General features: G+C 43.9%; 9 protein-coding genes and 1 long non-coding RNA gene across 21 annotated transcripts in view; 5 read left to right on the top strand and 5 right to left on the bottom strand.

Moving 5' to 3' along the window:
• kank4 (KN motif and ankyrin repeat domains 4) overlaps positions 1 to 11046 on the top strand; it is a 94221-nt gene extending 83175 nt beyond the window's left edge. Inside the window, exons 5-10 of one of the 2 annotated variants that reach the window (XM_060066402.1) lie at positions 28 to 294; positions 628 to 712; positions 3881 to 4100; positions 4491 to 4633; positions 5193 to 5393; positions 7734 to 11046. In XM_060066402.1, the coding sequence (XP_059922385.1) occupies positions 28 to 294; positions 628 to 712; positions 3881 to 4100; positions 4491 to 4633; positions 5193 to 5393; positions 7734 to 7883 (1066 nt within the window). In that variant the 3' untranslated portion in view covers positions 7884 to 11046. Of the gene's footprint in view, positions 1 to 27; positions 295 to 627; positions 713 to 3880; positions 4101 to 4490; positions 4634 to 5162; positions 5394 to 7733 lie in introns of both variants that reach the window. The other variant, XM_060066401.1, reaches the window with a different exon arrangement.
• A 1564-nt stretch (positions 11047 to 12610) lies between these two features.
• LOC132468603 (SUN domain-containing protein 2-like) lies at positions 12611 to 17114 on the bottom strand. Its single transcript, XM_060066328.1, has 13 exons — positions 17039 to 17114; positions 16613 to 16705; positions 16108 to 16262; positions 15663 to 15740; positions 15218 to 15267; positions 14914 to 14955; positions 14756 to 14794; positions 14614 to 14666; positions 14392 to 14488; positions 13795 to 13902; positions 13346 to 13409; positions 13142 to 13251; positions 12611 to 12854 (listed from the first exon to the last, which is right to left on the bottom strand). Exons 2-13 carry the CDS (start codon positions 16687 to 16689, stop codon positions 12705 to 12707), a joined length of 1023 nt encoding a protein of 340 aa, XP_059922311.1. The 5' UTR covers positions 16690 to 16705; positions 17039 to 17114; the 3' UTR covers positions 12611 to 12704.
• A 342-nt stretch (positions 17115 to 17456) lies between these two features.
• On the top strand, positions 17457 to 26483 carry LOC132468602 (tetratricopeptide repeat protein 39C-like). 2 transcript variants are annotated; one of them, XM_060066326.1, is made up of 14 exons: positions 17457 to 18251; positions 18634 to 18682; positions 19673 to 19807; positions 20945 to 21059; positions 21653 to 21992; positions 22469 to 22637; positions 22979 to 23072; positions 23236 to 23343; positions 23956 to 24065; positions 24174 to 24297; positions 24452 to 24549; positions 24748 to 24852; positions 24935 to 24973; positions 25071 to 26483. In XM_060066326.1, the coding sequence occupies exons 1-14, from the start codon at positions 18097 to 18099 to the stop codon at positions 25158 to 25160; spliced, it is 1731 nt and encodes a 576-aa protein (XP_059922309.1). In that variant the 5' UTR covers positions 17457 to 18096; the 3' UTR covers positions 25161 to 26483. The 2 variants fall into 2 exon arrangements, with proteins under 2 accessions (XP_059922309.1, XP_059922310.1); XM_060066327.1 differs by having other exon boundaries at positions 17458 to 18251; positions 19673 to 19801.
• Positions 26484 to 26871: 388 nt separating this feature from the next.
• eef1db (eukaryotic translation elongation factor 1 delta b (guanine nucleotide exchange protein)) lies at positions 26872 to 34373 on the bottom strand. Of its 4 annotated transcripts, XM_060066322.1 has the most exons (10): positions 33151 to 33339; positions 31256 to 32441; positions 30690 to 30810; positions 30206 to 30277; positions 28934 to 28996; positions 28017 to 28101; positions 27731 to 27837; positions 27443 to 27649; positions 27134 to 27328; positions 26872 to 26999 (listed from the first exon to the last, which is right to left on the bottom strand). In XM_060066322.1, the coding sequence occupies exons 2-10, from the start codon at positions 32398 to 32400 to the stop codon at positions 26961 to 26963; spliced, it is 2034 nt and encodes a 677-aa protein (XP_059922305.1). In that variant the 5' UTR covers positions 32401 to 32441; positions 33151 to 33339; the 3' UTR covers positions 26872 to 26960. The 4 variants fall into 4 exon arrangements, with proteins under 4 accessions (XP_059922305.1, XP_059922308.1, XP_059922307.1 ...); XM_060066325.1 differs by lacking the exons at positions 31256 to 32441; positions 33151 to 33339 and adding an exon at positions 34235 to 34373; XM_060066324.1 differs by lacking the exon at positions 28934 to 28996 and having other exon boundaries at positions 33151 to 33308.
• Positions 34374 to 34585: 212 nt separating this feature from the next.
• Positions 34586 to 38199, bottom strand: pycr3 (pyrroline-5-carboxylate reductase 3). The gene is made up of 7 exons (XM_060066329.1): positions 37727 to 38199; positions 36706 to 36799; positions 36457 to 36521; positions 35844 to 36023; positions 35541 to 35753; positions 35269 to 35361; positions 34586 to 35130 (listed from the first exon to the last, which is right to left on the bottom strand). Exons 2-7 carry the CDS (start codon positions 36779 to 36781, stop codon positions 34924 to 34926), a joined length of 834 nt encoding a protein of 277 aa, XP_059922312.1. The 5' UTR covers positions 36782 to 36799; positions 37727 to 38199; the 3' UTR covers positions 34586 to 34923.
• Positions 38200 to 55898: 17699 nt separating this feature from the next.
• bmb (brambleberry) lies at positions 55899 to 61346 on the top strand. 3 transcript variants are annotated; one of them, XM_060066411.1, is made up of 13 exons: positions 55899 to 56133; positions 56859 to 57103; positions 57271 to 57399; positions 57621 to 57806; positions 58527 to 58749; positions 59050 to 59166; positions 59269 to 59448; positions 59718 to 59924; positions 60014 to 60152; positions 60330 to 60382; positions 60479 to 60609; positions 60872 to 60972; positions 61094 to 61346. In XM_060066411.1, exons 2-13 carry the CDS (start codon positions 56864 to 56866, stop codon positions 61218 to 61220), a joined length of 1833 nt encoding a protein of 610 aa, XP_059922394.1. In that variant the 5' UTR covers positions 55899 to 56133; positions 56859 to 56863; the 3' UTR covers positions 61221 to 61346. The 3 variants fall into 3 exon arrangements, with proteins under 3 accessions (XP_059922394.1, XP_059922395.1, XP_059922393.1); XM_060066412.1 differs by lacking the exon at positions 55899 to 56133 and having other exon boundaries at positions 56216 to 57103; positions 60479 to 60582; XM_060066410.1 differs by lacking the exon at positions 55899 to 56133 and having other exon boundaries at positions 56227 to 57103.
• Positions 61347 to 61836: 490 nt separating this feature from the next.
• Positions 61837 to 70742, bottom strand: LOC132468661 (GDP-L-fucose synthase-like). 4 transcript variants are annotated; one of them, XM_060066419.1, is made up of 10 exons: positions 70584 to 70742; positions 69340 to 69500; positions 69101 to 69215; positions 68872 to 69000; positions 63051 to 63124; positions 62833 to 62966; positions 62590 to 62721; positions 62428 to 62507; positions 62164 to 62263; positions 61837 to 62067 (listed from the first exon to the last, which is right to left on the bottom strand). In XM_060066419.1, exons 2-10 carry the CDS (start codon positions 69489 to 69491, stop codon positions 62012 to 62014), a joined length of 972 nt encoding a protein of 323 aa, XP_059922402.1. In that variant the 5' UTR covers positions 69492 to 69500; positions 70584 to 70742; the 3' UTR covers positions 61837 to 62011. The 4 variants fall into 4 exon arrangements, with proteins under 4 accessions (XP_059922402.1, XP_059922401.1, XP_059922404.1 ...); XM_060066418.1 differs by having other exon boundaries at positions 69340 to 69491; positions 70582 to 70741; XM_060066421.1 differs by having other exon boundaries at positions 69340 to 69472; positions 70582 to 70736.
• A 16162-nt stretch (positions 70743 to 86904) lies between these two features.
• LOC132469210 (uncharacterized) lies at positions 86905 to 87405 on the top strand. Its single transcript, XR_009528377.1, has 2 exons — positions 86905 to 87020; positions 87201 to 87405. It is a non-coding gene; the product is annotated as an uncharacterized LOC132469210 (long non-coding RNA).
• A 36043-nt stretch (positions 87406 to 123448) lies between these two features.
• On the bottom strand, positions 123449 to 126542 carry serpinb1 (serpin peptidase inhibitor, clade B (ovalbumin), member 1). The gene is made up of 7 exons (XM_060066417.1): positions 126383 to 126542; positions 125965 to 126153; positions 125189 to 125323; positions 124971 to 125088; positions 124725 to 124867; positions 124264 to 124431; positions 123449 to 123935 (listed from the first exon to the last, which is right to left on the bottom strand). The coding sequence occupies exons 2-7, from the start codon at positions 126130 to 126132 to the stop codon at positions 123528 to 123530; spliced, it is 1140 nt and encodes a 379-aa protein (XP_059922400.1). The 5' UTR covers positions 126133 to 126153; positions 126383 to 126542; the 3' UTR covers positions 123449 to 123527.
• A 5277-nt stretch (positions 126543 to 131819) lies between these two features.
• mylk4b (myosin light chain kinase family, member 4b) overlaps positions 131820 to 140000 on the top strand; it is a 32142-nt gene continuing 23961 nt past the window's right edge. The window contains exons 1-2 of one of the 2 annotated variants that reach the window (XM_060066407.1): positions 131820 to 132114; positions 137045 to 137303. In XM_060066407.1, coding sequence (XP_059922390.1) covers positions 132050 to 132114; positions 137045 to 137303 — 324 coding nt within the window. In that variant the 5' untranslated portion in view covers positions 131820 to 132049. Of the gene's footprint in view, positions 132115 to 137044; positions 137304 to 139107; positions 139505 to 140000 lie in introns of those variants that run through there. The other variant, XM_060066408.1, reaches the window with a different exon arrangement.

The following is a 140000-nucleotide window of genomic DNA, read 5'->3' as shown; positions in this document are numbered from 1 at the left end:
CTCTCTCTCTCTCTCTCTCTCCCTCAGCTATGAGAGCACGTCCAGTGAGGAGTCTAGTGCAGATGAGAAGACCATGAGGAAGAAGAAGGAGAGCGAGGAGGTTGGGGAGGAGAAAGAGGAGGAGAAACAGAGCTCTGCCGTTCCTGATGCACAACAAGAAGACAAGTTGACTCCAACAGCGGAGCAGGAAGTTGATGTGGCCAAGCAGGAAGGTGCCCAGGCCGTAGGAGAAGGAGCGATGGCGGCCCTGGAGGTCGGGCTGCTGGAGTTCCAGGAGGAGGAGCAGGTTGCAGGGTGAGCCAGGCTGCTTATTTAATGGTGACGGATGTCAGACTCACACAAGTGAGGGCCTAGTCCACATGCAGCTGCAGCCCGGCCTATACTGTGCTGTGTATTAGAAGGACGATGACAGGGGTTTAATTACACCCCCCCCCCCCCCCCCCCCCCCCGCATGCACGCACGCTCACATGCACACTCATACTAAAACATAATAAGACACACAAAGACACACACACAAACTGACACACAAACTCAAACACACACAAACTGACACACGCACACACAGGCTTTTTTTTTTGGTTTTACTGCCATGTACTGATGTGTATTTGTGTATTACTATGCATATAGAGGCCAAGTGGAGCAGGGCTTCGTAGACGCTTGTATCTATGTGAAGGACCGCATGGGAGAGGTCTCCTCCCCAGACAAAGAGATGGTAAGATGGCCGCCTCAAATTCTTCATGTTAGGTTGGTGTGTGTGTGTGTGTGTGTGTGTGTGTGTGTGTGTGTGTGTGTGTGTGTGTGTGTGTGTGTGTGTGTGTGTGTGTGTGTGTGTGTGTGTGTGTCAGAGAATAGAACGTCATTCTCATTGGTTTCGGAATATGCACTTTCTCTAATGACGCAACAGCTTATTAATGTGGACTGCAGCTCCAAATCCACCGAACAGCTTTAGAGTTTGTTGAAAACCCTGCTACTCATGACAATTCATCACAGAAGTCAAAGATGTTGCATCAGTTTGTTTTCTCTTTCATAGAATGCGTTATTTTCTTGAGATTCAAGGGTTATTTCTATTCATTTATCTTGGAATAACAACAACGAGAGGATCGTCTTTGTGAGACAACTTGTCCCTCACTTCTCCAGCTGAGGGTTTTGGCGTGTCCTTGGAGCCTACTGTTGTCCACTCGTGATTCCCCCCATAAGACCTGAGAACCTATGAGATCAGGGTGGTCTCATGAGGCTGACTCATGTTTGGCAGAGGCCGTTCATGAAAGCAAGGAGCCAGTTCCTGCCTGCATGGATCAAACATAAGAGTAATGGTGCAGCGACTCATATGCAATGGTAGACTACTGACATCACTCATTACAATGAGCGAATCAGAAGTCAACCTTTTTTTCACATGCAACTCGTCTCATTCTTCTTCTCTTCAGAGGAAGACATATCAGTGCTTTGACCTTGAGGTGACAAAAATGAAATCCTTTTTAAGGAAGGTTTTCAATGATCTTACTACTATAATAGCAGGCCTGTCGCACCAGTTACTCAAGTGCGCATGTGCTAAGCTCGAAAGCATAGGCCAATATACACCGCAAGCATGCATCACGGAAACGCACACACCACACAAACACACACAAGCATGCGCACACACCGCACGTTAACACAAAGGCAGCGACACATACACGGAAGTGCACAAACACACACACACATGCACAGGTAAGACATTTAACGGCTCCGGCATCGACACACACGCAGGTAAGAACACACACGCAAGCACGCACATGCGCATGAACATTCACGAGAAACGCACACACATGCGCACATACTACACGCATACACACAAGCACGCGCACACACCGCACGTCAACACAAAGGCAGAGACACATACACGGAAGTGCACACACACACGTGCACACACACACACACACAGGTAAGACATTACGGCTCCGTGATCGGCACACGAGCAGGAAAGAACACACGCACACACGCGCACACCGCAGCGACACTAGCCCAGGTAAGACGTTATGTTTTTAAACATGACGGCTCCGCCGTCGACAAACTCTCCCTGTCTATAGACTATATAAATTGCGATAAAATAAGGGAAGAGACAATTTCTCAGCTCGACAAGCAATGGCAGGTCGTTCATTCTGTAATATAAAAAACTCAACTCAACATCGCACCGACCGGCATATCAACACATAAGTGACTTGACCTTAAAGAGGCAGTGTCCCTATAACACAACGAAAACAGGTCAATAGCACAGTAGGCTATGGTGAATTATGTTTGTAGAGTCCACCACAAGACTAAACTTTACGAAATGTCTTTACTAGTGCTGTCAGTTAAACGCGTTATAAACGGCGTTAACGCAAACCGATTTTAACGGCGTTAATTTTTTTATCGCGCGATTAACGCAATTTTTTTCTCAAAACAAAGAAGCAGTAGCCTGACTGCTATGTTCAAGGCAGTATGTTTGGATGTTCATCGTTTAATTGCACTATAGGCTTTTTTTTTGTACCGTCCTGTTTTGATCAGTATATGCCAATGTTATAGTATCAGTATATCAGTAGATCAGTATAGGCAAGCCGATGCACTTCTCCATGTTGATAGAGCAAAAAAAAAAAAAAGATTTGCGGTTAATCGCGATTAATCGTGAGTTAACTATGGCATTAATGTGATTAATCGTGAGTCAGCTATGGCATTAATGCGATTAATCACGATTAAATATTTTAATCGCGATTAGATATTTTAATCGCTTGACAGCACTAGTCTTTACACTTTGTTGCTGAAACTTAATATTACTCTCCTCCTTAAGCCTCCCAAAATGTCTTGCGATATTGATATCCCCCTTCTCCCCTGCGGACTGTTTTAGTTTAATTTTTCTCAGGTTTTGTGTGTATTCTATGTGTGACAGTAGTCTACTACTGCCTGTCTTGGAGATGTTTAAAGAGCACCTATTATGCTTTTTCGACTTTTATGACCTATAAACGTTGTTATCATGATTTATAGTCATGTTTAACCATACTAAAGTGTCAAATAATGACGTACATGCATTTAGACGTATTCCCTGCTGATGGCTGTGCAGAGCGCTAAACACTAGGGACGCTGGCCGCTATTCACTTGGTCAAATTGCCGGGATTTATCTACGTAAAACAATCCGGATTTTCCATGTATGGTAATGCTGCAACATGCTCTTCCGGAAGGTAACCAATCACAACGGAGTGGGGTTGGCAGGAGGGGGGCGAGGGGGCGGAGAAGGACGAAGCTGAGTGTTGACAGATGCCGCATTTCAACTGCAGTGTGCGGTACGGTTCGGTTCGCCTCAGTCCGGTAGGGAGGGGGCGGTATAGCCCAGCTCAGTTCCGAGGTTGCGTTTCCACCGCCGACAGTACCCTTTATGGTAGGCCGGATGTCGATCGCAGCGGCAGCTACGTAAACAAACAAAGCTCCCTCTGCACGTCTTCCTTCCCAAGAATGCAGAGGAACTTCTCCACCTCCTTCTTCCCCCAAGTTCTGCTGTGTGTGTGTGTGTGTGTGTGTGTGTGTGTGTGTGTGTGTGTGTGTGTGTGTGTGTGTGTGTGTGTGTGTGTGTGTGTGTGTGTGTGTGTGTGTGTGTGTGTGTGTGTGTACAGTGCAGTGGCTCTGCAAAGCAGTCCCAACTAATCCCTGTCAGGAATGAGAGACACAACGCGGACCTTCGCAAACGTGCTTTACTCAGACCTGTGAGTCCAGGCTTGAGTTTGCTAATCTGTCTGTGTGTGTGTCTGTGCGTGTGCGCGTGTGCGTGTGCGTGTGTGTGTGCGCGCGTGTGTGTGTGTGTGTGTGTGTGTGTGTGTGTGTGTGTGTGTGTGTGTGTGTGTGTGTGTGTGTGTGTGTGTGTGTGTGTGGACCACAGCGGCAGGTGCTGCTGGTGCTGTACCAGGAGTGGTTCCGCGTGTCGAGCCAGAGGAGCTCAGAGGCGGACATGGTGAGGCTGTACCTGCGGCAGGTGAGCCGGACCACGCCCACCCTGCTGCCCTACGTGGTCAACCTGACGGACGGCAACGGCAACACGGCGCTGCACTACAGCGTCTCCCACTCCAACTTCCCCGTGGTCAGGCTGCTGCTGGACACAGGTCACACACACACACACACACACACACACACACACACACACACACACACGTCACACACATACAAATACACATACACATACATACACACACTCACACTAATTCCTACACATTCACATACACATACACGTACACATAAACATAATTACATGCATATATGCGCATGCACTGCACGCACAAACACATACATTATACACAAATACCAGCCCCAACATGCACAGGCACGTACACTCACATGAACGTCCAAACATTCTATTAGATTATCTGGAAACACAATGTTTCCTTCTAGATTTATGCCCTTGTTTATTATTTGTATGTGTGCCTGTGTGTGTGTGCCTGTGTGTGTGTGTGTGTGTGTGTGTGTGTGTGTGGGGGGGGGGGGGGGGTGTCCAGGCCTGTGTGAGACAGACAATGTGAACAAGGCAGGCTACACTGCTGTGATGCTGGCAGCTCTGACGGCCACAGATCGTCATGACGACCTGGAGGTGGTGTTGCAGCTGCTCAGACAGGGCCAAGTGGACGCACGCTCAAGCCAGGTGCAGTACATTCACACGCGTGCACACCTAGGCCTGCAAGCACAAACACAAACAAACACGCACACAAATGCATACACACATTGTTCGACATTCACATGAATACACCTTATAACACATTTAATGGGACAGGGCTTGGGGCCAGGCTTCACAAGTGATACATGTGCGGCTCCTCTTTGATGTGTCCCCTAAAATGTCCACTCACTCAGATGTGCTTCGGCCCATTTTCTCTCTCTGCTTCTCCCTCGTCCTCCCGTATGGGCTCCCTGTCCTGCTTCCTTTTGTTTTTATTAAACCTCTTATTTGTCCTGATAATTCCTACCTTATCACCTTGATCCTCTCTTTCTCTCTCTCTCTCTCTCTCTCTCTCTCTCTCTCTCTCTCTCTCTCTCTCTCTTCCTCTTCCTCTTCCTCCTCCCTTTCACTCCTCCCGCCACTCCCTCCCTCACTCACTCCCTCCCTCCCTCCCTTCCTCCTTCCCACTCTCCCTCTCACCCAACTCCCCTATATATATATACATACATATATATAGATATATTTACTTGGATCTCCGCACCCCCAGGCAGGGCAGACGGCATTGATGCTGGCAGTGAGCCACGGGCGTGTTGCCATGGTGAAGCTGTTGCTGAGCTGCGGCGCGGACGTCAACAGCCAGGACCGGGACGGCTCAACCGCCCTCATGTGTGCCTGCGAGCACGGACACGTGCACATCGCACGCCTGCTGCTGGAGACCGGCCGCTGTGACAGCTCCCTGGTGGACAAGGTGCACTACAGGCACACATGCAAACACACACATTAATCACACAAACACACAAACACGCATACATACACCTCACAGAGAGTCACATACACACACACTCTCACACACAGAGATAGTCACACATTCAAACACTCATATACACACAGATATTCAAACAAACACACACACACACACACACACAAACACACAGACAGATATTCATACACACACCCACACACACATACGCATGCAAATGCACACACATACATACACAAATATTAACATACATGCACACATTCACACCCTCACACACGCACACACAGACACACTCTCTCACATACGCAAATAGATATTCATCCACACAAATAAATAAGTAGCCTCATCTCATGCTCTGCACGTCTTTGCTTCCAGCCTGTTTTGTTCCAAAGGAGAGAGGGAAAAAATCTGATATTTCTGCGTCTATTTAGGAAATTGTAGAGTCAATAGCGGTGCGCTATATGGTTGCATCGCTGTCCAGGTGTTCGATTCTTTCTTTCTGATGTTCAGAGCAATTAAAATCACATCAATATATTACAGGGTGTAGTATGATTATCTCTTATTTTTGCTCAAACCCTTCTTTAACAATGCTCATTATTAATGAATTTGCTTTACTTGTTAATTCCTAGTCAGTGAGAGTATTACTTTAAGGGTGCTCTCTGGACAGTCAACACGACACTGCCACCATCTGTAGAGAAAGAGAAATTGCAGGGCTTGATCAGTCCTGTTTTCGAAACACTGGTTTCGAAACACTCTCTTCCCCCACCACAACTTAAACACAAAGCACAAGCTCAAGCACAGTAAGGTGTGTTTGCTTGACATGTTGTTGCTCATATCCCAGAGCCAACCATGTACTTCTTCCTTACTGCCTCCTTCTTCTTAGTCCAGTCGTTCTTCCTCCGCTGTCACCTCTACTCCAGCCCATCTAGCTGTGCCCTTTACATCTGCTCTACATGTAGGCATCCATGCACAATATACCCTAACCCATACCTGCTAATCCATGATAAGTATCTTAAACAAGATGCCCTAACCCTTACCTGCTCATCCATGATAAGTATCTTAAACAAGATGCCCTAACCCTTACCTGCTCATCCATGATAAGTATCTTAAACAAGATGCCCTAACCTTTACCTGCTTATCCATGATCAGTATCTTAAACAAGATGCCCTAACCTTTACCTGCTCATCCATGATCAGTATCTTAAACAAGATGCCCTAACCTTTACCTGCTCATCCATGATGATCAGTATCTTAAACAAGATGCCCTAACCCCTCCCTGCTTATTTATGATAGTATCTTAAAAAGGTGCCTTAACCCTTCCCTGCTCATTCATGATCAGAGCATTAAAAAAAGGCTTTCTAAAACATAGCCTCAAGTTACCTTGTATAAAATAGTTGCCAGGGGTGGTCAACTTGAAACTAAACCATGAAGGTTCTCCTCAAACCTGTGTCCACTGAATACATCTGAATACATAATTTAATGGTTCAGTAGACTTAACTGATGCTTGGTGTTTATTTAATACTGTGCTACTCCCTGAACTGGAAGATGTTCATCCAGACAGATTTCTCTTCAGTCAGTGGCCCCAGTGGGGACAAGAACCAGGATCCCCACTCTTTTGTCTTAACCTCCAAAGGATAATCAGCCTGATTTTAGCCTGATTTTCGTCTTTTATAATCAGGCTAAATATGCCAACAACCGCAGACTTGTGTGAAAAGGATAATGAGTCACAACTCTCAAGACTATATCTGTTCTATGTTTTTGCACCAGCCAATGTATCTTTGTGCCTGGTTCTCACACACTCACAAACATATACACACACACACACACACACACACACACACACACACACACACACACACACACACACACACACACACACACACACACACACACACACACACACACACACACGCACGCATATAGACATACACATACACATACACATACGCACACACACACACACCGCCTGTTTTTTCCCCATGAGACTCGGTGCAATATTATTACACTTAATGAGGTGGAAAAGCTTTCTCTGTATAATTTGTAGTTTCAATGATGTAGCTGTAGCATATATGGCAGGCTGTAAGTCTCTGAGGCACCTTGTACATTTTTATTGCATAATGTGTTAACCATGTATAATGGTCACTGATGTAGCATCTTCTGTCAATAAAATCTATATTCACATGAATTTCTTGATATATACATACATATTGGGTATATATTGTCTGTATTCATTTGTGGTTTATTTTTTTTACTGTACATAGAATGTATTTGATGTATATGTAAAACACCATCTTGTCTTAGCTCTGCATGTCTACCTGTTTGTGCGCAGGACGGCCAAACGGCCATGACGGTGGCTACCGCTGCTCCTCACCAGGATGTGGTGGACCTCCTGAAAAGTCACGCAGAGACAGGAATCTTCAACAGCACCTCCTCCTCCTCCTACTCTTCTAGCAGCGCCCTAGCACGTCCACTAAGCTAGGCTAACCTCCCCCCCTTCTCAACCTCCCTCTCCATATCTCTCTCCCCCAATTAGAACCTAGGGGGAAAATACCCTCTCTCTCTCGCACTCTCTCTCTCTCGCACTCTCACTCTCACTCTCTCTCTGTCTCTCTTTCACATTCTCTCTCTCTTTACATCCTTCTCTCTCTCTCTACATCCTTCTCTCTCTCTCTCTCTCTCTCTCTCTCTCTCTCTCTCTCTCTCTCTCTCTCTCTCTCTCTCTCTCTTTCTCTCTCTCTCTCTCTCTCGCTCTCTTTATATATGTATATGTATATATATATATATATATATATATATATATATATATATATATTCCTCTCTATGTCTTTCTATGTCTCTCTCTATGTTTCTCGGGGGGTACAGTTGATGGGTGTTGAGGAGGTAATGGATTGATACCACAAAGCTAGCCTCTTGTTTCGTTTTTTTTACTACCAAAACATCTTTGGGACGTGCGATTGTCCCCACCAGGCGGGTCTCCCCTCTGTGGTGCTTCACCAATAATCTCCCTGCCCAGGAATACAAAAAAAAGAGTGTGGGACACGTACACTGACCTCCACCGAGTTGCTCTTCAAGTACATACAGGCACTCGTGTAGCATAATCTGTTCCCTCTGGGAACCCACCAGGCGCCACGGCCCCCTATGGAGTACGTCCTCTTTGATCATACGCCGTCACATATCTCTGTCTGCCACTGGAGGCACTGTCCCTCCGTCACTCGACCGCGGGGAGTCAGCCGTTCCGCGGACGGACGGCTAACGGGGGGAGGTGCTAGTTTGCCGGGATCTGAAGTCGTTGCCTTAGTGACAAGCGTGATTGGCGGAACTCAAAATTGAAAAGAAGAGGAGAGTAATGACGATGTGGGATGGATTTTCCTCCACAGCACAGCAAGGCTGACTTGCTTTATCATGGAAGAACGATGTTAAGCACATGATTTACCTTCCAAAATAATTATACAGAAGAGAAGAAATAACTCAATCGATATAATATATATGACAGTATTTATTTTTAACTCTTTTTTAATCTCACTAAACTCATTAAAACTCATCAGTATATTCTATTTGGACATAAGCCATTATTGAAATCATAGATAATATATACAGAATGGTGTACAAATCATTAACACATTATGCTTTTCTATTGCGCTTACTTTGACCTTGTTTGTCCCGTAAAAGATCTCTGGATCGTCATCCATCTTGAAATCCCTCAAGATGTCAATCACAGGTTTTCTATTTCTCTTATTTTCTTTGTTACAACCCTCCCTAAAGTCTACGTTGAACACACATGTTGTAGTTGCGACGGTGTTTAAAAATGAGAATAACTCGTGTGAAACGGTGCTGCATGCTGGTCTCTATCCCGGCGGCCTGGCAACAGACAATATCACAGAGCTAGCTTGTTGTAGTGCTTGTGTGGAACGAAAATAGAGTCTATAATTATACTGTCTGTTGCCATATTTAGTATCTCATCCCTATATCTCCCTCTATGTGTGTATGTGTGCGTGTGTGTGTGTGTGTGTGTGTGTGTGTGTGTGTGTGTGTGTGTGTGTGTGTGTGTGTGTGTGCGTGTGCGTGTGTGTGTGTCCTGTTTAAACTGATCCTCTTCAAATCCAATTGCACATGTGGCTGTCATATAATGCACAATGAATGTTGCCTGGCTGTTCTACATTCCAACAGAAGACTGAGAGTAAGAGTTACAACGACCGTGCCTGCTGGCATACTTAGAGCTAGGACTGATCAACATGGCTATTGATCAATCGATTCTTTTTTTCTATTACCATCCAAAGAATCTCAGAATGCTATGAATTACAAACATATAAAAGCATGCAGAAGCACAAACTAAATATGGAATGTATTATTTTTTTAACCCTATATTTCTTTGATTTAACAAGTCCACATTTAGTCTTAAAAAAATACTTAAAGAATAATTGATTTAATTATAAAAAATATCATCTGATTAAAGATGGGAATTGTATCTCTGCATCTCCGCGCCTTGGTGATTAAATAAAAGCAATAATATTGGATTTGAATGTAATCAGACACCAAAGGGGACAGATTGGCTGCATCTCTGATCTCAGACCAATCGCCACACAGTAGACATGATACAGAAGTAGATATGTTTCTATTGTGTCACCTCTGTGCTAATGCGAGGGGATTATAGATATAGATATATTGACCTGAAGTTCTGAACACATTACTATTTGCTGACTTGCAATAAAGCAGACCTTGTCCTGTTGACTTTTTGTTGAACATCTTATATTTTCATATCCTCTATAGTGTGGGACAAATAGAACAACCACATTGAACACTAAGCAAGTGGAGAGCTAGATCCGATGTGTGTGGAAGTCTTGTTAAAAGATGAACTCATCAAATGTGGAATTTTTGTTGTAGCTTTGTTTCCCCTGTAAATTCAGCCAAATAACACTGTATATACAGTATTGTGAAAATGATATACCCGATGTCGTCTGAGAGTTTAGTCTTTATTCCAAATACTATATTTTTTACTATATATATATATATATATATATATACATATATGTATGCATGGAAGAAGTATTCCAATGGTTGTGTGGAAGTGCATTTGAACAGCTGCAAGCAAGAGGTTAGCTAATAGTGTTAATGGGTCGTTAATGTTTACTTTCCATTTGATAAAGTCTGGGACTGTTTTCGTGCTCTTGAATCTCTTCCTTCACAGGTGCCACACTTTCACAACACACGCTTTTGACCTAATAGATGTTTTATTTATATATATATATATACATCCATATATATATATATATATATATACATATAAAGATATATTCATATGTTTATGTATATATACATATATATACTGTATGTTATATATATATGTATATATATATAAATATATATATATGTGTAAATGTATGTATGTGTACATGTATATATATGTATATATACAGTATGTATATGTGTATATATATATGTTCTGGAAAACATCAAGCAGTCCAACCCACTCAAGAGTTTATGTTTGGATATTAGAGTCTATAAATGGGAACCAAATGAAAAGTCTAATATGTATGTAATAATCCTTGTACAATGGGAAAATATGTTAAACCAGAGAATAACTTCTAAATAAAATATAAACGACGATTTACATCCTCGAAAAAAATCCTTGTCTCAGTCTTCTTTGATTAGTAAATCAGCAACTCATTTGTTAACTGCATGCATTTTAAAGAATTAGAGATACAAAATATGGAGGGAATAAAGAATGGAGAGTGAGGGGAAAATAAACTAAAGAATAAGAGTGAGAATAAGGATGGATAATGAGAACATAGAAAAAAGAGAGGAAACTGGGGGAAAAGAGGAAAAAGATAAAATAAATGGAGCCAACAAGAAAATCTGAGATATGAAAAAGGGAAAAGAGAAAATAGATGAAACTATCACTCTTCCAAAATGCCATCATTACATTGTGTTTATTTTAGGTTAGGGTTTTCATTTGAGTGTTAGGTATTAGGGTTTGGTTTTGAGTTTGGGATATAGGGTTCAGGGTTATGTTTCGAGGGTTTTGTGTCATTCCAATGACATGGTCCACTTCAAACGACGTGGCTCCCAGTGCCAGGAGGTGGACTACGATACCAGGACAGGCTCCTGGGGCCCACAAGATCCCAATTTCCTCCAAAATCCTCCAGTTTGTATTTAGTTTTACTTGACATACATATGGAGGCATATTTGGTAACACTTGTAAGGGAGAATCCCGAGTTGAACTGGGGACCTCTTGACCTGCAGTCCAATGCTCCAACACAGAGCTATCCCCCCCTTTAGTCATGTTTAAATGTCCTGCCCTGGAAGCAGAAAATAGTTTCCAAAAACTATAAGACTAAAAATGGGGTCATGGGTTAAAATACGTTCCATCTTGGGGCTGCCGGGCCCGTCCTGACAACGGGGACGATGATAAGCATAAGACGACCACCGTCTTACATTATTTTCCAAAACTGGACAGTGTGTCGTGGCATGTTCCTTAAATTAGGTCAGCACGGCGTAATTAATAATACAGTATCTAACATCGCCCTCCATTCACACCAGAACCAGGAAGTATGTAGGTCACTTCCTGCTGGTTTTCATCTCCCAGCTCGAGAGGGCTGATTATACAAGATAGCAAGCGACAGAGCATGAAGATACTTGTATTTATTTAATAACAAGGCTCCACTCTCTGGTGTTCAGTGGGAGTTGATCTTGCCATGCACACGGAACCGGTACAGACAGGTATAGTCTGGGTGGCCCCAGTTGGTCTGGACCAACAGCTTGACCAACCTAAACACACCTTTGTCTCTGCCCTGATTGGTGAAAATAGTTTTTAATTTAAGGCAGTGTTAATATGTGCTTAAAGAAGAAGTGGACAATGAATGAGGAAGTGATCAACCAATTAGTCGAAGACTACAATTGTCTGCTCTGAGATGGACTCACATGAAGTGTGAACGTCTGGCTGGGCTTGCCCCTCCCCATCATACACAAAGTTCCCCAGAAGGGTTCCCTCTGTGTTCTGCTCACAATCTGACATTCCCTGAGGGAGAGAGAGAGTGCGCACGCACGCGAGAGAGAGAGAGAGAGAGAGAGAGAGAGAGAGAGAGAGAGAGAGAGAGAGAGAGAGAGAGAGAGAGAGAGAGAGAGAGAGAGAAGAGAGAGAGAGAGGAGAGAGAGAGAGAGAGAGAGAGAGAGACGAGAGAGAGAGAGAGAGAATAAAGGAGAGGATTTACAAAATGTATGTTTCTATTAAATATAGACATCTAACAACATAAAGGCTACGGACTTCATAGACTTACATAGGACTACAATGTTTTTTGGAGCGCTATCGATCCGGCCCTGTGGGGGTCTTGTGCAATGCGATATGGTCCAGGGTGACGTGGCTGATGTTGATTGGGTGGGACAGGGAGATGACCATGTGTCCCGTGCCTCCAGCAAAGGCCCAACACTGTCCAGGAAGAAGCTCTGGCTGGCCCTGGTCAGAGAGAGAGAGAGAGAGAGAGAGAGAGAGAGAGAGAGAGAGAGAGAGAGAGAGAGAGAGAGGAGAGAGAGAGAAGAGAGAGAGAGAGAGAGAGAGAGGAGGAGAGAGAGAGAGAGAGAGAGAGAGAGTGAGAGAGAGAGGAGAGAGAGAGAGAGAGAGAGTCAAATGGGATGTCACCCTTGGGTATAGGCAGATAAGAAGCTGAGATAATTACTCTCGAAAAGTGTGAACCGTGTGTGTGTGTGTCTGTGGATGTGAATAATGCAGAAAGAGTTATAAACCTGGATAACTGTGCGGGGGCTTCTTCGACTGAAACATGAAGTCAGAGACAACAAAATGGATGATTTGGGCAGGTAGCTCGGAGAACACAGGTGTCTCAACACGCGACCACCTACAAACACACACACACACACACACACACATTAGGGCATGATCTGATGAACCAATGAGGCTTATAGCGATGCCACTGAGGGACAGAACCTAACCTTGAGATTCCAAAGCAAAGTCTGCCATCTCATCAGCCACTGGATGACCACTGCGCTGCCCGAGCTGTCACACAGGGAAAAACAAAACACATCGACAGTTTGATCCGCTGGCTTGGCTTTTAGAACAAAAGTTCAGAATACAACCATCCCCACTGAATTCCCTACTGCTCTTTAGGATTGTTGATTGGAGTTGATGCCTTACATAAGTATACTACATAAGGACCAGAAGCTTGTCTTAGCTTTCAAAGAACCATGTGTCTCTCTGCTATCCTAATGCCATGGTCCCCTAACACATGCACATTCACGTGCACACACACACACACACACACACACACACACACACACACACACCACACACACACACACACACACACACACACACACACACACACACACACACACACACACCTAACACACTAACTGATTTTCAACAAAGTTCATTCCTGTACCTTCTCCTGAAACCACTGGTCCAGAATGTCCTGGAGCTCTGTTGTGATGCTGCCCTGAGAGAGGGTCTTGTTAAAATCCCCAATCCAGGTATTCAGATCCACTTGCATCTGCAGGATGAAGGTTATAATCTCATGTAGTCTCACAAAGCTCAAATCTGGGTGAACAAGGCGTTTCATCGTAATTTTGCTTCTGAATTGTTTGGTTCTGCAAACAGCAGAACCAAACCTCGGCCAGCGCTAGCAAAGTTTTCCCAGTAGACAAGCTAGAACACCTTGTCAAGACACTTACATTCTTAGAAAAAGTGTTCAAATTAAGTATTAGACTGGTCATCGTATAAATAAAAGTATAAAATCCCTATCTGAAAGCTTCATCCACCCGCGCTAATGAGTTTCTCTTCAGTAGCATCTCTTTAACAAAACAGGAAATTAGGCGTAACTCCGCCCCTCTAAATTTTTCGTTTCCCTGGCCCGGGTTATGTGCCGTCTCCCAACAGAAGCTCCGCTCTAATACAGTAAAACTACTGGATTTCAGGTTCAATCTCATATTCAGACTCCTACGTGCCTGTGTGTGTACATGAGTGTGACTTGTCTCCTCACCTTGTTCAGGGAGCGTCCCTGATCGGCCAGTCGGGCCCACAGCTGGACCACTCCCTGTTCCAGGTAGAGCTGCTTCCTCTGGAGGATTCCAATGGAGCTTGAAACGTTGCAAAAAATATCAGCAGAAAATATCATAAATACGGTGTTCCCTCTGAACCAAAGGGGGGATATTTCAAGCTTGTCTATAACACTGTGGATGCTTTAGGTAAAAATGCTACTCACTTGTCAGTTTCCGCTTCAATTTGTAACATTTTGGTTTGGAATCTGTTTTCCATCTGAAAAAAAAGAAACAACCAAATCATGTTTTTTTAATGAACTATACTGAATAATGGCAGATAATATCATGTTATCATGTTCTTCTCACCGTGGAGACTACATTCTGCTGTTGAATCTCAAAGTCTTGCTGTAAATACAAAATAGGTTTGTTGTGATTGTACTTCAAAAAGGCCACCACTGCACATCTCGAAAACAATGTATTATTGACCACCCTCTCCTCAGCGCTAACATGGAGCTGCCTCTTACCAAAATCTCGGTCATGAATTCCTCAGCCTCAGTGTTAAATCCCTTTGTAAAACACAAGTGTAATCATTAGAAACAAGCGCTTATGAATTGATCCAAATATTAAAAGTGAAAGCAATAAGTCCAATTCCCTTTCATACAAAGCGGTAGAAGTTGGAAGTGAGTATAACCATATTTTTTTTTATAAGAGAATTGAAAACCTGGATGTTTCACACACTGAACGAGTCAAAAGGTATTATACATGTTTGCACAGTGAATAAGTGCAGTGCTTCACTTTCTTTTAACCTGCTGCAAAGGACTGTCCTACCTCTGAAGCAGAACCGCTGTGGGTCTGGGACGTCATCATGAACCGTAGTCCTTATGGAGATTGAAACAGTAGAACACTCAATGATGAAACTCTTGTTCTTGTAAGACACTTTAATGTATTATTAAAATGGTAATTAAAATATAAACTAACATAACACATTCAATAGAGAGAGGAAGAAAGCTACCTAAAGGTGCATGGACATTTTATATGAGGAAAATAAGGTTATTTCCTCTGTGGTATTAATGATGGTATACATTTTTCAATGACATTCAACACACATAATGTGATAGAAAACATCTTGCCTGACAAGACACATCTTACCTGGCAGGACGACAAAGCTATCCTCTTTCTATCTATATCTTTTTGTACTCCCTGTCTCACTTGCAGGTAGGAACTAGTGAAGAAATCACGTCCAGAAGGATGTCTGCTCTGAATATTTACTCACCAAATATCAGCAGCAAAATGAGGGTCATCTGCCAGTAGAAAAGAGCCCTGTTCTCAGTAGGGCGGTTATTAGCGCCATCTGTTGGAAGAGAGCAACAGGACAGGCTTGAGTGTGTTCACCTATCTGTTTACTTTCCATCTGTTTCTTCCTGCCAGGAGCAGGAAAAAGAGAGGGAATGACATGTAGCATTGGACAACAGTAGGGAATCGAACCTGGGCCTCTATGAGGCATATTGCCCAGGTGGTGCGTGGGTTCGTGGGTTCAGCCACAATTGCTGAGTTGTGAGCTCTAGCTGTATCATCTCTATACTTCTTTATCTAATTCATGTATCTCCCTATCTCGTATTCCATATCTCAGACTACATCCACTCTAAATTTTCCTCCATTCCAGTCGTCTTGTTGTCCTCCACTTGTATGTCTCCTTAGCTTCTCCTTAGTGGACTCACTGCCGTGACTCTGGCTTGGTGGACTCCTGGAGGTTCCCTGGAACTCCATCTTGTCCTCAGAGCCGTAGCTGGAGTCCAGTTGGAGGGCTCTGCTGGCCCGGGTGATGGTTCTGCCAGCCCTGGGGCCATGGCTGCTCCGACGCTTCCTGAACACCCTGCAGGGACGGAGATCATGGGAAGAACGGGAGGATTTTAAGAGTGTTCAAATAATAGCCAATAATAAGATGAAAATACACTTAAAACATGTGTGCGTGTGTGTGTGTGTGTGTGTGTGTGTGTGTGTGTGTGTGTGTGTGTGTGTGTGTGTGTGTGTGTGTGTGTGTGTGTGTGTGTGTGTGTGTGTGTGTGTGTGTGTGTGTGTGTGTGTGTGTATGTATGTATGTATGTATGTATGTATGTATGTATGTATGTATGTATGTATGTATGTATGTATGTATGTATGTATGTATGTATGTATGTATCTTTGTATGTCTGTGTTCCTATCACTACACATTGATGCACTTACTTGACCGCAGTCTCTCTGTAGGATATTTTATCCCCGTAGTACCCCAACGCCAAGAGACGGGTGCTATGCCGGGGCATGACTGCTAACTGCTAACTGGAGAGTCAAAGACAGCGACAGAGTGGGAGACAGATACATGGAGAGACAGAGACATGAAGAGACAGAGAGGGAGACAGATGCATGGAGAGACAGACAGAGGCAGATAGGGAGACAGAGACATGGAGAGACAGAGACATGGAAACACAGAGACAGAGAGGGAGACGGAGACAGACTCATGGAAAGAAAGAGACAGAGACATGGAGATACAAAGACAGAGACACAGAGAGACAAACAAGGACACAGATGCACAGATATAGTCAGGTGAGCAGGCTATGGTTGCCTGTGATACTGCAGGAGGTTAATAATCAACAGAGATTGTTGTAAACTTACCTCTCACTGATTATAACACTTTGAAAAGCTCTCGATGCGCTCCTATCAGTGTTCTGGATCAGGAACAAACTTCAAATGACAACACAGGCAAAGATGTTCACTATAGAATGTGTATTCCGTGATGTCACAGTAGGGTCAGTTTAGAAGGTTTGTATAGCAGTTGTAACAAAGCATCCATTGTATGCGTTCTAAACAGAAAATGCATCTATTATAGTTTTAATAAGCCCTTTATGGAAAAAATTATGAGAAAAGTGAGTGAAGTCAAAAGTGCACTAATAATTCAATGATTAAATAATGGCCCATTTCCTGTGTGGAAAAGGGTTTCCGTTATAAATATTTTTTTATTGGCTTCTGATTCTTCTTGCCTATTGGTGACCGGACCAGTCCAAGGTGACTTCACTAGTGACTGTTCATTAGCCTATACAACGCCCCACGTTTATTGGCTGATCTGGAAGGACGAACTGGATGCAACGTGCAGGATTAGCGAACGTATTAGACGGATTCAACCGAGCAGAGCGTTTATACATGGGGCATGATTTGCTGATATGACGGATACAGATTAGGGTGTTTACAGAGGAGAGATGCGTTGTGCGTTATGACGAAAAGTCGCGTTTGAGCGGACTTGCGTGGTTTTGTCAGGAGAACCTGCCCTCAACATTCATCTTGTTATGTAATTCAAATGGATGCAGAACGGCAGGAGAAGTCGCCCATCTATCTAGCGATCTTGGCAACAAAAAAAGCACGAATGGATTATACTGATTGAAAAAGGACAGGGTTGCAGCATATGATCGAATGCACACCTTTTTTGAGGGGAGAATTATATTTTAAGTATTGGAAGTACGTGTGGGCATCCTGTGGCCTATCCTGAGGTGTAGCGAGGTCGCTTGCAACTGCACTCGTTCCGCCGATCTGGTGCAAGTCTGTTTCCAGAGTGACATCTTCTACGCTCGTATCCGAATCCATGCGGATTGGTTTGAGAGGAGGCACATCTGAGGTGTACTCATACGGTCTGTATCGTACTGATTTCATTCTAGAACAAGCGTTGGTTGTGTGTTACAATGGCGGGCCAGGAAGAGCAGCCACCCCGGCAGCAGAAGCAATCGGAGGAGAAGGCGGAGAAGGACATAGACGATGCGGAGCTCGCCCTGGCCGGCATCAATATGCTGCTCAACAACGGATTCAAAGAGAGCGACGATCTGTTCAAAAGATACAGGTAACTGCTTCTCACTTCACTAGTCATAGCAGGTGCGAGTGGATGTATGGGTGTTTTTAAATCCTGGCTGTCGCCTTTTAATTTTGTCCGTAGGTTAGACGTGATGAGCATGCCATAAAGAACCTGCACTAAAACCTGATTTCACATGACATGCTTTTCAGGCATGAGCGAGTGTTTACACTTGCTCATTAAAGCATGTCATATTGACCTATTAGAAATGGTATACACACAGTGTGTCCGGTATAGCCTGAATACTATTATGTTGCCTTATTAGATTAGACAACCCATCCCGAGTAGGCCTTATTAGATCAAACGGTTTCTTTTAAATTGTACTGTTTAGGTTGAGGTTCCTGTTATCCCATGCTTGTCTCTTTATATTCAGGACACAGAGTCCACTGATGAGCTTCGGGGCCAGCTTCGTCAGCTTCTTGGTGAGTTCTGAGGAGGGAGGGAAGACCCTTGAGCCTCTTGCTCACGACTGCCGCGCCAGACCTAACATTAGGGATCCAACCCGATACCTTTTGACTTGTAGTCTAATAACATCCTAGTAAAGCCACCAGGCATGACCCTACATCCACCCACCCCCACCCCCGTTGCACACATTACTCGATTCCCTTTACAACCGTGAGTGAGTCACATGAGTCACAAGTGTTGTCCTCACGTCCATAACACCTTTTAATTTCCTCTCCCTGTGACCGTCCTACCTGCTCACTCAGGGCTTCAAGCCCAATCACACGCTCGGATTGCACCACAAAGCCTGACATAACTCTCAAACCCACACAGCTGTTTACGGACGTGGTGCTGTTGATAGGAGGGGGGGGGGGGGGCATGACCCTGTCACCGATGGTTTTGTCATCACAACTGGTTTGAAGTTGGCGAGGGGGTGATTTCATGCTCTTTGTACCAAGATACATGCGTCTCTTATAGGGTAAGGGGTGTGTGTTTGTGTGCGTGTGTGTGCGTCTCTGTGTTTGTGTGTGTGTGTGTGTGTGTGTTTGTTTGAAACAATGGTTACTGTGTAATCTGTATCACGAGGCTCTTGCCTCTAATTATATTTGATCTTAACTGGTCAGTTCACGTTAGTCATGAAGAATAATTGTATTATTTCTTGCATTCATATATTGTGGGTGGGTGCATTCATATTATTTCATTCATACAATTATCATTACCATAAAAAACATATAGAGCTTGCAAAACGCATAAATCAGTAAAGACGTAAGTAAGTAAAGACCAGTTTTTTCAAACTTCTATTACGCAACCCTCCTTTAAGCATGAATAATCCTGCATCCGTCACTAACATACAGAATAATGGTATACTTTCTAAACTATCGTCATTGTTGTCTGTGTTATTATTAATCACTTGGTGTGTGTACCTGTGCATGTGTTTGTGTGTTTGCGTGTGTGGGGGTGGGGGTGTGCAGAACGCCATGATGACCTTTGAGGAGGAGAAGATGCAGATGGCCTGTGATGACCTGCGCACCACAGAGAGGCTGTGTGAGAGCGACAGCGCAGGTGTCATCGAGACCCTTCGCAACAAGATCAAGAAGAGTGTGAGTGTGAGGGAAACAGCTCCATACTTTCAGATAACCTTCCCCCGGGACCACAGCTCATTGCTAGCTCTGGTATTAACAGTGATATAGAAACTAATTACTAAGATTCACATTCCCAGAGATAAATAAAACAAAAATAAATATATTTATTCCCAAGGCCTATTTAATGTTAATGTTTGTACCAAATAACATGCCTTATTTATACAAATTTTCATTCATCCCAAAATTCATTGAGCTGCTAAAGGTGTCCTTGGCCGAAAAAATAGAAGTTTATTATATAGTACAGTATGTACATAGTCTGAAGCCACTGATATACTATATGGACTATCAATTCTTTTGAATGTTACATATGGCTAAGCCCTCTTGGATTGTGATGCTTTTTGCATGCCTCTGAAGTTGAATGGGTGACCAACCCAGTTTCAAAGTAGAGTAGCTTATCGTCAGAGTAGCTTATCGTATTAGTATCAAAAAAGGAGGAGGAAGACAACTAGACTGTGAGTGATTACACCCTTAATAATACCATGACCCTAGTCAAAGCCACATTAACATTATCACATTCACATTTGACTCGCATAAGGATATTAATTCATCCATTCATTCATGGAGATATTGATCTCCATTACAACATGTAGTGTTCACAGTGAACGAACAACACAAATACATCAGTGGGACAGAATGACATGAAGAAACAGCTGTATTGAAATGATTTGGGACGCAGGCTTGTTCAGCGCATGCCGTGTGTTTGGATAGAGCTTTGGCTGAAAATAGCTCTTCCACAATGGGGAGAAACGGCAGAGCAGAGGGGTCATCATGCCCGATCGCATTGCGCTGGGTAAATCGCTGTGGATAGGGCTTCTGGCAGAGCGATAATATCGAGTAGGATTTGACACGGAGGATATTTTGTCATTCATTGAACATCCACAGCTTGCTGCATCGAACACTACAGAATAGTCTGGATATAAGATCCCTCCTGTAGCACAGCCAGATAATTCATGAAACTGTGTGCTCATGTATATGTGTGTGTGTGTGTGTGTGTGTGTGTGTGTGTGTGTGTGTGTGTGTGTGTGTGTGTGTGTGTGTGTGTGTGTGTGTGTGTGTGTGTGTGTGTGTGTGTGTGTGTGTGTGTGTGTGTGTGTGTCAAAGATGGACGCTCAGAGGTCCGGGGTGGCGGTCGTCGACCGCCTGCAGAGACAAATAATCGTGGCAGACTGTCAGGTCTACCTCGCTGTCCTCTCATTCGTCAAGCAAGAGCTGTCAGGTATATCCGCCTCCACCCCTGAACTTAAACCAAAGTTACCATTCTGGGATGATAGGCCTCATTTAGATTGTTTTAATAAGTTGTTAGTAATGGCATAGGGTGTGGACCCTAGCATAGAGAAGGAGAGCCTCCCGATTGAAGAGTTTCAAAGTATCAATTTAGGGTTCTTCCAAGCAAGCAAAGAAAAGAGCATAAAGGTAAATAACCCAAATATGAATTTCTTCTAAAGCTATATCTAAAATCTATGAGACGCTATTGCACAAGTGACCACTAATGGAACCCTAAAACAAACTCTGAACTGGAGGATGATTATTAAGCAACACACGTGAAAGACATGAATTGAAAAGGGAATAGTCAAGCAATAGGATAAGAGAATACTCCTTCACACATTTTTAAATGCCTACTGAGTATTCAGTTCATTGACAATATGACAAAGGTATCCTAGTGAGTACTAAATTCATTCAAACTATGACATATGTGTCCCAGTGAGTAGTCATTCGATTCAAACTTTGCCAAATTTGTCCTAGTTAGTATTCAGCTCCTTCAAACTGTGACAAAGTTGTCCTAATGAGTTTTGCCTTGTGTTCGCGCAGCGTACATCAAGGGGGGCTGGATCCTCCGGAAGGCCTGGAAGATGTACAACAAGTGCCACAGTGACATCGGCCAGCTGCAGGAGGCCTGCCAGAGGAGGTCCTCTCTGTCGGACAACGCCAACCACAACTCGGCGGTGACCTGCGTCACGGCCGAGGCCCTGGACCGCCTCAAAGGCTCGGTGAGCTTCGGCTACGGCCTCTTCCACCTGTGCATCTCGATGGTGCCGCCGCACCTTCTCAAGATCATCAACCTGCTGGGTTTCCCCGGCGACCGCCTCCAGGGCCTCACCTCCCTCATGTACGCCAGCGAGAGCAAGGACATGAAGGCCCCGCTGGCCACGTGAGTAGACCGCTTGTCCGCAGTTATGCTGTTAGGATGAGAAGAAGAAGAAGATGTTAGGATAACGAAAAAACTTGGGCGGAACAGATGAAGTATTTTTACTTCTAGTTCTAAGTGGTGTATATACATTTATGTAGACAATGTCACTCCTATGTCTAGCATTAGGCTATTTTTATTCTACACGTATTGGTTATACAATTGGCCGTTGTTGGGTGTGTTATGTTTGTAAGGTCGGAGCAAAGAAGAGTCATATTGTTGGAGGTGGACCTTTCATTAGTGTTGGTCTGCTGGCATGTCCATCATAATAAAATGTAGGCCTACATTTTGATTTCTGGAACACGTTGAAAGAGAGATTAGGAGGCTAAAGGTTTGTAACTTTTAACAGCTTTTCAGAGATATGTAGACCTGTAGTTGGCCATTTATTAATGTGAAACACTGATTTAATCGACACTGCTCTTGCATGAAATTCTTCTCAGGCTGGCCCTCTTGTGGTACCACACGGTAGTGCTACCTTTTTTTGCTCTGGACGGCTCAGACACCACCGCAGGTCTGCTAGAGGCCAAAGCCATTCTGCAGAGGAAGTCTTTGGTCTACCCCAACTCCTCCCTCTTCATGTTCTTTAAAGGACGAGTCCAGAGGCTAGAGGTGTGTAATGTGCTGACAATTCAGCCTTTTATCACCTTATCATACCTTACTCATCAAGTAATATTCCTACATATTTGCCTCTTTAAATAGTAGCATATGCCAATCAAAAAAGTAATTAGAATCTACTTGATTTATTTCTAGCATGCAGTTCTAATGCAGTTCATCAGTTCACTATTTCACATTGAATTATCATCTGCTAATATTTCCATTGAATGTTTCTTCTGCGTGATCTAATCTAGTCATCCTTACCTGTTGTGTGTGTGTGTGTGTGCTCTGTCAGGCACATTCATGGCTCATGTGTGTGTGTGTGTGCTCTCTTTCTCTCTCTCCTTTGACCCCAGTGCCATATCAACAGTGCTTTGGTATCTTTCCATGATGCTTTAGAGCTTGCATCAGACCAAAGAGAGATCCAACATGTGTGTCTCTATGAGATTGGTATGTTTTTTCCTCACAAGGTTAGCCGCTATATTAGCCTTTGGTCAACTGCCCCAAGCATAGCACTGAAAAACGTGTGTGTGTGTGTGTGTGTGTGTGCGTGTGTGTGTGCGTGCATGCATGTGTGTGTATGTGTGTGTGTATGTCTGTATGCGTGTTCCAGGTTGGTGCAGTATGATAGAGATGAACTTCGAAGATGCGCACAGGTCATTCGAGAGGCTGAAAAATGAGTCCCGCTGGTCTCAGTGTTACTATGCCTACTTGACTGGAGGTGAGACACTTACACACCGTCTTATATACAGTATATATATCTACAGAGTTCCACCTGCATAGATAGTGTTCACTTATGTGTATGCATAGTGTATGTGCGTGAGTCCCAGAACTATTAAACTTGCGTTATGCCTGACCATGAGAAGGTGAATACAATCATTTGATCTTAGTCTTAAGCCCAAAGCAAAACGTCAAACATCCTGCTTCGTGACTCAGAGAGTGTCCACGGCACTTTTACCGGTCGACCTACAGTACGAAAAGACGTGCGGTCTCTTGTTTAGTTTCTGGCAGCCAGACAACTGCATTTTCAGTCGGTTGCAACACACCCTCCGCTTGTCAGCATCATATTTTAAAGGATATATTACTTTTTTCAACATATTTTCATTGGATCAGAATTCAGTCTTGCGTTTCCATTCCAAGATTTGCACATTGGTTCACGTCCATTCTGGGTGGGAGATGCTCTGCGGCCCTCTTGTGCACACGTTAACGTGGAAGTATAAATCCAGGCAGCTCTGCAGAGATCTGTGTGGTGTCTCTGAGTCCTGAGACGCCACACGCCGGTCTTCTTTGGGTCCTCGGAAGTGAGAATTCTGCTTGCCTTGTTGTCGTTCAGTGTGCCAGGGTGCTTCAGGTGACCTAGAGGGAGCCAGCGGGGTTTTCCAAGACGTGCAGAAACTGTTCAAAAGGAAGAATAATCAGATTGAGCAGTTTGCCCTGAAACGGGTGAGGACCACATGTGTTTTCCTCCAGAGAGATGTACAATTTCTGTGTTGTTATTCATTTTGTCGTCAGTGCAGCGTATTAGACTCACCGTGTGTTTTATGTGAGCAGGCTGAGAGACTGAGGAAGACCCCGCCAAGCAGAGATCTCTGCTTCCTGGGTGTCATCGAAGTTCTCTACCTGTGGAAAGCACTTCAAAACTGTTCCTCCTCCAAACTACAGATAATGAACCAAGGTTAGATTCCATGACCTTGTTGTTCCTATTTCCATCGTTAATATATTTCCGTAATAATATTGTTATATTTTCTACCTAGTGCATTGTGCTATAGTCTTATGGTCGAATTCTACATGTACAGTTGACAGTATTATTATTCATCTTATCTGCCCAGTGTTACAGGGTCTGGACGACGTACCTTGCAGAGGTTTAAAACACCTCCTTCTCGGCTCCATTCACAAATGCCATGGCAACACTAAAGATGCTATTCAGGTAAGACTCTTTTAGATAGCACTTTGTAAGGGATTAACCACGGCGAGGTATCACATTGTTGGACAAAATGCACGCCTGGGTTGCTGACCAACAATATTAGATATTACCGGTAGTTACCTTCATCGATAACAGGACACCAGAGGAGACTCATTATTACGAAGTAATGCAGACGATCTATCCACAATATGTCACATCCAGGAATTTCAGCTTGCCGCCAGGGATGAATACGGCCACCAAATCAACTCGTACGTACAGCCATACGCCGTCTACGAACTGGGCTGTGTTCTTCTCACCAAACCAGAGGTGGGTTTAGCTTTTGCATCCTCTTATCATGACTGAGAGAAACATAAACGAATGAGGCCCTTTTGTTTATGCTTCTACACAGACGGTCGGGAAGGGGAGATCCTTGCTTCTACAAGCAAAGGTAATTTCCTAAATTAACACTGCAGTTCCCAACCAAAACTGGTGCAATTGATTCCGAAAGGAAAGTTCAATCGATGTTGTTTCCAATGTTTTTTTAGGAGGACTTCAGCGGCTACGACTTTGAGAACCGGCTCCATGTACGCATCCACTCAGCGCTGGCGTCCCTCAAGGAGCTTGTGCCTCAGTGACCACAGGCTGTGCTGCCTATCCAAGCATGGTTCTCAGTGTGTGGTTCACAAGCCATTCATTCTCCTGTAAGAAGCTACTGTGGACAGGGTCCTCATCTGCCCCATCCCTTTCCTGAACCACCCCTCATCTATATTTGACATGTTTACCTCCACATATGTAGTATCCAACATTTTCAAAGCTCGTTAGACATGTTTCTTTGTGACGGGTGTGGTTGGAGCGTTCATAATGGCACCTCCCATCACCCCTTTTTCTCTTTAATCCATTGAAGTACATAAAAGCAGCCTTTCACTGACGTCATGCGATAACATGAACGCATGGAAACGATCCCGCTGGTTCTTCACTCTTTGTTCAAACAGAAAAACGTGAGGGAGTCATCTGATGAAGTCCAACGCACTCGTGGTGTTGGGTTGTCCTTTTCAACAGGCACAAGACAAAGCCAGTTTACCTCCTATTTGTTGTCATCTTGGATTTCTGGTTCTGCAGGCGCTTAGCTCTCAGACTCCTGGGCTTTGAGACATTGCATTACCAGTTCCACCCAAATGCATCGATCATCCCACCATCGTCTTTGTAACATTTGGCACACCACACTGAAATATCGACGTTATCAGGCAAACGTTAATTTGAAAACAGTGGGTATTGACATGTGCTCCGAAACCGTCAAAGAAATATACTAGTAGATCTACCCCCTCTTCCAATGTATTTGGTATTCAAAGTCAGCGTTATATACATTAAATACACTCGTTTTTTTCATGTTATAATTATTTATAATTCCATGATGTGGTGATTGAGGTTAAGCAATGAGAGTTGAGGTGAATTAAAACAATCACGTTAAGAGCAGTGTGACAATGAAACAGCCGTGGCCTAAAAAAGCCATCATGATAGACGCCTAGTCAAGTATAGCAGATGTGAACTTCAAGTTGGGCATAGTTGATGATGGGGTTTATGAGCCCCCGGTGGCTTTACTTAATATGAATGGAGTATTATTTCAGGGCACTCGAACTATATCGCTCTGAAGCATGGTCAGCAGGGAAATACATTAACATCTGAACCCTTAGGAATATGTACAAAATAGGTTCTCATTATTCGTCCCTCCCTGGGTTTAGCAGCGTGTAGGCGTACATGTTGTTTTCCTCCGACCTTGTTCACAGCCGACAGTCCAATGTAACCACGAGTGGGGTTGCTGTTGAGTCCTAGAAGTGAGGGTTGGGAATGAATACCATGTTGATGCTGCCTCATCTTGGGTTGTTGAAATTGAGGTTGTGTTCTTTCAGGATTATGGCCTCCGTGTGTTACTTAACTCTCTAATAAAGTGTTGTCAGTTATGTCGTATTTATGGTGGGATGTTTTTTTTTACTTCAGAAAAACATTGCATTGATTTCATCATCGTTTATTATATTGAATACGTATTTAACACAATATGCTTTAAATAAATATGTTCCGTTGCTGAGTAACAAACAAATTTGACAATTTATTCCAAGTTGACATGGTAATAAATTAGTATAAGTTTCAGCTAATGCTCAACTCCCATCTCTAATTGTAACCCTATTAAGATAATGTTGATGTCAAGAGTCAACTGCCAGGTTTTTATCAATGACGGTAACATGTGAACATTCAAATCAAAAGGCAGAAAAAAATATTTTGCAATAAACAAAAAAAAAAAAAAAAAAAAGTAATAAAACATTAATAAGAATGCACTTTGGACAGGGGAGATGAAGTGCAAGAGTCTTTATTATTAACCGAACATGAAGCGTTCACAATCAGCAGAGAGAATGGATGGAGACAGGAAACACATGCTGCACTTAGATCTTGTTGAAAGCAGCAATATCAACACTCTGGATCTAAAAGGAGAAACAAAAAACCATTAGCCTACAACAGCAACAAAAACATGCAACCACATAAAAATGTGGACATATATTTGGCCTATCTTTATCCACGGACTTCACGCTCGTGTGTGTGTTTGTCTAGTACTCACGTAGTCCTCAAACTTGGTGATCTCCTCCTCCAGCAAATCCGTCCCCACCTTGTCGTCCTCCACCACGCAGGCGATCTGCAGCTTCCGGATGCCGTAGCCCACCGGGACCAACTTGGACACACCCCACAGCAGGCCGTCTGCCTGTATCGAGCGCACGCACTCTTCCAGCTTCCCCATGTCCGTGTCGTCGTCCCACTGCAAAGAAGGAGTGGGAGGATGGGGTCAGGGGTCGCAAAAGGAGCAATCCATCGAACAGGAGAGTCCGACTCGTGATGCGATGTGTGTGCGAAATGGGAGCCGGCGACGTACAGGCTTGACGTCCAACAAAATGGATGACTTTGCGATGAGGGCGGGCTTCTTGGCCTTCCTTGCTGCATACTCTGTCACCCGCTGCTGTTTGATTTTCTCAGCTTCTGTGTCGTCCTCGTCGCTGCCAAACAGATCAAAGTCATCGTCCTCGTCATCGTCGTCCTCGTCTACTGGCGCGCTGCTTTTCTGTTGCTTGGTTGCAGTTCCCTGGAGGATGCGTATACGATGAAGACTCACATTCACACATATAGTCTCATGTCGGAAAAGGAAAGGTTTAAAAAGACTGACGTTTGTGCAGGGGGCAGCGGGCGCCGACGCAGCTGCAACCGGAGACTTCTCCAGAACTGCCACTCGACTCTCCAGCTTGGACAGGGCTGACCTCAGGTCCTCCACAACTGAACAGACCAGGGGAGGAGAGGAGTCAGACTTAATTCAACCCGTCTGTTTAATGAACCTTTTCCTATGGCCTATCATTTAATTTTGACATGAATGTATTCTTGTTAACATGTCTATAATGGACAGGAATGAATGCAAGTTAAGGAAATAAAAACACAAACTCCCCGGGGTACCTCACCTTTGTGCAGGCTCTGGTTCTCCTGTTCCAAAGTCTTCATGCGAGATACGAGTTCCCCTTGATCCCCGGCCCCCGTGCCAGTAGTCTGAGGAGTAACCACAGAAGAAGAAAAGAAACCTGTGGTCAGCACCAGTAATACAAGGATAACGGCAAGATCTAGAGAACAAACCAGAAATGAAGCTCACTCTTCAAACCAAGCCAAAGAAGCAGTCACTATTGGGTAACACACAGTTCACCAGCAGCTACTAAAAACAAAGGATAGTAGCCAGATTAGTTTCACAAATATCTGACAGCAGATGATCCCTAGTCTGGGCAAACGGGGCGTTTTAGTTTTCTTTAGTTCATGTTTGTTTCGACCAATCATGTCCCTGGAGGCAGCGATCTGTATGCGTGTAATTGATTACACAAAGACGACAAAAACTGGATAAATTAAAAACACTGTCCAAAAGTGTTAAACTCATTCATATTCCGAACCCCTCGTAGAATAACTACTGCAGAAATACCCTTTACATTTCCGCACATCCAATCTCTTCTAAAAGATTCATCCACTTGCATGCAAAGTTGTTTTCAGTTTCCGGTATCCGGCCCAGGCGCTGTGCAAGCTTCAACCAGAAGCTCTTTTATAACATAGGACGAGTGCTGGACCATGGACAGACCCTGGTAAAGTGAGGAGATTGAATTTGTGTTGGTTGGAGAGGTGTTTGTTGCTTGAAAGGGGCGGGTGGGGGGCCCATACCATTGATGTACAAAAATCCACCAATGGTTAACTAGATGGATTGAAGCAAACTTGGATTGAGGTAAAATTATGTCCATGCAATAGTGCAATGGGCCCAATACTTTTGCCAACGGAGGTTAACAAGCAAGTTGAGATTGCAAGAGATGACTCCAGTGGCACACAGCAGGAGGGGGGCACTTACGAGCTGGGATGGATGGTTCAGGGCAGGCTGACCAGACCCCCTGATACAGAGGGTGGTCTTCATCTGGTGAGGGGGTCAGGTCAGGGACCACAGAGTTTAGGGCCCAGAAAGAGTCGGGAAATGAGAGGGAGAGGAAAGGAGGGAATAAACTAAACAAACTACATGCAGATATGCACATATATAAATAAAAATAAACATTGGTGAGCAGGGAGTCAAATCAGAAAGGTGGCATGCTTGAATGATACAAATTCAAAGAAACCATACGTATGGCGATCCTGAGGAGTACTAGGCGTGGGAATCACAGACTACCTCACGATACGATACGCGATACATGGCCCACCATACTGATAATATTTCGATAAGACGGTTCTGTGATAATCAATATATTGTAAGACAATCCTAGAACAATACACACATTGTTTCCCCCAGAAAATGTCTTAGTCAAGGTGGTCAAGGAGCGGCGCGGGGGGGTGTCTTCGGTGAGGGTTTCAGTTCGCAATACAACCACCTGATGCCGCCAATTCAATTCCATTCAAAAAGCTTTATGGCATGACTATTGTTTTGAACATTATTACCGATGCATTACATATCTTTATTTTCTGTACTTGATGGAAGCACGTTTTCTTTCCCTACGAGAGTTTTGTACTTTGTTATGCATAATAATTTAAAAATATTATTTTTTATACATTGGTAGTCAAGGCGGGGCCCTACTGTTGTTAAGGCGGGGGAAACACTGACACAACAATATATATATATATGTCCAACTATGAATACAAAATGACCATGAAAAGTTAAAGGGCTGGATTTTTTCCTTATTTATGGTCCAAACTGAGTTTTCCGATATTTGTCTTTGGCTAGTTAACTTCCGCTCAAGTATCCCTCATTCATGTGTGAGCGCCAGCTCTAGGAGCAATGAAGTAGCGATGCGGGGAGTAGGGAAATATGGTTAGAGTGCCGTATTTTATTATAAAAAAATATCTATATTTAGCGCCAGCATATCGATTTTCGTATCGCACTTAGAAGGACGTCGATACATCGGCGTATCGATATTTTGTCCCACTCCTACTGAGGACTGGGGAGTTGGTTTAAACACGAGCACACAATCATCACACAACCACAGTATGATTCTGCCTGCAGTTGGTAGCTTGGCTATAATGTAATCCAACCAGCAGGTCAAGCAACAACAAGACGGATCGGGTTCGATTTGTGCGTGTAAAAAAAATCCTTTGTGACTTGTGAATTATTAAATGTATTGTAATAAAGTCTACTCACTCCTGCTAGAGACTTCTGGATGTTTTCCCTCGCTCTTGCGATGTCCTGAAGAATGCTGTTAGCTCCTGCATCCTGCAACTGACCAATATTGGACATTATTCTTCAGTTGTAAAAGCTACAGTAGGCAACTTGGAGAAACCATCCCGAGGCTAGATTTCTAAAATAAAACTGAAAAAAATAAATCACCCCACTTCTAGGCACGAGACTAACACGAGACTAACTCCATACTTGGATCTTCCTAGCATTCTGGAAGAATCTGGTCATTTGCAATGAGTTCATGGGTAGAGTGCACAAAGGTAAGTAGACAGACCGGCAGGCTATCGAAGACTTTCATTCGGGCCTGATAAAATTATTGTGCAGGCTTATACAAGCCTGCCACAGAAACTGATTCCAGAGTGTCCCTGAATGTAAACATCTACAAAGCACAATACACTATAGCAGGAAGGGTAGGACGCTGGCTAGGACCGTATTGAACAGTGGGTACCTGGGTTTCTTCTGAAGGCCCAGGCTGCTTCTCGTAGAAGCGCCTCTCTGCCTCATCATAGCGAGGTTTCTCAAACCAGATTTTGTCCTGGGCGAAAAAGTCCACTGAGGTCATGGTGGTGCTAAATAGGAAAGGATCGCAAAATATTGTTAACTCAAAACACAAATAATTGAGTCTCACAATTCTTCAATAGAAAAACAATAAAATGTCATGTGGTGCCAAAATTGCTCATCTATAAAAATACCATGAGATTTTTTTTTCTCAAAATCTCTGATATAACTGTTAATGCAATACCAATGAAATTATTGTACGGACAGCTTAACTCAAATTCTTAAACAACATGCGTATTTTATACTCAAAACCACAACACAAATGGGAACCAAAATCAAACAAACCCACAAAATGTAATCAGTCAAAGCAAAAATAAAGCTACGAAAAAATAAAAACAGGAAAAAGATTTAATAAATAATAATAAATAATAATAATAAAAAGGACAATACTGAAATCACTAAAGGGGAAATCAAATGCATGGGCTGGCACGACGCTCCAGGGCTCGGGGGTCATACTTGTCCCTCGGGGGGGTTCTTGAGGTCACCGGGGAGGCCTTCCTGCCAGGCCTCCGAGCCCCTGTCACCAGCGCAGTCGTGCCCACACACTGACAGTGGTGGCGACTCTCCGCCGCGTCGTAGCGCCACTTGTCTAGCCACACCCTCTCGCTGTCTGGGTGCATCAAGTAGCGGATCCCTGCCGCAGACACCTCTTGCTCCTCGCCGACCTCTCCCGGCTCATCCTCCTCCTGGATGGGATGCAGGGCGTGAAAGACCTCGGCCTTGCCCTGCGCGGTCAACTGGCCCTCTCCCTCCGCCGGCCCCGCGTCGTCCTCTTCCTCCTCTTCGACGAGGCTCTGCGGGTGGTCGGTGCTGCGCGAGGCACCGTACGAGTTGTTCCATTTGGGGGAGCTACTGCTGTTGGTGTTGCTGTAGAGATGCTGATAGAAGGCTGCCTCGGCGTGGTCGTACAGGGGTTTCTCCAGCCACACCTCTTGGAGCAGCTCCACCGCCAGGCGGGGCAGACCATTGATTGGGGGTGCGGGCGCTCTTGGGCTCGGGGTGGCGGGGGTCGGCTGTTGCGACTGATATCCTTCGTCTGGTGTGGGGGGCGTGGCGGGGCGGGCGGCCGGGCAGGCCAGACTCAGCGAATCTGGGACGGGAAGTTGCTTGGGCTTTTTCCTGGGGCAACGCCTGGCCTTTGGCAGGGGGAGTGGGGACCCGGCAGGCTGGGAAGTGGGGGTGTTGGATCCGTAGGGCTCAGTGCCACGACTGACTGAGAGGGCGAGCCAGCATTGATAACGGCCTTCGGCCTGCTCATAGACGCTACTCTCTAGCCACACAGAAGCAGTTTCTGACTGCAAGCCAAACAAGGCAGTGTCAGCTGCCCGGCAGGTCCCCTGCTCCGGTTCCCCTCTGCCTTTAGCTGCTCCTCCGGCCTTTCCCTCAAGCTGGAGCTCTGGGTTCGACGAACGCTTCCGGCGGCGCCGGGTTTTTGCAGGGCGTTTCCCTTCGCCATTGGCGCTTCCACTCTCCGGGGAGGAGGAAGCCGCTTCCACTTTTCCTTGACCAGATTCTGATTTTTTTCTCCCTTCTCCTGCGATTTTAGAGGGAGCATCCATTTGACCGTGGCAAGCAGAGGGAGCACACTCAGAATGATCCATTGAAGGGCACTTAGGGAGGGGGAAGAGGTTCTTCTTGATGGCTTTGGGTTTGAGCCAGGCAGAAAAGAAGAGAATAACAGGGACAGGCTCTTGGATTAGTTACTCAGCATCCATGACGGTTGAGAGACATACAGATGTATTCATTAGACTCTGTGCTACAGTCATTGTCAATAACTGCATTTGAACATTAAGCAGCCCAAGAAGTAAGGCATACCAAAGAGTCAATTAATCAATCAGACAAACTCGTTGGAAGCAGAACATGCAGATGTGTGACAGTTTAGAAGACCAAATCCAAAAACAAATTTATTTCAAAAACATGCTTCATGTTCCTCAAGAAGGTAAATGGAATTGGATAAGGATATCTCATGCATTTCACTCTAGAAAAGAATAAATGACATGAAGTAGTAAATAAAGTCATGACATTTTTAAATAAGCATTGTTTGGAATATTGTTCTTAGTGACACTGATGTTCAGAGACATGCAAAGAATATTAGTTGAGATGAAGCTGAAAATACGGTTGACTCCAAGATATATTAGTACACCAGCCATGCTTAAAATACTGTAGTTTCATTGCACAAGAAATGCCTTCCTTGAAGTTTTAATCAATTGTGTTTTTCACATTCATACAAAACCTGATACAAAGCCTGAGCCAAATACAACGGCTTAAATAAATGGACAAATAAATAAATTACATATTTGGGAAGACATTTCATGTGTATTCAAAAATAAGGGTGTGGGGGGGAGACTCACCTTAAGTGTAACTGTTAAATTCAAACAAAATACTAAATCCAAATGCTAAGCGCGTTCTTTTCATCCATTAATCCGCAAGCCATTAAAAAGACAAATTAAACAATCACTTATTCGCAAATACAATAAATGACAACATGGGGAATACAAGCAGTTTTATCAAATAAATAAAAGTAAATGAGTACAAATTGATTCAATATATACAACTCACTTGTCCAACTCTGAAAGCATGAAAAAAAAGAGGAAATAACGGGTATGGTTAAATTAGAGAATTAGATTAATAAAACATAGTTCTGTTTTAAAGTGCTGTTTAAAACATAATTGTAATCCAATGGTGACTTTGTGAAGCTAGCAGCAGTAGGCCAAATATCAAGCACTCAATGTGTGATATCAACCGACACATCTGGAACAATATTAACAAATGAATGGTGCAGAAGACCCAGTAATTTTTCCTGCCCAATGCCAGTAATATTAATAACCGTCCAGATCCGACATCGCTTGATGGCCATCATTTAAATCTCTCCCAGGGCCCACCTCCCTTGAAGGATGGGAATGATGTGGCAGACATCCCTTGAAGGGATGGGAATGATTGCCATCAAGGGATGTCGTCGGTAATCACGTATTATTATTATTATCATTTTATGTTAGATTATACCCAGTAAATCTAACACTTCGTCTGAATTTGTGTCCGAATAAAACATGCAACGTTGCACATACAGGTCGAGAAGGGAGTCGACCACCTTCAATACTGACGATATCGAAGGTTGAGCTCTGCTCACCTTAGAGTGATACAGATTTCATCTGTGTGTGGGTCATCTAACCGATAATGAGGGCGCTTATTATGTTTAGCATAACATCAAATCAGATCGTTATCAAAGGGTTATACAATGAATGGTTATCACTGACCATGCTAGTTGCTTCATTCTGATTTGCCGATTGCTAGCTAAGGCTAGCAGTATTAGCACTTTCGTTTATACCAATATGACCGTTTAGCCACAAACTAAGGGCTTCATTTTACACAGAAATTAAGGACTATCAAACACAAATATCGAAACTATTGCTGTCACTGAACGTCGACGACACTTACTGTTGTATTGGGTATATGAATTGGGACGATGTGACACGCGTGGTCCGCCGGTTATCTGCGATACGGGAAGGAGGAAGCCAAGGAAACGATCAAGGCTCAAGCAGAGATGTCGGGAGGTTGGGGGAGGGGACACTTATCATTTAATATATCATAAATCCCATGTGATTCTCGATTTAACTGTGCGTTATTTGCCACACATTTCAGTTGATTGTAATACTTGGTTAGTAGATGGCCAAAAACAAGCTATGCCACAATTCTATGGAAAGGTTAAGCACTTTAGGTTGAAATCTACTATAAGTGTGAAACACAGATCCTCACATTGCAATAAAGAAATGTGGCCCACTACATAAATTCGGTTATCAAGTTTTATTCTTATATCAACAATGATTGTAATAGGGAAGTTCAATAACTTCACTATTATCGTTTTATTAAATTCGTAAGAGAATGAAGTGGCCTAAACAAATGTTAGCAATAGGATTAAATTAAATGTGAATAAAACGATTGTGTTACCGTTTACCCATTATGATAATAACCTATCAAGATGAAACCGATACAAGGCAAAAACAGAGACCAATTTGGTTCCTCTGTGAAGTTTGGCTGGTTGGTGGAAAAGGTCTGCTTGCTTGCAGGCTCTGAAAAGTTAAGACTGGAGTGGGACTCATCCATTTTAATCGGTAAAGACAACATCATCAGTTGCTATTCCCAGCTCCTGCCGACTTTTGGCCAAGCTCCCTGGCTCTCTCTGTCGCAGATTCCACTGCACTCATGGTTGCTGCCCTCAGACCCCCTTGCTCCAGCGCATGAAGTCCATATATCGTTGTCCCTCCCGGCGTGCAAACGTCAGAGCGCAGCTGAGCAGGATGCTTTCCTGTGTCACGTAACAATTTGCCGGCACCCTGCAACGGAAAGCAACACAGGGACATCCACAGAGAAGTTTATTGTTGAGACAGCTCTATATCCAGAAATACAACAAAACTAATGAAAACAAAGAAACAGACAGTCCAAAATGGAACAGTGCTAGCTTCACTACTGACCACAATAGTCTGAGCTGCGATGCTGTGGGCGAGGGAACTTGGCATTCCCATTTTAACAGCCCCTTCTGCCAGTGCTTCAGCAAACAGATATACCTGCAGAGTACATTAACATTTTAAAGTTATTAAATGACAATTACATGCGAGAGAAATCATCATTTTATGTTTAAGCCACTGGGAGATTAATCCCACAATACCATTATTATTTTGGATACATCTATATTATAACGAACTTATTCATTTTCAATTAATATGCATTCCCCTACACCACTCACAAAGGCCACACCACTACCACTGAGTCCAGTGTGTACATCAATCCAGGCCTCAGGTCCTTCCTCCACTAGGCCACAATGCTGCAGCAAAGAGCTAAGTAGAGCTGCATCCTCTGGCTTTGCAGAGGAGCCTCTTGAAAACAGGAGAGCCCCTTCCAGGAGCAAACATGGTAGGTTAGGCATCAGCCTGAGGATCACTGAATCTTTTGGCAAAAGCTAGAAGTAGAAGGGGGGGATGGTAATTTTTCCAATTATTTCACTAGACGTTTGACTGGTAGAAGATCTTTAGTGGACAAAATAACTCACAAGCTCTAATGTTGCCAATGTTACGCCCGCTGCAACAGAAACAATAATGTGTTTCTGAGTTACAAGTTGTGAGATCTCAAGGAGAATTTCTGGAACCAGGTGGGGCTTGACAGCTACGAAGACCAGATCTGAGCCAGAGACCACGTCAGAGTTGGAGTGTGTGACTGAGATCCCCAACTCCTAACAAGAAAAATGAAAGACATGAATGAATACAATATACGTTTGCGTCCCAATGCTCTCAAAACCCATCCAGATCACAGTATACCATAGTAACCCAAGACCAGACCCAAAAAGTGAGGAAGATACAAACATTTCGGTTCTTTGAAAATATAGCCATGATTTACAATGCTGGCCGCAGCTAAGATGGCATGTTACTTTAGATATGCCGGTGTAAGAAAACATTGAATCTGCAAATAGACAGTGTTGATGTTTTGGTATTGTGTATCAAAGGATTTGTGAGTACAGTGGTATTGATACGAACACAGTATCACACCTCATACCCGTATCTGTATGTGTCCCTTCCAGCAGCTACTGTATTATGATTGTTGCATGACATATGGGGCTGGACTTAACGGTTTGTCTCACAATGGAAAATAATAATGACAAGAATTACCTCAAATCGTCCGAAGTTCCTAGGTGATGGGGCACTCACTTTAACATTTACAGGAAGAACATCTCCTGGAAAGCAAATCAAAAATTTGATTATGTATTACCCTAGACTACACCTCGGCTTCAACATGCAAGAGCAAAGCATACAGTACTCTTAAATTATACATGAATGTCATGAAATATGCACATGTTAATACATGCAAGTATTTGTATTTACAGTGATTCTTTCTTCTTCCTACCGGTTTTAACTTACCAGATAAGATCCCCTTTGCTATTCCATATGCCATGTTTCCTGCTCCAATAAATCCTACCCTTAATGGCATATCCATACTGGGGCCGGTTCTTACCTGCGAAAGGTATGCGCAAGAGAGGCAAAGAAGAGAAAACAACATTGAATAACATATTCTATAATTACTCATCTATAGGTCTAATGACACATTGGTTGGATATACGGTCAGAATTTGGCCGCAAAAAAAGCCAGATGTCACTCCTACAACTATATCCAAAATTCTGATTTGTATTCTTGACAAGGTTCAGCCTAGTCTGAGTGTTCTCTCACTTCTTGATTTATATTGTTAACTGCTGTAACTAGTGGACGGCTTGATTACATGATTGCAATCATGTTCAGAGCCACCAACCCTGTATCTTATGTGCATAATATGCACAAACGAACTTTCCAGCAGATTCAGTTGGTCAATAAACCTGTGGTAGCCGGCTGCGGCCATCCATCTGTGTGCTACTTTGAAATGCTAGTCGTTCTTCACTTTCCTTCAGTCCAGGCACTTCATGTCAAGGTCCTTGATCATTTGTAAAGCCAATTCTGTCTCTTATATCCCAATTCCTTATATTGCTAAGCCAGGTTTTTCCGGATGTAGCTATATTATACTGCGATGGGAGATATATTTGAGAGGGACAGAATGAGAAAAGAAAAAATCTCGTGTACTCCAAATTGAAGGACGCCTGCCCTAGATGACCACGGAGTTGCGATTGTCGTAGCTTGACCTAAATCCTATTCTGCCATATAAAATGTCTACCACAGAGCAAAAGTGTGTAGAGCACTTGTAGGTGCTTCATAGTCAAACACAATAAACTCAGTGGACGACTAAACGTTGATAATGTTATTTTGGATCCGGCTTCATAGAAATACAACACATGTGCTGTTGTTGTTGTGGACAACCATAAGTAGAATGATAGCATGTTTAACAATCGCCGTATAAGACCGTTCAATTATTATAAACATCGCATATAACGTCTGTAATAAGTTATGTGTTCACCTGGTCCAATTAAAGTATTCCACGTTCTTCACAAGACAAATGCAGGTTGACACAGCTGTCTTGCTGGTAGTCAAATGTACAAGCCTGGCTATTGACAGACCAAGCTCAATACACGTTGGTTTGGAGAGGCTGCTGTCAGTTTCTTCAACACAAATGACTCTGTATGCCATTGGCTGCTTGTCGTCGCTTCCCTGTCGTCATTGTGTTAAACCAGCCAATAGCGCCAGGGGAAAAGCCAGCTTGGTGATTGGCTCCCGCAAGAAACTAGAAAGAAGACCATGGACATTGAAGAAGACCCTTCTGCAGGGCAAACTCAAATCGCAGGCAGAACGGGCAGGGCTACCCAGTCAGGCCTTGCTGCTATCCATTTGGATGGTACGCCAGTACGAACGACCAGCTTTAGCGAGAACGTGACGTATTTCCCTTGCTCCAGCCTTCCAGGCCTGATTCCACCGGACGCGTTAAAAGCCTAAATACACCGGCGCCGCAGCGGCGCGGCAGAGTTCCGCGCCGCGCCGCCCAACTACTCTTCGAGCCAATGTTCTATTCCCTAGCGTCGCCGCCCCTGAAAAAGCGCTTTTTAAAAGCTGGTTTGTACATCCCAGGTCCCGTAGGCACCTCCATATCTACCCCTCACCACTGGATGTCGCCCTCTTTCGTTTGTGAGAAACAATTACGAGAATGGACGATGAGAGACTGGTCGTCGAGGTGGAAAAATATGTCGAATTGTATGACCAAAGTTCCCGTCATTACAAAGACAACTCCAAAAAGGTCATTGCCTGGCGAGCCATAGCTCTGGAGATTGGATCTTCAGGTGAGAAATCAACAATGGTGGACTAAGTACCCAAACCATTAACCATAATGGGAAATAGACGAAATCAAGTCACATATAATCACACCATGTAGGTAGATACCAGATTACTTGTGATATATATATTTTTATTTAAGGCAAGGCAACTTCATTCATATAGCACTTTTAATACATGAAGCAGACTCAAAGTGCTTCACATAGAAATGCAATAAATATACAATACAATAAAAAAGACTGGCTACTGAGTCCAGCACAGCAATAACATCACTGTATTTATCCCGAGAGATAATATATATATATATATATATATATATATATATATATATATATATATATATATATATGCAAAAGAGTATTTATACCAGAGAGTGATAATAACTAAATTATAGGTCATCATGGCTAGGTTACACCATACGGTTCTGCCATTGCACACTTCCTAGTGGCGAATTGAAATATTGGCGGTGCCTCTCTGCACGGAGCTCCTGGACCAGATTGTGGTATACCTCCTGTTCTTGTCTCCGTTCATTGATGGGGTGCACCCAAACCCTTCGTCTTCTCCTTGCCCGCCTACGGCGCAGCAGAAGAAGGGCAACCACCCTCTGTCTGGCAACAATTGTTCTGTTGAAATAAAAAAAACTCAATAAAATGTGAAATAACTTGTGCTCAATTATAATGGATAACTACTGGCTGCATACATGTAAATGTGTGGCTATGTTAAGGCTATAAAGATGGATAGATAGATAGCTACTTTATTGGTCACAATGGGGACCAATAAAGCCATCCAGTAGCTCAATACAATAAATACACACAATAACAATTGGCCTTAAAGGCCCACTATGCAACTTTTTTAGCCAAAATTACATTAATTATGCAGGTTGAGAGTTATTCTGATGGTTCTGCAACCATTTCTGGGTCGTTTGGTGGGTGTGTCATTGCCCCTTGTCGCCTCTCCAAGGAAAAAGCGCATATGCAACTTGCTCTGTTCGGACCGACACAATCCGGATGTGACGCAGCGGAAGTATCCAATCGCGCCTCAAAAATGACCCCCAAACAAGGAACCGGCTCGATATAAACACAAGTAACTAAGGGATTGTTACATTCATCATAGAACAGCCGACTAAAAAGAGACAGAGAAACTCAATGTCGGAGGAACAGAAGAAGAGAAAAGGGAGACTGACCGACAGAGAGGCCAGACACGAGTAAAAGTTGGGCAAGCTTTTCAGGAATAGCGTGAACTGAAAGAAAAAGAAGACTGCAAATCAGACGCCGACTTGGCCGTGTTGCTTTTGAAATTGAAAGTACCCTTGGGTGAACTTTGTCTTCGTGGTATTCTTGATGTTGATAGTCTCCGTACAAATGTGTTTGCTCAACCATTTTGTTGTGAGCCCTGTAAAATTGTGTTTTCTCGACCGTTTTGTTGTGAGCCCGGTATGTTTCTAGCTTGCTTGGTTGCAACCATGGAAACGCCTTTGTTTCCATGGGTGTTTTGCTGTTCGTCTGTCCCAGATACAGACTGAATCCCCGAATCCAGGTTCTGGTTTATTTAGATTATTATGTTGGCCAATGTTACGCCCCTGTGAGGGGGGTATAGAATGAACAACGAGGACGCAGTGTTGTGGTCAAGTCCAAAGTTGTAACGGTGTTCTCAACAAACAGTACATATCTTATGCAATTCCAAATACCAGATATATCTGTAAAGTATTCATAAAATGGCATTTTCACAGCATGCAAAACCAAACCACTTTCAAAACAACATTCAAATAAACAGCATATTAAAGTGTGCATTGTTTGAGTACTAAGTACTACATTTAAAGCTTTCCACCATAAGACATCTTTCCATAGCTATTAACTAAAAAAAAAGATAAACCTCTCAAAAGTATTTTTAACTTTAACACCTTCTTCAATAAGTATTATTTCAGCTAAAACACACTAACAATAATGTCTAACGACACTTAACCAGAATACTGTGCCAGCTTATTCACACTTATATTATATTTTACACATTAAATTAACACAGCGCCAACACGCATTGTCAGGGAATGGCGGACACTTTCCTACCACGCGCCTGCCCGTGGGATGCTAACAAGCACGCTACGGCAGAGCGACTCGCCCGTGTTTAACCCAACTACCCCTTCAAACAATCCATGCCTGGCTATAATCCTCTCGGCATGTTCCCTAGCATTAAAATAGAAATATATAAGCAATTACACAACCACCGTTCCTACCTGTGAGGGGGGTATAGAATGAACAACGAGGACGCAGTGTTGTGGTCAAGTCCAAAGTTGTAATGGCCGCAAAAACGGCAAGCACGCTATTCCCCCTACAGGCTGACCGAGGCAAAACAAAAGCAATCGAACACCGACCATCGAAAGATTGAACACAAAATGAGGTGGAATAAAGAAACTCTGCAACTTTCCTAATTTAGCTCTTTAGAATAATTTTGTAGCAAATAAAGAATGAATTTTTTAGATAAACATGGAAATAAACAACATATTTTACCAGCATCACTTTATAACTTCAAAGGGCAGAGCAAATGGGTAATAGATAAAAATAGTGAGAAAAGTCAGTTTTTGCATTTTGAAGCAATAATCTACTGCATTAAACATTTTAAACCTTTTTACTACAACACATATTTATACCCATTACACACTCCCCTACAACTCAGATGTCGTCCCCGACATGTAATATCTAAAGCAGTTAACCAATGGATACAATGCTATTAGATTATTCTGACAAGTCTTCATCCAAGCACATTCATTTCAACAGTCCATGAGCGTTTGTAGCATGTGTTCATGTGTTCCCACTCAGCGGTCTCAACAGTCCATCAATGTGTGTAATGCATGTGTGTATGTGTTAGCACTCGGCTCAGTCCAAAAAAAATCCATGAGTATATGAGTGTGTGTATGTGTGATGCTCTTCCTTTAGTACCAAGGAACAACAGCTGGCTGGAAATTGGCATGCTGTACTGGAGTCGGCCATCCATGTGTTGCTTGCATGGTCCCATAGTGTGTTGGCAGGTACCAGTACATGGCGTTACTTGGACATACAGTGCTGTAACAACCGGGATTGCCCAGCTGGTCGTATGTGAAAACCCTAGGCGCTCGTCTTTCCCTCACAGGTCGCTGGTATTGTTCATTTGCACTGTTTTCACTTTGACTTTCAGGTGACTGTATATCAGGCTCTCTCTCTTCCAAGGCAACTTCCTCTTGAACGAGCTCCTCTTCACTGGATGCTTCCTCGCCTCCTGTTAGTGTATCTTCACTATCTGGGTCCAGCTGAGGAATGACTTGTCGCTCGATTTCAGAGACCTGTGAGAGTCCTGTGATTTCCATGTCAGTATCCTCTTGCTCCGTGTGCACCTGAGGCATATAGTATCCATAGTCATCATCATCACTTTCATCACTTTCTTCTTCATTAGATTGTTGCCTGTTTTCATTGCTCTGAGCTGTGATTTGTCTCTTTGTTTTGGTAGGTTTTAGCTGAATCTCCAGAGGCAAGTTGTCACATGGCAACAAAAGGTTACGGTGCAGAATCCTACTTCCTCTCCCTTTTCCTTGCTCTGGCACTACTTCATATATGGGCATGTCTTTTCCCACCTGACGTACGACCTTGTGGATGCAATCCTCCCAGTGGCTCCTAAGCTTCCCTGTTCCTCCTCTTGGTGTCATATTCCTTATAAGCACACGGTCACCCTCTTGCAATACAGAACTTCGTACTTTGTTGTCGTGATTTCGCTTGCTCCTCTCAGCACTTTTTTTTGCGTTTGCTGTTGTGATCTCGTATGCCTCCTGCATCTGTTGTTTCCACTTTTTCATGTATTCTTTATGATCAGGAGTTCCAGTCTCAGGGTTTAAACCAAATAACAAGTCAACAGGTAGTCTTGGCGATCTCCCAAATAGGAGATAGAAGGGAGAGAAGCCTGTGACTTCACATCTTGTGCTGTTGTATGCATAAATGAGTTTGGGCAGCGACTCTCTCCAATTTGCCTTTTGTTGCTCAGTCAGTGTTTTCAGCATTTGTAGTAGTGTTCTATTCAAACGCTCAACTTGCCCGTTACCCTGCGGGTGATAGGGTGTTGTTCTTGAGCCCATCACACCACAGCGGCTCTTCAGCTGTGCAAACAACTGATTTTCAAATTCCCCACCCTGGTCATGGTGGATTCTGAGGGGAAAACCAAACTTTAGTGCATAATCATTAAAAATCTTATCAGCAACAGTTTTGGCGGATTTAGATGTGGTTGCATAGGCTTGTGCAAAGCGCGTGTAATGATCAACTACTAACAATACATATTCGTAACCACCTTTACACTTATCTAGATGAAGAAAGTCGATGGATACAAGTTCGAATGGCTGAGTGGTGACAATTGAGGTAAGTGGAGCTCTTGTTTCTCGACAGGGTTTTTTCCGTTTGAGGCATGCACAGCCTTGAGTGACGTAGTGCTCGATCTCTCGCTGCATGTGTGGCCAGAAGAAGCGATCCCGAACGAGTGATGTTGTGCGTTCCACACCTTGATGTCCCATTTCGTCGTGAAGTTCTCTCAGTACTGTTGTCTTGTATGCTTCAGGTAGAACCAGTTGTGTTCTAGTTGCAGTCTTTCGATGGAATATCCCTTCATTATCAAGGCTGAGTTTTTCCCACTCGCGGAGTAAACACTTGCTCGGTGCACTGAAGGATTTTAGCTGCGGTCCTACAGGCTTTTCATCCAACAGTTTGCAGGCTATGACGGGGCCAATGATCTGGTCATTTCTCTGAGCTTTACAGATGCCTGCTTTTGAAAGGGACGTAGGTGAGCTCTGGTTAGTTTTTACACATTCGACTGCCATCAAGGACCATGTTGTGCATGCTGGCTCTTTTGTCCCAACAGCTTGAATTGTAGCTTCTACTGAAGGAGAAGACATATGTTCTGTGCACTTGTCCATCATTGTGACCTTGGGTGTCTTGAAAGGCGCCTCTAAATTAAATGTATTATTATTATTATTATTATTATTGTTTCTATGTCACAGGGCATTCTTGAGAGACCATCAGCATCACAGTTCTCTTTACCCGGGCGATATTTGATAGTTAGGTGGAAATCCGCCAATTCAGCAACCCACCTATACCCGGTGGCGTTCAGTTTGGCCGTCGACAGCACATAGGTGAGTGGGTTGTTGTCCGTGTATATAGTGCAAGATGAGCCAATTAGGTAGTCCCGAAAACGTTCAGTAACAGCCCATTTCAGAGCTAGGAACTCAAGCTTCCCTGAATGAAGATGGTAATTCTTTTCGGCTTTGGTCAGTGTGCGAGATGCATAGCCTACGACACGTAGCTTTCCCTCCTGCTCCTGATATAGCACTGCACCCAGGCCTTGGTTTGATGCATCTGTGTGCATGATGAATGATTTGTTAAAGTCTGGGAAGCCAAGTATAGGCGGTTCAACCAGACAGTCAATCAATTTTTCCAGTATTTGTTGGTGTTTGTCAGTCCATGTTATCGGTTGGTTTGAAGGTGTCCCTTTTTTCTTTCCTTTTAGCTTCCTTGTCCTTTCATTTCTGTCTCTTTGTTTGTCTGATCTAGGGTCAAGTTCAGTCAGTGCATACAGAGGACCAGCAATGCGGGAGAAGTCCTTTATGTACTGTCGGTAGTAGCTCAGTAATCCCATGACTGATCTCAGCTCTCCCACAGTACGTGGCCTCTTCTCCCACAGTACGTGGCCTCTTTCTCCTTTAATGCTCTCACGGCGAGGGTATCAGCAGGGTCCATTTGACTGCCCTCAGCCGACACTATGCGGCCCAAGTAGCGGATCTTATGCTTGAAAACTTCACACTTACTGGGTTTCAGCTTTATTCCATGCTGCCGAAGGCGCTGTAACACTGTCCTCACATCCTCTACGTGATTCTCGAAAGATCTACTAAAGACCAGTGTGTCGTCCAGGTAGGGTATACAGATCTCATCTCTCAGTCCTTCCAAACATTCTTCCATACAGCGCTGGAAGGCAGCTGGAGCATTCATCAGGCCAAAGGGGATTCTGATCCATTCATAAAGACCCCATGGTGTCACAAAAGCGGTGATGGGTCTGCTCTCCTTGGCCATGAAGCCCTGATGATACGCTTTCCCTTGATCTAAAAGCGAGAACCATGAGTTTCCTGCTAGGCCGTCCATTATGTCTTGTACTCTGGGAATAGGCTGACGGTCAGGGAGAGTTTTTTTGTTTACTTCACGGAAATCTATACACAGCCTTAGACTACCGTCCTTTTTTCGAACGCACACCACCGGTGATGCGTACGGTGAGTTAGACTTTTCTACCCAGCCCTGGGTGATGAGGTCATTTAAGTAGTCTTTCATTTCACGGTACAGTGGCTTAGGCACAGATAGATAGGTTCTTGCTACAGGCGCAGTGTCTTTAAGGGATATACTGAGTTGCATTTTTTCTATGCAGCCAATATCTTCATCTGATTTTGAAAAGGAGGCAGACTCTTCTCTTAGCATTTTGTGGGCTATCTCTCTCTCTGGTTCACTGAGATGGGTCAGATTTACAGGTGGATCCCAAGCATCAGTAGTAGTTTGATTCTTTTCAACTCTGATGTGATTCATTTTAGCTGGAGGGGGAGGGCGGGACCCCTCTAGTATTGAAGTTGGGTAGACTGCTTGGGTCTGCTGGACAGTCCCGATCACAGTTCTTCCTGTTAGTACTACATCGTGGTCCGTAGGGTTCTGTACACTTATAGTGATGGATGGTTTAGCCCCTTTAGTCACCTTTACGAGTGTGTCACATAGCTCAAGTCCCTCTGTCCAGCGCGGGTTCACATCAGGCTCGAAGATGAGTGTGGTATCTTCCTTTGGTGATTCCATAGACACATTGCACTTTACTTTGACGGACATATGTTTGGGTATAGTTATCCTCTCTTTTTTTGTCTTGACTACAAACTCGCTTGTCTGCCCATTACTGACTTGCTCTACTACAGTAGTTACTTGTTCTATGAAGGCCTTTGCCTGGCCTGGGAATGTTGCTCTTACTGTGTCCACCAGGTGTTCTCTGCCAGCATTCGACAGTTTCGATATATTATGCACAATGAGCCCAATGACATTAGAACCAATAATTGGTCGAGCAATATTTCCCTTCATTACAAGTGTGGGGACGATAACTTCTGTAGTGGGAGCCCCCGCGTAAGCTAAACTAAAAGTTATCTCTACCCAACCCACATATGGCATGTTCTCTCCATTTGCTGCCACTATATCTAGAGTATCTGATGTGTCCTAAAGCTCAGAAATATCTCTCAGTCTTGTGTCTGGTAAGTTAACTCTTTTCCACAGGTCATCAATAATCGTTACTTGGGAACCCGAGTCCCACAATGCCTGGACACTTTGACCTTGGATGAAGCAATCAATCAAGTATTGTTCACCTACTAATGGAGCCATTTTTGCCTGTTTTTCTTTCTTTTTGTTAGTATTTACAGTAACACATGACGGTGATGAACACTCTTTTTGGTGTAAAGCCCAATTATCTACTTGACATGGCCTAGAACAGTAGAGCACTTTTTTACATGATGCACATTGTTTCAGTTTAACCTCTTTGCCTTTTTTTTACAGTGTGCACAGTGCTGGGACGTTGTGGTACTACTGGTCACTCCCTGTCCCGTGCGAGCGACCTTTCCCCGTTTAAAGCCTCACCTCCAAACTGTCTTTGTCCCCTCATTCGACAACCAGCAAGGAAATGCTCGCTGCTGCCACACCTATAACAGTGCATGCAATACTCCTCCGTTCCACTCTGTTGACAGCCAAAACATCTTCTCATACGCCCAGGAAAGCTGCGCTGAGGGGCAAACCTTTGCTGGTACTGGGCGTTCCCTCCTCTGTGTCTGGAGCCAGGTGTGAACCAGTACCCCTGTGCCTGATCCTGCACCTGCTGATCTGAAAACTGTGGGACAGCTGTAACATTGGCTCCACCTGCTGGCGGTTGCTGTCGAGGCGTGTATTGGGGCTGTTGCATAGACTCTCTGATTTGTGACACTTCAGCTCTAAGTTCTTTGAACATAGCCATTTCAGACCTAATTTCCTCTAGCTGAGACAGAACATTAGGGGAGGTTTGAGTGTTTTGTTTAACAGAGTTTTTTTCCTTCACTTCCACAGGAACGTCGCTTGCCTGTGCTGAATTGATGTTGGTGAGCCGTTGTCCCAAAGTTTTTCTCTTATGTTGACTCTCTGTCAACATAAGTGCACATGCCGTGTTCATTCGCTCAAGTAGCAGTTCATCAGCGATGTCAGTTTGTTCAAGGTAAGGCTGAAGATCGCGCTTGACGTTGTCGTTTAGTAGGCCAGTTAGCACAGTGTGAAGAAACATTTTCTGCACTAACCCTGGGTCATATTGGAGAGCCGACTCAGACTCCTGCGAAGCGAACAAAATCTTTTGTCTCAGGTCGAAACTACGAATCAGGAAGTTCTGTGGAGTTTCTTTGATGCCCTGCACCTCTGAGGACAGTTGCTTATAGAGGTCAGTTGCACTTTTCTCCTGGTAATGAGAACGGAGTATTCGCCTTAATATGGGTAAAGTCAAGTTGGATTTTCCCTCTAAATAGCTACGAAGTTGCATGCCAGGGGATATTGCTTTTATTACTGCATCTACAATTTCAATCTCTGGAAACCCCTTGTTTAGGCCATGTTCGATTTGGCGAGCTAAGCTTGAAAATGTCAATCGATCTTTCTGACCAGGCTCACCGATCTGGCCATTTACCTTGAAGTCCTTATGCCATGGAGGAAGTGCAGGGGGGTGGGCTGTGATCTGTGTTAACTTCCTAGTGGGAGCCATGTTTTTAGTTTCTCTCATTTCTTGTTTGTCATTTGGTTTCGGTGTGTTTGCCAACTGAAGCTGCAAGACCTCAATTTCCCTTAATATTCTTTCCTCCTCGTCATTCTGTTTTTTCTGTGTGTCGCTTACTTGTTTTAACGTGCCATTTTCAGCAGCTGTCTGGAGCTCAGAAATGTTGTATTGGAGATGGAGTAATCGAGACATCCCTTCATCTTCAAGTTTTCCTAGCTCTTCACTCTGTATGTAGTTTGAAATCAACGTGATGAGGGCTGCTCGACCCTTGCCAGTCACATGCTCAAACTCAGCTCCGGTGATGGTTAGACTATCACACAAATCCACTAGATGATCTCTAGACAGCACGCACAATTCCTGTATTACTTCTAGCTGTATTTTCTCCAATTCTGATGAATCCATTTTCTTCTTTTATTTATCCTTTTTTAGAGCCTGGTTATTAGCGTTGTGAAGTGATACCTTTTAATCTTTGGGTAGTAGTTGTAGCTCTCCTGGTATGAAGTAATACCTCAGATCACTTGCCTTCAGCCCTCGGACAGTCGGGATCTCACTGTAGCCAATACACCACCTGCTCTCGAAGTCTGGGTTGTTTTAGAAGAGTTGCATGACAGTTGGGGGACATCTGACGTAGACGCTGACCAACACTGCACGCAATCCCAGCGGGGCCTCCAAATGTTACGCCCCTGTGAGGGGGGTATAGAATGAACAACGAGGACGCAGTGTTGTGGTCAAGTCCAAAGTTGTAATGGTGTTCTCAACAAACAGTACATATCTTATGCAATTCCAAATACCAGATATATCTGTAAAGTATTCATAAAATGGCATTTTCACAGCATGCAAAACCAAACCACTTTCAAAACAACATTCAAATAAACAGCATATTAAAGTGTGCATTGTTTGAGTACTAAGTACTACATTTAAAGCTTTCCACCATAAGACATCTTTCCATAGCTATTAACTAAAAAAAAAGATAAACCTCTCAAAAGTATTTTTAACTTTAACACCTTCTTCAATAAGTATTATTTCAGCTAAAACACACTAACAATAATGTCTAACGACACTTAACCAGAATACTGTGCCAGCTTATTCACACTTATATTATATTTTACACATTAAATTAACACAGCGCCAACACGCATTGTCAGGGAATGGCGGACACTTTCCTACCACGCGCCTGCCCGTGGGATGCTAACAAGCACGCTACGGCAGAGCGACTCGCCCGTGTTTAACCCAACTACCCCTTCAAACAATCCATGCCTGGCTATAATCCTCTCGGCATGTTCCCTAGCATTAAAATAGAAATATATAAGCAATTACCGTTCCTACCTGTGAGGGGGGTATAGAATGAACAACGAGGACGCAGTGTTGTGGTCAAGTCCAAAGTTGTAATGGCCGCAAAAACGGCAAGCACGCTATTCCCCCTACAGGCTGACCGAGGCAAAACAAAAGCAATCGAACACCGACCATCGAAAGATTGAACACAAAATGAGGTGGAATAAAGAAACTCTGCAACAACTTTCCTAATTTAGCTCTTTAGAATAATTTTGTAGCAAATAAAGAATGAATTTTTTAGATAAACATGGAAATAAACAACATATTTTACCAGCATCACTTTATAACTTCAAAGGGCAGAGCAAATGGGTAATAGATAAAAATAGTGAGAAAAGTCTGTTTTTGCATTTTGAAGCACTCATCTACTGCATTAAACATTTTAAACCTTTTTACTACAACACATATTTATACCCATTACACCAACACTCTTACACTGATTGTTCTGTTCAACCTAAGATAAAACAATTATAATCTAGGATATAAATTCTCCTCGTCAACTATAAAAAAGGATGGATTTATGTTTATTGCAATACAAATACACTATTTTAAAAATGTATAACCTTGCCTACACTTTATGAACATCTACTTCGGACATGGCTCCACGCATTCGCCGGCTTCTTTGAAAACAAATGCACATGGCTCGCGTTGAAGTACATGGGAGATATGGCGACACATTAGTGCCATAATTCACTAATGTAATAAAAGATGCATTCGGGCGTATTATATTATTCCACACGCGTAGATATTAACTGCGAGCGCGCAAATTACCTCTGCGCGCGCAAAACAGCCTCTCGCGCGCGCAAATTACCTCAGCGCGCGCAAAACAGCCTCTCGCGTGTAACAGCCTCTCGCGAAAGATGTTTTTACGCTCGCTCGAATTTAATTTTGCCACTATGGGGGAGGGAACCAAGGCAGGGCGGGCTTTCCTATGATTGGCCGTTTCTGAAGCGCGATATTTGATTGACAGCCCTCCTCAGCCTTCCTCTCATTCAATTCTGAATTGGCTGAAACGATAGTTACGTATTGTAACTCTAGATTCTATGAGTATAGGAACAGCCTTTTAAGGCTATTGCTATTGGGTTATCCCTAGGCGTGAGCCGTAGCACTGAAAAATGTGTAATCCCCGACCACCAACAGCGTGGGCCTCAATTACGTCCGCGTGCGGCGTGCCTCAACGACGTCCGCATTTCGCAGATATAGTCGGGCGCCGGCGGACGTTCTGCTCCCAATAAACAGCTTTTCTTCTGCTATTTAAAGGACAATGAGGCCGACACTTAAAAGGCTGTGCCTATACTCATAGAATCTGGAGTTACAATACGTAACTATCGTTTCAGCCATTTACTGAACAATTCAGAATTGAATGAGAGGAGGGCTGTCAATCAAATATCGCGCTTCAGAAACGGCCAATCATAGGAAAGCCCGCCCTGCCTTGGTTCCCTCCCCCATAGTGCCAAAATTAAATTCGAGCGAGCGTAAAAACAACCTTTGCGAGAGGCTGTTACGCGCGAGAGGCTGTTTTGCGCGCGCTGAGGTCATTTGCGCGCGCGAGAGGCTGTTTTGCGCGCGCAGAGGTAATTTGCACGCGTGCAGAGATCATTTGCGCGCTCGCAGTTAACATCTCCACGTGTGGAATAATATAATACGGCCGAATGCATCTTTTATCACATTAGTGAATTATGGCACTAATGTGTCGCCATAGGGGAAGGGTCGTCAAAGAGTTGTTACGACAGTGTTGTAAAATATCTACTACGAAGCTGTTGGGGGCGCTGTGTAGAGAAATGTGCGTGCCAAACCAAGAAAACAGCGAAGAAATGCCCGATCCTGCGTAGTGGGCCGTTAAAAGGTGACTGCACTATGTATTAAAAAGGCTTAATAGAAGGTCCTGCACTTATTGAGATTGTTGATGCAGTAGATGAATAATTGCAAAATATAAAATAAATAAGAAATGACAGTAAATAAAACGATAAAGTGCCCTACAAACAAAGTTGATCTGATGCTTGAAAACATACTTTCACTGCGCAGATTATACATTTTTCAAATTATTCAGCCAAAAATATGGAAAATAAATAAACCAGGCTACAATAGGCTAGGCTACTCACCCATTGCGTTGCGTCTCTTTGCTGCGGTTGATTGGCAGGTGACTTCCTGATTTTATACTGCAGCGCGGCCGTCGCGCCGCCTCCTGTTGGTGCTAGGGGCGGTGTAAGTACCATATCGGCTCGGCTTCCAGATCGGCTCGGGGTCCGTCGTCTGCTGATTACGTCACACAATAGCTATCTACAGCAATAAGGTTTTTTATGGCTTAAATTAATGATCTTTCATTTTGAACATAGATAGACCATTCCCAACCTATCTGTATGGATAGTTTTCTTCTAAAAACAAAACATCCCTCGGAATCATCTTGGCTGTTAAGATAAGCCGTCCGTGTTACCAGATTGGGCACATTTTCAGCCTGATTTGGCTACTTTGAATCACGTGAGGCTGGAAAAACGGGACATATGCCCAATCTGGCAACACAAACCGAAACTAGGGCTGCATCCGAATACTTAGTACATACTATTTCTGTCCAGTGTCTACTACTTGACCATACTACACTTGACTGTGTAGTACGGTCTACAGCTATGCGTAGAACGCCTCCGAACGCTTCCGAACATCGCCGAAACTCCACTGGAAGTTTGGAGATGACGTATCTCCCCTCAGATGCCGGCAAAATTACCTTGATAAGTTACCTGTTTTCCGTCTTGTCATCGTTGCCATTAAATTAAAAATGTCTCTTTTTACTTAATTACTTATTTTACTCTTTTTAATGTCTCTTTTTTTCGCCGCTTTCTACGACGTCTTTCTGGTGGTGACGAGTCAGCCATCTCTTCTTCGTTCGTTACTAGACTCCTGTTGCATTGTGGGATAGCGTAGTGAAGTCCGTGGTTTACTTTGGCGGTAGTACGCATTCGGAAACGTCTTCCGTACTACAGAATGCATACTGAGTATTCGGACGCGCTATATTTTTAGCGTACTACAAAATGCATACTATATAGTATGCAAGTATGAGTATTCGGATTCAGCCTAGACCTACTCGCGCTCACACATGTGCTCGCTGTTGCCTCGTGGTTGCTATGACTACAGCCAGAGCTACAGCACAAAACAGCCAATCACAACTGTCCGAAGTACAGCCAATCACAATGTACGCCCATTCAAGCGTACAGCCAATGATATTGTGTAACGTAATCAGCAGACGACGGACCCCGAGCCGATCTGGAAGCCGAGCCGATATGGTACTTACACCGGCTTTTGACGCGCGTAAAATGCGCGCCGCTGTGCTGCGGCGCTGGGCTGTTTCCCAATGTCAAGGAAGCATGCTCAACGGCCGCCCTTTTAAGGACGCTACGTCATAGAACGCCGACAAGCACTGTTCCAATGTTGAGGACACTCAAGATTTTTCAAGGATGCATCGCTGCATCCTAGACGAGCCAAAACTACCCACAATCCTCTGCGTTCACTGGGCGGGTTCTTGAAAATGGCAGAGCAGTACACGTTCAAATAGTGAGGTTATATTAGCTTTCAGAAATATTTTGTGCCATATTGCTTTTTATAGATTCATCATGTTAATGCAAATAATCAAGCCTAAAGACCTGTGCCACTTTTCAAACGTTTTTGCAACTTAATGATACGTTGCTATATTTTGCTTGGACGTAGCTGGTGTTAAACACCACTGTCAACAATGTCAATTTACCCGCTCACAAGATTACATTATTTATGTATACCTATTTATGTTTGTGTTAAATCGTTTTTTTTCGGGTCAGCCCAGCAAACGGAGGCTTTTGTGTGCCTAAAGGCGGCTGCATGCTTCAGCGTTGGTGTTACGTTGTTGCGCAAAATTTACTCAAAGCAATTCATGCTCCCTTTTAGGTTGCGCGTGTTGCCAAGCAATTTACCGCCAGAACAGTAGGTGGAGTAATATGTGGAGTAAAGTTTTTCGTTGAAGACGACCTCGAGAATGACGTCTTTGTCTGTGGTAGTCGTTGGTTTGTTTATGTGCCAAAGTTTGATGATCTCCTTTCGCGAGTCATCCGATATCTTCCCGACTCTCACCAAAACCGGTGTAAGTACCATATTGGCTCGGCTACCAGATCGGCTCGGGGTCCGTCGTCTGCTGATTACGTCACACAATACGCTATCTACAGCAATAAGGTCTTTTATGGCTTAAATTAAAGAGCCTGTAATGATCTTTCATTTTGAACATAGACCATTCCCAACCTATCTGTATGGATAGTTTTCTTCTAAAAACAAAACATCCCTCGGAATCATCTTGGCTGTTAAGATAAGCCGTCCGTGTTGCCAGATTGGGCACATTTTCAGCCTGATTTGGCTACTTTGAATCACGTTAGGCGGGAATATGCCCAATCTGGCAACACAAACCGAAACTAGACAGACCTACTCGCGCTCACACATGTGCTCGCTGTGGTTGCTATGACGACAGCCAGAGCTACAGCACAAAACAGCCAATCACAACTGTCCCTTAGCAGCCAATCACAATGTAGCCTACGCCCATTCAAGCGTACAGCCAATGATATTGTGTAACGTAATCAGCAGATGACGGACCCCGAGCCGATCTGGTAGCCGAGCCAATATGGCACTTACACCGGCCCTTGTCAGGGAGCAGCTGGCAGATCATTTTTTGTCAGATGCTGGCGTGTTTCCCCCACCAGTACAATGTGCTACGATTGGGTATGCGCACTGACCAATAAATATATATACATTGGTTACTTGGAAGCATGACTTTTGATTCATTAGTTATCATGTTACACAAGTTACCTAATTTGGTTTACGTCAAACTCATTAATTCATATCCATATAAAATGTTTATACAACAGCTACTGCCTTGACAGATGAATGAATTATTTAAGTGTAGGCCTATAGCCAAAGGCTTTAAGCTATAGCGCATAATGTCCACATAAATTATATGGTAGGCACTGGCAGCATTATTAGAGAAAAGGGGTTTATTTATCAAATACAGAAAATAGTCCCACCATACACGCACACATTTTTCATTCACTACACACTCACGCTTTCAAATTTCATTCACTCAAAGAGGCTACTGAACTTATGTTTCACACAGAACATGAACACTTATGTTTCACATAGAACGTGAACACAAAACATTACGTAATTAATTCAAATAGGCTAACACTAAAACAAATAAGGCCAGTAGGCCTAATAGAACGAATATCGGGTGACAAAATCATTAAAATGGCTCACAATCCCGCATCAGCTGTTTGATGTCGCGCATCAAAATAGCACTTTGCCCCTGTGGAAGGGTTCGCATAAAGGATTCGCATAATTATGTGCCAGATCGGGTGGTAGGTGGCGGTATGAAAACAGGAAATGTGATACTCCAGACAGGAAGTAGTAACCAGACGAGCAGACCAATCACAGCCTTGCAGGCTGCGCGGCTCGCGTAAAAGCTTACGTAAAAAATGACGCAAGTCTAGAAAAATCGCCCGACGCACGCAAGACGTGAGAAGTCGCGCAAGGGGTGCGCAAGGGCGCGCAAGGGCCTCTTGCGCTTGCGCTTACGCTTACGTAACTGAGCATAAATCGGCCTTTAGGGTGGCGCACAAACATTTGTTTACCGGTGGAAGGGATAGTGCCACTATTTATGTTATGGCGACCATTAAAATACATTGAAGGACATTTGCGGCATGTTAATGAAATACTTTGGGGGGAATTCACTTGAACTAAGTAATTTCATTTAACATAATGTAGGATACCCATCTCCGTTCAGTAGGACGCCCTCTTCACTTCTCCAGAAAGAAACGTATCCCGCGCTGAGTATGCTGCGATCTTTATAGCTCCATGGCTGGCACGCGGTGGGTCCCAGACAGTGTAATTTGAGAAATGCATCCCTGCCGGCGATTCTCATTGGATTAGGAAATTATGGGCGGGACTATTTTGTCCCGCTCACGGACGCTCTGTCATCTACGGATACGAATACTTTTGCTACACATTTACCACCTAGGCGTGTTGCAAAACAACCTGCAAAAAACCCCACAGCTGAGACTTGCAGGAGCAGATTCGAGCAGTTGTAAAATGGTTTTGTGCTCACTCATTAAAACGCTGAATTAACATAGCGTTCACAGATGTGCAACTTCTGATGCATTTGTTCAAATTTGGGTTTACGAATGCACACCTTTTGGGCATGTTCTCAGATTATGAAACACGGGTGTGCGAATGTGTTTTGCACCAACTGCACTGCAATAATTGTAGCAAAAGTATTTGTGCACCTGTAACACAGATTAGCGTACTCGTAGACCCTATTTTGTGTTTACAATGGTATAAAAAAAAAATATATATTTTTTACGACTACAAATGTACTGTTACACATTTGTGACTTTAAAGTGCACATGCAAAATAAATATATACGACTTCAAATTTACTGTGACTTTAGTGTACGCATTCAAATTCTGCAGTTACAGGTGCTAAAGACTTTTGCTACAATAATACCTTCATACCCTTCATACCTCCGTGTGGTTTCAGCGTTGTTATGGATGTTACGCAATAAATCCTCTAGAGGGCAGTGACTGTCGTTTCACAAATTAACGGCATCGACAATCGCAAACATGACATCTGTAGAGATGATTTTGCTTTGCGTCATTCGAAATCGGCAAAAAGTGTGCGGTGGCATGTGACACCCCTCACCAACCCGCAGATTATCTCCTCAAAATGTTGTTAAATTACCAATTACAACTCATTGCCAAAGCAGGGGAACAATAACAATAAACAATAAAATAAAAATGTCAGGTATATATAAGTACAAAACGTAAAATGCAATATATATATATATATATATATATATATATATATATATATATATATATATATGATATTATACTACTCTATCTATTTTCGTGAATGGTCTGACTTTTGACTCTATACTGCCGCCCCTACGGTAAATACGGATACGGACAGTTTCGTCCGGTCCCGGAGGTGTTTCGTCCGTACTATTCTATAGTACTATAATATCTGATATATATATAGCCTATATATATAGTATTTGACGTTTTGTACTTATATTATACGATATACCTGACATTTTTATTTTATTGTTATTGTTCCCCTGCTTTGGCAATGAGTTGTAACTGGTCATTTAACAACATTTTGAGGAGATAATCTGCAGGTTGGTGAGGGGTGTCACATGCCACCGCACACTTTTTTTTTTTTTGCCAATTTCGGATGAAGCAAAGCAAAATCATCTCTACAGATGTCATGTTTGCGATTGTCGATGCCGTTAATTTGTGAAACGACAGTCACTGCCCTCTAGAGGATTTATTGCGTAACATCCATAACAACGCTGAAACCAGACGGAGGTATGAAGGGTAGTTCCGGGGGCAACGTTTGGGGCGACGGACGAATTTCGTCCGGATCCGGAGGTATGGATCGGCCTTTACGCGTCCGGTGGAATCAGGTATCTGTGTGAGTTGACCTCGGTTGACCTGAGGTCAAATGGGAAAGGGCAGCGAATCTCGTAGCCTGGGAATGAGTTGATACCAAAGGTTGGCTGGAATCTTACCACAGGGTACCCCAGCCGGGCGGGTCGCTCCATTTCGTGCGTTGGGGAATTATTGCAGTTTTTGTTAAAAAAATAAAAAATAAAACGAGCATATCCTACACTACCACTGATTTCATTAGCTGATTTCTGTACATCGCTGAAATGGGCAGGCTGATTTGTTATTTGTATCAGCTGGGCCTTAATTCCGTCGGTGATGCCTTTGAGAACGATCAGCCTTCAGATTTGGATAATAAAATAGGGTACTTTTGAGCACGACATCAAAACCTTTCTTTTATGTTTCGTTTTCGCTAAACTCTTGTTTACAATTAATTAAGTGTTAACTTACTTTTAGTAGCCGTGAAATTTAAGATTAGGCTGTTTGACATGCTTGAATGAACTCGGGATCTTTGTCAAGGAAATTAACAAGATAATTACTTTTTAATTTATGTCTAGAGTGCACTGCGTTGGTCACTGTTACTGAGATTGGATGCGTTTTAATTTTTACCAGATTTTCCCTTTTTATTATATTGCGGTGGTCTTTTATTTGAGGCATCGCTGTAGTGATATCTCCTGTTCCTCTAAGATGCATATGGTACAGCTGTCAAAAGTATAGGATATCAATTTGTTTGTATTGTTTTTTTCTTTGCAGTTATAATGGCCCCATTTCGACGACTTTGTTCACTACTTTTCTGTATGTTGGCATTAAGATGTCATGTCAGCAATGGGTTATTTGAATGGTTAAAGCCAGCACAGGCTCCTCCTGCAGCAACTCTCCCAGCTATCGGACCAACTGCAAAAGACTCCATTCCGTTTGAAATGACTATTGCAGATGAGAAATTCTTGGCGGAAGCAAGGCAGATGGAACTCAGCCCCTTGGGTAGCTGCCATTATAAGGTAAAACAAGTGTTTTGCACTACTTGCAATGCTGAGTTAACATAACAACCCGAGCTAGGAGCAAGCTTGAGATGGCCAGAGTATCAGTTAAATTGTCATGCAGGTCTTTGAATCTTTGATGTCCATTTATTTTTCAATTAAAAACGGATCCTTCCTATCCTTTGAAGGTGGTTGCTCAGTTGAAGTCCACCTGTGAAAGTCTATCAGAAGAGCAGCTTGCCAAGCTTGGAGTGATGCTGTTCAACTGCCAAGCCCAGGTGGAGGGCCGCCCAACCTACCCCTGCTCAGAGGAAATGGTATATACTCTGTTTCAGATACCTAAACGACAGGAAAGATGCACCAAACCATAAATCAAAAAATACATGGTGTATACAAGATGTGTTATTTGAGACATTATTGGGAGTTTTGTTTTATAACTTGCATTGGACTTTATGTTAAATTTGTCAAAATGTTAAAATTGTCTCTAAAAGAAAAATACTTTAATACAAGTAGTTAAATATCTCGTTCTTATTTGCAGTCAATTAAGGAGTGTACAGCGGAAATGGACTCTGATACATGGAACGCGTACCACATAGTCAGCAACCGAGTGCGCTCTGTGTGCTACGGCACGCGCCAACTGCACTTTCGGCGAAAGGCGGAGATGACCGTGAATGCTCTCATCTCCACAGCCAGCAGCCAACTAGATGCCATGAATGAGCTAAAGGTGACTGTTCTCGCCTTTTACAATTTTAGAGAATTTATGTCAAGCTGACCTTCGAGTTTCATGTGGACGCTGTTTGCAGGAAGGCCAATGTAGTGGGAATTTGCGTCTAGGACAGATGAGACTTCTAATGCAAAAAATAGCACAATAGTTTAGAAAATTAACCAGTCTCCTCTCTAGCAGAATACAGTTTTACAGACTTTTAATAGTTTCACCCCCTCCCCGCAATGCATCTGTCCATACATCATGTGAGGGAAATGTTTGCATACAGTAGTTTTTCTCGTATAGATATTGGGGACCATCTTTTTACTAGTAATGGTCCTCTGATCATCCTTTCTCCACTGTTATGAGTAATTTACCCTGGATTATATATAAACGGATTAAAGGTTTTTGTCAAAGTTTAGCAAAATTGCTGGCATGATCTTGAATGACCTTCCTAATTTCTACAAGATTAGGACTTTGAAGAAGGTCCGGCCAATACTGGCTGATCCTAGTAAATCCCTTTTTAAAAGGAGTTTCTTTCAAGTTGCTGCAAATACAATCTGCCACGATGTAGTACCAATATACTTAAACACAATTGTATTCCTGCTGAATTTGGCCTTTCTAAATAATTCATGATTTTTGTCCTAAAACAAATTGCCCCTCAGATATTAGATATCCTTGATACTTGATCATTAAGATGAGTTAATGGTCTTAACTGTGCCGATCCCTTCTTGGTTCTAGGATGGCCAAGTTGAGCTCAAGGAGTTGACTGTGGCTTCATTGGATAAACTCATGCAGGGCCACAAAGCTTTGCAGGCCCAGCAGGGAGTACTCTGGGAGGGTCAGGGGCAACTGGAGCGCTCCCTTGACGTCAACCTTGAGCACCTTGGCAAGGAGAAGGCTCTTATAGCCTCTGGACAACAGCTGGTAGCTCAGCTCATTCAGGGCATTACACACAGAATGGGTAAGAACACCAGAAGCGCCATACATTGTAAATGTGACAAAGTTTAGAGCGATGCAAGCAAATGCATCAAAGCAATACCACCAACAGACGGACACTTAAAGAAATATACAGAATGTTGTCAGAACGTACATGTGTTAAACTGCAGACTGCCATCGTTTGTGTTGGTAACGTGTGAAGTGATCTAAATGAACGTCATGCTGCATTAGTTCATTATTAGTTTAAGAATTTTTATTAATATGGACTGTATGTAATCTGGACGTGAGTTGCAAAAGCCCTGCCCACAGCTGTCTCTTTCCTTAGAGAATGTGAGTGAGCAGTTGAAGGGTCAAGGGTCTGAGGTGCAGGAAAACCACAAGGCCATTATTGAAGACCTTGCACACGTTCGAGACAAAGCACAGGATATCTATCATAAAATCGGTAAAAATAACCTGAATAATTAAATGTAAATAAACCAGATGTTTACTTTGGTTTTGTTTTTTTGTATAATTTATAATTTATCTTTTCTTCTCTGTACTTCAGACAGTAGTATGGTGGAGTTTGTTCAATACCAGGACACGACAGCGCAGTACTACACAGACCTGATGCGGAAGCTGGAGCGGATGAACGGCACGCTTGGGTTCATGCTGCATTATCTAGATGGCATGCAGAACCGCATAGAAGGCCGTCTCCACATGATCCAGGGATACCTAGGCTGGGCAGGTACAAAAATGAGTGGCTCCAAGCAGGCGGTGCGTGTTTTGAGATAAGACACTTTTCACAATAGGGAAAACATGGGTCTGTTTCAGTGTAGACACAACTAGTTGGGTAAATATTGACCATGCTGGTGCTGCGACAGATATCAATGAAACCGGTCTAGTCTTAGAACTGCTTGAACAGCAAGTTAGTTTACCCAACTCGACGAGCTGTGAAGGGTCCATTGTTCAACAATAATACAAGCTTTCTTTCTCCCGGTTTCCACTTATATACAGGTCTAAGCCTGGCTGCCATGTGCACATGTGTGCTACACGCTGGCTATTTACTAATGGGTGCCATACTGTTGACCTTCCTGCGTAGTCCGTTTTTCTCCCGGGTGACGCTGCTGTTCACGGTCTCCCTCAACGCTGTAGCGGAGGTCAACCAGCAACCGGCGCTGGATTTCACAGGCCTAAGCCTGCTGATTCTCGTACTGACACTTGGTAGGGCTGGGAGAGAGCTAACGTGGCGATGGAGTTGTGCTTATAATGAGCTCATTGTCACTAACCGTTGTGTATGGGTGTATGTACAGGTCATTTGTTAGTCAATCAGTTGTTGCTGACATGCTCCAAGATGAGGGATAAGACGTCCTGTCTGTCACTTCCGCCTTGTGAAATCGTGGAGCCGGTGAACCAGAGTGTGTCATTTGAGTACCACTCTACACCACTGAGGTGAGCTGGCACTGGGTTGAGTTCCACAACAGAATTTAAAGAAGAAACTCAAGGAACCACACCAGTGTCACTAATGTATAACAATTAGTCAAGATTTTCTATTAAATTGTAGAAATACAGGGATAGAAAATTGCACATCTTATCTTGATAATGCCTGCTTCCATTTCCCCACTCAAGAAGTGAATGTGATCACTTCATGGAACAAGACCCTTTGGATTTATTTATTCACGGTATGGACCGGTGTATATCCTTTTTTATTATATTAAATGTTAGCTATTCGGGGGGGGCGGGGAATAACTGCATTGACTATAAATCGGCATTCACAGGTGATCCATGTCCGTCAGCTGACGGGTCTCCCAACCAGGAGCCCTTGTACCTCGAGGAAAGAGTTGTGTCAGTTAAGGGTACACCGACTCAATCCACCCCGAAGGTAATGAGGGTGTCCAGGCTCTCAATGGTGAGAATAACGAGATCTAGATTTCGTTTTATTAGACGTGACCTTTCCCAATGACTTGCGTTTTTCAACATTTTTTTTTTACCGTTAGCCCGAAATTGGGTGATGTTGCAAGGGATAACATTCAATTAATCGATTTTACTTATTTCTTATGACGCAGCTCAGCCGTTATCTACTTCTAAATTAAATCTTTTTTTATTTTTTTTTAATCAAATGAAAAAGACTTCAGAAATGTTTATTAATCAACTTTGGTTTTATTTCACAGGATGTAATCAAGGTCGTTCCTCTAAGAAACCTAGGCCATGTTTTTGATAGTGTGAGTGATACACGTAATTCTAGTTTCAACACCTCACTAGCAGGCAACAGGTATGTGTTATTTTCTTCAAACATTTGGACCTACATTTGTTCGAAATGTAATGGCAATGATCACACTTTCATTCTGTCCTTTTTTCTGCCTTCCACTTCCCTTTGTTATGTCCAATGGTAGCACTTTATCACGGCGCCAGTTGTGCAATGGCATCACTAAGACGGGCAAGGCTTGTAAGAGGAGCGCCACCCGGGGACATGAATACTGCAAAGTACATGAAGGAGGCTACACTTATGTCAACCCCTGAAAAGCTTTCCTTGGACTTATTTTTTTAAATGTTTGTTTTTATTGTTAACTGGAGAGAGGCATCTTTAAAGCATTGTCTTTTTATATTTCACAAGTTTATTATTTGAATAAATTATTTTTACTTTTGTATTAGTCTTCCGGTAATTCTTTGTCACTCATTCCTCTAAACCATTGGTTCTCAAAGTGCGGCCCGCGGAATCATTCCTGGCGGCCCGCAATGACATACATAATTATGTAAGTTATAAAAAAAAAAAAAAAAAAAAATTATTATAATATATTCAATATTAATTTAAACAAATATAAAGACAAAATTCGACTCTCTCTAGCTTTCAATTAAATCCTTTTACATTTTTTTGTTTTAATCCGGCTGTACATTACTTTGAAAGGGTGAACCTCAGTTTCATGATTTAGACCTCACTTGACCTCACTCCCAGAGGTCCACAGTGCGGGTGCAATGTTTTGCTAAATTGGCCCTCAGTTGTCAAAACTTTGAGAACCCCTGCTCTAAACGTAAAAGCACATAATGATGAACACTGTTTCAAACTCATTTAAGATCATTTGATGTATGTGCTTTGATTGCCAGAATATTTTACATCTTTATGCAATGAGCTGGACCATTTAAAGAAGCAGTCTAGTTTATTTTGTTGCATCAATGTTAGGAAGACAAATGCCAAGTTTGAATTGTTTACACCCATTAAAAGATTATAAAAGTTCCCATAGCAAAACTTAACCTATAGCCCACCACATGTCTTTTAATGTCCTTATCAACTGAAACCCTTCCATCTCAGCGTTTCACTTGCGTGCGTTGTCGTAATTGGCCACAAACCAATCACAGGTTTCCTTCAAAGCTGTAAAATAAAAAATAGTTAAATCTTTTGGAAAAACTCACTTCCTGCAATGCTACATAGTCTTTCAACAAACAAGCACAGAAAAAACAGCAGTACCTTTTTCAAACGGCGTAAAGGCAAAGTTTGGGAGGTAGCGCATCAACTTTGCATTACTGGCAGTCTTTTTGAACTGACCATCTGATTTATCTGTGTCATACTGGTGGGCAACGATTAAGGAAAGCAAACCATTTGTCAGCATTTTGAGAAACATCTTAAAGTGTGACGTCATTCATTGCTTTTTCATCAGGGAAGTCGATGTGTTTGGATTTTTCCTCATAGCTTAAACAATTGTCACTACTTTGAACCGGATGAAAAGGATACAACCACTTCTTCTTTGAAGTCTAGTGCTCGCACCACTGCCTCGGCTGCTTCTTTGATGGACACCTCTTCTTCCTCTCCAACTGTGACCAATGAGAAGGGAACTAGATAGTTTGGCTCGCTCACAAGGAAAAAAATGTGTTGGCTGCCGACCACAGAACTCACCAGAGAGTATGATGGGCTCAACCTCATTATAGTCCCTCACCACCCACAGGACCAGACGGGCCAGGTCCAAAGAGTAGATGAATTGCCTTCTAGGCGTGCCAGAACCCCATACTACCAAGGGCTTCCCCTCCTCTGGCAGACCAAGGAGCCAAGCACAAACACACGCACAGGAGGGAAAAATACAATTAAATAAAGTACTTCCATCTCTGCACCCAATTCTTGCTTAGCTACGAAAAGTCTTACTTTGAGCCCTGTAGGCTTTGTGTATTAAGCCAGGAAGCACGTGTCCATCCTCAATGTTAAAGTTGTCATGAGGACCAAACACATTGGTAGGAATCACAGATGTGTAGCTACGCCCATACTGCTCAAAATAAGCCCTGTAAAAAATAAAACGACACTTGACATGCATAGGTACATATTCCATTCAATGATATGTACCAAATAAACAACGGATTACATACCTATTATGCACATCTATCATTCTTTTTGCATAGGAGTAGCCAAAGTTAGATGCGTGTGGTGGACCATTATGAATCTGGAATTTAAAGAAGCATCAGAATTAGTCTGTTTTGTTTTCCAAACCATGATATAGCATGTTAGAGAACAGGTGCTGAGAAATACACAAAATAAAAATATTTAGTTTCTCAACAAACACACTTTTGTGATACAATAGTATTGGAGCAGCACATATGTGTTGGTGTATTTATCTGCATTCAAACTTATTGACTCATATGAACTTAAAGTGACTATATGTAACCGAAATGCGAACACATAGGGAGAAAAAAAGCTCTCCAAGGTTGAAAAAACTAAAATCTCAGTGGTGAACCGGTACTATCATAACAAGATCAGATTCTAAATGGCAGATTATGAGACAATTGCTGAGGTTGCAATACCTCATATGAATCAATCTTACACATTGTCAATTTAACTAAGGTGGCAAATATTGTATGAAATATCCCATATCAAGGTTTTTTAGGGTTATTAATTGCATTTGGGGGTACTATGCCTTTATGTTAAAAATACACATTATTTTCACTGTTCATTTCTGCAAAACCAATTTCAGCATCTTTCAAAAACATACTGTTTTGTATCATGTCGCTTTAAGGCCCCCCTCTCTAGTAGCCCAGTCTGCCGTGATTGGTCACGGCTGATTGTGTATAAATATTGAACTAACGACGGCTCTGAATCTACAGTATCAGAATGCCTCATGGGATTCAACGCTTTGCGCGCGTGTCGGTAAATTCACACCGAGAAGTTGTAAACATTGCGGGCAGTGTTGGGGGTAGTAACGCGTTACAATAACGATATTACTTTTTTGGGTAACGAAGTAAAGTAACGCATTACATTTAAAATATCGATAACTACACTACTTTACTAGACTATAGTAACGCGCTTTCCTGCGTTACCCAAGCCATGGTTGCCTGCGTGTAAAGTCCTCGTTTCCTCGTTTCCAGATAATGATGGATCTTCACTCGTATGATCATTCTCACGATGGATCTTGCAAACCATTGTGAATTTCTTTGGAACGTTTCCCGAAACTCCTCTTAACATGGACGCGCGTTCACTGCACTCACGACGGTCGTAGGATTGTAACTGTCCACTGACACGGTGCTGAAACGGGCTATGTAGGAGAGGGAGACGCAGGAATGTCGCAGGAAAATGGGGTAAAAAAAAATATCTCCCAATTACGGCCAACAGCAGAGTAGCCTACGAAAAGAATAGACATTAAAGATATTAAAACACAATTGATTAGGCCTAGGCCGACATATGCTATATCACTCTTAATCCTGAACGCACTTTGCATACATTTTTTGTGTATTATTGGATGTGTTTTAATAAAATGCATCCAATACACGGAATGTCCACTGGTGACGCCACTGAGGCTACAGTAGGCTAAGGGCCTGTGTCCACCAAAAGCGTTTTTAAAAGACGGAGCGCTCCGTGAACTGCTTTCAACGCGTTTGTGCGCGCCGCTCAAAGACGCACGAAGCGTTTTTCGTTTACGTCATTAAATACGCGTCATCGCTTGTATCCATAGATACACAGCTTCTATCTGTTGGCTCCATCATATTGCATCTGACACCTGAACGTCCTGGTTACTCCTACAATTTGCGAAATGAATCCAAGATTAATAGCGCTTCTTGCCGTGGCAGCAGAGGTTGCGGACGATCCCCCTGCGCCTGTCGTGGTTGCCCGGAGGAGAGTGTGGGTCCACAGTATTAATCGTGGCAGGGGGCAGTACGGGGAATACCACCGGCTGTGCCAAGAGCTCCGCCTGGACGAGGATCGCTTCAAGGTCTATTTCAGACTCAACCGGCAGCAGTTTGAAGGAGTTAACATTTATTGGGCCGACCATTGCCAAGATGAAGACCAATTATAGGGAGAGCATCAGTCCCGCCCAACGGCTTTGCATTTGCTATTTTTCATCTCTGCCTGGTCGAGTGACTTGGCAGGATGGAATTTAGTTTATAATTTTTGTATATATTTAAATCAAAAAAGGCAAAAAACCAAAACTATTAATAAAATTTCTTAAATCAATCTAACATTCATGTTGTATGCTGGATTACTTCTGAAGACAAAAACACACCTTTAACACCTTCATCATCATCAGAGCATTCATTATGTATCTACTACCTAATGTAATGAAAACAAAACAACATTGTCTTAGCATTAAAATGTTTAATTAACTGATTCATTAGAAAATGATTCCAAGATATTATGTACACATTTGAAACATTTCTTATAGCTTGTACTAAATCTAAATAGAAAAGGATTCCAAGATATTATGTACACATTTGAAACATTTCTTATAGCTTGTACTAAATCTAAATAGAAAATGATTCCAAGATATTATGTACACATTTGAAACATTTCTTATAGCTTGTACTAAATCTAAATAGAAAATGATTCCAAGATATTATGTACACATTTGAAACATTTCTTATAGCTTGTACTAAATCTAAATAGAAAATGATTCCAAGATATTATGTACACATTTGAAACATTTCTTATAGCTTGTACTAAATCTAAATAGAAAATGATTCCAAGATATTATGTACACATTTGAAACATTTCTTATAGCTTGTACTAAATCTAAATAGAAACTGATTACAAATGTTATTTACACATTTAAAAAAATCTTAAAGCTTAAACTAAATCTAAATAGAAACTGATTACAAATTTTACTTACACATTTAAAAAAATCTTAAAGCTTAAACTAAATCTAAATAGAAACTGATTACAAATTTTATTTACACATTTAAAAAAATCTTAAATCTTAAAACTAAATCTAAATAGAAAAGGATTACAAATGAATTACTCTCCAAACTCCACATCATAAAGGACCTGCTGCATCCTCATGCGCGCCTGGGCCCTTTTTTGGTTCGACAGCCTCCTCAATGATGGGACGAGGCTGAGCATAAAATGCTCATCCTCGTCCAGAGCCAGTGTATTCTCCTTTTCTTTTTGGAGGGAGGACAGGATAGATTGCTGGAACACAGACAGCGGCTGCTCCAGCTGTCTCCTGCGTGGTGGTGGAGGTACAGGACGCGAGGTAGTGGGAGGAGATGGAGGAGAGGTGTCCACAGCGGACTCTGATAGGCTGGGAGAGGGAGGAGATATCTCCTCTTCACTTTGAGCCACCACCTGTGAAAGAAAGCATACATTTGTTTGTTTAAAATGTGCAAATTAAAATGGTGAATTCTTATAAATATCTCTGCATCTGGCTTCACCCAACAAAAACCTTAAGAACACTAGTATGTTAGGGTATGTTTTTAGCATATGTTTTAGGCTACTAGCTTTTGTTATAGGCCTACCTCTCGTTGGGGAGACATACTGGGCGCTAGCAGGGCCAAGATCTCCGGTGCTATTTCCTGGCTATAATCTCCCTGCTCCATATTGCTTGACGATACCCTCTCCTTCACATGGCGCTCCAGAAAGCCCATGATCGCCATGTACTTCCACCTCTTGAAAGAGGTGGCACCGGCCCCACTTTTCTTCCTGTCCCTCTCTGCCTTCCTCTCCCTCAAATATTTATCCCGCAAGTACTTCCATTTCTTCCGGGACACTTCAGCTGTTGATACAAGATTATGTCTCTACAATTAGCAATTCACACAACCTACAAGGTTAATATCAAGCCTACCTATCAGTAACGTTAATACTAACTGCCAAGTTAACGTTAATACTAACTGCCATGTAAACGTTAATACTAACTGCCAAGTACGGATGGCAGTTTGTACCTAACGGCTAATCGTTAAATGCGATAATATCATTAATAAACATGATAATAATATAAATAATTAATTAATAATTCTCACCTGTAACGCCCAGCATAGCTGAAATGTCTCGCCAGGCCTGGTTGCGTTTTGTTAGGTCGTGGTAGGCCTTCAACGTGAGGTCGTACAGGACCGGACACTCGCTCACAGCTGTTATCAAGCTTTCGTCCGACATGTTTCAGTTTGTTTCAGTTTGAGTTCCGTTTATACTTTTAGCCTTGCCTCATCCTCGATTTTGATTGGTCGTTCAAAAAAAGCGCAGATGACGTGAAGCGCTTTTCTTCAAAAGTTCAACTTTTTTCAACGGGGGCGCGCGTCTAAAAGCGCGAGGCGCCCGGAGCGTTTAAACGCTCCGGGCGGCTTTTTAAAAGGCGCGCTGCTTGCGCGTCCTGCCATAGAGAATGCATTGCAGACCGACGCTCCGTCTTTTAAAAACGCTTTTGGTGGACACGGGCCCTAACGATGCTCTTAGCATCCTACGAGTATCCCTGGAGTCCTCGTTAGCTATGAGCATTTTCACTACGTTCGTTACCAACGATGCTTTCGGGAAACGGTGTGAAAACTGTACGATGCTCGTACAACGCACTTCACGATCCACTTAGGCTAACGATGCTTTCGGGAAACGGGGCCCTGATCTGTTGTGGATGCGTGTTGCCTGTGTTTTTGCAGCGCCTGTTCGCCTCGGCACGTTGCCAAAGCGATCGATTTGAGTGACGTAGCTGCTTGTGCGAAGGAGTGTTCAAGTGTTGGAGCACAGAAGCAGGTGACACAGATAGACAAAGGTTGTCTATCATCGTAGGCTTCATTGTAGAAGACGTGCTTCCCCTGTCGACTGTTGAATCACCCAGATTTAGAAAAATAGTAGATGAAATACCCGCGACTCGCAAGCCAACATCCGACAGGAAAACATTTATACTGGAATCGAAGCTCAAAATAATTTCAGTCCTCCCTGGATCATGTGTCCGCCAACAACAAAAGTTACTTAACATTCCTAAGTAACTAACTAAGTAACTTTTTTTCTCAAGTTTTAAAGTAATGCTGTCCATCCAGTGCACCGTCATCCCTAAATTAGGAATGACGGTGCACTGGATAGACAGCATTGCTTTAAAACTTGATAAGGCTGCTCTTGCCTGCAAGAGGGTGAGAGGAAAACCCACTAACGATGTCATAGCTTGCAAAATAGATCAGGTTCATTCAGCCCTTGGACCACATAAAGTAACAGCATGTGTCACCGCCGCTTAAGTGCATTTCTGTTTTAATTGTATGGGATAAAGTGACCATTTATATTTTTCATTGACCACTTAATTTTTGTCCTCATGTTTCCCAAAGCCTGTGTTTTGAAACTTGTGTGTTGCTACTGATTGACCTCACCGTAGCCTACTTTATCTTGTTGTTTGTAGATTTTCTTTTCTTTGTGCAGACAGGGATATTGTTCTATCATATGGGTTATATATAGATTTATAGAATAAACACTAAGTGATGATAGGGCTATGAGGTTTGTCTATGTATCTACAGTAAATTAAGAAACGGGAAAGTAAAGTAATAAGTAGTGAAGTTACTTTTCAAGTGCAGTAACTAGTTAAGTAATCACATTACAATTCACAGAAGTAACTAGTAATAAGTAACTAATTACTTTTTTTTAGTAACTACCCCAACACTGATTGCGGGTAGCCGGGAGGCACGACTTCTGCCCTGCACAGTCTGACGTCACACTATTACGGAAGTAAAGTTTGAGCGCAAACAAGCTGTTTCAAACACTTGGGGGGACATTCTCGGTGGGCTCAAATACTCCCCCTGGCTTGGACATCGATTTTTCTAATTTAGCATACGTAAAACATGCATACATTACATACATCATATAACAATCTCAAGCAATGGGAAAAAGTCGAAAAAGCATGATAACACCCCTTTTAAAGTGTTGTGCTACAAAAATACCCAAATCGTAATGTAGATTCAGGTCAAGACACTTTGGAAGACACACTGGAAGACCATAACCATCACTTCTCACCATTGTTTCGTCGATAGGATAGGTGGTCTTGTCTGGAAATATGCATGTAGAAAGGCAGGAAACCACTTTTACTGCATCCACTTCGTGTGCTGCCTGCAGCACGTTGTCATTGATGTAGATGTTGTTCCTCTGTTGAACGCACACGCACAATACAAAAGCACAATATAAAATACTCAGCATAATCAATGCAATCCCTATAAAATGTGCCAGTGCTGTGGTTGCCTCTTACCCAGAAGTCCAAATTCACCCTCATGTTCTTAAAGAGACCGCCCACCATTGCGGCCAAATGAATGACATGTGTGGGCTTATGCTTTTGGAATACGGCTTGCGTTTCCTCCTTGTTCCTGAAGAAAGACCATGGTAAAAGGAAAGTAGTTTTTTTATGTTTGTGTGTAAGCATGGTAGTACAACTAGCTTGCTTCCATAACGTAAAAGCAGCAAGCCAGGTAGAAGCAAATGTGAACATACATTAGGTCGGCATCTTTGGAGGAGAGAAAAATCCACTCTTCCCCATCCTTTCCTCCCCCCTCTTCGTTGATCACATGTTGTATGGCTCTTCCCACCAAGCCAGAACCGCCTGTCACCAGTACCCTCTTTTGAGCTGTGTGGCACACTGCCATCTATCAACAGATCACAATTAGAACAAACAAGTGGTGTCTTCTACATTTTTCCTTTAAAGCAGGGAACGATAGACAAGTCCTGATTCATCAGGTATGGGTAATGTTGATTAACGCATACTGGGCTCCCAACGTTTACGCAAATCAATGAATCCCATGAGGCATTCTGATACTGTAGATTCAGAGCCGTCGTTAGTTCAATATTTATACACAAGCCAATTAGCCAAACTAAAACGCAATTCAAAGGGAAACGTCACGTTTCAAAATGTACCCAATGAATCCAGTTGTTGAGAAGTTTATAGCTCTGCAACAGTAAAAAAGCAAGTACATGAGCAGCCAAGATCCGGTGTGGGAGTAACCGGAGCCATTTAGAGAGGGGTAATGTATTTGGGTTTAACGCAGATGGGCTGTATCAAATACAGATTAAAACTGACCTTTGCTACAATTGATTAATTATGAAAACTCCTTAAAGGCACCCAGTGCAACTTTATGTAAACATTCAATGAAAAATAAACATTCAATTTCTAGTCTTTTTTACACGTAGTAAGTTTCAATAACTCCATACCATTACATATCGACATTCAAGGAGCAAAGATGAGACGTCGTTGTGTGGTGAGAACTGATAGAAAATCGTAAACAACAACAATCGCCGGTGGGGAGAAGCCATTTTTCCATTGACTGGAAGCCTGCTTTATTTATTGTAGGTTACAAAAAATAAAGAAAATGGCGGCATTGTTGTTGTTATCGATTTTGTATCAGTTCTCACCACACAACGACGTCTCATCTTTGCTGCTTAAATGTCGATATGTAATGGTATGGAGTTATTGAAACTTACTACGTGTAAAAAAGACTAGAAATTGAATGTTTATTTTTAAGCCTCGAAAGTTGCACTGGGTGCCTTTAAGAATAATCAATTCGTTTTTGGTTTACTATAACAGTAAACCAAATGTGGTGCAATGATGCTCCCCTTCCAACGGATAGTTATGTTATTATTCTTAACGGGCTTCTCTTCCTATAAACTCGGCTGAGCAGTAATCGGTCCCGATCATTCCGAAATAATACGGTACATTCAAATTAAATTGTTGTTTCTTACCATGCAGGAGTAGTTCAGAGGTAGAGAAACGGCTGTTTCCCAAAGTGAAGGCTGCAACCTTGCTAGAACACTTCCTTGCTAGTCTCGTCCTATGGAGAGATGAGGCTAGACTAGCCTGCTGGGTGGCTAGAGTGCTGCCCAAGCCCCCGGGTACAGTGCATACTTCCGCAATCCAACAGTGCTCAGCGGCCAAGCCTGGTATTGCAGCTGTTTAAGCGGGCTGTGGACGTGTCCCCTCGATTCATAGAGTGGCGAAGTCACGCCCCTTCCGGTAGGGCTCATGGGACCTATGAGATCGAAAAATATGAATGGGTGTCAATGGAGAGAAAATAATTATTTTCTGGTCCCAGTCTTTATATGCCCTGGATTACACATATGTTGTTTGTGGATTTAAATGATAATTTTTCATGGAAAGAAAACTAAAAATGTTCGTGAAGAAGTTTGATAATTTTAGGTTTTATGTGAGGCCGCTTTGTGAACTATAGCTCTTCGCTGCTCTCGACGCATATGATATACGTCACCACACCCGCCCTTGGAACCTCTTTAATATGTCCATGCTTGGAACTCGGTACAGAGATGGCGATCTCTCTGCCCCACTTCACCGCTTTTTCCAAGGGGAGGATAAAAGCATCGAAAGAGGTGAAAACCATTATAAGTCGGGGCACGTGCAGAGTTTCAGTTATGCCGATGGGAAGATTGTCGGTCTTCTCCACGCCAGTCGCAGGTAGCGTGACGTCACATACGAGCCGTGTAGTCTTTCTCGTTGTGTTTTCTCTACAGCCTTTATCTGAACAATTGCGCAATAAACGGTCGAACTCTTTGCATGAAAAATTATCCTTTAAATCCACAAACAACATATGTGTAATCCAGGGCATATAAAGACCGGGACCAGAAAATAATTATTTTCTCTCCATTGACACCCATTCATATTTTTCGATCTCATAGGTCCCATGAGCCCTACCGGAAGGGGCGTGACTTCGCCACTCTATAGGGCCCAGTAATATATATCTCCGTTCACGCCAATAAAAGTGGATAACAGGAATGTGTCTCCGCAAAACATGTCTGGATAAGGATATCAATCAAAGGCTCATAATTATCTTTATGCAATGTACAAAAAAAATAAATTGTTTTCTCTTTTCAAAACGCCACCTCACGCGTTTTATTAGCCGTTTTATGTTATTATTTTTTTGCTGGAGAAGGAGGGGTGGGCAGCTGAAAGAGCAAGGTACGTTTTATTACTCTGTTTTTTTGGGAATAATTGACGCAAGCAGAAACCAGAGAACAAGCCGTTTTTTCGTTTTATCGTTTTGACAAGAAAACGAAAATCAAAATTTCAGTTCGTTTATTCGTTTTTTCGTTTTGTCCAAAAAACGAAAGTCAAAATTTCAGCTCGTTTATTCGTTTTTTGGTTCTTACTGAGCGAAACGAATTTACCACTCAATATTTGGTTTCCGCCGGTGGGCGGGTCCTCTTATTGAATAGCGTGCTTCGTTGACCTGTGCTCTTCATAATAAAAGTTCTTCCGTTTGATAATGTCGACAAAAATATTACTGTATTATAGACACTAGCAGACACAGAGGACCACACCACCCACAGTCAAGACTGACACGGCTTCCAATAACAATAATAGTATTCATAATCATTTGAAAATGAGAACTTATGAAGTTATGATGACTTCAGTGCAGTTGATGTTTAGCCACAGTTGATACATGCAGAGTAGACCTGCCGCCTTTACTACGACATCATTGTCCAGCTCTGAACTATGCGCTCTGTGCGCGTTCACATCAAAGGAGCTGCGATCGCGGGCTGCTGATTACAAGTGATTACAACACATTTCTGACAGCTGAACATTGCGCAGGGCTCTCCGTGAGACGCACGCAATTCAACCCATGCACACGCTCACACGCCACACAACTTGCGCCGCTATTTAAAGGTCCCATGACATGCTATTTTATGTATTCTTTAATATAGGTATTAGTGGGCAACTAACACAGTATTCAAAGACGTTCCCTAAATTCAGCCGTGGTGCAGAGTTACAGCCACTCCGAGCCAGTCGCACATTGAGCTTCCCCCAAATGCGCTGTTTCGGTGGGCGTGTCAAGGAGGAGGGTGGGGGTGTGGCCCTGAGCAGCTTGCAGCCATCATGCGCTCTGTTTACAGTGGATGTATCGCAATGGCGAGCCGCACACAGCCTTTAGCCGTGTTCTGTAAATATTCTAGAACACACGGGAGTCCTGGAGCTCTATATCTAAATATTATCATATAGCCTACACAGATATCTATATCATATAATATATATTATCACGGCCAAAAGCTGTGTGAGCCGATATTATGAATCTCAAACGACCGCGTTGGGTTCTCCGACGTTCCTGGTTCTTCAACGTCCACATCAATGTGAATACACACACTGTAACGCAAGTGTGTCTTGTATTTCCACAACGAGACTGTCGTGGGGGTTATCTGAGCCATGGTTGAGAAGGAATTGGGGGAAAGTAACTTTGATTTGACTCGCTGAAGTACATGAACTGCGACATGCCGCCGGTTGCCGCGAGGCACCATCGCCCGGCAGCGGGCAGCCGGCAGCAGGCAGCGCGCGGTTCAGTCGACTTCAGGTTGATGTGAAAGTGGAAGAACCAGAGACGTCGCAGAACCCGACAAAGTCGTTTGTGATTCATAATATCGTCTGGAGGCGCACACAATATGTTATATGATATAGATATCTATGTATATGATATTATTTAGATATAGAGTTCCAGGACTGTAACGCAAGTGACTCGAGACACGAAACTCGTATTGGGGGTTATCTCAGCCAAGGTTGAGAATGAATTGGGGGGAAGGAACTTTGGCTTTGACTCCCTCAAGAACATGAACCACGACATGGAGGAGAAAGGGATTGTTGGCGGCGAATGTCTCCCGCTTGAGCCCCGCTGAGGGACCACCGCCGGAGGCGGAGGTGCATAAGCGCTGCCCGGCAAAGATCCCTTTCTCCTCCTTGTCGTGGTTCATGTTCTTGAGGGAGTCAAAGCCAAAGTTCCTTCCCCCCAATTCATTCTCAACCTTGGCTGAGATAACCCCCAATACGAGTCTCGTTGTAGAAATACCAGATACGAGAGTCCGACGTGTTATGCGCCATCACACCAACAGCAGAACGGTTATCCAAATAACAAGGAAGTGTACAACACTTGCGTTACAGTCCTGGAGCTCTATATCTAAATAATATCATATAATACATAGATATCTATATCATATAACATATTGTGTGCGCCTCCAGACGATATTATGAATCACAAACGACTTTGTCGGGTTCTGCGACGTCTCTGGTTCTTCCACTTTCACATCAACCTGAAGTCGACTGAACCGCGCGCTGCCTGCGGCCGGCTGCCCGCTGCCGGGCGATGGTGCCTCGCGGCAACCGGCGGCATGTCGCAGTTCATGTACTTCAGCGAGTCAAACCAAAGTTCCTTTCCCCCAATTCCTTCTCAACCATGGCTTAGATAACCCCCACGACAGTCTCGTTGTGGAAATACAAGACACGTCAAAGAACCGACAAGAAACACTTGCGTTACAGTGTGTGTATTCACACCCACACACACACACACACATGTGGCGCTCGCACGGTCGAGTCTCATTGGCGGGCCAACGTCTCTGGGAAGGCCAGGCAGAGTAAGGGGAGGAGCTGAGATTCCTCATGACGTCATGAGCACAGATTTCCAAATCAGCGCGCTTGAGCCTCTGTTTTTTCAAAGGCGAGCAGAACAGCTAGTGCTCGTTTTACACCAAATGCAAGTTTTAGCCACTGGGGGACCATTGGCAGGCTAGGGGAACTCATATTTATGTTAGAAAACCACATAAATTGAGATTTTCATGTCATGGGACCTTTAACAGTGGAAGGGTAGGAAACAAATGCGTCCGGGTGAAATTTCAAAATCGTCCGGGATTTTATTAAAGCCTCAATACATGTTCACATTTAATTTGCGTTGCGTTCCTCTGGGTCTGTCACAAACTAGTTGGGCTACGACCTCCCCTACTCAGTTCTGTTCGCTTTGCTACTGAATGCCACAGTTATATTTTTAAGCATTGGACTGAATGCCACATAAATATAATATATTTTTTGCACGTTTGTAACGTTTAAAAGTTCAGGGAAAAGTATATGCCTCTACTGGTGTTACTTAGGCCAATATCCTTTTGATTTATTGTTTCTGAATATTAGTGTTAAAGGCACCCAGTGCAACTTTATGTAAACATTCAATGAAAAATAAACATTCAATTTCTAGTCTTTTTTACACGTAGTAAGTTTCAATAACTCCATACCATTACATACCGACATTTAAGCAGCAAAGATGAGACGTCGTTGTGTGGTGAGAACTGATACAAAATCGTAAACAACAACAATCGCCGGTGGGGAGAAGCCATTTTTCCATTGACTGGAAGCCTGCTTTATTTATTGTAGGTTACAAAAAATAAAGAAAATGGCGGCATTGTTGTTGTTATCGATTTTGTATCAGTTCTCACCACACAACGACGTCTCATCTTTGCTGCTTAAATGTCGGTATGTAATGGTATGGAGTTATTGAAACTTACTACGTGTAAAAAATACTAGAAATTGAATGTTTATTTTTAAGCCTCGAAAGTTGCACTGGGTGCCTTTAAGGGCCAATAATGCCTACTATCATACATTAGTCACCATGTCTGTGGACAAATTTGATTTGTATGCAGTCACATATATATCCCCCCCCCCCCCCCCCCCGCGACAAAATCTCACTCTGAACTCAGTTCAAAAATGGAGAGCCCTGCATTGCGCATCTGTTGACCTTTATCCATTTACAGTAAACAGATAATTTTTTCTTGCTGGAAGATATTTTATATTGTTTTCATATTATTATTTACTGACAGTGATTACAGAATGCGAGTGTGTGTTATATTGAAAGCGAGGCTGGGTGTGCCTATGAATATAGGCTACAGTGAGTTTTTTAAGCTGATGTACAAGCAAATCATATTGACTACTCTGTACAGTGACAAAGAGTGTACAGTAACCCCCCCTCCCTCTCCACAGCTCTATCCCCAGTCTGAACCAACTGCAACTTTTCCCCTGGGTTTTCCTGGGAGTTTTTACTCAGTCGATGTGAGGGTTTAAGGGAAGAGGATGTTGTTATGATGCTCATGCTATGTAAAGCCCTTTGAGACAAACTGTTTGTAAAAACGGGCTATAAAAATAAAATTGCCTTGCCTTGCCTAACCCGCTTGGACTGTAATTCATATTCATGCTACTAGTTTGATCATTGACTGACTAGGATAGTTGCACAGATGAGATTCTTATAGAGGTCTTATGGTCAAACGGTATAGGGTATATACAAATTGTATGTGTTTAGGCCAGTTATGAGATCTAGTTAACATCATTAAAAGTTATTTCCAAACACATTAAAGAAAATAAAAAAACAAAAGCAAAGAGATTTTGCAGCAGTAGCACACTTTTACTTAAACAGAGTGGGATAGGAATCAGGTTAACAAAACATCTAAGAACATCTAAGCTGTCTAACACATTACCAACGCAACATTGAAACATCATAAAACATCACTAAAAAAACAGCTGGAATACAAAGAGTTTGCTTTGTATTCCAGCTGGCCTGTTATGAGCAAATTTCTATACGCTACTATAGATCCATTCCAAAACATGTTCCAAGTAGGCTATAGGACAACGCATAATGCATTCTGGAATGAGTGAAGCTTGCCTGCTGACACGTTAAAATGACTGTCACAACTGCCATGAGCAAAGAGCAAAACCATTTGTATAGTGTAGGCTACAGTAGCCTATTCGATATTGAATGAAGTAGGTGACTTTACACTCCCTGTCACTGTACAGAGTAGACGATATGATTTGCTTGTACAGCACCTTAAAAAACTCACTGTAGCCTATATTCATAGGCACACCCAGCCTCGCTTTCAATATAACACACACTCGCATTCTGTAAACACCATCAGTAAATAATAATATGAAAACAATATAAAATATCTTTCAACAAGAAAAAATAATTTGTTTCATGTAAATGGATAAAGGTCAACAGATGCGCAATTTTCAGCTGTCAGAAATGTGTTGTGATCACTTGTATTCCTCATAGCTCTCGGCTGTGGGGAAATCAGCAGCCCGCGATCGCAGCTCCTTTGATGTGAACGCGCACAGAGCGCAAAGCTCAAAGCCGGACAATGATGTCGTAGTAAAGCCCTCAGGTCTACTCTGCATGTATTAACTGTGGCTAAACATCAACTGAAGTCATCATAACTTCAGAAGTTCTCATTTCAAATGATTATGAATGCTATTATTTTTATTTGAAGCCGTGTCAGTCTTGCCTGTGGGTGGTGTGGTCCTCTGTGTCTGCTAGTGTCTATAATACAGTAATATTTTTGTCGACATTATCAAACAGAATAACTTTTATTTTGAAGAGCACAGGGCAACGAAGCACACTAGCCAATAAGAGGACCAGATATTGAGTGGTAAATTCGTTTTGTTAAGAAGAACCAAAAAACGAATAAACAAACTGAAATGTTGATTTTCGGTTTTTTTGACAAAACGAAAAAACGGCTGGTTTTTGGTTTCTGCTTATGTCAATTATTCCCAGAAAACAGAGTAATAAAACGTACCTTGCTCGTTTTTATGCAATGTGGTGACTTATCAATAGAAGTCTTTTAGCGATAAAGAGATTTTTAGACTGGTTCAGCTGCTGCTCAATGACCCTCACGTTCCTCTGCTTGCAATCATTGTGATTAAACATTTATTGATCCATTTATTCAAAAGATCCAAAGACAAAGAACGGCTGTAATACGGAGCAAGGTACGTTTTATTACTCTGTTTTCTGGGAATAATTGACGCAAGCAGAAACCAGAAAACAAGCCATTTTTTCGTCTTTCGTTTTGACAAGAAAAAGAAAATCAAAATTTCAGTTTGTTTCTTTGTTTCTTTGTTTTGTCAAAAAAACGAAAATCAAAATTTCAGTTCGTTTATTCGTTTTTTGGTTCTTACTGAGCGCAACGAATTTACCACTCAATATCTGGTTCCCGCCGGTAGGCCGGTCCTCTTATTGGCTAGCGTGCTTCGTTGACCTGTGCTCTTCATAATAAAAGTTCTTCCGTTTGATAATGTCGACAAAAATATTACTGTTTTATAGACACTAGCAGACACACACCACCCACAGTCAAGACTGACACGGCTTCAAATAACAATAATAGTATTCATAATCATTTGAAAATGAGAACTTATGAAGTTATGATGACTTCAGCGCAGTTGATGTTTAGCCACAGTTAATACATGCAGAGTAGACCTGAGGGCTTTACTACGACATCATTGTCCGGCTTTGAGCTTTGCGCTCTGTGCGCGTTCACAAGGAGCTGCGATCGCGGGCTGCTGATTTCCACAGAGTGCTATGAGGAATACAAGTGATCACAACACATTTCTGACAGCTGAAAATTGCGTAGGCTATCTGTTGACCTTTATCCATTTACAGTAAACAAATTATTTTTTCTTGTTGAAAGATATTTTATATTGTTTTCATATTATTATTTACTGATGGTGTTTACAGAATGCGAGTGGGTGTTATATTGAAAGCGAGGCTGGGTGTGCCTTTGAATATAGGCTACAGTGAGTTTTTTAAGGTGCTGCACAAGCAAATCATATAGTCTACTCTGTACAGTGACAAAGAGTGTACAGTAACCTACTTCATTCAATATGGAGTAGGCTACTGTTGCCTGCACCATAAACAAATGGTTTTGCTCTTTGCTCATGGCTGTTGTGTGACAGTCATTTTAAGCAGTCAGCAGGCAAGCTTCAGTCATTCCAGGATGCATTATGCGTTGTCCTATAGCCTACTTGAAACATGTTTTGGAATGCATCTATTGTAGCGTATAGAAATTTGCCAGCTGGAATACAAAGCAAACTCTTTGTATTCCAGCTGTTTTTTTTGTGATGTTTTATGATGTTTCAATGTTGCGTTGGTAATGTGTTAGACAGCTTAGATGTTCTTAGATGTTTTGTTAACCTGATTCCTATCCCACTCTGTTTAAGTAAAAGTGTGCTACTGCTGCAAAATCTCTTTGCTTTTGTTTTTTTCTTTTCTTTAATGTGTTTGGAAATTAAAACTTGACTATACGATTGCAACTGCTTATATGGAGAAAGCTTTGGCCTGGCAATCAATTAAACCTGAAGATGTGGATGCACTCCAAGCCTATTCATTGTTTTTGCGTGGTTGCTGCAATGCAATGGAGGATCTCCAGTACTTACAAGAACCTGATATGCCAGTTAACATGAGGGCCATTATTTCCAAACTACCATTTAAAATGAGAGATCAGTGGAGAGCCAGAGCTCATGATGCAATGGAAAGAACAAATGACAGAGCACACATCAAAGACCTTATGTCGTTTGTTGAACGCCATGTGAGAATTCTGTCAGACCCATTGTTTGGTAACATACAGGACTCCGGGTTTGGAGCTGCAGGGCCAAAGACTTTCACCAGGTTTACCTCACAGCCTAGGAACAGAGTTAAGGAAAGTATTTTTGCCACTGCAGTAGCTTCTACAAACGTCACTGAAAGAATTAAAGAACAAACAATAATGGAGAAAGCTGGATGCCTCTGCTGTTCTCGTGGGCATTCATTGGACGAATGTAAGGAGCTCATTGGAAAAGGACACAAAGACAAAATTCAATTTTTGCGTGAAAAAGGAGTTTGTTTTGCATGTTTATGCGTGGGTCACATGAGCCGTTACTGCGAGAGGCGCATGATATGCAAGATCTGTGGTCAAACTCACCCTACCTTGCTTCATATAAAAAGGCAACCAGCTCTGGACCAGCAAGAGGAACCTTCCAATGAACAGCCTGCTATAGTTACAACATGTGGACATACAGGGGCCGGTAGAGACCAGTGCGCTTTGTCTATCCTTCCTGTGAGGGTGAAAGCTTCAAAGGGAAATAACATCATAACAACTATGCCTTTCTGGATCCCGGCAGCTCAGGCACCTTTTGTTCGGAAAATCTAATGAAGAAACTGAATGCTGCGGGCAACAAAATCAGCTTCCTGTTACGCACAATGGGGCAAGAAACAGTGAAGACTGCTTATTGCTTAGCTGGGTTGGAGGTTGCTGGGCTTGACTGCAGTGATTTCTATGCACTTCCAGATGTTCTCACACAGGAGAAGATCCCAGTGACTGCCGATGACATAGTGACACAGGAAGATCTGTCTCAGTGGCCATACCTAGAAAAGGTACACATCCCAAGCATCAAGGCAAATGTTGATCTACTGATTGGAACTAATGCTCCAAGGTTATTGGAACCATGGCAGGTCGTCAACAGCTGTGGGAGTGGCCCATATGCTATTAGAACTGTGCTAGGATGGTCAGTAAATGGTCCACTAAATGGAAACTGTGGCACCATGGAGGAAAAATGTCCCTCTGCTACGGTTAACAGGATTGCTGTGCATAAACTGGAGGAAATGCTGGCTGCTCAGTACAACCATGACTTCAACGACAAGAATCTGGAGGACGACCTGCTTCGAGTTGGAGGAAGGCTCAGTAGGGCAACTCTGCCAGAAGAAGTCAAGCATCCACTCATCCTCACTAAAGACCAGCATATTTCGACTCTTATTCTCAGGCATATCCACCAGCAACTGGGTCATAGTGGTAGAAACCACACACTATCCAAACTCAGGAGGAAATACTGGATAACAAAGGCTCCTTCAGCAATAAGAAAGGTCATAAATGATTGTTGGACGTGCAGACTCCACGCTGCAAGATCAGGTGAACAAAAAATGCCAGACCTGCCTTTAGAAAGGACTTTGCCTGACCTACCTCCTTTCACAAGTCTTGGTGTAGACCTTTTTGGACCTATCGAGGTGAAGAGAGGAAGAAGCCTCTGTAAACGCTACGGGGTGATTTTTACCTGTTAAGTAAGTAGAGCTGTGCACCTGGAGGTTGCAAACTCGCTGGATACTGATGTGTGCATTAATGCTTTGCGGCGCTTCATAAGTAGAAGAGGCCAAGTTTCTTATATGCTATCTGACATTGGTACCAATTTCGTTGGAGCAAATGGAGAACTGAAGGAGGCTCACGCTGCACTTAATCATGAACAGATTCAAAGATCTCTCATTCCAGCAGTGGACTGGAAATTCAATCCTCCAGGGGCATCTCATTTTGGCGGAATTTGGGAGCGCATGATTCGTACAATAAGGCGTGTTCTCAAATCTGTATTGCACCAGCAGCAATTGGACGACGACGGCCTCAACACGGTTCTCTGTGAAGTTGAGGCCATAGTAAATGATCGGCCCATCACCCAGCTGTCCGAGGATCCCAATGATCTTGAACCTTTCACACCAAACCATATCCTCCTCCTGAAAGGCAAACCTGCATTACCACCTGGGGTGTTTGTGAAACAAGACCTGTATGCAAAGAGAAGGTGGAGTCAGGTTCAATATATATCTGATCTGTTCTGGAAACGGTGGGTTCAAGAGTACCTCCCTCTGCTGCAAGAACGGCAAAAATGGAACAGAGAAAAAGGGAATTTGGTGCCAGGAGACATTGTCATAGTCATGGATTTGGCTGCACCTCGTGGCTCTTGGCTGCTCGGACGAGTAGTCGAGACCTTTCCCGACAAAACGAGTTTGTACGTTCCGTTCGTCTTAAGACTAAGTTTAACACTGTGGTAAGACCAGTGACCAAATTGTGTCTGTTAAACGCAGCTTAAGATATCTGATGATAATGCAGTAATGCATGACTGGTATTAATGGCTCTTTGTTGTTTTGGTTTAAATGTTAGCTCCATCCGTCGCTTGCATTTAGGGGCCGGAGTGTAAGAGCCATTTTCCTGTTTTTCAGTTATGTTGTAATGTCTGTGTTGACCACTGAGTGGTGTTGCCGTATTGCGGGTACAGGTGTAAAGGGGACGTCATTTGGGGTACCTCTGTTGTTTGACCCCGGAAGGGCATACGGTTTTTGACCGCAAGAAATACCAAGTTGTTGTTATGTCACTGAGGATCTATGAATGTATTCCGTATTCCCATGCAATTGGTGTCATGGTGAGGAAATAAACGGGTTGTAAACCGGAGACGATCGCACGGATCAATCATTGCTTCACGTACCTGCATAGTACTGGAAACATCAACACAGCGCGTCAACCAGGTCACCCGGGAGTCAAACCACACGGAGCACACACATTGGATGTGGCTTGTATAGGCCCTATTGTTGTCCTTTCAAGTTTCCAGAGTAAGCCATACAATTTGAGATACGACTTGTTGCATTGACTATTTTGCTTTATTAATCAGTTTTGCTGGTATCAAAGATCTTTTTTGTTGTTTTGTTAAAGACAAAAGTACTGTGATACAAATGTAGTTTGTTTAATTGTGCAGTTATCAATACAAAAACATTTTTCAGCACTTGGTGAATACTATTTTGCTTTATTAATCAGTTTTGCTGGTAAGAATTACCCACACATATGGAAAAACTGTCTGGCCCCTGATTTTATTCACAGCCCCCCACATGGCCCTCAGTAAGTTTGAATTTGACACCCCTGACCTAGAGACTCCATTCAAATTTTAAAGTGGACATATTATGAAAACAGCACTTTCCCTGGGATTTGGGGTGTTGTTAGTAGATGGTGCTCCCACACGCATACAAACTTTGAAATAAGTTTGTACATGATTTTTTGAGTGACATACGCATTTCTGGAAGCAGCCCGCCTCCAGCTACCAAACGAGCGAGTCAGTTTCAGCTCCCCTCCTACGTAGGAAGGGGGTACATTTAAATATTACCTCCCACTAGTGTTGCTTTTGTCAACGAAAATAATGACTAAATATCGTTGTCAACGACCTTTTATCACGTGAGGGAGACGAGACGCAACGTAAATGCTGGTCATGTGATAATAACTATAATTAAATACATAATGCAATATTGTTGACGAATAAAAACGACACTAAATGTGTTTTACAAAATAATACTCTCAAAATAATAATAAAATCTGTTTATTTTATTTATTTCTGGGGCTGTATCAGATTACGTTACTTCCTGAATCCCCGCTCGTCGCGGCATTATTTAGATTCACAAGACGCAGCAGTGGTGGTAGCATTCATGAAAACTTAAGGCCCTGTCCACACTAATCCGGGTAAATATAAAAACGTACAACTTGTAACTGAAAATACAGAGTACATTGCACAGAGAAATCATCATTTCCATTTCACCTGCCTTTTTTTTTTAGATGAGCCCAAGCTTGTGGCAGCGTCATGGCAGTGTCATGGCAACCGAACGCCATCGTATCTGAAAGCCTCCATCTACCCTGACCACACTACAACGCGAACCCAGCGTTTTCATATTTATCCACCTCAGCGATCGTTTTTGAAAAGTATCGTTTTCAGTGTCGGAATTTGCCGTTCTAATGTGGACGGAACATGTTTGGTTGGTACAATAAATACTTTGTCAATTCATATCAGAGTGTCTTCCGTGTCTGGAATGGATGTATTCTTGAGTCTATAAGGTGACAATAATATAATAATAAGATTACCTTGTTTGAATTGTGAAATGGGTTTGGCAAAAATAAAATGTTGGTTTTGTCAATACTACTATGTAGCCTACTTGTACTATATTGACTGAGTTAAATATAATTAATTAATATAAAAGTGACTTAAACAATTTGCTTTGACTAAAACTACACTAAAATAGTCATGGATATTTCTGACAAAAATAAGACTAAAATGCTCAGACTTTTAGTCGACTGAAACTTTTAGACTAGACTGAAAAGAGTATGAACGTGATTAAAACTAATAAAAACTAAAATGACAGCTTGACACAAAGACTAGACTGAAACTAAAATTAAAACAGGCCGCCAAAAACAACATTTCCTCCCACTTCCCCACTCCCCTCCAATCAGAGCATCGCTAAGATTTTGTGGACCAGTGGACGAGCAGCTCTGGCGGTGGGAACTCGGCGCTAGCCATGCAGCTAAGCTCCGGGAGTACAATCCCTTTCTCTGGCGCCGAGCTCACCCCGCCCGAGCGGCCGCCGGAGGGAAGTCGGGAGGAGGAGACATAGAGTAGAAAGGTATTGTACTCCTGAAGCTGAGCTGCCGGACTGCCGCCGAGCTACCCCAGCCGGAGCTGCTCGTCCGACTGAGCTGCTAGTCCGCTGGAGCTGCCACCTAGCTTCGGCGCCAGTTCAGCTCCCGGAGTCATTCCGTGGTCATTCGACAAATGTCGCGTTTGGTGTGAACGCACAGTAACTGTGCGTTCACACCAAATGCGACATTTGTCACCCGTTCGCGTTGTCGCCGAAGTTTTGTCCAGCACAAATCATAATCTGTCGCTGTGCAAGTTTTGTCGAATTTGTTGCACCACAACAAGATAACCACCATTGCATGTCTTTACCTTTTGTGGAAGAGGGAGAGGCGTCGGAGGACCCGACGCAGTCTATTCATAATATTGTAATGACCACGGAAGAGGCAGTGAATGAAGCATTGATAAGACAGATTTATTAGATAGGCCTACCTAATAAACCGTTGGAACACACAAGACTGGAAACCATAGCAACGCCGGTAAACAAACCCTGAGAATCCGAATCCCTATGAGTGCTCCCCGCGCTACGGCCATCCGGAGGCGCACAGAATTTTTTCCCGTGATATTATATATACAATTAGATTATATTTAGAGCTGTCAAGCGATTAAAATATTTAATCGTGATTAATCGCATTAATGTCATAGTTAACTCGCGATTAATAGCAAATTCTTTTTCTATGCTAAATATCCCTTGATTTTTTGTCCCATAATTCTTCTCATTTTAATTCTCTTATCAACATGGTGAAGTGCATCGGCTTGTCTTGTGCAAATGATTTTCTATTGATAACAACATTGGCATATACTGATCAAAACAGGACGATACAAAAAAAGAGCCTATAGTGCAATTAATAGACTGCTTTGAACAAATGTCATTTGAACATAGCAGTCAGGCTACTGCTTCTTTGTTTGTTTTTTTGTAAATAAAATATTTGCGTTAATCGCGCGATAATTTTTTTAACGCCGTTAAAATTGGTTTGCGTTAACGCCGTTAATAACGCGTTTAACTGACAGCTCTATTATACTATTATGTATAGAGCTCCGGGAGTCGCAAACGGAAACAATCACTTTCTCCTCCATGCTGCAGTTCACCCCGGACTGCACTGCACTGAGTTTGACGGTTGAACGCTGATTGGCTGTTACTTTACACATGTCACTCAGTTGCCACGCTGTTGAACGCTGATTGGCTTTCATCACCCGAAATTCGCGTCAAACTTTTCAACGCGACAAATCAAAACTTGTTGCCGGTTTTCTCTCGCGAAAAATTCGCCCAATATGCGTCTCCAGAGGCGGAGTGGCCGTCGGGACGATCGGGAGATTTCCCGGTCGGCCGGCCGGCCAGCGAGTTCAGGTGGACCGGCCCACAATTGTGTAGCAGCCTGCGAAGTCAGTTGGACCGGCCCATAGTTGTGAGCGGCCGCGAGGCGTCTGCAAACCGGCCCTGAGCATAATTTATTCCCCGCCAAGACGCCGTGAAAATCCCCGAAATAAACAATATATGTCTCAAGAACATCCAACCAATATTTATACCACTTGCTTACTCTCTATGTCTCATTCATGGTTTTTTTTTTATATTATTTTTTTTTACTTCATTTAATTCTTCATTATTCAGGCGTTACAGAACTTTCATGGCCATGAATAAATAATACAAACTACAGTTTACTTTAATATGTTTGTTCTTGAATTGACGTAATGGATCAAAGACTCCTGGGATTGGGAAATGCGTTTATCCAATAAACAGCTTGCAGGTCAAGTCCATTTTCGGAAATGTAGGGGGATAGCCCTAAAGACGCGTCAGACAGAGAAGGCGAGCAAGTTCGTGGTTGCTTGCTTTTGCTTGTTGTGGCACTCATGGAAGGCAAGAAGAGAAAAGAGAAAGGAGGGGCTGAAAAGGCCAGAATAAAGAAGAAGCGGATGCTGGAGGGGGATGCATCTAAGTGCTGAAATCAGGCATTAAAGAGTTGTAGTCGTCTAGTCGTGTCAACACGTTACACCGGTATTACCGAGCATAAATGGTATAAACTTTGAAACTAGGTCACTCCGTCAACTCTCCTCTCACACTAGGTGACAGCGTCTTATAACGTTCTATATTATATAATAGTATGATTTTTTTAGTTAATATAATTTGTGTTTGAAATTGTAAATAATTATACTTGAAGAAAATACTTTTGTTTTGAGAATTCAAAACAAAAGATAATTAATTTTATAATTAAAGATAATAATTGTATAGATAATATCACGGCCAAAAGCTCTGCGCCTCCGGATGGCTGTAGTGCGGGGAGCACTACGGCCATCCGGAGTGCTTTTGTTTACCGGCGTTGCTATGGTTACTGGTCTTGTAAGGAAGTGCGCCAATTCTCGGAGCGCCAATTCTCTTCCGCACAGAGCAGAACTGTGACCTATTTTACCCATTTTTAATTTCTTAATTATAATTATATCATTCATTTTTACAATTTTTTTTTTTTATTACTGAAAAAATATATAAATAAACGGTGTTGCAGGGGGGTGGGGCCGGACCGGGGAGGATTCTCCCGGTGGCTATTAGTGCCCCACTCCGCCCCTGTGCGTCTCTACGTTCACTTTGTATGGGATCTTGTCGCCCCATCGCGTTTGGTGTGAACGCAGTTAGTTTGATTATAAAACTGCTCCATATTTCCCCTCCGCCGTCCTTCACTGTCAACGAGGCCACACCTTCATAGACCTCGTCCTTCGAAGGATGCGTCCCCTGAATCTCCAATAGTATCTGTCTGCGTGCTGCAAGACGGAGGCGTGACTTGTAGTAGGCGTAACTTGTAGTAGGAGGCGTGTCTTGCGGTTATGAGGGGGATCTTACTTAGTCTAATATGACCATCCGCTTTCACTTTGTATGTGGTGGAACGAAATGAGAATTGAGCGGAGCCACTAGGCGGCGCTGCCTGGCTAGGTCTTACTGTTGATGGCAGTGATTCTACATGCAAAATACAGTATAGTGTGTTCATACTATGGACCCATGTTGCAGCAGCCAGTTGTCCAGGAAGTAGCAAGGTAAGCACAGGTGTTACTAATAAAAGCCAATAATCTTGTTGGCACAATGTCTACTTTTTCATCTATCAAATGTAAACGCAACCATCCTCTGTTTTTATGACCAGAAATTCTATGAAAGGCAAACCTATTACCTCAATCTTCTCTAACTTGCGCTTCCTCAGACGCATCACAGGCTGCCGATGACCTTTTAGGACAGGCATCTCCAAACGGCGGACCGCGGTCCGGGTCCGGACCAAGTGACGGTCCTATCCGGACCCATGACCAATTTAAAATTACAAGAAAAAAAGAAATATATATATATTTTTTCTTTTATGATTTCACTATACAAAACATGATTATGTTAGTAAAATCATTTCTCACTGAAATACAAATTGAAAGGCAGAATAGTCTGTAGTACAGCATAAAAACAGCACAGAGCGAAGATCATGCACTCACGAACTCCCCCCCTCCATCCGTCTGTCACGGCATGTGCGTAATAGCGTCACTCAAAAAATAGCCAATCAAATTTTTTGTTTACCGGAAGAGCGATTTGGAATGACAAAATGGCTTGCTCGAAAATAAGGAAAGTTGACGCCGAAAACAGACATTTTAAAGATGAATGGACTGACCAATACATGTTCATTCTCCCGCAAGGCAGTACAAAACCTTTGTTGTGTCTTTTATGTGTTGAAACCGTGGCGCTGATAAAAAGCGGGAATATTAAGCGGCATTACGAATCCAAACACAGATCCTTCGAGGAAAAAGTATCCCCAGAAGTCAGAAGTAAGAGCGTGGAAAATATCCGAGCTGAGAGCTCAGTATGAGAGGTCTACGCGCAGTGGCGGTTTTAGGCACGGGCGAACCAGGCAGCCGCCCGGGGCGCCATCTTTGTGGGGGGTGCCAAATCACATGGGGTGCGCCACGAGCAGTTAAAAAAAAATAAGCGCTGCGTAGCGGTTTTCAATGAAGTACAAAACATTGTGTGGGGAATTGGTGTTTTGGCGCCCCCTCTGGCTGCAGGCGCACACCTGCTCGTTGAGAAGGTGCCGTGCACAGACGGAATGAAACCCTCACTGAAGTCCGTAGGGTCATGAAACAACCCCCCCCCCCACCCCCCCCCCCCCCCCTTGGAGGAAGTCTTGCCCGGGGCGTAACTGGACGTAGAACCGCCACTGTCTACGCGTGTCTTCACACACTCATTTACAGGCCAGCAACGTGCAAATGAATGCTCACTTAAGATTGCATGGATTTTGTGGCAACATAAAAAAACTTTCAGTGACACGACTGTTGTGAAGGAGTGCTTGAACGTCGCTGCTGAGACGTTACTTGAAGGTAAACAAAGGGATGAATTGCGTGAAAAAATAAAGCAAATCCCAATGTGAGATGCAACGACAACCATAACATCTGAAATTCAATTCAAATTCAATTCAATTCAATTCAATTCAATTCAATTCAAATTACTTTATTTTTCCGTTAGGAACTTCAGATGTGGAGGAGCAGCAGGGTGTGTCCATACCCAACAGTACATACAATAAACAAAAGAAAAACACGCACACACTCGCAAACATACACCATCAGCCCTGCAGAAAATAAAAATAAAAATCCTTGCCTTAGCCTAACGAATAAATAGTATTATTACCTCCATAGTGGAGGATAAATAAATAATTTAAAACGATTTAAAACGATTCCAGGTATTAAAACAAGAGGATACAGTTCAAGGAGGGGTTAAACCATTCAAGAGTCTTATGGATGCCGGGACAAAACTTGACAGGGCTCTGTTTGTCCTTACTGTGGGGGCTCTGTATCTGCGGCCTGAGGGTAAGAGGGAATACTGGCTGTGTAGAGTGTGTGTGATGTCAAGGATGATTTGTGTTGATTTCTGCTTAGTCCTTTTGTTGTATATATTGATGAGGGATTCCTGCTGTTGTTATTTAGTATTTTGAAATGTTATCAGATGACGCACTTTCACAGCTTCATGCGGCTGTTCAGAGTGCCCCATCCTTAGCCATTGATGAGTCTTCAGATGTAACGGATAATGCCCAGCTTTTGGTTATGTGCAATTGTTTCATCAAGACAAGAAAGAGATCTGTGAGGACCTGTTGGGTCTAACACCACTTGAGACACTGTTTTGCTTACTTGAAATGAAGGCCTAATGCTCTTTTTGTGTTTATTTGAATTGTAGGCCTGGTGTACCTGTTTTGCTTACTTGAAATGTATACCTAATGCACTTTGTGTTTATTTGAAGTGTAGGCCTAGTGTTCCTGTTCTGCTTACTTCACATGTAGGCCTTATGCACATTTTATGTTTACTTGAATTGCAGGCCTAATGTACCTGTTTTGTTTACTTGAAATTTTAATATGCATTACTTTGTCTTACTAGTTTTTCATGGTTTAAAGTAAGCTATTCAGAAATTGAAAATAGATACATCTGAAAATTATAAGGTAATATGCCATGTTGATTGTATTTGACAAAGGAAGGCTATTAGGACGTGGTAGGTTCGGACCTTTCTTGGAAGGAATTTTTAGTAACTGGACCTTTTTCAATTTTAATTGAAGACCCCTGTTTAAGGAGATCCATGGATTCATTGGTCCAGTGTGCAAAAAGCTTGCCATGGCTAAATGAGGTAGTGGAGGGAGATAAGAGTGGAAAATGCCAAAAATATCAGAAATGCAATGACTTGAAGCATGAATCCTGCTAGGTTGAATCATGTGAGAATCTGTAAATGCCTTAATGTTAAATAAGTACTTGTCCAGTTGGAGGTTCCCCATCAGTATAATACACCACCACCTCCTAAGGGCTGGCATATCCACCTAAACATAAAATAGGTAGACTTATGACATCTTTAAATATGTAGTTATTAAAATTCATTATTATAATTAATATTATAAATTCCATCAAACTAAATATAAATGATCCTTCCATACTATGGTGTAGTTGAAGGGAGCATCAAGTGCAACATAAAAGGTCAACTGCACAAAAAACAACAAACAAGGAAAACATGAATGGGGGAACACACGAATGACAGCAAGACATGAAAACATTTAAATATGCCTTACCATTATCCTAAAGACTCCACAGTCATTCCCACTGGTTTGCCGAGGAAACTTCTAACAGAATAATACCACCATCAGCATTGATTGCAATGGTGCCAATTGAAGTTTGCTATTGCAAAAAAATGCAGGCTGTAAGGCTTGATACAAATGAATATCACTTACCTCAAAATGGTACCCAGTTTTCTCTGTCCATTCCCCAGGATTTATCCTTTGTGCAAGATCTCTGTGTATTGTGCAACCAATCAGAAAGAAACAGTAAAGCCCTGATGCACTCACTTTCATCTTGTATTTATGATTGCATATGAATGTGACTGTCCTAGCGTAAGGTCCACATGGACATGACCTTATGTGTCAAACATAAGGTCCAGGGTTGAAACCACCGCTTTACATCATTTCATGCGGCCTGATCCCAAACGCTTGAATAATAATTGCAGCTCTGTGGCCTGTTTGAAATCAGTTTTAATGATTAAAAAAATGATAATTGCAATTCCGCAACACAACACTGGCAGGCCCGCATGCACGGCATGTCACTATTGAACTCAACTATGGTGCAAAACTGAACCGTTTAGCGACAGGAAAGGAAGACGAGATGAAGTGGTGAGGAAGTTAGAACACGATCGTAATTGGGACTGTGATTGATATGGCCAGACACCAGACAGTTTAGGGTCGCGCATGTAGACGAGGCATGGCGGCCCTCTGAGGAAAAACATAATGCTCATGTGGCCGTGCTAATAATGAGTTTGACACCCCAGAAATAAAGGAACTGAACCACTGAACTGAACACTGTAACGTCTATAATACTGTGGCGAATATCAAAAGCAGAGGCGTGCTATATTCTTTTTATTGAATCCCCCAGTACACCGTAACCACAACAAAGCTCAACGAGCACCCCGTAACCACAACAAAGTGGTTACGGGGTGGTTACATAGTTGGGTTGTAGACCCACACCCTCTCCCCAGGCATGAAGGAGCGGCCCTTGCCACGGAGGTCATACCCCCGCTTTTGTCATGCCCCTGCCTGTTCCTGACGCTGCCTGGCAAACTCGTGAGCCTCTGCCAGATGCTGCTGGATGTCCCGCAGGTACTCGAAGCCCGGTATCTTGGGGAGATCAGTGTCGGGGGGGGAGCCGAAGGCTAGGTCCACAGGCGTCCGCAGCTCTCTGCTGAACATAAGTGTGGCTGGCGTGCACCCCGTGCTCTCTTGCAGCGCTGAGCGATAAGCCCACAGGACAAGGGGTAGGTGGCGGTCCCAGTCTCACTGGTGTCATGAGGTGATGATGGCCAGTTGCGTGGCAAGTGTCCGGTTGAACCGCTCCACTAGCCTGTCGCTCTGGAGGTGGAGGGGCGTCGTCCTGGTCTTGCTTACCCCCATGCGTTTGCACACCTCAGCAAAGACTTGAGCCTCAAAGTTCTGCCCCTGATCACTGTGCAGTTCTTGAGGTGCCCCGAACCGACAGAACATCTCACACACCAGACGCTCAGCTGTGGTCACCGCACACGCCTCCGACCACTTAGTGAAATAGTCCATGGCCACGAGGACGTAGCGGTTCCCACTGTCTGTGATGGGGAATGGGCCGAGGATGTCCACCCCAACCCGCTCCGTGGGGGCCCCCACCTGATATTGCTGCAAAGGGGCATGGGAACGTCCAGTCGGCCACTTCTTAGCAATGCAGGACTCACAGCAGTGAACGAAAAGCTATGTGTCCTTCCTGCAACCAGGCCAGTAAAAACGCTGGCGCAGCTTGTTGAGGGTCTTGGCCACCTCGTAGTGTCCTGCCCCAACCGAACCGTGGACCGCATGTAGCAACCGTTGGTGCCAGTCCTTGGGCACCAGTAACTGCTACACATCTCTCCCCCAACCTGGTGCACGCCAGACCCTGTAAAGCAGTCCATCACGCCGTGCTAGGGTGGCCAACTCTGAGTAGTAGGTCTTGGTTTCCACGGACAAGGCAAAGACAGCCTGCTGGGGGGGGGCGTGCCTGGTTGTCAACCCACTGTCCCACCCTGGCCAGTGTGGGGTCACTGTCCGGTGCCGCCTGCCACTCCTGGTCCTCCATTGCAGTCAGCCAACCTTCACCTGGCCCGTCCTGTCCCGTGGCAGCTACCCGGAGAGTAGCTCCATCTCGCTCCTCCTGGCGTTCACAGTGTCTGCAGTCCTCACAGGGGCGTCGGGACAGGGCATCTGCATTGCTGTGCAGACGCCAAGCTTGGTGTTGGACTTCAAAATCGTAGTCCTGTAGGGCCTCGGAGAAGGAACAGCTGGCCGTAGAGGTCGGGGCGAAAGTGTTTGAACACCTCAACCACCGCCTGGAGCTCACGTCGGGTGACGCAGTAGTAGCAGTAGTAGTAAGCCACCACCCTCTCACCCCCTGCTCCCCCTTGTGACAGGACTACCCTCAGTCCCACGTCACTGGCATCCGTGTCCACTATGAAGCTGCAGCTAGGGTCAGGAAGGGCCAGGATGGGTGCGGTTGTCAGAGTAGCACGGAGCTGGGCGAAGGCGGCTGGCCGATGGTGAAAGCCGTCTTGGGTCTTGCATCTGGTGCCAGCTCCACCTGCCAGTAGCCGCTCCGCAGGTCTAGTAGGCTGAACCACTGAGACCCTGCGACTTTGTCCAAAGTGTCATCTATGCGGGCAAGGGATAAGAGTCCTTTCTGGTTACATCGTTCAAGTGACGATAGTCCACACAGAACCTCCAGGTGTCGTCCTTCTTTTTGACCAGGAGGGCAGGGGCAGCCCAGGGGCTGTTTGATGGCTCTATCACCCCCGCCTCAGCCATCTCCCGGATCATCTGCTCTGCTGCTTCTTGTTTGGCGAACCCTAGTCGGCGGGCTCGCAGTCTAATGGGCAGGGCCGTGTCAGTGTCAATTGAGTGCTGCACCAGGTTAGTTTGGGTGCAGTCCTGATTTCGTGCAGCAAAAATGTCTGTAAACTGCTGGAGCAGGTCTCTCAGCTGTTGACTCTGCTGAGCATCGAGTCCTTCACTGCTCCACTGGTACAGTTCCTGGATCGCGTTGTCAACATCTTACGATGGGGGCTGAGGAGTCGTAGCCTCCACGGAGGTCGCTTTTTTCGTCTCAGGGGATGGCGGCGGTGGCTGTGGAGGCGGCGATGGTGCGGCGCCTGGTGAACGCAGCTTGGCTCGTGTACACCCTATCTTCCCCCCTTGACGGCGCTGGAGGGTCAGCGTCTCCGTGCTGAAGTGAATGGTGTTCCTCGACACATCCACCCTAGCCCCCCAACGAGTCAGTAGATCTAGCCCGATGATGCAGGGGTCTAGAATTCCGGCCACCCAAAACTTGTGGGTGGTTTCGGTGTTCCCCACCTTCACTGGCAGCGGGATTTTCCCCAGCATCCCAGCTAATTCTCCGGTCACTGTTCGGATCTTACAGACGGTGGGCGGTCCATCCCGTCTCTGGAAGCACCCCTGGGCGCACAATGGAGATGGTGGATGGTGGAGCCCGTGTCCATGAGGGCCCAGCAGGGGTATCCCTTGATGGAACAGAGGAGGTAGAGGCCGTGTGCGTGGCCCACTCTACCAATCTTGTTGTTGTTCTCAATGGGGTCTATGGTCGGTTGGACGGGTGGCAGTCTCCCAAGGGTGACTACCCGCATTAGTTTCCCGACTGTGGGGCTCTGTAGTGTTTTGGTGCGGGGGCGAGGAAGTCCGGGGCCCAGTGCCCCACCTCTCCACAGCGCCAGCACGGGTCGTTGAAACGGCGTTCCCGGGACCCGTGGGTTGGTCGACGTCGGTCTGGTCGAGTTGGCGACGGCCGAGCCTGGAAGACGACCCTTCCCTCGACATTCCCTTCTTCATCACTGACGTCGGCCCAGCACACCTGGGGACCTGGTCGTTTGCATGGGATCATAACAGCCTCGACCCTCTCTGCCTCATCCAGCGCAGTGTTGAGGCTGGTCGGTGCCATGATGCGGAGGTGTTCTTTCAGTCTCTCTGGTGTGAGGCCATGGATGAAGGCGCCCAGGGCTAGCTCCTCAAGGGCTGCTTCCTCAAACGTGGGGTAGCCCCGACATGCATAGAAGCACACATCTGCGGCATAATTACCCAGCGTCTCACCCTCTTGGCGGCACCGGCGGGTCAGCTGGTCCCACATGTTGTCCTTTGAAACCCGTTTGCCAAAGCGTCGTTCCAACGCTCGGCGGCGAGCTCTCCGCAACGGTCCGCGACGTCCTCTCCACGGCGGCGGTGAGCAGCAGTGAGCTCTCAGCTCCGGTCAGCGACGCCCCCTCTCCTCGGCGGTGTAGGTCAGTGGTGGCAGTCTCTCTGCGCTGGTCACTCGTCGGCGGTCATCTCCGCAGGAAGATCTTTGCGGGGACGCTGAAGAATAACTTCAATCTCATGGATTTTCTTCGCTAAATAGCTTCTTGACATCGCCAACTTCGTAGGGGGTATTCGTTTTATAAAATCCCACTTCTGACACCAATGTGGCGAATATCAAAAGCAGAGGCTTGCTTTATCTTTCAGTGACTTTATTGAATCCCCCAGTACACCGCAACCACAAGAAAGCTCAACGAGCACCCCGTAACCACAACAAAGCTCAACCGTCTAATTTAACTAAATTCCGCACCGCAAAGCATGATGGGAACACATCAACCAATAGCAGTCATATAACAACACAACAAACATAACCCCGGCACTACAATACTTTAGGCGAAAGCTGGTTTCTTTCAACGTTAAAACAGTAGGCCTAAGCGTTCGAACATTTCGTAAAGAATGTTAAACATTAGCACAACCACAAGTAGTCTGCCCTAGTTCTAGAGTTCATTAAGCTTGTAAAAACAAAACATTCATTCTTGTTAATCCACTTCTGTGTACTTACCGACATGATCAGACTTCGACTTCAAGAAAGAGCTTGCGTGGACCGCGATTTAGAAAAGTACAAGACACGCCTCCTCCTACTACAAGTTACGTCTACTACAAGTTACGCCTCCGTCTTGCAGGACGCAGACAGACCCTTCTCCTGAATTAAGACACAGCCGAGGTCTGGGAACCACACATTCATTTTCTCGTATTTGAGGCCTGGTTTACGATTGCCCCGAGCCGTTTATTGGGCGCTACGAATGTCTATTATATGAGTCTGTACGTAGCTCATAGCAAATCGTATCAATAATACCAGATGACGTATGTAGAGCGACAGAAATTCGATGAGGAAGAAGATGATTGGTGTGTCGCATAGACGTCGTCATCGTCTTGCCGTCCCTCCCCGTTTTGTGATCGGTTCCTTATCTCAGGCGAAAATCTGATCCATGGAATCCAGGCTGCGTAGCAGAGTGAAATGAAATCACGCGCAAGGCAGCATTGGTATACCTGGCTACCTTTTAGTAGCTCCTAGGCCAAAAGATCGGAAAGTTCAAACCATCTGAGCAAGAATATTTGGCTTGTCCTATTAATGGAACAAAAAAAGTGTATTCGTCAGAAAGGATCTCCTGTTTAACTAGTTGAAAAAGTTCTTTATTTTTAATGTGTCAAAAATGGGAAGGGTGAGCAACATAACACACCTGGTAACCCTGGACTCCAAATGATAAAGCACTGCAAACTAATTGACTAGGCCACTGCAAAAAAATATTGATGGGAGGAGAGGAAGTGGAAAAGTCAGGATCTCCTTGGAGCTGTGTTTGCCGGAAAGTGTAATGTTGAAGACTCACTCTCTAGATTGTCTTTGGCGGTAACAAAATAACATGAATATGTCGACACGTACATGGAGAAGGTGCTTTCGATCATCACACATGATGTACCAGCCATGACACTTCCATCTGAAAGGATACTCAAGAGGATAATACACTGCGACAACTATTCCAAATTGTTCAAACAGGACAATGGCCAACACAGATATCTGAGGAAATGCAACCACACAAAAGATGTGTGGATGAATTATCTACACACAATGGATTGATCCTGAGAGTGCACAGGATTGTGCTACCAAAAGGTTATATTAAACAAGCAATGAACATAGCACATGAAACTCATCAAGGAGTAGTGAAAACAAAACAATTCTTGAGAAACAAGTTTTATTGGCCAAATATGGACATTGACATTGCAATGCATGTGTACTGAATCAACCTCTAACGATCAACCACTACAACCACTGGAGTTACCTCCAAGACCATGGACAAAGCTAGGAATAGATCTAGTTGGACCAATAGGAAATCAACACATACTGACACTCATTTACTATTATTATTCTTCACTTCACTTTCACTGATAATGGCAGACAATTTGTGGCCAATCTTTTCCAAGATTTCCTCACAACCTGTGGAATAAAACATATCAGAGAATCACCTTATAACCTGAAAAGTAATTGGAAGATTGAACGTTTCCACAGATACCTCAAGAAGGCTTTCTGGCAACCAAATGTGAAGGGAAGACCTGGAAAAAGGAATTGCCAAAGATTCTCTTGGCATACAACTCCTCACAGAGCGTCAGGTGAAACGCCAGCCTACCTTATCTTTGAAAGAGACATGCGCACAAAGTTACCAAACTTGGAGAAGGAAGGAAATGAGGAATTGTGTTTCAGAAAGCACCATGATGAATACAAAAACAAGATGAAAGAATATGCAGACAAATAACATGGAGCAAAGGAACACAACTTAAAAATAGGAGACATTGTGTACATCGCAAACTTGGAAAACCACAAACTTGACTCAAAGTACAAGGAAACTCGATATGTCATATTGAGAAACCCTATCAGGAAACCAGCCTGTTACAAATAAAGTGGAAAAATAAAAATAATTCATGCGAAAAAAATAAGAAGAAAATAAACAGTTGTAACTTTTTGCATAATGGAAATGATTTTGTGTTTTGATAACATAATGGAATGATTTGTGTTTAGGTATACTTAAGCTAACAGCTTATTATGTAAAAGTAGGAAAGGTTAAGGTTGAATCTCAATCCTTTGCTCGCTTCAAAATCTCAGCCCTAACCCTCGCTGTTGCGCGTTCACGCGCCGTGGAGCCATGTCCCAATACCCGTTTAAAGGTAGCTTAAGGGGTAGGGGGAGGGCTAACATCCCCTCAAAATTGAGATTTTCAATGGGCACCCTCAAAGCGCTTCAGTTCTGACTTGCTCCCACAATACCTTGCGAGAAAACGGAAAATCAAGAAATATCCTAGACAAGATGGAGGGCGAAAAGATGCGACAGGATTGGAAAAACACAAATGTAAGTGTTTTCTCTGTAATTAACTAGTAATTATTTTATTAATTATACTCTGCATACTCTGCGAAGCCCGGCCGCGGACTCTTGGAAGATCGCGGAAGTCTGTGGCCGACTTTCGCGGAAGATCGCGATAGTCCGCGGCCGACTTTCAAGGGCCGCATGACCCCGGTATTCGGCCGGCTGCAGAGCCCGATCTAGGGCTCTGCAGCCCGGCCGTCGCCCGGGCTGCAGACCGGGCGATGGCCGGGCTGGATATCATGTCGTATGATATCCAGATCTTCCATGTTCTAGTGACTCCAGGTTAAAAATAAGCTTTATACTAATATATTATATTATATTAGTAATATTCTCTAAGTAATAGTATATATACTAATATATTATATTATATTGTAATATTACATGGTTAATCAATGTATTTTTTGGCAGGACTATATTGTGTACATAGCTATTATATATTGTACATAACATATGGCCATATCAACCAGTTCTGGCATATAATTCCTATTTCCTTCTTATTCGTTTTCTTTCAGGACTTCGTTGAGTCCACTGCCACCAGCCCCCCCCACCTCTCCCTCATGCTCCTCCACCCCAGGCACCTCTTCCACCACCCCAGACCCCCTTCCAAGAGGAGAGTGCCAGGGGGCAGGCGAGGCATGAGGAGAGCGAGGCAAAGTTGGCGGAATGGTGGAGAAGATGTGATTCTCCACCATTCTCTCAAAAGCTGAGAGAGTGTGTGTGTGTGTTTGTATTTTTAGGTGTGCGTGTGTGTGTATTTTTAGATGCATGTGTGTGTATTTTTAGATGTGTGGTTCAGTGTTTCTTATTTAAATAAAGTGTTTCTTCTAAAGTGTTCTTGTTCATAACCGATTATCTAAGGGTGCACTCACACTAGGCCATCTGGCCGTGGCCGTGGCCGTTTTAGCACCTAACCGTGCTCAAATCTGCCAGTGTGAGTGTGGCCAGTCTGGCCAGGCCGGGCCAATTTGGCCACTTGGGAGAGGTGTGCTGCTACGGCACGGGCCGCTACGGTACAGATGCTAATGAGCCGACACGCGCTACGCAACCTGAGCTGGATGACGTATAGTCAATACGACGACCACGGACATAATAAAGGCGACGAGCCTTCTTTCCCATTAAACGGTAAACATCGCGTCAAGCGGTTCAACTGTTGGTGTGTTCTCTGTGTTGTTGTCCATTGTTGTTAAAACTCTGACTGGCGGCAGACTTTATTATGGTCCATGCAGCGGACGCTTGGTGATGACGTGTTACGACGTGATGACGTATGTACAAGAGCCTTCCGTGGCCAGGCCACAGCTGCAACGGCCATGGCCAGACGGCCTAGTGTGAGTGCAGGCCAGAGAACAATGGGGCCATTTGAGCACGGTTAGGTGTGAAAACGGCCAACGGCCACGGCCAGATGGCCTAGTGTGAGTGCACCCTAATACCACCTTTAACATGTAGCTAAGTGACATTCAAAATAGAGGTATATTACGAGGGACAAATAGTATTATTTTTTTAATTAATTAATTATAACACTTTATTTAAACATGCCAATTACAAAATATAAATACCATTTCAGGTTAAACATCTTTACAATGGGTCTTGCTCGTTGCCCGAGAAAATGGCAGCCAGTCTGTCACTTGTAACATTACCAGGGGTCTGGTTATCTGCTAGGGGGCACGGGGAGGCCATGATGACGTCACAGGGTAGGGTTGTCCCATTTGGTAGGGGATCGGTTAGGGGTAGCAATGAGGGGTAGCAATGAGGGGTAGCAATGAGCAATGAGGGTTAGGGTTGAGATGTAGGGTTGAGACAGTGAGCAAAGAAACGGGATTGGGCCTTAGTCTTGAGTTGAAATACTGAAGCTTAGAATGTGGCATTGTTTAAGAGTTTAAGACCACACGTTGAAATGCTACAGTTTAACAAGGTTAGATTTGTAAGGCAGTTGATAGACTGAAAATCTACAAAGGGAGGGATGTAGAATAGTTGATGAAGCATGCAGTTAGTACGTTGGACAGGAGGGGGCAGACGTGGGGAGAGGGAGGTAGAACAGGAATGAGCGAGTCACGCATGTAAGATGTAAGATGGTGAGAGTTTATGGAGTTAGAATCATACCAAAACCCCCCCCCACACACAAAACGTGTTTTACTCAGGCACAATGATTCACACACACACACAAAACGTGTTTTACTGACGCATAACGATTCACACACACACTCAGTGTGGTTTGCAAATACAAAACATCTGTTACGCCTCGTCCCGCTACTCGGTCCAACACCCCCCTCTAGCGGCGGCAGGGCGTAACGGATTCCTCTTCCCGCAACCCAGCTGTCGGCAATCCGCAATCCACGTTCCCTATTTAAGTCTGGGATCCCCAGTCTGCCGGCGCCAGTTCGTCATACACTTCTAGCAAGTTCGTATCGCCTACCCGCTCTATTGCCAAGTCCCGTTCGTATACCCAGTCCCTCTAGTAGCTAATCCCATTTCCCCTTCTCTAGTTCTCCCGCTACCGGACCTCCGCCTGCCCGACTACTCGATCCTCGCCTAGCCCCCTCCAGCACGATCGCCCTCCCGCTCCCGGTTCCTGACCCCCGCCTGCCTGACTACCCGTCCACCGTCTAGCCCATGACCACCTGATTGCCAGCCCGTTACCAGACCCCCGCCTGCCTGACTTCCCGAACGCTCCACGAATAAATTCCTTTGCCTTTCCCCTCTCCGCCTCCCTGCGTCCTGCACTTGGGTCCCAGTAACCCGTATCGTAACAGTACGAACTGGCCAAGATGGACCCAGCAGACGCAGAGGCGTTCAGGGGAATGATCGCTCACCAAGGGACTCTCCTGGGCCATCAGGCCCTGCAGGAGATCTCCACCGCCCTCCGTGAGTTGACCCAAGCCGTCAGTTCTCGACCCTCCGTCGCTCCTGAACCAGCAGCCCCAGCTCCGGGTCCGTCGGCTTCTCCCCGGGAGCCGACCATCCCAGCCCCCCAACGTTACGGAGGGGACCTAGGATCCTGCCGGTCGTTTTTAATTCAGTGTTCCCTTGTTTTCGAAATGCAGCCCCTGACCTACCCCACCGAGAGGTCTAGGATTGCGTATCTGATCGGTTCGCTGAGTGGCGAGGCTCTCGCATGGGCAGCGGCGGTGTGGGAACGCGGGTCCGCGGTTTGTTACTAGAGTTCCTTCACGGAGGAGATGCGGAAGGTCTTCGATCACCCGGTCTGGGGCAGGGAGGTCTCCTGCAGCTCCGCCAGGGATCCCGCAGCGTCGCCTCCTTCGCTGTCGAGTTCCGGACCCTCGCTGCTGAGAGCGGTTGGGACGAGGAAGCGCTCCAGGGGGTCTTCCAGAATGCGCTCAGCAGTAGCCACGTTTACATGGCACACAGTGGCGTAGCTTAGTTGTGCTAGGCCTCGGGGCAAGATCGTGCTGGACACACACACACACACACACACACGCATCCACTCCCCCATAGGGCCTAAGCCAACAGCCGCCACAACGAGAGAACGCAAAATCATCATCAGAACCATGGACAGAGACTTAGCATCCCTAGATCACACGTCAAAATCACGGAAACATTATTAGGACCACGTACACTGTATTTGCAACACACTGCCTATCAAAAACAAAACATAAATACTCCATTCAGCTGACCACCCAACTACATTTCCCAAACAGCACAACTATGGCCTAATCAAAATGGCCAATGGTAACATAGCCTACTCCTACATGGCACAGCGGCCATAACCAATAATAAAATAACTGCTCTTACCCGTTCAGAAGTTAACTCTGCGTGCCTTCTGTTCAGCAAACTTGTTGATAATAGAGGTGAAATCCAATTTCCTTGCTCTTTCATTCTCGATTGAGAGTATGGCCAATACACTCAATCGCTACTGTGCCATGGCGCTCCTTAGAGAAGTCTTTATCAATTTGAGCTTGGAAAATGACCGCTCTGCCGTGGCTACTGTCACTGGTATGGTGAGGTACAGGAAAAACGCTGTGCAAACATTTCGAATTGCGCGCCAGGTCTTTCTTCTCTTTACGTTTTTTAGTACCACTTTTTAGCTTGCAAAACATTGCAATGGTATGGCTTAGCTTTTAACAATATGTTAGAGTAGGAGATACTAGCTGTGTTCGAAGTCGTTCGCTATACACTCACTCACTATTCCCTATATAGTGTTCATGATATAGTGCACTATATAGGGAACGAAGAAACGAGGATTCGGACACTACGCTGAACATTTGTAAACGTCATGTGCGTCAGTAAATGCGCCGGGTATTTGTGTGACGCAGACAGATGGGCCCACATCATGTAAACAATCCGGGCACTCACGAGGAAAGCTGGAGGTTGGATTGATGTTGAATGTTACATTTCCTTGTTCAAGTTTTTTTTAATTAATTTTGAATGTTACATTTTCTATGTTAGATTCCAAATAAATTGTTGACGTTTCTAAACGAAGACAGAGACTCCATCATTAAATGTATTCGTTTTCGCGATTATTCAGCTTCTTCTTCGGAAAAACACGACCGCATTGCATTGTGGTATACGGGAGTATCATGTAGGGACGTCGTATGTACCATAGACAGGTATGTACTCTCAAAACATCACAGTGATTGGTCGAACAGATTTCCCAGCAGGCCCTATTATTTTGTAAATGTTGAAACTAAAAGAAAATAAATTAAATAGCCTTAGTGCGATTGTACATACTTTTTTATTCCTGGCCAAAATATCACTACTGTAACCAAATTACATACATTAAGGCAGAGGAAGATAAAATATATAAGCCACCCTGACTGTGATGTTATGAGAGAAGAGAGTCTATATAATGCATATATAGAGTCTATATAATCTCTACATTCACTCCAGACAACTATGCTGCTTTCACACCGCCGCCAGCACGGCGACCGTCGGGCGGCCGCGCGGGGGCCCAACGGGCGCTAGGCGGGGCCCACGCGGCCGGGGCCCCGCCCCGGAAGCCCCGGCCCAAGCTACGCCCCTGATGGCACATCTGATCCGCATAGATTTCTATGCGGCATAGATCTGTTCCTAAAATGTGTTCCGAATGTACTGTATACATGGCAGTAACAAAAGTGTCCGTTCTGTCTCTCGCGCACATCTGACACATCTCTGGACCGGCGGCGACATAATGGATGTCTTATCACTATCGGGGATTTTAAATTAGATTTTAATGAAAGCACAGCAGGAGAGAGCTTTTCTCTCCCTGCTCCTTCAATTAAGAAGGACGACGACAGCGCAGCAACGTCAATTTCTCGTCAGATCTTTATATTTACCCTAAGCTCCGCCGCAAACAAGAGGAATTTGGATGCGAGTCCGCAGCCAAGACTGGTGGGAGAGAGTGGTCTTACGGGAATTTAGTGACCAGGAATCCTCGAAGGTCCAATTGCGAACTACTGCAGCTGCCATCTCTCTAAGTTAAGAAGTATTTTAACGTTCAGCCTGCAAAAGTATAGTAGTAGCCTACTCATTTACAGTTATCTCGGACGAGCGCGGACACTACGATACGCGAACACGTCATTAATAAACACCCATGTGTCCCGTCGCTTAGCAACCGTCCACGCTTACCGGACTACTTTTACGGAGTGATAACAAAGACTTGAATCAGGCAATAAATCCACTTTCCTTGACAGCGGTGAAGTTCGGTGTGCTTAAAAGTACCGACGGAGCTCAGTGGACCAATTGCGAACTACTAATGCCGCTTTTCCACTGCATGGTACCAGCTCGACACGACTCGACACGACTCGACTCAGCTCGCATTTTTTGCGTTTCCACCGCGGTACCATGGTATCTGGTACCTGAAGTGGCTGCTTTTTCTAGTACCTACTCGCTCTAGGTTCCAAGTGAGCTGAGCCGATGCTAAAAGGTGACGTCGGCAGACGGCCGGCGACTGATTGGCCAGAGAGTGTGACGAAGTCACGAGAGCGACATGGCAACCATGCTGGTAACATCCATAGCAGCGCCGCAGCCAACATGTTCCACTTCTCCAACTTCTTCAACATGCCAGCTAATAATAGTAATGCGATCGATGTCCTCCATTGTTGTTATGTGGGTTCTGTCCATGTGTGGGTTGCGTATGTGTTGTTTGCGTCGCGTACACAAATACGTCACGGCCCTTTCGCGCAGCCGACCCCGCCCACGTCCAGGAGGTACTATTTGCGGTGGAAAAGCACCCGTGCTGCTACCGTGTCGAGTCGTGTCGTGTCGAGTCGTGTCGAGTCGAGCTACATGTGCGGTGGAAAAGCGGCATAAGTAGCCGCGTTTACATGGACACATCTATGCCGCATAGATTTCAGAGGAAGATAAAATATATAAGCCATCCTGACTGTGATGTTATGAGATAAGAGAATCTATCGGGCGGCAGTAGCTCAGGAGGTAGGGCGGGTTGGCTGGTAACCTGAAGGTTGCTGGTTCAATCCCCGGCTCCTCCTAGCTGAGTGTCGAGGTGTCCTTGAGCAAGGCACCTAACCCTGACTGTTAGCTCCCGACGAGCTGGCTGTTGCCTTGCATGGTTGACTCCGCCGTCGGTGTGTGAATGTGTGCGTGAATGGTGAATGTGAGGCAACATTGTAAAGCGCTTTGGGTGGCCGATGGTCAGAAAAGCGCTATATAAATGCAGTCCATTTACATTTACATTTCTATGCGGCATAGAAAATGGTCATGTATACGCCTCATTCGGAATACAATTATCTGTTCGGCATAGATTCTATGCCGAATAGAAGAGGTGGTGTAGTCCGTTTTAAATCGCCATGTATACACTTATTCCGCATAGATTGGGGTTTAACTTAGTGCAGCCGCAGTAGTTCGCAATTGGTCCACTGAGCTCCGTCGGTACTTTTAAGCACACCGAACTTCACCGCTGTCAAGGAAAGTGGATTTATTGCCTGATTCACGTCTTTGTTATCACTCCGTAAAAGTAGTCCGGTAAGCGTGTCCGGTTGCTAAGCGACGGGACACATGGGTGTTTATTAATGACGTGTTCGCGTATCGTAGTGTCCGCGCTCGTCCGAGATAACTGTAAATGAGTAGGCTACTACTAGTACTTTTGCAGGCTGAACGTTAAAATACTTCTTATCTTAGAGAGATGGCAGCTGCAGTAGTTCGCAATTGGACCTTCGAGGATTCCTGGTCACTAAATTCCCGTAAGACCACTCTCTCCCACCAGTCTTGGCTGCGGACTCGCATCCAAATTCCTCTTGTTTGCGGCGGAGCTTAGGGTAAATATAAAGATCTGACGAGAAATTGACGTTGCTGCGCTGTCGTCCTCCTTCTTAATTGAAGGAGCAGGCAGAGAAAAGCTCTCTCCTGCTGTGCTTTCATTAAAATCAAATTTAAAATCCCCGATAGTGATAAGACATCCATTATGTCGCCGCCGGTCCAGAGATGTGTCAGGTGTGCGCGAGAGACAGAACGGACACTTTTGTTACTGCCATGTATACAGTACATTCGGAACACATTTTAGGAACAGATCTATGCCGCATAGAAATCTATGCGGATCAGATGTGCCATGTAAACGCGGCTAGTTAAACCCCAATCTATGCGGAATAAGTGTATACATGGCGATTTAAAACGGACTACACCACCTCTTCTATTCGGCATAGAATCTATGCCGAACAGATAATTGTATTCCGAATGAGGCGTATACATGACCATATTCTATGCCGCATAGAAATCTATGCGGCATAGATGTGTCCATGTAAACGCGGCTACTGAGCTTAAGGACCGTTTAGTTTCCTGGGAAGAACCCACGGGTTTAGATCATCTGATTTCCCTCGCGATACACATGTGCCGTGTTCCAATACCCGTACTTCCATGAGTATACTTAAAGGAAGTACACTATCTGCACTATCCGTACTCACTTGAGTACGGTAATTTTTCAGATGCGAGTGCTGTTCCAAATCGAGTACTCCGTGGTGCACTTACCGGAAATTACGATCACGACTGCCGCCGCGGCCCCTCCCCCGCAATAAACATCCCGCTTTGAACGGTGAACTCTTTACGCCTAGCAGCTATAAAAAGCTATAGAAACTATAAAAACTACAAAATGACTCTATTAATGCAGGCTATGTGGAAAATGCACCGACTTTGGCTCAGCCTGGCTCCGCCTCTTCCGCTACGTAGCTAAGATGGCTGCCGTTGAGTACGGAGAGTGTCCTTCGATCCACACTTCACGATTAGCCCATTTTGAGTACGGCATCCGGGTCCTTGAAGTATACTTATTTTCGCCGGATCTGAATTGGAACGTACTGCGTACGCAGTACGGACAGTACGGACAGTACGGGTATTGGAACACGGCCATGGACAACCGGTTGCGCGAACGTCGCAGAGAGAGAGGCGCACACCCATTCACCACGCCCCCTTTCGAGTCACCGGTCGCAACGCGGTCTCTCCTCCCGGTTGCCGGTCCTCCTCGCCGTGTGCGGACCCCCTCCCTCGAGCCGATGCCGATAGGACGCACACACCTTACGCCCGAGGAAAGGGAGCGTCGTATGCGATCAGGAGCCTGTTTTTATTGCGGAATTTCGGGTCATCTTATTTCCGTGTGTCCCGCCCGCTCGGGAAAAGAACGGGCTCGTCAGTAATAATAATAATAATAATAATGAATTTTATTTGTAATGCACTTTATATTGAGCAAACAATCTCAAAGTGCTACATAAGAAAAAAAAAAGAAAAGTAAAAGTTAAAATTTAGAGATAGAACGTCTCTCCAAAGGAAACAACTAATGAAAGGCTTTTTTAAAAAGGTAGGTTTTTAGGCCTTTTTTAAAAGTGTCCAGGGTCAGTGGTGCTCTCAGGTGGTCAGGGAGAGCATTCCAAAGACAGGGAGCGGCGTGACAGAAAGCTCTGTCTCCCATGGTTCGGAGTTTGGTCCTAGGAATCTGCAGGAGGTTTGCCTGACCGGAGCGGAGGTGTCGTGAAGTGGGCTGAGGGGTGATTAGCTCCTTCAGGTAAATAGGAGCATTACCATGGAGGCACTGGTGGGTCAGTAGGGAAACCTTGTATTTAATCCTGAATGGGACAGGGAGCCAGTGGAGGGATTTGAGAATTGGTGTGATGTGGTCAAATTTTCGTGTCCTTGTAAGGATCCGGGCAGCACAGTTTTGAATGTATTGGAGTTTTTGGATGTTTTTGTTGGAGATCCCGGCAAGAAGAGCATTACAGTAGTCCAGCCTGGTGGAGACAAAGGCATGGACGAGTTTTTCTGCATTTCCGCCAGTAACTCGGGGGTTACTGGCGAGTCGTTCTCGGAATCCCTCGGTCTCCCGCCCCCTCCTTGAAGCCGTCCTTTTGTGGCGAGACCTAACCCTCCCGCTCTCCATTCTCCTGGACTCTGGAGCCGATGATAGTTTCATCGATCTGGAATTAGTCAAGCGCCTGCAAATAGACACCATTCCCCTCGATCTCCCGATCGAGACCCAGGCACTGGACGGGAGGACCCTCACTCGGGTGGAACGCCACACCGTTCCTCTCAACCTGCTCGTGTCGGGGAATCACCACGAGACCATATCCCTCTTGGTGATTTCCAGCCCCTTCTCCCCGGTCGTTCTGGGCTACCCTTGGTTTCGAACTCACAACCCGCAGATCGATTGGGGAACAGGACGCATCCTGTCGTGGAGTACCCATTGCTTGTCTCAGTGCTTGCGGTCCGCTCAGGCTCCTCGGGCGGCTGAGTTCGAGTCTGTATCCGAACCCCCTAACCTGTCCCTCGTTCCGGAGGAGTACCACAACCTGTTTTTAGTAAGTCTCATGCCCTGTCCTTGCCCCCCCTCCCCGGAGCCCCCCTTCCAAGCAGCCGTTTGTTCAACCTCTCCCGTCCCGAACGTGAGTCAATGGAGGAGTACATCGGGGAATCCCTCGCCGTTGGAATCATCCGCCCTTCATCGTCACCCGTTGGAGCGGGGTTCTTCTTCATTAGCAAGAAGGATAAATCGCTTCGCCCCTGCATCGATTACCGTGGTCTGAACGACATTACTGTGAAGAATAAATACCCGCTACCGCTCATCAGTTCTGCCTTCGTCCCCCTCCACGGTGCCTCCGTATTCTACAAACTAGATCTGCGCAATGCGTATCACCTGGTCCGCATTCGGGAGGGCGACGAGTGGAAGGCGGCTTTCAATACCCCTTTGGGCCACTACGAGTATCTCCTGATGCCTTTCACCAACGCCCCCGCAGTGTTTCAGTCATTAGTTAATGATGTCCTCCGGGACATGTTGAACCACACTGTTTTCGTTTACATCGATGACATTCTAATTTTTTCAAAGACTATGGAGGAGCACAGGATCCATGTCCGACAGGTACTACAGAGGCTGTTGGAGAATAGGTTGTACATCAAGGCGGAGAAGTGTGAGTTTCACGTCCCATCTATTTCCTTCTTGGGGTACATTATCAGTCAGGGGCGGGTTGAAATGGATCCCTCAAAGGTCTCGGCTGTGGCTGAGTGGCCTACTCCTTCAACCCGCAAGAGATTGCAGCAATTCCTTGGCTTTAGCAATTTTTATCGTAGATTTATTTGCGGATATAGTCAGATCGCGGCTCCCCTCACGGCCTTGACTTCCACTAAAAGCACCTTTGCCTGGACGCCGGTGGCGGAAACCGCCTTTCAGGGCCTTAAGCGGCGGTTCGTTTCCGCTCCCATCCTTACCCAGCCTGATCCCTCACTTCAGTTCGTGGTTGAGGTCGACGCCTCGGACACCGGAGTGGGCGCGGTACTCTCCCAGCGTTCCCCCTCCGACCACAAGCTCCATCCCTGCGCCTTCTTCTCCCGAAGGTTGTCCCCACCGGAGCGCAATTATGATGTAGGCAACCGCAAGCTTTTAGCGGTCAAGCTGGCCTTAGAGGAGTGGCGGCACTGGTTGGAGGGCACGGAGATCTCTTTTATAGTTTGGACTGACCATCGCAATCTCGCGTACATCCAATCCGCTAAGAGGCTAAATTCCCGTCAGGCTAGGTGGGCCTTATACTTTGGCCGGTTAAATTTTTCTCTCACTTACCGTCCCGGTTCCCAGAATGTCAAGCCAGATGCTCTCTCCCGCCTGTACTCTCCGGGGGACCCCGGCACAGACCCCGAGACCATTCTGCCACCCACGTGCCTCGTTGCCACACTCACCTGGGAGGTGGAGTCCGCGGTCCGCCTGGCGCAGAGGCAACAGCCGGACCCCGGTCTCGGCCCCTCAAATCGTATGTTCGTTCCGGACGCGGCTAGGTCCCGTGTTCTGACCTGGGCGCACTCCTCCCGGCTTACCTGCCACCCTGGAATAGCCTGCACCCTGGATTTCCTCCGCCAGCATTTTTGGTGGTCCACCATGGACAAGGACGTCCGTTCGTTCATCTCCGCGTGTGCAACTTGCGCCCGGAACAAGACCTCAACCCGTCCCCATTCCGGTTTACTACGGCCCCTACCCATCCCTAGCCGCCCCTGGTCACACATTGCTCTCGACTTCGTCACCGGTCTTCCCACGTCTGAAGGCAATACCACCATCCTTACGGTGGTTGACCGTTTTTCTAAGGCCGCCCACTTCGTCGCTCTTCCCAAGCTTCCCTCCTCGAGGGAAACCGCCAACCTCCTGGTCAAACATGTCTTCTGCCTGCATGGCATCCCCGCGGACATTGTGTCGGACAGAGGCCCCCAGTTCACCTCGCAGGTATGGCGGGCATTCTGCAAGGCTCTGGGCGCCACTTCCAGCCTCTCCTCAGGTTTCCACCCTCAGTCTAACGGGCAATCGGAAAGAGCCAACCAAGAGATGGAGGCGGCACTCCGCTGCATCACCCACGCCAGCCCCACCACTTGGAGCTCCCAGCTGCCCTGGGTGGAATACACCCATAACACTCTGCTAAACGCCTCCACAGGGTTATCCCCATTCATGGCCTCCCTGGGTTACCAACCTCCTCTGTTCCCAGATCTGGAGGAAGAGATTGCCGTCCCTTCGGTCCAGACCCATCTGCGCAGATGCCGGCGCATCTGGAAACGGACACGCACTGCTCTACTCTACGCTTCCACTCGCTCCCAACTCCAGGCCAATAAGCGGCGTCGACCTGCGCCTCAGTACGCCCCCGGAGAGGGGGTTTGGCTGCGGGCTAAGGACCTTCCCTTGAAGGCGATTCCGGCCAAACTCTCCCCACGCTTCATCGGCCCCTACACCATCTCCAAGGTGATCAACCCCTCTGCGGTTCGCCTGAACCTCCCCCCGCACTCCGTCGCATCCACCCCACCTTCCATGTCTCTCAGATCAAGCCTGTCTCTACCAGCCCGTTGTCCCCTCCCATCCCGCCTCCTCCTCCGCCTAGGATGATCGATAACCATCCAGCCTGGACGGTCCGTCAACTCCTGGATGTGCGACGCCGTGGGCGGGGGCACCAGTACCTCGTAGACTGGGAGGGGTACGGTCCTGAGGAGCGCTCCTGGGTTCCCCGGAGCCGCATCCTAGACCCATCTCTCATCCAGGACTTTCTCCGGGATCATCCGGCTGTGGTGGGGCGTCCGCCAAGAGGCGTCCGTTGAGGGGGGGGTACTGTTACGCCTCGTCCCGCTACTCGGTCCAACAACCCCCTCTAGCGGCGGCAGGGCGTAACGGATTCCTCTTCCCGCAACCCAGCTGTTGGCAATCCGCAATCCACGTTCCCTATTTAAGTCTGGGATCCCCAGTCTGCCGGCGCCAGTTCGTCATACACTTCTAGCAAGTTCGTATCGCCTACCCGCTCTATTGCCAAGTCCCGTTCGTATACCCAGTCCCTCTAGTAATCCCATTTCCCCTTCTCTAGTTCTCCCGCTACCGGACCTCCGCCTGCCCGACTACTCGATCCTCGCCTAGCCCCCTCCAGCACGATCGCCCTCCCGGTTTCTGACCCCCGCCTGCCTGACTACCCGTCCACCGTCTAGCCCGTGACCACCTGATTGCCAGCCCGTTACCAGACCCCCGCCTGCCTGACTTCCCGAACGCTCCACGAATAAATTCCTTTGCCTTTACCCTGTCTCCGCCTCCCTGCGTCCTGCACTTGGGTCCCAGTAACCCGTACCGTAACAACATCATTCACAAACTAATGCATTTTGCTTCAGAAACAAATACAGCATGTTTTACACATACAAAGAAACATATTTCTTCAAATCCATAAAATATCCTCCAAGTACAAATTTAAATCTTTCAAGTACAAACTAAAATCTTTCAAATCCTTTTTTTTGTACACAAAAAATGTACAAAAAACAATTCTACAAGTACGTAAATCTGAAAGTTGCGCGTGGATCTGAAGGCATTTGCTCGTGGATCAGCAAGGTGGAAAATTAGTGCCAAAAGTCACATGAGAAACAAATGTCCTGTGATTCACACTACACAACAGCAGGTGGCGCTGTATGGAGCCAGTATGGAGCCAGTATTCTCGCAGCCATTCAACATTATTGCCATTACAGAAACCTGGATTAACAATGAAAGGGGCATGGACTTTGAACTCGAAGGGTACGAAATTATTTGTAAAAACAGAGAAAACAAGAATGGAGGTGGTGTGGCTTTGTTTGTAGATAAAAATCTCACCTACAAGGTAGTAGAGAACATGTCAACAGTGATAAATGATGTTTTTGAATGTGTTACAATTGAAATATTAATGGAAAAAAAGAAAAACATCATTGTGAGTTGCATGTACAGAACTCCAGGCTCCAATATAGATTCTTTCATTAACTGGGTTGCAGAAAAATGTACAAAATCAAACCATAAAACCATGTTTATCTGCGGAGACTACAATATTGACCTTCTGAACCCAAACAAGCACAGAATGACAGACAAATTCATTAACACCTTATACAGTCTCAGTCTGTACCCTAAAATAACTAGACCCAGTCGAATCACCTCACACTGTGCCACGTTAATCGACAACATTTTCACAAACGTCCTAGATAACAACACAATAAGTGGATTATTAATAAATGACATCACTGACCATTTACCTGTATTTATTGTCTATAACTGCAACTACAGTAAAACCTCCAAAGACATCAGACCACAATACAGACGAGTCAGAACAGAGGAATCTATGATTGCATTAGAAAACAATTTGATTGCATATGACTGGGACTCAATATATAAAGAAAATGATGTGAATATAGCATATGATAAGTTTGGCAAATCTTTCAAACAGTTATATGATAAAAATTGTCCAGTTAGGGAAGACAGCAGAAAAAATAAACATAAAAATGACCCATGGATCTCAAAAGGATTACAAAATGCTTGTAAAAAAAAGAACACTCTATATAGAGAATTTGTCAAACACAGAACTAAGGAAGCAGAAAATAAATATAAGAAATACAAAAATAAGTTAACAAGTATTATCAGAATATGTAAAAAAGAATATTATAGTACAATATTAGAAAATAATAAAAAATAATATTAAAAGCATATGGACCATATTAAATAATGTGATTAGAGATACCCCGAGACATATCACTTACCCCCAGTAGTTCAGCGAAAATGCTAAAAAAATTAATAAAATGGAAGAGGTGGTTAATCAGTTTAATAATTATTTTGTAAACATTGGACCAAATTTAGCGGAAAAAATACCTATGACAGATACTTTAGCCCATGATGATATACCTATTAAGAGAAACACCAGCTCAATGTACCTCAATCCTGTTCTTGAAAAAGAAATTATAGATGTTGTAAACAAATGCAAAAACAAAACTTCCGTTGATTGTGATGACATTGACATAAAAACTGTCAAAAGGGTAATTACGGGTATCTCTAGACCATTAGCACACATCTGTAACCTGTCATTCCAAACCGGACAATTTCCTAATAAAATGAAAACAGCCAAAGTCATACCGATGTACAAAACTGGCAATAAACACCACTTCACAAATTATAGGCCAATCTCTCTGCTCCCACAATTCTCTAAAATTCTTGAAAAACTCTTTAATGACAGATTATGCAAATTCATAGATAAATACAAATTACTCACCGACAGTCAATATGGATTCAGAACAAACCGGTCAACAGCACTAGCCTTAACAGAACTCACAGAAGAAATCACTAACGCCACGGACAATAAGAAATTTGCGATCGGGACATTTATAGACTTAAAAAAAGCATTTGATACTATAAATCACAATATATTAATTACAAAACTAGAACAATATGGGATCCGGGGGGTCGTTTTGAATTGGGTGAGGAGCTATTTAGAGAGAAGGCAACAATTTGTGATGATGGATGGATTTAAGTCAGAATGCTTGGACATTGTGTGTGGGGTTCCGCAGGGGTCAGTGCTGGGACCAATGTTATTTAGCATGTATATCAATGATATTTGCAACGTATCGAAATCTCTGAAATTCATACTTTTTGCAGATGACACAAATATACTGGTTTCTGGGGAAAATTTGCAGCAACTTCTGTCCACATTGACCGTAGAGATTAGTAGACTAAAAAAATGGTTTGACAGAAATAAGTTATCTCTAAACCTAAATAAAACTAAAATTATGATATTTGGAAACTGTAAAAAATCGGAAAACATTGAGGTACAAATAGAGGGTGTAAACTTAGAAAGGGTATATGAAAACAAATTTCTAGGGGTAATCATTGACGACAAAATTTGCTGGAAACCTCATATAAAACACATACAAACCAAACTATCAAGAAGCATCTCAGTCCTGTGCAAAGCCAAGCACTTCCTGAATATTAAATCACTCCATATTCTTTATAACTCATTAATATTACCATATTTGTATTACTGTTCAGAAATCTGGGGAAACACATACAAAAGCTCTTTACAACCGTTGTGTATTCTTCAGAAGCGAGCCATTAGAATAATCCATAATGTAACTTATCATGAACATACTAATCAACTATTCATACAGTCCAAAACTCTCAAATTTCCTGATCTGGTTGAATTCAAAACTGCCCAAACAATCTTCAAAGCCAGAAATGATATGCTACCAAAAAACATACAGGCAATGTTTTCTGAAAGGGAGGGACGTTATAACTTAAGGGGACAGCTGAACTTCAAGGTCCACCACACACGCACAACGAAAAAGAGCTTTTGTATCAGCATCTACGGAGTTAAATTGTGGAATAAGTTAAGTGTGGAAGTACAGAAAAGCCAAAGCATAAGTCAGTTCAAAAACAAATATAAAGACATCGTCTTCACAAAGTACAGAAATTTAGAAAAGCCTCTGTAACATTGACATATGTAGACTGTAGTTTGTAATATACATGGTTTTTGTATTTATATTTGTAATATATATAGTAACTTATAATATACATGTATAGGTATTTATAATGTAATATAGATTGTTTATAGTATATATATACATATATATATAATTATATATAATTGTATACAGTTATATATGTAATTGTTTACAATATTTGTGTGTGATTATATTGACTATTTATAAATATACGTAGATATATATGCGTAGATATATATATATATATATATACACACAATTATTCTGTATTCTGTATTCATATTTGTATGCATTATTATAGCTTGCATTTTACTGACATGTTGGTGACATCTATCCAAGCTAAATTGATCTATTAAGGGGTAGGACTAGATACGTTTTTTTACTTCCTCCTACCCCCTTTCGAGCATGTAGAAAGTTTTTTTTTAAAATTTAGTTCTTTTGTGTGTTTTTTTTTTGTTGTCTCTTTTATTTTTTATTTCATCTATTAATAATCAATTGATAATCATTAATTGATTAATAATCATGTTTTTTTTTTTATTGCTTGCATGTTCGAAATAAAGACAATCAATCAGTATCCTGCCATAATTCAAACCGGGAAAAAAAAATTCAAAGGCTTGTAAGTCTGTGTTTGAAAACTCAACACCTTGTAAAACAGGTTTTGCAACACTGAAAAAAGAGATTATAACCTGAAAAAAATCAAACATCTGCAAACATGATTTTGTGTTCTATTTTATCTTCTTCATCATTTTCACCAACACATTTTCAAATTATTTTTTTTTTCACAAACATATTTTCAAAGTTCAAAAAATTTCACCAGCGCATTTGCAGAGTTTCAAATCTGGCACTGTTCTAACAGTGTATTTCATTGTTTCCCGGTTTTGAAACCTTGTAAATGGGATTCTGCAAACAGGTGTCATACATTGAGAAATACGTTTTGAAAGGTTGAATATTTATTTTTAAGAACTTGTCAAGGTGTAAATTTACACCATTGAAATGTATTTTTTTCAGAACTGACTTTTCAGAGATTTGACCACACAGGCGCAAGCTTTTAGTCACGTGATTATTGGCAGTGTTCCGTCGCGCATTCGTTTTGAAACTCCTGGCAGTCAAAGGGGGAATAAAAAACGTTCCTGGGGGCGGGACCATTTGGCTCTAAACCTACCTAATAATTTGAGATAAAAATAAAGCACATTAATTTGAATGATTTTAGCTTGTGTGTGATTTATCACGGGCACGGGCACACACAAGCTAAAATCATTCATATGAATGTGCTGTATTTTTATCTCGCACTATTGGAGCGCGTTTACTCGCTTGCCTCCAACTACGAGATGGTTAGTGTGACTTATAGGTCGGAATATGGTTGGAATGAAGCGGCCACCGATTCTTGACAGGCTGGGTAGGCCTACTTTATTCCATGGGCGTAAGTTTGGTCTCAGCTTTGGTAGGGACACTTCACAGACGTAACCCCAAATCACTAGACTGCATCATGCTGAACAATAAATACTCTGTTAAAATTAAAATCTAGATTTACATGTGCACTTATACACATTTAAAGTACACACACACACACACGCACGCCGGACACTGCCAGTTATAAGCGTACGATACTTTCTTGTTTCTCCCAAAATCACTAGACTGCATCATGCTGAACAATCAATACTTTATTAAAATAAAATCTAGATTTATACGTTTACTTATTCACATTTAAAGTACACACGCACACACGCGATACTTTCTCGTGCTCAGGAGAAACGTTATTATTATTTTTTTATCCTATGTCCCTTTACGGGTTCCGTAGGTTCCGTACCCAGATGGTTCCAGAAAATTGGAAAACAAAATCAACCGCGCAGGTCGCTTGTTATTCTTGTCGTCGGCAGAGCACTGTCAATCACGCACAACCCGGTTAACGGCACATGTGATTGGAATGTACGTCAGCAGAGAGCAACCAATAGGTTTAGAGCCAAATGGTTTTTTCCTTTGATTTCAGACCTTTGACTGTCAAGAGTTTCAAAACGAATGCGCGACAGAACACTGCCAATAATCACGTGACTCAAAGCTTGCGCCTGTGTGGTCAAATCTCTGAAAAGTCATTGCTGAAAAGTCAGTTCTGAAAAAATACATTGCAATGGTGTACATTTACACCTTTACAAGTTTTTAAAAATAAATATTCAACCTTTCGAAACTTATTTCTCAATGTATGAACAGCTGTTTGCAGAATTCCATTTACAAGGTTTCAAAACCGGGAAACAATGAAATACACTGTTAGAACAGTGCCAGATGTGAAACTCTGTAAATGCGCTGGTGAAATTTTTTAATCTTTGAAAATGTGTTTGTGAAAAAAAATTCACTTTGAAAATGTGTTGGTGAAAATGATGAAGAAGATAGAATGGAACATAAAATCAGGTTTGCAGATGTTTGAATTTTGTTTTCAGGCTATAATCTATTTTTTCAGTGTTGCAAAACCTTTTTTACAAGGTGTTGAGTTTTCAAACCCAGACTTACAAGCCTTTGAGACTTTTTCTTCAGGTTTGAATTATGGCAGGAAACTGGCTCCATAAGAGTTGACAGTGGGTTAGCATAGCTCATCGGCTAACACTGTCCGTCCGTGGATTAGCCACTTGTTGTCTTTAGCCTTGTCGTGACGCACCTTCATTCACCAAACTTCTGCAAAGTGGTCGAACTGGTCCTCACAGGCAGATTAGACTCAATCCGACATGGGTGTAGCACTTCTGACACCATGTATTGTTGATCTCTATTTGTAGAACTCAAGAACGGGATCATCCCTATGTTCCCCGGGTCCTATGTTCCCCGGGCTCTATGTTCCCTGCTCGGGGAACATAGGACCCATTTGTTAAAAAGAAAGGTCCTATGTTCCCCGTTTTTCCCAAAAAGGGTCCTATGTTCCCCTGTAGCCATACATAGGACCCTTTTAGGGAAAAGCGGGGAACATATGACCTTTTTCTGGGAAAAGGGTCCTATGTTCCCCGCAATCTATCAATCTTTAAAAATATTTAAACTTTGACGCGACATTCGCATGATGACAGCCAATCGGCGTTCAACAGCTTGGCCACTGAGTGACATGTGTAACGTAACAGCCAATCAGCGTTTAACCGGCCAACTCAGTGCAGTGCAGTCCGGGGTGAACTGCAGCATGGAGGAGAAAGTGATTGTTGCCGTTTGCGACTCCCAGAGCTCTTTATATGATAGTATATAATCGAATATAATTGTATGATAATATCACGGCCAAAAGCTCTGCGCCTCCGGATGGCCGTAGCGCGGGGAGCTCTCGTAGGGATTGGGCTTCTCGGGGTTTGTTTACCGGCGTATGAATAGACTGCGTCAGGTTCTCCGACGTCTCTCCCTCTCCCACAAAAGGTAAAGACATGCAATAGTAGTTATCTCAGCCCGAATTTGGCAGTAATGGTGGAAAAAGTAACAGACCGGGGAACATAGAACCCTTTTTATTAAAAAGGGTCCTATGTTCCCCGGTCAAATACATATCGGGGAACATAGGACCCTTTTTGGGAAAAGCGGGGAACATAGGACCCTTTTTAAAAAAAAGGGTCCTATGTTCCCCAGTCTCATACAAAGAGGGGAACATAGGACCCGGGGAACATAGGACCCGGGGAACATAGACACGCTCCCCTCAAGAACAACAACGTGCTGTAATCTACATAACTTTATTAACACTTCTTCAGCTCAACATTACTGAACACACACTGACCCCACAGTCCCTCAGCGCCACTCCCTGGCGTATTCCTGCCATTACAGTAACTTAGTTACTTTACTGATTACTTGATTTTAAAGTAACTAAGATTAAAGTTACTTTATTAGTTACATTTAGCTGCGACATTACCCCCTGCCGCCTCAAAATAAAAAATTAAAACCGGTTTGGCCAATCCTAACTTTTTGCCCCCCCTGTCAACAATTGTTCTTCCAACCGCCCCCCGCAACAATTGTTCTTCAACCATCCCCCCCACAACAATTCTGCGCAGGGGGCTGGTAGGGGACTTCGGGGGGGGGGGGGCCATCAGTACCTCTTGTATGCGGGCCAAGAATTTGGTGCTACGGCCCTGGTTGCACACACTGACACACGGCTTTCAACCGCTTCCACCAACTTTTAATACGCAGACAAAATATCACTGCGTGCTTTACGGGGGCGATCACCTGACGCATCTCCACGTGCATGACGTAAACATCGCGTTCTAGTCCTCGAGCTGCTCGGACCTCCCCGTGGGTATAGTTCACTGGCGATAACGTAGGCTCCCACGCGCTCTCTCTGCTGCCGTCGCTCCAGCGCAACACACACACACACACACAAGCACACACACACGCACACACACACACACGCAGCGCCGCGCAACTAATTCCGCCGCTAATAACAACTGGTGGCGCGGACTCTGGAGAGTCAAGGGTCGAAACTCGCCTCTGATAGATTGAAGTCTTTGGAGACTTAAGGTGCGGCCACACCAGACGCGTATCTCGCGTACTTTTTACGCGAGATACGTGCGTAAAATGTTGCTTGACCATTTTGTGTCAAAAATGGTCGCATACGCGCAATACGCGCAATACGCGCTATACCTGTCCCTGAGTGACTTCCACCTCCTGCGACATACGTCCACTGACAAGAACATATATACATATTAAGTTGTGTAACCTGACAAGCGGGACAGTCTGTTGTAGTAGTATCACTTAATATTACTGCTAACTGGTGCTACCGCTAACCGGCGCTAACTTTTTTCATAGTAGAACACAACCGATAGCTGAAGCCAAGCAAAATACACACACACATTATTCACTGATCTTACCAGGAACGCCAATATCCTCTGCCACGTCGACCCACGCCCTCTCTGTTTTGTTCCTGTCCCTGTACGATACCATCGTGGTGTCGTACAGGACAGGACGGCCGCACACGGCGACGATGATATTTTGATCCACCTCCATTTCTGTTCGTGTAGTGTCTGTAGTGTTGATCAGCAGAGAAATAGTCCGCCAAGACGTTGAGGTTGCTTAGTAACCAGAGACTCTGTCCATGCAAGTGAACGGAGCGTTCCCTCTTCGTCATAACTATCAAACCAAACATCCTTCACATTCACCGAGCGAACATTATGAAAGTAAAATGCACATTTCTCGCTAGAAATGTTTCCATAAAAGCATTTAATGGCGTAACTATGTTACTATTTCCACACAGTATAAAGAAAGATGTCGGCCGTATGCTTCTGTCCAAGCTCACTACTCTCTGCCAGTGACGTCGGGTCAAGCTCAACGCTGATTGGGCAATACGGCTAATCGTCATGCGTATGAGCGTAAAAAGTTCAATTTTTTGAACTCTTGAAATGTACGCGATATACGCGCTTTACGCGCGTATAGCGCGTAAATATACGCGCGTAAAATGTTGCTTATACGCGTATTACGCGTAATACGCGTAATACGCGCGTAAACCAATGGTTCCCTATGAAAAAATGGCGATTTCATACGCGAAGTACGCGAGATACGCGTCTGGTGTGGCCGCACCTTTATGCCGCGTTTTCACTGCAGGGTGCGGTACGGTTCGGTTCGCAAAGGTGCGGTACGGATTGCGTTTCCACCGCCAAAAGTGGGCGTGACCCGGACTGAGCCGTATTCGCTTTGCCCTCTTCTTCAGAACCACACATAGAAACGTAAGAGAATGCAACGCGATCATCCTAACCGAGACGTGGCTTCACAACAACGTTCCGGACTGCGTAATTAAACTGGATGGGTTTACAACATTCCGCGCTGACAGAAACCACGCCAGCACGGGTAAATCTCGGGGAGGTGGTGTGTGCATTTATATCAATAACAACTGGTGTACAAACGCAGCAGTCATTACAAGTCACTGCTCAGAGAACATTGAGTTTTTAACCCTCAACTGCCGTCCATTCTACCTGCCGCGTGAATTCAATACCGTCAACATCACAGCTGTTTACCTTCCCCCCAGCGCCAACACAAAGGAGGCACTCTCCATTCTGTACAAGTCTGTGAGTACACTACAAAACACACACCCGGACTCGGTCTGCGTAATCGCTGGCGATTTTAATCAGGCCAAATTGAAAACAGTAATGCCACACTATCACAAGTGTGTGAACTTTGCAACAAGGGGAGAGAACACACTTGACCAGGTCTACATCAACATCAGACAGGCCTTCAGAGCTGTTCCCCACCCCCACCTGGGTTCATCAGACCATCTCTCTGTTATGCTAATCCCAGCCTACAGACCTCTGTTGACGAGAAGCAAGCCAACTGTGAAACAGATCAGGGCCTGGCCAGAGGGCTCCACAGCAGCTCTACAGGACTGTTTTGAATGCACAGACTGGTCGGTTTTCAGGGAGGCGGCCACCACCAACCAGGACGTCAACCTCACCGAATACACAGACTCTGTAACTGGATACATAACAAAATGCAGGAAGATGTAACCGTCACCAAGGACATTACAGTGAGAGCAAACGAAAAACCCTGGTTCACCAGGGAGGTACGTGAGCTCCTGAGGGCACGCAACATTGCTTTCAAGTCTGGGGACAAGGAGGCCCTCAAGTCTGCCAGGGCCAACTTGCACCGGGGCGTGAGAGCAGCCAAGCGTGCATATGGACAAAAAATAAACTCATACTTCACTGACACAAAGGACCCAAGACGCCTGTGGCAAGGCATCCAGTCAGTCATAGACTACAAACCATCCCCCCCACCGTGTGAGGACAACACAGACTTCCTCAACTCACTCAACACCTTCTTCAGCCGGTTTGAAGAAAATAACACCACAACACCCAAAAAAAAACCCGTAAACCCTGACAGCACAACACTTCAACTGGACCCAGCGGACGTGAGGACGACCCTACTCAAGGTGAACCCCAGGAAAGCTGCAGGTCCTGACAACATACCCGGGCGTGTGCTCAGAGACTGTGCAGACTCACTCACCGACGTCCTCACAGACATCTACAACACCTCTCTGAACCAAGCCATCATACCAACAAGTTTCAAAGCTACCACCATTGTACCACTACCCAAGAAGTCACCGGTATCATCACTGAACGACTACAGACCCATAGCACTCACCCCCATCATGATGAAGTGCTTTGAGAGACTGGTAAAGGCCCACCTAACATCCACCCTCCCCACTACTCTTGATCCATACCAATTTGCCTACCGCCCCAAGCGCTCCACTGATGACGCCATAGCAACAGCACTCCACCTCTGCCTGGCTCATCTGGAGAATAAAAACAGTCACGCACGGATGTTGTTCATAGACTTCAGCTCTGCGTTCAACACCGTCATCCCCCAACATCTTGTGGACAAGCTGAGTAAAATAGGCATCAGCACTTCACTGTGCAACTGGCTGCTGGACTTTCTTACTAACAGACCGCAGACAGTCAGAGTCGGAAACAACTCCTCAGCGACCACCATCATAAACACGGGGGTGCCGCAAGGATGTGTGCTATCCCCCCTGCTGTTCACGCTGATGACCCACGACTGCTGTGCCAAATTTGAAACGAATCACATCATCAAATTTGCAGATGACACAACAGTGGTGGGCCTCATCAAAGACAATGATGACTCAGCATACAGAGAGGAGGTACAGCTACTCATCAACTGGTGTGAGAGGAACAATCTGCTTCTCAACGTCAACAAAACAAAATAAATTACTGTAGACTTCAGGAAGGAACAACCAACACACATCCCACTCATCATCAACGGCAGTGCAGTAGAGTCTGTGAAAAGCACAAAGTTCCTGGGAGTGCACATCACGAATGACCTCTCATGGACTACCAACACCACCGCACTGGTCAAGAAGGCGCAGACACGACTCTACTTCCTGAGAAGGATGAGAAGAGCTGACCTCCCCACTTCTGCCCTCACCACCTTCTTCAGAGGTGCTATTGAGAGCATCCTGACCAGCAACGTCTCTGTCTGGCATGGCAGCTGTCTAGCTGCAGACAAGAAGGCACTGCAGAGGGTGGTGAGGACAGCAGAAAAGATCATCAGGTCACCCCTACCAGCCATTCAGAAACTGTACACTTCACACTGTTCCAAGCGGGCAATGAACATCATCAAAGACACAACTCATCCAGCACACAGTCTGTTCTCCCTTCTACCATCAGGGAAGCGGTACCGCAGCATGCGGTCCCGCACAAGCAGACTGAGTAACAGCTTCTTTCCACAAGCCATCAGACTCATCAACACACTGAAGAAAACCACATGAACTTCACCATGTCACTGGCACTTTACTGTTGCACTTTACTTTACTGTTGCACCTTGTGACCACTGATTGTACTTCTGCTGCTATGTGTGTGTGTGTGTGTGTGTGTGTGTGTGTGTGTGTGTGTGTGTGTGTGTGTGTGTGTGTGTGTGTGTGTGTGTGTGTGTGTGTGTGTGTGTGTGAGAGATTATTGTCAATGTCTTATTTAAATGTTATATGTTTTTTTGTTCAATGTTTTTTTAACTACACATTGGAGTCTGGCCAAACGCAATTTCAAACTTCTGTGCTAACCCTGTTACATAGATTTTTGACAATAAAGTACACTTGAACTTGAACTTGAACTTGAGTACTCCTCCGTTGGGGTACTGAGACGCCTGAAAGGGTGCCAGAAAATTCGAGCTACACACCCCCTCCGTTGATTGGTCGACAGAATCGTCACTTCCGGGCGACGTGGGAATAAAAACAAACAAACAGTAGCCTCGAGGTATTATTCTTTACAATGAACATGTCGCGTAAAACGCTTGCTTGGGCGAACAAGGAGGTGGAGATGTTCCTCTGCATTCTTGGGGAGGAAGACGTGCAGAGGGAGCTTGATGGAGCAGTGAGGATTTGCCATTGTTTTTATTGAGCAGGCTACACTGTGTCGCGCTGCTATGATGTCACGATGTTTACGTAGCTGCCGCGGCGATCGACATCTAGCCTACCATAAAGGGTACTGTCGGAGGTGGAAACGTGACCTCGGAACTGAGCTGGGCTATACCGCCCCCTACCTACCGGACTGAGGCGAACCGAACCGTACCGCACCCTGCAGTGGAAACGCGGCATTACGCTTCACATGCACACGCACTCTCACACAAACAGGCAGACAGACAGACAGACAGACAGACAGACAGACAGACAGACAGACAGACAGACAGACAGACAGACAGACAGACAGACAGACAGACAGACAGACACAAACACACACCACTCCATCGCTCTCAACGGCAATCGGTGATCGGGTAAAAAAAATAGTAATGCAGTGACTTTGATGAGTAATTTTAATCTGATTACTGGTTTGGAAATAGTAACGCGTTAGATTACTCGTTACTGAAAAAAGTGGTCCGAGGCCAGTAACTCGTTACTGGCATTACTGCCTGTCTCATACTTGTGCGATTTAGTATTCAGAATAATAAGGGTGCTATATGTATTACCGGCATTGCCCTGCAGGGAGCAGCAATTAATATACCGGTAGTTAATCAAAGATCGATGGAAAAAATGTAGCAGTGAATATACCGGTACTGCTAAAGTGATAATACAGGTCTAAACTATTTGAAAGGAGATTTGTCGTGGAGAGCTTTATATCTAAATGTAAGTCCTGTTTTATTGACCAGCAACATAAATTACAATTTAAAGATAGAATATCAGAATTGAAAGTACTCGTATCATTGGCGAGCATGAGTAAATTAACAGTATAATCTTTCTCCAAAGAACTGTTGAAATGAACATATTTGCTTTCATTTGAAGCAAAACTTCACAAAGGTATATTTTCATCGAAAAAAATATTGGCAAATTCTTTAAAGGGGACCTATTATGCTTTTTCAACTTTTATGACCTATAAACGTTGTTATAATGATTGATAGTCATGTTTAACCATACACAAAAAACGATGTAGATTTTCAGCAAACTCTTCCTCTCATCTGGGCGCTTTCAGCATTCTCTGTCAACGCTCGGTTTCGTCCTTTTCCGCCCCCTCGCCCCCCTCCTGCCAACCCAACTCCGTTGTGATTGGTTACCTTCCTTGAAGCATGCGCGCGGGCAGATTTGACCAGGCATATGGGGGCGCGGCAGGAGTGCCTCTATGTAGATGATTTCCCGGAAATGTGAACAAGTGAATCGCTAACGTTGTCCCGAGTGTTTAGCGCTCTGCACAGCCACCCCAGACTGTCAGTAGGGAATACGTCGAAATGCATGCACGTCATTATTTGACACTTTAGTATGGTTAAACATTACTATCAATCATTATAAAAACGTTTATAGTTCATAAAAGTCGAAAAAGCATAATAGGTCCCCTTTAAAAAAAATGAACCCTGTATTTCTTTCCATATGTCATCCTTTTATACCCATGTTATATATTTTTTGCCTTCATTTTTCAGCATGAACCTTCATTTCAATATCTCTATGTTAAAAATGATTTTTCAAGCGTGAATGTTTTAGTATTTAATTCATTTACATGGCAGATTTTAGACTTAAATATCTTAAGGCATAAAGTTCAACCTGTTTTATTTACTGAGGGGAAGAGAACCGACCAAAGAACAGGATGCTCTTTGTCTTGTTGTGCCTTATGAAGAACAGGAACGGATGATCTGCTGTGAAGTGCTCCTCTTGCAACATACAAAAGGATATCATGCCAGCTGTTGCTGCAGCAGCCTCTGTCCCCTCCTCATTCACCTCGACAAAGGCCTTGTGGGCCACCGTAGACAGGAAGAGGCCTCCTTCCCTATTCATTCCAGAAAGATCAGCTTTCCCCCCAATGAAGACATCAGTCATGCCCATTTTGCCCAATGCCTCTTTGAGTTCATAGTCTTCCTCCAATTTGAACTTAGGAAGGTGAACTAAGACATCTGATTGTGTGTCCATGTTTTCCCTGTTGGTCCATTCATCCAGCTTTTCTTGTGTTAGTTCTTTCTCCAGCTAAACACAAACACACACACACATCCGATCATTAGTAAATATATAATTACATACCATACAGTTATCTTCGAAAGCGGTTTCAAGTGTTGTTTTTGTATAAAAAAAAAAATTGCATAAAAATGCATTGTTTATGATGTTGGTGCCCAGGTTACCGTCACACAAATTTAGAGCTAATTTCTAAACTTGAATCTTCACTTCTCTACAAGAGTAACATGATTCACAACCATAATCCGTGTGGCCATGATTATGTTTTTTTGGAACTGAAGCCAAGCCGTTTCCCGTTTCTTGCGTTATCATTCACCTACCATTGACTATGGTATGGCATTACCTTAAGCAGTGGGTCTGAGCCGTCTGTTGACTCTTCAGGCAGCAAGACGAACATGCTAAGCTCCTCCTTGACATAGGGAAGCTCCAAGATCTGCAAGCTGTAGTCAGGGATGTAGTTGAAGGGCAGCTTCTTCATCTGGTACATCATCTCGACAGGCTTGCTCTCGTTCTTGCATGAAGGAAACCATAAACATGATGAATACACTTGCTATACAGTGTAAATATTTGTATCATTTTAATGTACACTATTCATTCAGCAGAGAGCTAAGATGCGTACCATTAAGGAGCAGGTAGCTTTTAGGCATCTTGCTGAAGGATACCAAGATCAGCTAAGTCAACAAAACCTTTCAACCACTGGGAGTCGAACAACTGGGAACCAAGACTATCCTGCCCCTCATCACATCATCAATAAGGCCACATACACATGAGGATTCAGTCATAATCTGACATTTAATATTTCACCTGGTTTAGTTTGAAGACCATCTGTTTGGTGTTGGCCTTTTCAAATTGGTTGAGCCAGATGCCTTTAAAGTAGATGGCATTCACCAGAGCCAGCCTTGTCATGGGAGTTACAGTACCAGACTTCAGGAGATCTTTGATCTTATCTGTAGACAAACAGACAGACACCTATTAATTGAGATTCCATTGATATGATAGTGTTTCAGTGACGTTCCCAACTCTGGACCCAGTTTCTCTTAATATATTTACTCTCAGTCTGCTGTTCAACCCAGTTGTTGATCTCCACTCTACAATCTTCTGGAGCACCAATGAAGTCCACTGCCTTCAGGTCAGCATTGTAGAACTTCTGGGTGGCTTCTAGAAATGTCTGTATAATGTGTATTAAGAAAGGTAAACAAATGCAAAATCACAGAATCAATGCTGTCATATATTTTTGGAAAGAACTACAAAAAACAAAACACACTGACCGGGAGGAAGTGAGCATTGTTTTCCCCATAAAGACGGTTGGCTAGTTTTAGGATATACGCAGTCGATGAAGAGTTGATATCAACATTGAGTGTCTGGAAATCTGTGTGAATGTCTTCAGAGGAGAAAGAGAGAGTCTGCACAGAACAGAATTTAGAAAAACATTAAAAATATAGAACACAATCGATCCATAATATGTATCCACAATGCAAAGATAGTTGACTATAGTAAATCATTTGGCGGTTTGCCCATCTATAGGCCTACTAGAGGGAAAAGAGTTCAAAGTGCAACAGTAATGACAAGCTTTCGTCTTTAGACACAACCTTTATTCTTGGCGTTCTTTGTCGTTTTTTCTAAGCAGTCCAGACTTTTTAATACTTCATAGCTGTCTGTCGTCATTGGTAGACAGGCTATCATAACTAAGTAATAACCGTAATAATAAAGATTTCGATTGTATTAGCCTACATTATTACATTTTAATGTTCATCATTAATTGTATTATTTGAATATCTATGTATATCATTTACATAATAACTTATTGTATTGGATCAATAAAGTAGCCTAGTCCTACTCTCTTTTCTTTGAAATACGACTTAAATTATCAACTTGAATTGATACAATTATAATACTATATGCTGGTGTTAAAATATAATTGATACAAAAAAGTACATGATACATTTCACACGCGCACACACATACCGTCAACGACACCCACACACCGACACACATGCACGCACACACACACACACGCGCGCGCGCGCTGTGATGTGTTGGGTACCTTCTGCATTTGAGAGGCGGTGTCCCCTTTAGCGCCCAGGTACACCATAGCTAGAGCCGAGCTTATACTCAAAGGGGACAGAAAGACATTCCCCTTTGGGCTCGCTTGGCTCAGTGTTCGGAAAATATCCAAAGCAAATATTGAGTTTGAGCTCCCAAGGTTGGTCATGACTGCGTGTGTGTGGTCCTCCTGTGAAGATAAACATGGTCAAATGATGTATATTTACATAATAAAATAATCCAATACACTAGTCGTAGTAAGTTCTGCGTTTGCGTTGAAAGTTGAACCGCCCGCTCCCGGAAGTACGGATATACTCAGGACCTCCTCATAAATGTATTACTTGCGTGCATAGAAACAACTATGCCAAAAACAAACATTATTATTCACTGTTGGAACCAAATATATTAAGTTTGCCAACCTGATAGTTCCTTTCTTTGTAAGTAGAAAAGCAGACCCGACGGCGCACGGACCCCGTTGATCGGAAGTAGGCCTACAAGTAGGTACAGTGGATGAACGATGAACGTCGACGAAACGGCGAGGTGGGAGCCAAGTGGGAGGGGTCACACGTTATAACCAATAAATCAGACTGTCAAGATAAGGCCACCTAAAGTTCCAACAATGTGAGGTGGAACACTCCTACAGTTAATGTAAGCACACAGATAAAGCTTATCTTCTCTTGGACTGTCAGTAAGCAATGCCAAATAATGCATGACCCGCCCTTGTCCTTTGGTCTACATAGTTTTTTTTAACCACACCTGTATTGCTCTAGAACTATAGAATATGAATCGTAGCTTTGTAAATTATTATCTTAAATGAAGGCCTAGCCTATACAGAACATAAATTACAGTTTGATTTGATTGTGTGCAATAGTTTTCATTAAAAAGGATATACGTTTTTTTGGGGTATTCACTGAATCACATTATTTATTTTTCCTTCACTTCACGAACTGACTTTATCGATTGAATCTGAAACAGCTCCCATAGATTTAGGCTAACTCAGTCAAATGATTACCCAAATTGAGCACTGATACCAGACCAAAAAAGGTACGGTGCTTCTCTTTTGATGGGTAAGTGAAAAATAACCTTATTTCCTATAACCTTATAAAAATAGTTAAAAAAACTCTTTAAGAGAAGAACAATAACTAAATATCTTATACCGTCCATCCGGCCATTCAGTAGATGCAAGACATCTTGTGATACCAACAACTCATTGAACAGGGTTTTCAGTCATTTTTTGTGGGTTTTAGGTTTTTGTGTGTCAGTGTGCGTGTGTGGGTCTGTTTGCCAACAATGAAAAATATGTACGGGATCCCATTTTTAAAGTTTGTATTTAATGTAATCCTAATTTGTAGTTGAGATCAATGGTCTCGGCCAATGCAACCAAACCAGGTGTTGAACATTTGATATAGCTGGAATGACTCATTCAAGCATGAGCACTGTACAGCAATCCCATTCCCTTTTTCTCAACACATCTCAACCACCCCATGTGGTCAAATAATTAAAGTTATAAGGCACTCAAAAGTATAGAGAGAGAGAGAATATTATTTTATACATAGCGGAAAAACACAGGATACCTAAGTGGTTTGGAATCCCCCCCCCCCCCCCCCACACACACACACACACACACACACACAGACACACACAAACACACATACGCACACACACACACATACATAGATGCAAAAGTCCCCCCCCCCACACACACACACAGTTGTATCCACACTACACACTATTCCAAATGACCAATCCAAATCTTTATGATAGCCATAGAAAAAACTAAAGCACCCCAATAATGAAGGTCGCTATTTGTTTAAGCTTTTCTGATATCATTGTACCTGAATAATGATTGAATGCTGACTTATATGTATTATTGTCAGGGCCATGCAGCTCAGCCACATAAATGTTGCACTGTCGTACGACTCGTACCGCTGTTTGGTTCTGACAATCAAGGCCCACAGTGGGCTCACCATCCTGGGGAAAAGCTTGGGCCAGCTGCTCTGCATGCCAAACCGTGGTTCCACCCACACAGCTGTGACCTTGTAAGGGATTCCCAAGGGATCTGTAGTCCTGATTGAGATTCCATGTAAGATTATGTACATCCCTAAAAGAAGGACTGTGTCAAATATATACAGTCCAGGGTATTTCCTGCATTGAAAAGGCTATTCCTCCCCCGCCGTAGCCTTCCAGTAGAAATTGCAAAAGAAAAAAACTCAAAAATGGTGTTTGGTATCTCTTAAATCATTGTTTAGACCTATATTTAGAAGCTATACTCAGCACGATATACGGATGGGTAATAACTATGTATAATAACGAAATTATGGTTCATTCATTATTTTAGCTGCTCTGTGCCCTGGCGAGATTTACACATACCGGATGTACTGGATTAATTACCAGGTCAGGGTCCATACCGCCCTCACAGGATATGCTATGATCAGTGAGTCAACGAGAAGTTCATGAGGCAGATTTTCAAAATGATTTTAAATTGCTTGTGCTCATTCAATATCCTGAGATGAAATCAGAAATGACCACTTTCGCCAAACGCTAGACCTGATGTCCAGTCTCTCTTGTGAAACTTTCGTTGTAAAAGAGAGCCTGGGGGAACCCACTAACACTTTGGGCAGTTCAATTGGGTTGATCTGTGATTTATTGGATTGTCTTGACAGGAGCCAATGGGTGGAACAGGCAGCTCAAAGGACCAATGGCTGGGTGTAACCCAAAATCTGAATACAAACAGAATGAGGAAGCTTAGCCCGTAAAAATGACGCATTGGGTCAAAGTACACCTAGTGTCTTAACCGATGAATGACAAAGTACATTATCCTCTCTTTAAAACCAAGATCTGCCATTATCATAACAGGTCTGGAATATTGAGGCTGAGCTAAATATAGCAAGTAATGAATAATAACTTTAAAAGCAGGGTGACACATGTCCGTCACATTGTTAAACCCTACCGCAACAGAGGCCATGTTAAGCTAATTAACGCACACAAAGGGGTGACAGGGAATGCAAGGAGGATTCAGGACAGGAAGAGATCCTGCGTTCTAATGGAAATGTCACAACAGCTGAGGATGAAGGTTGAAAAGCATATGACAAAGAGAATTTATCTTTATTCATAAAAGAACAATACTATTAATTCACTAATTTCCCTTGAGTTGTTTTAAACTACTTTTTGTATCATTTTAGAAGTTAACCGCTTTCTGTGAGGGTGAAAAGACGAGATCTTGTGTGTCTTAGCAGTAGGTTATCTATTCAATCAAACTCAATTCAATATTATTTGTAAAGCCATTAATCACCAGTACAGTCTCAAAGGGCTTAACAGGCCATACATTTATGACACCACCCTGACCCCCAGAGGGAAAGAAAAAACTCCCATTAATTAGCACAGAAGAAATACTGAGAAGGAACGCAGAGTGGGGGATCCCTCCTTCCATCTCAACTAGTGGTAACAGAGCCACGGGCTGACCGCTTTAAGTCACTAGCAACAACAGGCGGCATTTGAGAAAGATGTTTTCAGCAGACAGCTGTCAGTTCGGGTCCATGTAATTTCTCAGACTCTCCATTGTTCCGACCTCTCCATAACCCGAAAAAATCCCATTGTTCCTACAGCTCACTAGTCCGAAGTCCCTTTGATTAGAAAGAAATAAACCCTCTGCTTCGACATCCCATTGTTCCGATCATATAGGCTTTTGTGGATCACCTCCAATAATCGAAGATCTGAATCAACAATAACAAGCAAAATTAGAGCTGATGGGCTAGCGACCTGAAATTAGCTTGATGGGCTAATGGGGCTGTCTTAAACCAGTGTGCCAAATATCACAACTTTTCACCAAGGCATTCTATGGGCTGCCATAGACTCCCATGGAGGTAAAATAATAATAATAATAATTCATACAAAAACAATAGGTTGTCTCGCAACTTCGTTGCTTGACACCCAATTACTTCTCTCTAGTCTATTAACACATTTCAATGTTGTCGGCCATGTGTCTGCCTGGCAGGGAGTCGGGCGCTGGAGCTCCTGGGGTGGAGCTCTCCGGCTGTGGAGCAGCTCCTGCGGCAGCAGCGGAGCTCCTCCGACGAAGGAGCTCCGGTGGGAGTCTGCATACGGCAACAACAATCCCTTTCTCCTCCATGTCGCGGTTCATCTGGACTTCTGAGAGTCAAAACCAAAGTTATTTTCCCCAATTCTTCTCCACCATGGCTGAGATAACCCCCACTGCGAGTCTTTACTTGTTGTGGAAGTACCAGAGAGTCGGAGAACCAGACGCAGTCTTTAAGATTCATAATATGTACTTTAATTCAGCCTTAGGTGAACGGGGTGAAATCGAAGCATAGTATGTACTTCCACCTGCACTGAATACATGCGTGCTTCCGCGGACGGGGATGCACGTCTTATAGGGGGTAACTACATTTGCACGACTTCCTCCATCTTCTTCGCCACCTTTTTAAATAAATAGCCGTTTCTCCGACGGCGACAACAACACGACTAACGTCTCCTTCTACACCCGGCTCATGGCCCCCAAATTTTGAGCATGCGCACAACGCAAAATCGGATTCAAATCCGATTGAGCGTATACATGCACGATTAATGCGACTATCAAGTGAATAATCTAATCCGACTCTGTGAAACCTGATTCAATTCGATTTTAGTCAGGCATGTATACATGTATCTTAATAATCCAATCATAGTCGGACTAACCTGATAATTTTCTTGCGTTCAGTCAGTGCGTTTGCATGACAGTACATGACATACTGTTGCTAAGCAACCGCCGATATGGTCAGACAATCTGAACTAAAGTGTTGACTTGGAAAAAATGGATGTGTGAACATTATATTTACATATAAATATATATATTTATTACACAAATATAAAGCTAGAAAATAGCACCGCAAAATAAATACATGGCAAAAATCATTCTGTCTGACATATTCATTTCATTGTCAGGCACTTAATTAATTTAAATATTTTAAATACAGAAATAATATAATGTATCTAAATACAAATTGTATCAAATCTCTTCACTTGAATCGAATACAAATTACAAAATACCAAAACAGATTAAAATATTTATTACAAATTCATGTACTTGAAATACTGCGCATCTCTGCCCACACTCCAAAATACAAGCCTTCACTTCAGGCCTGTGTCATTATGTCAGTTGCCATTATTAACCCCGTTGACAGTTAAATGTTCCATACAGCATAATAAATAATATATGGACACTACAGTCCTTCCCCAATGTCTAATCTCTTAATCTCTCTGATCTGTCTGTCTCTATCTGTCTATATCTGTCTGTCTTGTCTGTCTGTCTGTCTGTCTGTCTGTCTGTCTGTCTGTCTGTCTGTCTGTCTGTCTGTCTGTCTGTCTGTCTGTCTGTCTGTCTGTCTGTCTGTCTGTCTGTCTATATCTGTCTGTCTGTCTGTCTGTCTGTCTGTCTGTCTGTCTGTCTGTCTGTCTGTCTGTCTGTCTGTCTGTCTGTCTGTCTGTCTGTCTGTCTGTCTGTCTGTCTGTCTGTCTGTCCCTTAGGTAGGCACCATTCCTCCCTTGTGGGCAGACACATGGCAGCCAAACATTTTCCATTATAAACAAGCCTCATAATATTCCCATGATCATGTCCTGCAAGCTGGCCATGAGTGATCTCCCGGTCCCCAAGCAGACCCCCCTACCTCAAGACCCCTCCTCCATAACAAACTCTCTCTCCCTCTCCCTCCCTCTCTCTCTCTCTCTCTCTCTCTCTCTCTCTCTCTCTCTCTCTCTCTCTCTCTCTCTCTCTCTCTCTCTCTCTCTCTCTCTCTCTCTCTCTCTCTCTCTCTGCTCGCCAATGGACCCCCTGAGCCCACCCTCCTCCCAGGCCAGTTGTATGGACTCATCTCTCTGCGTCCAGTGACTCACCTTGCAGACAGAGAAAAGCACTGGCAGCTGTCGACTGAGCTCACGCACTCCAGAACACTGCATTGTGTTCAGTAGATCAATACTTTCCCTTGCTCGAGATCCGTGAGAGCGGGGGCCCCGACCGTCTGTAACGCAGGATCCCAGTCCATCAGTGTGCAAAACCTGGAGGAAGGGACTGCTACAGCTACAACACACCCATGAGGGATATGGGAGGAAAGGAGAAGAAGATCCTTGTCATCGCAAATGTAACCAAATATCAAAGGCAAGTTTCTTCACATTTTCTTTATATTTGTCGTTATTTCATGTTTATGTCTTCCAGCCAGCTGACAGTGAGCAGTTTATATGCACTGACAACTATTGGGTTTGACATTATTCATTCAATTTTATAACAACCTGTTTCTACATAAGAAATGTATAATCTAGGTCGACATCTGCTTTGCTTTGATAAATGGAAAAGGCATTGAGTGAAAGTTCAACAGTTACAGTCTCTGTATATTTGTTGAGGGGTTGCTTCTTTGAGGAGTTGGCAAAGCTGTAAATCACTACAAGGGTCCAAGTGTGTGTCAGTCTGTGTGTGTGTGTGTGTGTGTGTGCGCGTGTGTGTGTGTGTGTGTGTGTGTGTGTGTGTGTGTGTGTGGGTGGGTGTTTGTGTGTTTGTGCGCGCAGATGGATTCTAGACACTTTCCTTAGCAATGCAGAGTGTGTGCAGTGTTATATGTACATACATGGGGAGATTAGACTTGGTAGTATTTTAAGACACTACAATAATACCTCAGATTTCATAAGCGCAAGAATGCACTGATTTGAACTTCAGTTCTTGATCAAGGCTGCAGCCATCAGGGAGAGCAGGCTTTGAAGGCACAGCCAAGCAGCGATGTGGTATTTAGTTGGTGAAAAATAAACCTGTTGATAACCTGATATTAGGGTGGAGTACCTCCAAGCCTATTAATTTATTCCACAGAGAGTATCTCTCCAGTATGTCACGGTTATGCCGTAACATGAGTGATCTTGAGTGTTGAACCATCACAACTATCAATTAACAACAACATCTACCAATTACTCAAAACCCTTATGATGTCAGTGATTATATTATTCTTTTTAAACTATTTTTGGCTCAAATGGCCAGGTTGTCAAGCAGGTTTGTTAAAGACAAGCTTGCTAAAGAAACATCTTTGGGTAGATCATATCAATTTCAAAATGTTACCAATGTTATCAATCAAAAGAACGGCCAGTCTGTGAGTCAAAGAGAGTTTGCAAAGATCACATAAGCATAACGCTAAACAACTCAGCGGTGTTCTGAATCAGCCAACTGCGTCCCTGTATGGGAACCCAAATCCCCTCAACAGCCTATGATGGACGTGCCATGTGTTATGCCGTGCAGGGGAGATTCCTAGAAGATCCCTATGGTGACGACTGTCCACATGGGGCCTTCCTAGTTAGGACGCGCCAAGCGGGGCCTCTTCGTCCATCACCCATGCTTATAAGACTGGGAAAGCCACACTCACTGATGTTGCCGTGTATGCGTCATGCTAGCCCGAACACACGCACGCGGAAGTATATGTACGCACACACATGTGCGTGTACGCGCTCTCAGCCTGAAACACAGACGTGCATCTACACAGACACACACACACACACACACACACACACACACACACACACACACACACACACACACACACAAACATAGACAAACAAGTGTGTGTGCATGAACATGTCCATGTATTGTACAGAATATTCACAGCACAGAACCACCCCGCCCACTAACATTCGCAACACATCATTTAGTGGACATTTAGAGTAGACGTATTGAGATATAATTTGACTTCCTAAAGAGACTAAACAACTATGTAATGGTCGTGATGGTTAGATGTTATTGAGTCAAGGGAGATAATGACTTTTGACCATTGTTTATGGTGATATTTTGGTTCATACTCTACGATGCCCAGTTACTGGACACGCAATTGACTCAATTTGTGAACATATCTCTGAATGGGATGTAAATCAGGGAGAAAATATTCATTTGAATAATATATATCTGTCCCCTTGAAATTTGACTTTGCCATAGCAATAAGCAATAACCATGTACATCTTGAATAGTAATTATCGAGACACGCAGATGAGGTTTCCTCTAATGAGCTACATTATCATATTCAGGACCTTTATACAGTCCATTAACGTAGCCTCCAATGCAAAAATAACCGTGAAAATAGAAGCCGAGTCACTCGATGCCAGCGGATCACCTTGCAAGACCTGTTGTGACTGCAAAGTTTGCTCTCATCTGCACACCACACACAGGCACACACACACACACACACAAAACACACACACAAACACACACACACACACACACAAACACATACACATAAACACGGGCACACACTTTAGATGACACACGCACGGATTGCTGGCTCTGTCTTCGTTGTTGCTTTAAGAGCTAGGAGACTCACACAGCACTTCCTATCAGTTACATAGAAGGATTATTGTGGGGAAGACGGATCGGGTCCCCCCTGTCGGCTATTTTATCGGAGGGGATTACCAGTGGCAGGGATGGGACAGTCCCAACACAAACCACAGCATTGCTTAGACGTTGACACACCAAACCACTCCATGCAATGTATGTTCATGCGGTGCATGGCCAAATACATACACATGCACTGGTTACATGTCACAATAACATGACATTAATTAATGCACTTTTAATTAACATTGGTAACAGTTCATTAACGGTTAACCAATGGTCTAGTTATCATTTACGAACGGTATTCGTGTTTTGAATTTGTGGACGAAGGTAATAGTATTCATGTAAATTAAGATAAACATTGATACATTATTCAAAAGGGTTAAGCTAACCAACTAACGCTAACCCCTTTACTAATGCTTATTACTGCATGACCTTTATGAACTTTATTCTAAAGTGTTACCTGTGCGCTAACTTTCCATACACTGCATCTTTATGTAATTTTGCAACACATGAGTTGAGGTGGCCACAATTCATTTCTATTGTGAAGGTCATTTATATTGTTTTTTATTTATTGTTTTATTTATGTTCTCATTGCCTCTAAGCACGACAGTTACTGTGACTAGTTAATCTGATAGACAGTGCTGTTCAGTAATAGTGATAGAGAGTTGTTTTCCATTTCAGGTTTACATCCAGCCATGTTGACCTCTCTCTCACTGCCAACTGCTGTAACGCCCACTAAATAAGCTCTTTAAAGTAGCTGACCCTCGGGGTCACCAGCACCCTGGAGAGTATAGGGGAGTTGGGGGCAGGGGGCACGGGGGATCCCCTCATACTCAGGCAGGCCATGGTGAACGCCATAAAACAGGCATGCTAGTTCCTCAAAGCCTGTTCAGTATGCAAGACCAAAATGTCTTTATAGTATGGTGACCATGACAACAACAGACTTGCACTCTCTCTCTGTTTACCCTTAACACCTTGTGTAAATATATGTCTCCACACACGCCCTGTCTGTTTGGATAAGATCATAAAAAAGATCTTCTTGTGCTATAAAAAAGGGAATGAATTCTGTAAAGGGTAACTTTTTTTTGCTAATCAAAACAAGCCTCATTCAATAATCAGCATATTATTATATTATATATGATAATTATTATTATTATATATGATATTATTATATGTTCAGCATAGTCATTGTGCATTCATATGTTGATAAAGTTAATAAAAAATAATCATAGTATAAAATGAAATTAAGAAAATTTTAATTTGTCTCTTTTGCATTCAGTTATCAAATCTGCACAACTGACAACTGAATATTTATGCCAACAGTGCTCAAATTTTATCATGAGCAAGAAAAAGCTTAGCTAGGTGGTTCCCGACCTTTGACCTTAAGTGTAACGCTAAAATGTAAAAAATAGATAAATGCACATGCAATGTTTGAGTTGAGAGTGCCACACTTTATACACAATAAACTGTATTATTGGGAGAAGGCTATTATAATGCATTTTTTCCATGATCTAAATTATTTGTTTTGTTATTCGTCTATTCGTCTCATTTATCTATTTCAAGAATAAGATCCCATATACATCAAGTAGCGTTGCCAGGGATAAGCATACCACAGGCTGGGAAAAAAAAGTGGTACACCCAGTAATATCTAGTGGAGCATATTAAATGGTTGGATGAATTAGCCCCCCCCCCCTTCTTGCAAATTTTTTTTTTGATGCTGCACTAAGAGATTCTCTGGCCGTGTAGGAAGGGACTAATGTTGGGGAGCTGATGAACGGGACAGGGACAGGTGCTTCTCTGGCTGGCTCTTTGCTCTAGTGCCAGAGTTGAAGCTTGTCCAGAGGAAACCTCTGATGCTGAATAATCGGCCCTGACAACGATTCGTCTCTGGTTGGTGTCGGACCGTGATGAGAGGGAACGCCCTCTGAACCTGTTAATGGCACAACACAGGCAATAGATTTGCACCCCCCTCCCCCCCCATACAGACACACACACACAGTCACAGGATAAAAATAGCCCTGGTTGGCATCAGCTTTATCGCCCTAGGCTGGACAGGTTAAGATCAGCAGAAAGCCTTTTGTCGCCAGTGGGTATCAGCGCAGATCCCTCTTTCACTTTCCCCATCATCCCATAGAGAACGGAGATCCAGCAGTACACTGTGGGACATAACAGTACACAGTGACCCCCAACCCAATTAACTCTAGTGTCACACATCAGATTTCACATTCATATCTAGAAAACCATCCGCTAGGCCAAGCAAAACATTTTCAATAAATGTCTTGTTTTTGATAAATCGCAATGAAATGAACAGAATCAATTTAACCTAGTAGGCCTACGCCATTAAAATTTTATATTTATAACCCGCACATTGGAGATTTTAGATACAATGTGAATATGAATTGTGTTATACACTGTCTCCTCTACCTGGATGTATTCATGGCTATAAAAAGCTTCTGTGGTTTGATCAATTAATTTGATTATCATTGCACCTTTTTGGTAATTTTTCTCTGTGCCTTCTTTTGGTGCCATATAGGCAAGATCAGCAGAAGGGGCCGTTAACCTTTTGCTGATCTTGCCTTGGGCACCAAAAGGGCTAGGGACGGCCCTGCCTTGCACACATGGCGGTATACATTGAAGGTAAAAGACCCACCAGTGCCAATGTTAACAGCCTCAATGCGACTGCAAGACAAACAGACAAACTAAAATCGGTTATTCGTTTGGATTGCAGGTCTGAGAAGACGGCTCAGTGCGCTGATCTGGTGTCTGACAGAAAGAACGACAGGGTGCTTTCGTCCGGGCTCCCACCTCCACCGCCCATCCCCATGTCCCCTATCGTCGAGAAGATGGAGGGCCTGAAGTCCATCAATAACCGTAGCAACGGCCTTCGTCTGGGGCGCCTGGCACTGTACTGCCACCTGGAGAAGGTGGAGACCATGCGCTGCTTCTGGGAACTCAAACACGTGGAGCTGGAGGGGGGCGACCAACAGGTTAGCGCAATGAGATATATGCCTTCTAGTTTAGCCCCACTTCAAATAGTAAAGCTGCTTGTGAACCCGATTATGCATGAAGACTAAAATCAAAGAAGTGCCCTAACCGGTCGCTAGAGGGAGTTGTGCGTCTTTCATTAGCTTCGTTCACTAGCTTACTGACACCTTATAGCCGGAAGGTGGTGTCTCCTAGCAGGTTCGGATAAAAAAAAAAAACGCAATTAGCACTAGCATTACAACCCTATAATAACGTACAACAGACGAGTAAATAGGAACTCTTATTTAGTTGGGTTGTAGGCCTATATTAATCTTAATGAAATATGTTGTTATGCTTGCCTTGACGTTGGACGTAATGGATTAGGGCACTACTTCGGGTGCTGAGCAGTCACTCTCTTGCACCCAGTAGGCTTCTATCTCATTTCGTAATATTTAGTTCTATCGTTTCACTATTTCTCGTCCTCCCGGTCTTCTCCACCCCTTTTCTCTGGGCTATGATCACACTTGTTAGTAGGATTGTTTCGTCAGTTGTTTCGTTTCGTAATACCCGATTTTTTATTTTTTACATTTGATAAACATACATTCCATAATGCAACCCTGTAGCAGTCAGTACATAGCAGAGCAGTAATCCATACAGCGGTTCACGTGGAGACCGCAACCCGGTCCGGTTACCTGACCCCTGTCCACTCAATGTCTTCCCCAACTGCTGCTGCTTATTAAAATCTTAACGCAATATGAACTCTTTCTTTTTATTATTTTAATTTGTAGAAGATATACTATTATACATATTTGTTTAGTATGTTTATTATGAACCTTAGAAAATAGGTATTGGTTTCTTTGTTGCATATACTGTAAATATAGTAGCATTATTATTAGTCTATTTACGTGCACTTTCATGAAAAGGTGAATACACTTAATAAACACCTCCCTTTAAATGCACCCCATGTACATGTTTGTCATGTTGGCCGTTAATACAAAATCTTGTCATGTTCGCTTTCATAAATTACATTATCTAAAGAACATGATTAATAGAGCTGTCAACCCTATCGTTTTGCTACACAAATAACCACCTAACCACATTGGCACCCATACTGTAGGCCCTTTGTTTTTCCCATTGTTTTTTTTACTGTTTGTGTGCGTACGTGTAGGATTCCAAGAAGAACAAACCAAACCAGATCTTATCAAACCGGCTTGTGGTTGTGGATGCTTGCGTGTGAACGCAGGCTTGCGTGTGAACGCAGGCTTGCGTGTGTCACCATCTACAGTTTGTTTCAGGCTTCCTACCGTGAAAACACATGCACGTGTGTGGCCTTCTAAAAGGTTCAGATGATGCATGTGCACCTTCTATTTCCAGCGTGAAGAGAGGGGCCAAGTAGTGGCCAATACTCAGGGAACCTTGGACGCGATGAATGCATGCGTGAAGTGCTGTGTCCTCAGTTAAGAGATACCAGCAGAGTCTCACTGACACACCAGCAGTAGGCATCTGATTCTGCATACAGAGGCAGCACCTCTGAACCCCGCCGCACCTGTCCCCCTCTCGTCTGCCAGAAGGCATGATCGCTCCTTTTAGGCAAAGGGAGGTGGAGGAGGAGGGTGGTAGAGAGAGAGGTGAAACGTTGTGGGTGGCTGGCATGACAGCACAGCAGCACTCCCCTCACTCCCACCCAACCACCACCCGCCAGCCCCCACCTCAATGTGTGTGTGTGTGTGTGTGTGTGTGTGTGTGTGTATGTCTGGCTGTGTATGTGTGTGTGAATGTGTGTGTGTGTATGTATGTGTGTGTGTGTATGTATGTGTGTGTGTGTGTTGAGGGGGGGGGGGGGGGGGGTTGTTCATACCCACACAGAAAGCTAGTGGCTTATCAACGGCTCGACTGGTCGCCGAAGTATCGGTAGAGTTGGGTACAGTGTTGTGTAGATTTCCCCGTTCCAACTCTGCTGCTGTCTTGCTCTGTGTCCACCACAGTCAGCCATTTGACTATTGAGAGAGGTGGGTGGGAGGGTGGGCGGGGGTGGGGGGTAGAGGAGACCCAAGAGTGAGGAAGAGGACATCCACATGCGACCGCCATGGAGAACCTCCTGAGGGATAAGGAAATATGGATCGTCGGGAGCGTGTGTCTCGTGGCCTCCTTCCTCTGGAGGGGATTATGGAATTTGCTCTCGTCAAAGAGGAAGAGTAGACCCTCCCGGTCAACGGACACACAGGTAAACGTCAGGCTTGTCGATGCAGCCACCGTCACGGATGCCCTGTTGCATCCTAACTGCCACGTCTTTGTGTCGATTTTGCAGAATGCAGAACCCAGAGCATGCAATGAAGGCAAAAGAAAGCGTGTATATTCCTAAAGCCAACGTACTGTGAAAACAAACAACCTTTGCCGATTCTGAGAGAGCTCTGGACAGGATAGGTCAAGAATTCTGTTGTTCTACAAAGTACGCCATCATTGTGTCACCATGTTTGGTATTGTTCATGAGAAAAAACAGATGCATCAGGACAGGTATTCATGATAGTAAAGGAAGATTGTGACAGATTAAACTGCTAAAGACCTGCGGTCCTCCACCCATGATAGACTGGCCATACCGCATAGTGAACGCCAATCCGGTAGGTCAGAGCAACACTTAGTGGTGCTTTGATTGTGTCGAGAGTGTCCGGTCTAGGGAGCCGGTGTCAAAGTCCCCAGTTGCGACCATGTGACCTGCGAAT

Source organism: Gadus macrocephalus, chromosome 12 (assembly GCF_031168955.1).
Source record: "Gadus macrocephalus chromosome 12, ASM3116895v1".
NCBI classification, from domain to species: Eukaryota; Metazoa; Chordata; class Actinopteri; order Gadiformes; family Gadidae; genus Gadus; species Gadus macrocephalus.
Note: the sequence above shows the minus strand (reverse complement) of the source record. Positions and strands in the feature narration are given on the sequence as shown.

What these genes read in the sequence shown, in the direction of transcription:
- LOC132468603 (XM_060066328.1), bottom strand. Translation starts at nt 16,689, where the DNA reads ATGCCCCGGCATAGCACCCGTCTCTTGGCGTTGGGGTACTACGGGGAT. An exon ending in AATTCATGACCGAGATTTTG is followed by an intron (nt 14,795 to 14,913) that starts GTAAGAGGCAGC and finishes TTGTATTTACAG; the next exon opens with CAAGACTTTGAGATTCAACA. An exon ending in AGCAGAATGTAGTCTCCACG is followed by an intron (nt 14,667 to 14,755) that starts GTGAGAAGAACA and finishes CTTTTTTTTCAG; the next exon opens with ATGGAAAACAGATTCCAAAC.
- LOC132468602 (XM_060066326.1), top strand. Translation starts at nt 18,097, where the DNA reads ATGGCGGGCCAGGAAGAGCAGCCACCCCGGCAGCAGAAGCAATCGGAG. An exon ending in GATCTGTTCAAAAGATACAG is followed by an intron (nt 18,252 to 18,633) that starts GTAACTGCTTCT and finishes CTTTATATTCAG; the next exon opens with GACACAGAGTCCACTGATGA. An exon ending in ACACTAAAGATGCTATTCAG is followed by an intron (nt 24,550 to 24,747) that starts GTAAGACTCTTT and finishes TGTCACATCCAG; the next exon opens with GAATTTCAGCTTGCCGCCAG.
- eef1db (XM_060066322.1), bottom strand. Translation starts at nt 32,400, where the DNA reads ATGGATCATTCTGAGTGTGCTCCCTCTGCTTGCCACGGTCAAATGGAT. An exon ending in TCCAGAAGTCTCTAGCAGGA is followed by an intron (nt 28,997 to 30,205) that starts GTGAGTAGACTT and finishes CCCCCTCACCAG; the next exon opens with ATGAAGACCACCCTCTGTAT. An exon ending in TGAACCATCCATCCCAGCTC is followed by an intron (nt 28,102 to 28,933) that starts GTAAGTGCCCCC and finishes GTTACTCCTCAG; the next exon opens with ACTACTGGCACGGGGGCCGG.
- pycr3 (XM_060066329.1), bottom strand. Translation starts at nt 36,781, where the DNA reads ATGGATATGCCATTAAGGGTAGGATTTATTGGAGCAGGAAACATGGCA. An exon ending in GGAACTTCGGACGATTTGAG is followed by an intron (nt 36,024 to 36,456) that starts GTAATTCTTGTC and finishes TTTTCTTGTTAG; the next exon opens with GAGTTGGGGATCTCAGTCAC. An exon ending in GTGGTAGTGGTGTGGCCTTT is followed by an intron (nt 35,362 to 35,540) that starts GTGAGTGGTGTA and finishes TGTACTCTGCAG; the next exon opens with GTATATCTGTTTGCTGAAGC.
- bmb (XM_060066411.1), top strand. Translation starts at nt 56,864, where the DNA reads ATGGCCCCATTTCGACGACTTTGTTCACTACTTTTCTGTATGTTGGCA. An exon ending in GGGATACCTAGGCTGGGCAG is followed by an intron (nt 59,449 to 59,717) that starts GTACAAAAATGA and finishes ACTTATATACAG; the next exon opens with GTCTAAGCCTGGCTGCCATG. An exon ending in ACCTCACTAGCAGGCAACAG is followed by an intron (nt 60,973 to 61,093) that starts GTATGTGTTATT and finishes GTCCAATGGTAG; the next exon opens with CACTTTATCACGGCGCCAGT.
- LOC132468661 (XM_060066418.1), bottom strand. An exon ending in ATCCTATCGACGAAACAATG is followed by an intron (nt 63,125 to 68,871) that starts GTGAGAAGTGAT and finishes TTTAAATTCCAG; the next exon opens with ATTCATAATGGTCCACCACA. An exon ending in TGAGCCCATCATACTCTCTG is followed by an intron (nt 62,508 to 62,589) that starts GTGAGTTCTGTG and finishes CATTGGTCACAG; the next exon opens with TTGGAGAGGAAGAAGAGGTG.
- serpinb1 (XM_060066417.1), bottom strand. Translation starts at nt 126,132, where the DNA reads ATGACCAACCTTGGGAGCTCAAACTCAATATTTGCTTTGGATATTTTC. An exon ending in GGTTGAACAGCAGACTGAGA is followed by an intron (nt 124,868 to 124,970) that starts GTAAATATATTA and finishes GTTTGTCTACAG; the next exon opens with ATAAGATCAAAGATCTCCTG. An exon ending in TGGTCTTCAAACTAAACCAG is followed by an intron (nt 124,432 to 124,724) that starts GTGAAATATTAA and finishes CCTTCATGCAAG; the next exon opens with AACGAGAGCAAGCCTGTCGA.